We start from the raw sequence: 116,574 nt of genomic DNA on the forward strand, positions 1-116,574 counted from the left end.
TTAACATAGCTTCATATGATTCCATTAACTTAAAAGTATCTCATGTATTACAGTCATAATTAGTATATAAAAGGTTTATCATGTCAGAATTTATTTTGTAATTACAGTTATTAAAAGTTAAAAACATTATTAAGTATTAAGATTTAAGACCAACCTTCTCCTACATTTAATTCATTTAGAAATATTTTCCATTTTCTAACACATCATATCTCAACATTCTAGAAGTTCCAACATTCCATCTATTAAATTACACCTTCCCTTGAACTCAGCATTCATTGTGCATAAAATTTTGCTTTCTATGGCCAACACTAGAAGGATCTGTCTCCTTCTGTTAAGGTTCTTAGCCTTTGCATCAACCCTTTCAGCAGTTATTGTCATGGCTACTAGCCATCAGAGAATAAGCTTCTTGACAATATCCTTTGAAACAAGATACACTAACTCTCCTGCATTCAAGTAAGTGTGTTCCTTCCAGTGTTGTAATCATTCTGTTTGCTCAAAGAAATTTGTTTTTTTTCATCTGTGAACTTAATAAACATTTATTACTAGGTACTTTGTGATTTCAAACTCGGTTGTCACTGTCTATGGTTTTTTGGTCCTCTTGCTTCCTGAAGAAAGCTTGCTCTGGCGACTAGTGGTGGCCATGGATCTGGTAAATGCTCTAAAACCTCTTCATATATTATGTTGGATTTACGTGTCAAATAACACTAGTGTTTATGCAATAGTAGATTATAATCAGGCTCATGTATAACTTGTTCATTCCACTATCAACAAATCCAATTTTTAAGATTTGAGAGAAAAACAATAGAAAAAAAAGTAAACTAATTCAATTATTATTCGTTAGAATTATATGAAAGTATAAGAATAGCTTCATATAAAATTGAGAATTGTTAATGAGGTTGCTTCGCCCCGTAATATTTTTTTCCTTTCTTGTTTGGGCTTCAACCCCTTATTGTACCTTACAAAAAGACACCATATTCACAATAATTTATATAGGTGACAAAAAAGACTCAATAAAATATCACATAGGGAAAATAATCTAAATTAGTAATAGTGAAATTTATTAAATGTGTAAGAAAAGTTTTGGCCATGAGTGACTAGGGGTCATAGTCGACCACCTCATTAATGTGTTAATTTGATGAGCAGGTGTTCACTATGTTACTCATTTCAAGCATATCTGCAGCTTTGGCTATAGCTGAAGTGGGAAAGAATGGAAACAATTATGCAGCTTGGGTACCAATATGTGGTTCAGTCCCTAAATTTTGCAATCAAGTTACAGGAGCTTTAATTGCTGGTTTCATTTCGGTCATTACTTACATGATTCTTCTCTTGCATTCCCTTCATACTGTCTTAGATCCTCTCCTATTAAAAAAAAGTTAGAACACTAGACTTACTAGAGTTTCAGCAATTCAAGTGACTTATAGATAACTCCTTGCAACACCTGTTAGTTTCACACTCAAAATATATACATAATATGCTCATAAGTTATCAAATGCCAAGAGAATTTATGCAAATCAGTTGTGATTTATTCATCCGGATAGTAAAGTCATAAGTTGTTGAATTAACAATTTCATTGTTTGGTATCACTTTTACCTTTTTGTCATTTTTTTCTTGTTATATTTTCTTATAAAAAGTACTGAGATTTTTTACTACTTTTCTACTAGTAACGACTCAATAGTTATTATATCAGTGTCTATGTTATAGGAGTATTTTAATTCATACTCATCTTAATACCCAGCCCTTGATGAGATATAATTTTGCCTCCAAGGCTCAAAATATCCTACATTCCCACTATTTCTCTCAAACCACTAATACCAAAACTATAAAATGGATTGATTACCTCTCTGCAGAAGCATATTAAACCAATCTTGTATACATCTGCATTGTCCTGGATCAACATGGTTAAGCATATTGCAAAGACTCCACAATTTATGAGTTGAACGTTCCATCCTATGTTTTAGATCCAGGTCTGCTATTGCCACACACGTCGAAACCGTACCATAAGCGCAATTATAGCCACATCAACTGTGAATATTTTCGAAGTTTCTATTAAGAATTAAAAGCATAAAGAGAATATAGATTTTATTCATTGAATGAACTACGTAATATTGAATTGAGTTGATTTAATAGAAAAGGTAGAATAAAAAGCTTATATAGAAGGAAGAAAACTAATCAACCTAACAACTAAAAACTAATCAATTAACTATCAAAAGCCAATACAAAACTAATTCAAATAACAAAATATATTTTAATTCATTACAACTATTTTAACCATTCGAAAGAATCTTCCTTTGGAATTCATATCTTCTTCCAACTCATCCAATGGATCTCCCTCTACTCATTGGAAGAACCCCATCAAAATTTATTGAACAAACCACACAACTGAGAGCAAATTGGAAAACACTCATAGCATAAGATGGTATTGTCTAAGCAACTCTGCTTTAAGAAGAACCACCTTGTCTACTGTGGAGAATAATTTTTGTTTCCATCCTTGGATTCTCTTCCAACCTCTATACTTACTCATCGGCATCTAAGATATGAGAAACTGGAGGACCATGCCTCGAACCTTAGCCACATCGATAATGTCTTGCTTGGTTATATGGTTTTCTTATTTAGGACCATGCTTACCACCTATCATTTACGGAGTAATTTAAAATTAAATGACGAAAATAATGTCAATGGTAAAAAGTAGAAACAGATAAAACAATTAATAAGTACAAATGGGAAAATAATAATAGTTGTCTTACAATAAGGATTTGAGAGGGTATAAATTAAGGAGGCATGATAAATTGATTGAATACTTTTTTCATTTACAATACTCGAGACATTGCTTAAGGAGAATCAAACATATACTATTTGAATTAACATGCTAATTTTAGAAGTTTTGATATCCTTAAAATTTTCTAATTTGAGAAAAAATTTATAATAAAACACGAGGAAGCAACATTTATGTATTTATTAATAAGGGGATGTAAAAAATTATTTTATTATTTAAAGAGGATTTTAATAATATATTAAAAGAAGACTTTTAATGTCATCATATGAAAAATAATTTTCCCTCAGCTAAAATAAAAGCATGGTCGGTGCACCTCACCCTTATCCATACCCAACACATAACTGCACCCCTCCTCCGCACAAAAACGTTTCAACAGAGTTTATTTTTCATTCTCATTTATTAATAAAAATTCCGTATAATTCAGTTTTCTATTACACATACCTAACCTCGTTTTGCGAAAAAGCAAAGTAAAAACCTCTCTCTACGCATATTTTATCTCACCAGTCTTCTCTATTTCATCATCAAGCTACAACCATGGCGTCTGGTCGCAGTAACTCCGGTTCCAAGGGCTTCGATTTCGCTTCCGATGATATCCTCTGTTCCTACGAAGACTACGGCAACAACAGGGATTCCAATTCCAATGGCAATCTCATCGATCCATCTAAGGTATTATTACCCATCTTCCTTCTGCATCGTTTTGCGCCTTGAATCATAGTTTTTTATCCTCTAAGGACAATTTCCTTACATGGGTCTTAGACTCCGGAAGAATAAGTGATTAGGGTTTAGGAAGTTGTTATTTTTAGCCAAATTCATAAGTTTATCGATGATGGAAGAAACAATATTTGTTTGTTGCTGCAATTCATGTCATCTCCGATTGTCGTTTTTGTTTGAATTATTATCAATATATGGAGTGGGTCTAATTGATCAATTTTGTTTGGTAACAGCTTACTATATTTGTTGGATATTCTTATCGGAGGTTTTTACCACGGAATGAAAATTTTACATGGAATATTTAGCTTCTGAATGAATGTTTTAAAATCTGTGCTTTGTGTTTTTCACAATCAATGGCTTTTCCGATTGGTGACTCCGGCTTATCGGTACAGTAGACATATGATTTACATGTTATTTGTAGTATATGAATTATTTCAAGGTATTATTTTTCGAGTACCTTTTGGATAGTCAACTTGGGGATGCTTAGAGCTTAACATTTGACATGGACCATGTTGTGGTATGCCTGCATGCGATAGCTGGTTTTAAAGTTTATATTATGAAACACGGACACAAACATGACATGCTTATGTAAATAAACATGAAAATTCAAGCAAAAAAATATCATAATTTGTAATATGGCAGAGCTGAAAGAATATCTTTAAATTGGATTTTTATCATTGCCACCATGTCGTCTCGTGTTGTACAAGTGTTAGTGTCTGACACATGTTCGGCATGTGACACAGTACCGAAATAGTGTCTGTTCTTTATAGGTTTTAAGTTTTAATAATGGTGTATACATTAACTGGCTGAGTAGAAAACAAAGAATGACGTGCTTTCATACTGTGCATTTAGAATAGTCAGGCTTACTGATATTTATTGATTGCTATTTCTTGAACAATCAAGTAACAAAATGACATTGACCCATTGCATTGATGTGCCTTATTGTGGATGATTGTGTTTTTATTCACTTGGAGCCATTCTGCCTAATTCTATTTTTTCTTGACCATTCTCAAGCTTATTGTTTCTTATATGTATGTATATGGTTCTAATAATTATGAATCAACACATACCTTTTAGGCCTATCTAGTAAAAATATTGAATCTCAAATCCACAACTTTTGGCAGGATTTTCACAAATCAAGGATGACAAGGACATCAGTGTTTCCTGGTCATGCATATAATCCGCCTGAAGATTCTTTGCATCAAGATGTGATTGCAACTGTAGACAAGAGTATGAAAAAATATGCCGACAACCTCATGCGGTTTCTCGAGGGAATTAGTTCAAGGTTATCCCAGTTGGAATTATATTGCTACAATCTTGAAAAATCGATTGGAGAAATGAGATCTGATTTAAATCGTGACCATGGTGAGCAAGATTCGAAGCTCAAGTCTCTTGAAAAGCACATTCAGGAAGTAAGTCACTACTTTAAAGGATAATATCTGCAATTGCATATTGCCATATAAGTTCTACTCTATCGTTTCACTTGTTTTGATGTGCTTGGTAAATTGCTTTAGATTATGGTTGCACACATACAGGTATTGTGTATCTATACCAATAATGTTTGTGGATACCAGATATTGTAATCATTCTAAATAATTAGGGGTATTGGAGAATATGATTTAGAAATTATTATTACAAGGCCCATTGCCTTTTGCTAGTATTTGAGTCGATAATGTGAGCCCTAAAACTCCAAATAAGTTCACTCATCTTCAATCCTTGCATTGTGATGGCTCAATGGCTAACTGCTCCCACCTAAAGGCAGAGTTCTCGGCAAGTTTCCATCCCTCCCACCTTCATTCACATCCTCTCTTATCCTTGTGGAGAAGCATTGATGTAGAACCAGTGCTCTAAATAAAATCAATAAATTCATGACAATGTTCATTGATAATTTGTAAAAATGGATGATAGCTACATGAAATATACTTATACAAACATGAAACATACAAAGAGCTATTTATAATCACAATTCTTAAATTTTTAGGGACTATTTCCAAAGGAGGTCCTATTTATAAAACCATTGTCCTTTATTGACATGCTGCATGTAGCTGTTAACTTCATAGCTTACCTCATGGTTAACTTTTGATCACTAGACATCATTTGGCTATGTATTCATTTATCTTATTTTGCTTATGTAGGTCCATAGGTCTGTACAAATTTTAAGAGACAAACAAGAGCTAGCTGAGACTCAAAAGGAATTAGCTAAGCTTCAACTTGCTCAGAAAGACTCATCTTCCTCAAGCCTTTCACAGTCTAATGCGGAGAGATCTTTGCCTTCTACCACTGATCCAAAAAAGACTGATAATGCATCTGACGGAAACAACCAGCACCTAGCTCTTGCCCTGCCTCATCAAATTGCTTCCCAGCAGCAACCAGCGGCACCACCACCCCAAGCTCCAGCACCAAATGTCACCCAAGCCAATCAACAACCTTCTTATTACGTGCCATCCACCCCTGTGCCCAATCCACAAGCCGTTCCTCAGCTCCCCCAGAATCAGTATTTACCTTCTGATCAGCAATACCGGGTGGTTCCACAAGCAACCCCGCCATCTCAAGTAACCCCATCTCCACCTGTGCAACAGTTTTCTCAGTATCAGCAACCACAGCAGCAGCAGCAGTGGCATCAGCAGGTGCAACCTCCACAACCACCATCAATGCAACAGCCTCAAATGAGACCCCCCTCATCAACCGTGTATCCTTCATACCAACCAAGTCAAGCAACAAACCAAACTCCCACGGAAACACTGCCAAACAGCATGCCCATGCAAATGCCATATTCCGGGGTTCCGCCTCAGGGAAATAATCGTGCTGATGCCATGCTATATGGACAAGGAGGAGGAAGTGGTAGAACAGCTCCACCACAGCAACCTCCACTCCAGCAGATGAAGGGCTCGTTTCCTTCACAGCAAGGTGACATGTATGGACCTCCCGTTAGTGCATACATAATGTACGATGGGGACGGAGGAAGAACACATCACGCACCCCAACAACAACCTCCTCATTATGCTCAACCCGGATATCCTCCAACAAGTGCTGCCCTTCAGAACCCCAATCTTATGGTCAGAAATCCTAGCCAGACACAATATGTTCGCAACCATCCCTACAACGAGTTGATTGAGAAACTGGTAAGCATGGGATTCCGGGGTGATCATGTGGTGAGCGTGATACAGAGGATGGAGGAGAGTGGACAGCTTATAGATTTCAACTCTGTACTTGACAGGTTGAATGTGCATGGCTCTGTGGGTCCCCAGAGAGGAGGATGGTCAGGGTAAACTACTTAACTACTTGTCCAGAATGTACTGTTTGAAACGTTACTAAACCCTTAAATCATTGCGTGTTTTATTATGCATGGAATAAAAGTTTTATGTATTGTGCACAGTTTTATCATCCTATGTAAATGATTGAGCTTTGAGGATTATCTAGTTTTTATATAGAGAAAACCCCTCACTTGCTCTTTTGTATTGTTTTTATTTTATCCTGACTAAATATGTGGGACTATTAATTATTGGTAATGTACCCGTTTTATCGTTATTGACTTTTATTTACTTTGATGAAGCGAGATTGAAGTGTATTTTCATACAATTATTGAGTTAAACAAATTTAATGTGAAAATCAATGATTAAATGTTGGGGTAAATTTTATTACGAAAATATGCTTCTCTTTTGGATAAAGTATGAATCATTTCAGGATAAGTTTGCCAGGTAGATATGTACAGATCCAACAGGTATTGGAATATTTTTTGATTCCTAATTCTTTCTGTGATTAATTGATATTTTTTGTTTTGTATAATAGGGTGAGGAGTAATGTTATATCCTCCTATAAATCATTCTACTAATGTTCTTATCCACAAAAAATGTAATATATATCATTTCGAAATCAATTATCAACAAATAAGAATCATCTTTGACATGTCACATTATTTTCCATCATTTAAACACACATTGGTTATGATTCATTAACTTTGTTAAAATCGCATAGTTTATATTAAATCACATGAACTTCACAATTACATTGAAAGAGATAAAAAGCTGTAGTTTTAGCGGGTCTATATCTTTTGTCACATTGTTTTGTACCCCTATATGTCAATAAGTATAATTAATCAGAAAATATTTAATAATTCTAATTTTAATTTAAATAAATTTATTAAAACCAATTAGATGTGATAATAAATGGAGTTGTACAAAAAATGAGACAAAATATATACCCCAATTTTAGTATAGTTCTAATTGTAAAAAATCGATACCAAAAGAAATTGCAAAACAATCTTCAATTTAAGATTAGAAGAATGCGAAACTTTTATAAGGCTAGAAATTTTCAAAACGGGAATTTGGATGCACATAAAGTCAAATTAATACAAGAAAAAGTAAAGAGAAATGCTCTATAATGTCACAGCTGTCACTTTTCAATTGAATGAGCTTGTTTGGTTTTGGCGAAACTTGTGCCAAACAATAGCTCTAGTAAAATTTAGAAGCTTCCTCGTTTTGCATTCACTTTGGTGATAATTTGGAAGAATTATCTCCTTTATTTAACCAACCCATAGAGCAGAAAGCAAGAATAGAGGAGAGACATGTGCACAGCAAAGAGGAAAAAAAGTTAAAGTTTATGCCCCCGATGCCATTTGGGGACTCAACATAATTTTGTTTATTTATTATTGCGTTGAATCATGGTTGGTCGGTGTTGCTCTTAATAGTACTAATATACAATAATATAAGTAATGTGATTATCATGATATGATTTTACTTGCTCGTTCCCGCGGCCACGTTTACTTATAGTTACTACATGTTAACTTTAATTTAATACATCATTAATGTTAACAATTATTATTACTATTACACGTAACAAAATAGATAAGAAAAGAAGAGGTATAAAATAGATGAGATTCGCTATGGGATGAAAAAGGAGAGAAATCCAAGAAAAAATAGTATTTAAAAAATATAAGGTTAAAGACTTTTTATAGCGCAATATAAATCTATGTAACTTTTTAGAAATACATAAAAGTATTTAATGAGGCCATAATAAAAAGTAACTATAATTGCATGTTGTTATAATAAATTAATTTGCATATACTAGAATGAATTGGTTGTCTTAACCGTGAAGGATAGAAGAAGACTGGATCTCGTCAAAGGGAAGTTAAGTATTAAATATTTTTTTTAGAATATTTTTAGTAGAGATAATTTAGTTCCTTAAATCTACATAATGTTTGATACTATCTTATTTTTCTTTTATAATATATTTTAAAATAAAAATTTATTTAAAGAATAAAAACATGACATATCTCAAGCATTGTTTGAATTTAAGGAGATCATTTATGATGAGAATGAATACTTTATTCTCTAATATTGTAAATAAGACGTAACAAATATCATTAACAAGAATCGAATAATCAATCCTAAGAATCTAGTAATATCTTAAACGACTAGATCACTGACTTTCGGTAATTAAGTGTTAAATATAGTGCAAAGTATTGTTATGATGGCATGGACCCCACCAGAAAGGCACTCGTCTGCGTGTTGTCTCCCCTCTAAACCCGCCGTTTTCCTTTCAAGAATCATTAGTGTCTTTATTACCTATCAAACTTCTCTATCTTAGGATTCAAACGCATTTTTCATTTTTTCAAACGAATCAAGCGCGTAGCTTGCCAAGACTGGATCTACAACCCTGTCTCATCTTTCTGCTTTGCACGTTACTGCTTTTCCTTTCACTTTTCTTATCACATTTTTTTCTTCTTTTTTCCTTCTAATTTTATTTTTTTTAATCTCTCACTGTCTTCGTTACTCTCTTGCGCTTTAGCCATATCTTAGAAGCAATTTACTTAACATATCAATCTGCAAAATGCTATCAGTGATTTAAAAGTAAAATTTTAAAAAATTCAAACATATCAGTCTTAAATGATAATTTTATTAATTATCAAGAGTATATATCATTAAAAATAAAGTAAATTTTTTATGTCATTAAATTTGTCCTCAGTTATTTAATATTTATGTCACTATAAGCAATTTTTCCGTTACTTTTTAAGGTTAGCTAATTTGTTAATGGTAGGTTTTCAAAGAGTAATTGAGAAATTTTGTAAATATTTTTCTATTTTCAACTCAAGTATACTAAAATTGAGCATTTTAGTTGAGAATTCAACTATACTAGATGCGACGATAAAGTCATGCATAATAATAATAATCCCTCAAGGCTCAAAGTGCTATTGCGAGAGGAAGGATATAAACTTTTGTTTTTGTTGATCATGGATTATATGAATCTTTGCTAACCCGAATCAAATCCACAATCAACTGAATAAAGTATTACCCCTTCTCAAAATCATAATTCAGTTTTTCTTATCTTTTCATTTTTGCTCTTTCACTTTTAGACAAAGCATTCATCTTTTCTCTTTTTACTTAGGCAATGTCACCTCTTTTTGAATAGAAAAGAAACGAAGAAGTTCTGTACCAATTATCTTTAATCAATGAATTCCCGTTTATCTCATCCTAAAGAACATTCGTCTGAATATAGTAACCACGAAGTAGCACCACACCACGACATCAACCATTAATTTTTTGGTAGGATCATAAGGCCATAATAACCGCATGGAAACAAAAGTTAAAATCTTAACATATATCTCGAAAGGGGTGTTGATAAAAAAAATTCAAAAAAAAACAAAACGATTTTTCTAGCAAATTAAATATACAATTTTTGAACACTCATGAAAGGAAATATCTGAGGATCTAATTTCTTCTGTCTATATTTGAAAAACTTACCCAAACAAAACTAAAATGAACTAGTTCCGTAGAGTAGAAGTTGAAAAAACACGACTAAGTAAAACTACTACATTTTCTGGGTTCAATTGATTAAAAAACATCGAACACGCAAACGCGCCTTTTCTTCTTCGTCACTCAAATTACGCTTAGCCCTTCTCACAATCAAAACCTTTCTCTCACTAACTTTCTCGCTCATCATTCTCTGCAACGGTTACACGTCACTGTCACCACCACTCTCACTACACCTTCAACTTCAACAACTAACCGTTACAAATATCTTCTTCACGGGTTTCCAATTTCGATGCTATGAGTAACCGCCACCGTAATGCTCCGCCGCGTCCGGCGACTACTCCTCCGCGTGAGGAAGAACCATACAACATAATCCCCGTCCATAACCTCCTTGCTGACCACCCTTCGCTACGTTTTCCGGAAGTCCGTGCCGCCGCCGCCGCCCTCCATGCTATCGGAGACCTCCGGCGACCTCCCTTCGCTCAATGGCAACCAGACTACGATCTTCTTGACTGGCTTGCTCTCTTCTTCGGGTTCCAACGTGATAACGTTCGGAACCAGCGCGAGCATCTTGTTCTCCACCTCGCAAACGCTCAGATGCGCCTTACTCCGCCGCCGGATAACATCGACACCCTCGATGCTGACGTTCTCCGCCGGTTCCGAAGGAAGCTTCTTAAAAACTACAGTAGCTGGTGCTCATATCTCGGAAAGAAGTCAAACATCTGGATCTCCGATAGCAACCGCAGTCGTGACTCCTCTGATCACCGCCGTGAGCTTCTCTATGTCTCGCTGTATCTTCTGATTTGGGGCGAGGCTGCGAATCTTCGATTTGTCCCTGAGTGCATCTGCTTCATATTCCATAATATGGCCATGGAGCTTAATCGAATCTTGGAAGGTTACATAGATGATAACACTGGCCAGCCCGTGTTGCCTTCGATTTCCGGTGAGAATGCTTTTTTGAACATGGTGATTAAGCCTATTTATGAAACTATTAGGCGCGAAGTTGATAGTAGTAGGAATGGAACTGCTCCTCATAGTGCTTGGAGAAATTATGATGATATAAATGAGTATTTTTGGAGTAGAAGATGTTTTGATAAGCTCAAGTGGCCTATTAATGTTGGGAGCAATTTTTTTGTGACGGGTAGTGGTGGGAAGCATGTTGGCAAGACTGGATTTGTAGAGCAGAGATCGTTTTGGAATCTGTTTAGGAGTTTTGATAGGCTATGGGTGATGTTGATTTTGTTTCTTCAAGCTGCTATAATTGTCGCTTGGGAGGAGAAGACTTATCCCTGGCAGGCTTTGCAAGATAGGTCTGTGCAAGTCAGGGCTTTGACTATTATGTTTACTTGGAGTGGCTTGAGGTTCCTGCAGTCATTGCTTGATGTCGGGATGCAGTATAGGTTGGTATCCAGGGAGACCATGTGGCTCGGAGTGAGGATGGTGCTGAAAATTATTGTTGCTGCTGGGTGGATTGTGGTGTTTGGTGTGCTTTATGGCAGGATATGGTCTCAGAGAAATCAGGATAGACGGTGGTCACCGGCAGCAGATAGCCGGGTGGTGAATTTTCTTGAGGCTGTATTTGTTTTCATCATTCCAGAGCTTCTAGCATTAGCCCTCTTTATAATCCCTTGGATTAGAAATCTTGTTGAGAATACAAATTGGAGGATTTTTTACCTGTTATCGTGGTGGTTTCAGAGTAGAATTTTTGTTGGCCGTGGATTGAGAGAAGGGCTTGTGGACAACATTAAGTATACATTATTCTGGGTTCTTGTGTTGGCCACAAAATTTTGTTTTAGCTACTTCTTGCAGGTCAAACCCATGATTGCTCCCACAAAGGCAGTGTTGGACCTTAAGGGTGTTAAATATGAATGGCATGAGTTTTTCCATAACAGCAACCGATTTGCTGCTGGTATACTGTGGCTTCCGGTTGTTTTTGTGTATCTCATGGATATACAGATTTGGTACTCAATATATTCATCTTTTGTTGGGGCAGTTGTGGGGTTGTTTGCACACTTGGGTGAGATTCGAAACATGCAGCAGCTGAAATTGAGGTTCCAGTTTTTCGCCAGTGCAATTCAGTTTAATCTCATGCCAGAGGAGCAATTGTTGAATGCAAGAAGACCATTTAAGAGCAAGTTTAATGATGCTATCAACAGGTTAAAGCTCAGGTATGTGGAGGCTGTGGGAGGGGGGACCTGGGTATGCCACGGCCTCCCCCACCTTTTTATGTTTTTATGCATTCCTTTATGTTGGATTTGGTCTGGCACCCATCAAATAATTTATTTCCAAATTATATACTGTTTGTTTGATTTAGTTTGGCTCCCACCCTGCAGGTATGGACTTGGACGACCTTATAAGAAGCTTGAGTCCAACCAGGTTGAAGCGAACAAGTTTGCTTTGATATGGAATGAGATAATTATGTCGTTCAGGGAGGAGGATATAATCTCTGACAAGGAGGTTGAGCTGCTGGAGCTGCCACAGAACTCTTGGAATGTCAGGGTCATCCGCTGGCCATGTTTTCTTCTCTGCAACGAGTTACTGCTGGCACTCAGTCAGGCTAAAGAACTAGTTAATGAAACTGATAAGAAGCTTTCTAATAAGATATGCAAGAATGAGTACCGACGTTGTGCTGTCGTGGAAGCATATGATAGTGTCAAGCACTTGCTTCTTGAGATCATCAAACCCAATAGTGAAGAGCATTCTATTGTGACAGTTCTGTTTGTAGAGATTGATCACTCTATCGAGATTGAGAAATTCACTAGAACATTCAAAACGACTGCACTACCTCAGCTTCACAACAAGTTGATAAAGCTTGTTGAGTTGTTGAACAAGCCCAAGAAAGATCTGAACCTAGTCATTAATACACTTCAGGCCCTCTATGAGATTGCTACCCGGGATTTTTTCAAGGAAGAAAGGAAGATTGATCAGCTAAGGGAGGATGGTTTGGCTCCACGAAATCCTGCTTCAGGTCTACTTTTTGAGAATGCCATTCATTTGCCTGACACCAAGAATGAGAACTTCTATCGGCAGGTTCGGCGCTTGCACACAATTCTTACCTCCAAGGATTCAATGCAAAACATCCCAGTAAATCTAGAAGCTAGGCGGAGGATTGCCTTCTTCAGTAACTCACTTTTTATGAACATGCCCCATGCTCCCCAAGTTGAGAAGATGATGGCTTTCAGTGTTCTAACACCTTACTATAGTGAAGAAGTAGTTTTCAGCAAGGAACAGCTCAGAACTGAGAATGAAGATGGGGTGTCAATCCTGTACTATTTGCAGACTATATATGATGATGAGTGGAAGAATTTTGTGGAGAGGATGCATCGGGAGGGAATGATGAAAGACAGTGATATTTGGACTGATAAACTTAGAGATTTGAGGCTCTGGGCATCCTACAGAGGCCAGACACTATCCCGGACAGTCAGAGGGATGATGTACTACTATCGGGCTCTGAAGATGTTGGCTTTTCTGGATTCCGCATCAGAAATGGATATTCGAGAAGGCTCACGTGAACTTGTTGCAATGAGGCATGATAGTTTAGATGGTTTCAACTCTGAAAAGTCACCTGCCTCTCAGAGTTTAAGTAGAACAAGCAGCTCAGTGAATTTGTTATTCAAAGGCCATGAGAATGGGACTGCTTTAATGAAATTCACGTATGTGGTTGCTTGCCAGATATATGGTACTCAGAAGGCAAAAAAGGATCCTCATGCTGATGAAATTTTGAGTCTAATGAAAGAAAATGAAGCCCTTCGAGTTGCCTATGTTGATGAGAAAACCACTGGAAGGGACGAGAAGGAGTATTACTCTGTTCTTGTTAAGTATGACCAACAATTACAGAGGGAGGTGGAAATTTACCGTGTAAAGTTGCCTGGTCCCTTGAAGCTTGGAGAGGGAAAGCCAGAAAATCAAAATCATGCCTTCATCTTCACCCGTGGTGATGCAGTCCAGACTATTGATATGAACCAGGACAACTATTTTGAGGAGGCACTTAAAATGCGAAATCTCTTGGAAGAGTATAGGCATTACTATGGCATCCGGAAACCTACTATTTTGGGAGTTAGGGAACATATTTTTACTGGTTCTGTCTCCTCTCTTGCTTGGTTCATGTCAGCTCAGGAATCAAGTTTTGTCACTTTAGGACAAAGGGTTTTGGCAAATCCTTTAAAAGTTAGAATGCATTATGGTCATCCAGATGTGTTCGACAGGTTTTGGTTTTTAACTCGTGGTGGCGTCAGTAAAGCTTCCAGGGTGATCAACATAAGTGAGGACATTTTTGCTGGCTTTAATTGTACTCTTCGTGGAGGTAATGTCACGCACCATGAATACATTCAGGTTGGAAAGGGCAGAGATGTTGGGTTGAATCAAGTATCAATGTTTGAAGCGAAGGTTGCCAGTGGAAATGGAGAGCAAGTCCTGAGCAGAGATGTGTACAGATTGGGTCACAGACTGGATTTTTTCCGGATGCTATCATTCTTCTACACTACTGTTGGGTTCTTCTTCAACACAATGATGGTTGTTCTGACTGTGTATGCATTTTTATGGGGTCGACTATATCTTGCCCTTAGTGGTATTGAGGCTGAAATGCAAAGTAACAGCAATAACAATAAAGCACTTGGTACCATCTTGAATCAGCAATTCATCATCCAACTTGGTATTTTCACTGCACTTCCCATGATTGTAGAGAACTCTCTTGAGCATGGTTTCCTTCAAGCTATCTGGGATTTCTTGACAATGCAACTTCAGCTTTCATCTGTTTTTTACACATTTTCTATGGGTACTCGCAGTCATTTTTTTGGCCGGACTATTCTTCATGGTGGGGCAAAATATAGGGCTACTGGTCGCGGTTTTGTTGTTGAGCACAAGAGTTTTGCTGAAAACTATAGACTCTTTGCCCGTAGCCATTTTGTGAAAGCAATTGAATTGGGGCTAATACTTATAATTTATGCAACACACAGTCCTGTAGCAACCGACACGTTTGTTTATATAGGCATGACCATAACTAGTTGGTTCTTAGTTGTATCGTGGTTTATGGCACCATTTGTGTTCAATCCTTCAGGCTTTGATTGGTTAAAAACCGTCTATGATTTTGATGACTTTATGAGCTGGATTTGGTACAGAGGAAGTGTGTTTGCTAAAGCTGAACAGAGCTGGGAAAGGTGGTGGTACGAAGAGCAGGATCATCTAAAGGTAAGTGGCCTTTGGGGAAAGTTTTTCGAAATAATTTTAGACCTGCGGTTCTTCTTTTTCCAGTATGGAATTGTCTATCAGCTAGGCATTGCTGCTGGAAGTACCAGTATCGCTGTTTACTTGCTATCTTGGATTTTTGTGTTTGTTGTATTTGGGACTTCTGTGGTGATAGCATATGCTCGGAACAAATATGCAGCCAAAGATCATATATTATATCGGCTGGTCCAGTTCCTCGTAATAATTCTTAGCATACTTGTGATAGTTGTTTTGCTGGAATTCACTTCATTCAAATTTGTGGACATTTTTACTAGCATGTTGGCATTCATTCCCACTGGCTGGGGCCTGCTATCAATTGCCCAAGTATTTCGACCATTTTTGCAGTCCAGCATCATTTGGAATGGTGTTGTTTCAATGGCTCGTCTGTATGATGTAATGTTTGGTGTCATTGTTATGGTCCCCGTGGCACTACTTTCATGGTTGCCTGGGTTTCAGAATATGCAAACCAGAATTCTTTTCAATGAAGCATTCAGCAGGGGCCTCCGGATATTCCAGATTGTTACAGGGAAAAAATCTAAAGCTTGACCGTGCGTAAAGGTAATTTCTATGATTTTTTGTTCAATTTTGTGTAATTTTTCTTGTATGTCAAGTTGTTGATGTTGAGCTAAAATTATGCCCATTTTTGCTTCTGTTATTTTCAGGGAAGCATTCAGCAGGGGCCTCTGGATAATACAGACTGTTACAGGGTAAAATCCCAAGGTTGACTGTGTATAAAGGTAATTTCTATGAATATTTTTCTGTTGACTTTTTTGCTTATATTTAGTGTTTTGTAATTTTTATTTTATGTCAATATTTATCTGAAATTAAATGATTTACATCCTTTGTGTCTGCTTTTTCCCCCTCCCTTGGGTGACTGATTCCCCATGATTCTCTGCATGCAAGTAACGAAATTTCAAGTTTTCATAATGGCATAATCACAAAAGTGATTAAGCTAACAATGAAGTCTCTTATAACATATTTCTGACATGAACATTCGATTCATTTTTTCCTCCCATGTTTAATGGAAGGCATGCAATGAATCCCATAATGCACATTGTTATGACATGGATCCTTGGCCATCATTTCCTTGGCCTCTATTATATTCTGTGCTTATCTTTCTGCTTGGCCCATTTATCTTGTCTGACTGTTTCATGTCAATAATTGCTTAAATATTTAAAGATTCTGGCAAATATTTCATCTCATTCATGATTTCTTTTGGTGCCTTTCATGTTTATGTATATGTCCTGTGGCAAAACGGGCATTCTGTTGTCTGCACAACTGCACCATTTAGAGTTTTTGTCTCCTTTGAGCCTTTCATATGACAGAATTAATTATAATTAGCTAACCAATCTTTAACTATATCACAAATAGCTTTGTGTTATGTTTACAGATGTAACGTTGTGATGATATGTAGAGAGGGCTGAACACAAGAGGATAGGGTCTGCTGCTTTGTTTTCCAAATTTTCCTCTTGGAAATGATCGTTAGAGTTGTTGGCTGTGATTATATTTTGTTTTTGTTCATTGGAAGAGGGATAATATTATATTTTTTTTCCTTTGCTGACCATATTTGTTATTGTAATTAGTCAATTTTCACGCTTAAATTTAGTTTTCTACATTGAGCTTCAGATTGTGTGCCATTACAACCCCTGGTAGCATAATGATCCAGATTTGTGTGCCCTTGGTACCATGATTATTCAGATTTGTCTTTATAGTTCAATAGTCAGATATGCATTTTTCCTCCTAAACACGAAAATGATATACTCATTTCCTTATTTGCTGATTACTTAATTAACTCCTCGGAAGGAGCACCTAGCTTATAGTGGTTATTGAAGCTTAATTCGAGGTCTCAGAATTGTGGAGAATACATTTGACTCAATTCCAAAAAAATAATTCAGAGGAGATTGAATTTACAGGGACATCTCGTAGCTTTTTAAATGTTAAAACAAGACAAACAATTGCAATGATTTTTTTCTCTGTTTACCTTTTTCTCGATTATGTTCAATCAAAATCTGTAAGAAGTGTCCGAGAATTGGAGCAAACATTTGCTTTTTCAACTGTTTGAGTTTTGCTAACCGCTGCACTTGCCTTAATTGTGTCTAATGATTATTATTTTTAATTAGGATGACAAAAATACCTGCCCCGTGATTACGTACTCGTAAAAATTTATTATGAGTAGGAGCGAATATTATGATACTCACCTCGTGGGTACCCACATATTTATATTTATTTTTTAATGAAATAATTTATATATATTACATTTTTATGATTATTTTATAATAGTATATTATTTATTTTTGTATATGTTATATTAAATTTTAGTGATTGAAATATATGAAAAATTTATCGTGTAATAAATGTTATTATTAATGTAATAATTATTTTATATGTATTAATTATTATAAAATATATAAATACATATTGAAACTTTAAAACTCGTAAGTGCCTGTAAATACTCGTTACCCGTACGACTACCCATAAATAATGCAGATATGGGTACGCAAAAACATCACCGTTCTGCCGGTTGCCATCTCTATTTTTAATACATAGTTGAACTAGCTTTTGTCATTGTTTTGTTAACAAAATGAATAGTGGGTGGCATGTAACACAATCTGGTTATTATAACATTGTCGTTCTTCTTAAATCCAGGAATTAATTTTTTAATAATAATAACCCCTTATAAATAAACAAATTTCAAACAAAGGCAAATACTAAAACAATACTTAAGGATGTTGATTGAGAAATTAAAAAAAATTGTTTTCTTATACAGGACTTCCATCTTTATCATCCCTAAGGTTGTAGTTAAAGCAAATGCAAAAAAAAAAAGTGTTGGGAAATTGTGTGGGGTTAAAGTGATTTTTAGAGATACCTGGCTTTGGTTGGTTGGGACAACATAAGTACACCCCAATCTGAGGGGTGGTCTAGAGTTTAAGAAATATTTGTATGGAAATTCTGTGGGGTAACTATTATATTTTGAATTACGAGGTTTAAGAAATATTTCAACGAATTATTTTATTTCCTAGTGTGAATTGTACAAAAAATGGCTTCTCTCAGAGTCTCAGTGCGATTTTACATTTCTACGTGTTTGTATTGCGCCCTTTTGCACGTGACGTGGCGATTTCATGGGCCCAGCAAGAAAACTACTAGCCTATTCATTAGAAGTTAAGGTAATGGAAGAAAAACTATTATTTTCATTTAACTTGTAATTATTAATATAAAAATGTCACGTTACTTAAAGAAAATAACAAAATAATAAAAATATTCACTTTTCTTTACAAAACTTCGACAAGAAGAAAGAATGAAAACAAAATGATGCATGTTCTTATGATTAGAAGTGAAAATATATCAACTAAAAACAAAATCAGAATACCAATAAGGCTCAACACAGACAAACTACCAAATCCATTAATCATATGATAGCTTTGATTCATTACGTCCTTATGGAAAAAGATTGTAATCTAGGCATGTACTGACAGTATCAAAATTTATATACAATCAATACATAATTTATTTATTTGTATTATTTTTATATAAAAATCAATGATAGTTAAAAATAGTGACAATATAAAAATCTTTAGTGTCAATGCATACATCTTTTTCTCATGAAAAAGAACATTTTTGATTTATGTCTTATAAAAGATTAGTCTTTTGCTATTGGCTGAGAATCCATTGATCACACCAACACAAAACATGATATAAGCTAAACACTTTTTATAGACAAACTCATTTTAGAACTTTCTCTAGAATTATATACCATGTTTAAGATTCACGTGCATAAGGGTAAGCATGGAATGAGTTTAAAAAATTATCATTCCAAGCCTAATGGCAGGGTGAACACATGAGATATGACTCATGTCTCTTCTAGAGAAGATGTGTAGAACATCCACCCAACTGAGACAAAACCAGATGGCTATCCAAACATAGAGTAAATTGGATTAATGATGTTACTTCGTGTAACTTCAAAAACTTTATCTTAACTTGTTGACAGACTTACACAAGATTTTGTTTATCTGCATTACAAACTTTAACATAAACACTTTATAGGAATCTCCAATCTATGCTACACCACTATATACCTCACTAATCACTCAACTGTAGCATTTGTCATGAAAGTAAGAGGACATTGCACAAAAATACCCATGCACCTATTAGCAATCTTAAACAAAACAAGAACCAATGTTTTCTCCCCATTCTGTGAGCTTTGATTTGCACAGTTTTTGTTAACAAATTTCTTTGAACCTTGTGTTTTGTTGAGTCCATCCATTGATTCTGGCTAATCTGCATGATTGTTCAATGAACATAGAATAGGTTGATGACTTTTCCCATGGAATAATTCCAAAATCATCAATGAACTCATTCATTCCTCCAACTAAGAATTGCCAAACTAAAGCACCTGCTCCAGACCTCTTTTTCTTTGCAGATTTGTAGCTTATGTTCAAAATTGTTTTATACATTTTTTCTCGGTCGGACAAAGAAAAGTTTTTGATCATGTCTGATAATCCAAATTCAGAGAACAAGACAGGCTTGTTCAATACCTTGTCACCATCTTCAATGTGAGAAATCATCCACTTGGAGACAAATTTTAGATAATCATCAATTTCTTGCTCATGAAACCTAACACAGGTTATTTTGACAAAAACAATAAGATAAAAGGCAAAGTACTAAAGAAGGTAGCTAAAATTATCAGAATACAGGTCTTGAAGGGCATAGATATAAATTCATAAAAGAATTATTGTTCAGATGATTTATTAATTAAGTTGAGAGTTTAATTTTGATGCATAATCAACGATTCAACGTAAAGTTTTTTACACTGGCAACTAATCGTACATCACCTCATGTATGACCTTTTAGGTAGTTATTACTTGAGTAGAAGTTTTTTTTTCTTTTTGTTGATAAATGTTACTATAAGAGAAAGGAAAATATTACAAGATTAAGAGTAAACATTTTTAAGGATTTAGCATGAGAAACTCAAAGCAGACAACCTTCATTTCTGAAGGTAAAGTTCTCTGGAAAATTTTGAAGTTTAATTCATTTTCTCCGGATTACAAGAAAATCGAAAACTAGCAGTAATGCAGTGCTTACCAATGGTCAGGATAGATATGAACAGAGGTGAAATCAATATTTGAGATTTGGGAGTTCCTAATAAAATCAGATCCAAGTCTGGATGCCCATGCCTCCGGGTTGACTGTCAATCTTTTTGGGTCATTCGGACCATAAAATCCTTCAAGTCCAACAGTCACCAGATGGTTCCTGTCAATCAATTTTACGAAAGCTGACATTTCTTCTATCCAGTCCTGCAATTCTGTCAGTTAAGTAAACAGCATACTCGAATATCCGACATTAGTAGTAAGATCAACTATATGCAGGAAAGGAATAATGATCATTGTATTTCCCCCTCCTTCACCTTTCAATGAATATAGATGGAGCAGTAAAGTTAAATAGTCTTACATTACATTCCTCAAGTGGTAAGGTTTCAAGAAATTTCTATTTTCTAAATATATTTTCCCAATTAAAAAAATACAGTATCAAAATGGCGAAAAAATGGAGTATCCCGTTGATATCAAATTTAGCCAAACACTTGGGCAAAAATAGCAACCTTCATTACAGGGGAGGGAATAGCCAGAAAAACACATAGTTCATAAGAGATCATAGTTATTTATTATACAAAGAAATAGAGGATACTTCATCTATAAATATTTGAAGGGGTTAAAGCACAGATACAGAACTTACTTGGAGAGTGTCACCTGAAGGATCAGTTATACACCGAGGTTCATTAATTAATTCCCAACCAAAAATGATAGGGTCATTTCTATATTCAATTCCAGTAATAGAGTTCCTCCTTGTCAGAATAGTCTGTAGACAATTTGAGAGGAAACAATTAATTTATCTAACAGTCTCAAAAGCTGCAAAGATGCAGCTAAAATTGAAGTCCCAGCCATGCAAAGTAATAAGACTGGATAATCATTGTTTTGACTCAGGCAAAGAGGGAGGGGATATAAATGTAATGAATTAAATCAACAAGTATGGCAGAACAGCAAGGGGGAAAGCAAAACCATTCGATATGGCAATTCCATAATTTCATCATTAATTCTCCACTCTTTAGAATTTGATCTTGACCAGTAACAAAGACCTCACTCTAAATGGATTGATTGAAAATTTGGTTTTTGATAGAGCCCAAAGGTTTTGTGTGTGTTGTGATCTAGATAAGTGTAAATCATTCCATATGTTTTGAATGTAGTATACAAGAGGAAACAGAAAATACTCAATGAAGCTTCAGAGATAAGGTTTTCTTTAGTAAAAGAGAAAGAAGCTTTTGCTTTGAGTTGTCGTATTCTTTGCTTTTAAACAAAGATACAAGTACAACAACAACCAAGCCTTAACCCTACTAGGTGGGGTCGACTACAAGAATCAAATGCCGTCATAATACTCTATCATAAGTCATGTCTATCGACAAAAGCATTGATCGCTAAATCTTTCCTACTCATTATGGCATCAATGGGTTCAAATTTCAAATGCATGCAGATGAGGTTTAACTTTGAGGGAGAAAAAAGTGTAAACTGGGAACTGCCAAACAGGTCTGACCAGCAAAGGCATTTATTCCACCTACTTGACTACCTTCTATGCGATCTTCACACGCAAATCATCAAAAGTTTGGGCTACTAAATTTAAACACCCTAGGAGAAATGGCGGTAGACAGTAGTACAAAGGCAGTATCACTAATATTGCGTCTTTCCGGGGTGGGGGAGAAGAAAAGAGTAAAAAGATAGAAACCTTGACGTAATTCTTGAAATAACTTCGTATTGATGGATCAAAGAAGAAAGAATCATTAGATGCACTTAACCCTACACCCTCTTGCCATGCCCATTTGACATACTGAGTCTTCCCACCATAAGCTTGCAAGTTATTTACTAAGCTAAGAAGCAGCCTAATTCCATGTTGCCTAGCTTCTGCTATAACATAGTCCAAGGCCTGCAACCAAACAAATTATCAACATGGTTTTCATTCGTCATATGATAGCTAAACAATGAACAACTTACATGCGGCATGGACCAAAAGGATTACAAATAATTCTACAAAAACATTTTTCATTTCTACCAGGAATGACGGGGAGGAAAGATACAACAAGACAAAAATCCCCAAGGCCAATCATCTTAAACTTCTAGAGGACTATATTAAAAGCAGGATAAGGCTCCTTTAAGTGAGTTTGTCTCTAAAGTGCCTAACAGTGTATCAAACATCAAATTTTAGTAGTTTGAGATCATAATGCACTACACTGAACCAAGGGTGGATACACACTTTCTTACTAATTTTGGAGGAGCTTTTTCCTGAACAACATGAATTTCAATTTTAGCAGCGTAAGATAACAATGCAATAGATTAAATCAAGGTGGATACACACTTCCTTGCTCACTTTTGAGACAAACTCACTATTGAGGATCTTTTTCTTTAGAAGCATGTAATAAAAAATTTCAAATGTAAGCACACATAAACCTTCCAGATTTAACACGTCAATCATGAGCTGATTTCTTCCACAAACACTGTTTTTGAGACAATTTCATATATGATAGATTAATTAAATATGGAGTAAGGGGGAAGAGGAATAACACAAGTCCAGCCAAATTCATGTTGAATCATGGACAAAGTTGTAGATCATGCAAATGACTGAAATGAACAACACAAACATGATCTTAAACTTGATTCTACTAAGAGACAGCTTGCACTTTTTGTCTGTATCCAAACTATACTTGATACTATATATTTATATCCTCACTTTCCAAGGAAAAGGGAAAATATGGCCATAAATTTTGTGACATGTTAAATTCTGCAACAACAATCAATCATGTCATGACTCATGTCCTATAAAAGTTCTTCACATAAATTTTGCATAGTTTGGCCCTGGGCCCCTAATGAATTTAAGCAATTACATTTACAAAGCGTGAATATTAATAAATCCATAATACATGCATACCCAGTTTTGGAAGCCTCTGGGCATAAAACCTCAATTTCAGGGAAAAGGAACAAGAAGTGAGTAAGACATTAAAGAAAATCAAAGGAATAGAACACCAAAATAGCCAGCATAGTACTACTAGACACTCATCAGAATCTAGTTATGTCCTTAACAGGAATCAAACAGAAAAAAATACATAAAAACAACAAAAAGATTATAAATTCCAGGAGGCACTGCATACAAGAAATAATGTAAATCACATGCTACAATACCTTGAAAGCTTGTTCATTGTACACACCAGGTGAAATCTGAAGGGCATTATAGTCACCATCATTGAATGCCCAAGTTCTACAAACAGTGAGGCCCATCTTGGCCCCACCTTTCAGCATTTCATGAACCCTAGGCCTAGAGTAATCATCCACAGATTGGACCATTAACCAATAAGAGTTCCACCCATTAATATAAAAAGTTTTCCCATCCAACAAAAACTGAGTCCCATTTCTCTCCACAAAACTCAGTTGAGGTTCTTCCTCAAAACCAAACCTTATCTCTCCAAAAGACATGTAAATGAAAAACATAAGCGATACAAAACCAAAAATGGGATAAAACAATCCATTTCCACCTACCATGCTTCTATATATTCCGTAAAAGATTTTCAGCATAAAACAAGAGAAAATTTTCAGCTTGATAGGATCCTCAGATACCCTTTTAGCTATATATTCCAATGGTCACAAAGTTAGTGGTAGATTTTTGAAACCTCACATTAAGCCCAGATGTGAATGTTTCTGATACCCCAAATGATTATAATGTTTAGATCTCTCTTTTTCTCAGTGAATGGACTTGAAAGGCGATAATTTTAATAAGTTGGGTGCATTAAGAATGAAAAATTATTTATAAGAGAAGATGGGTAATGAAATGGGGAATGGTGCTAATGGTTGCACTTGCACCCCATAGAACTGTAGAATGAAGTAAAGGACAAAAATGGAAGAGAATCACGTGCCTTTCTTCTTTAATAAAAGTAAAATTTATAAGAGAATTGATTAGGGTTGAGAGGAAAAAGTAAAGAGGATTGAGAGTGTGTGGTGAAATGTTGGTATCAGAATAAGGGGTTATTTGGAATTAGATCTGAGAAGTGTAGTCTTTTCTTCACTTGTAATAATAATTTAAAGAACTTGTCTTTTAATCTAAAAAACTGTGGGCTAACTTCATCTGTGATGAACGTGCTTTTATAGAGCTACATAGAGACATTCAAATCCCAAATTAGATTAGTTCTTTATTAGATGATTATACTTTTTGTGGTCCAAAAAAATGTAAATTATTTTATCATTTCATTTGGAGGACTAACATTTTTCTATAACAATATTCTTGGAACAGTAACCTCTTTCTTCTTATTTTTTTAATTTATTTTGCTAGCTCAGTTAATGCCATGCCATAACTACTATGCAATCTGATTTTAATCACAAAAACAATTATTTCCATGAAACAGGGATTAAAAGTATTGAATAATAATGAAGTGAAATTGTATATGTAGTATATATATTGGATAAAAGAATATAGTTAAGATATAAGGAGGAGGCCACAAAAAATGATTATTGACAAGCTAAAATATAGTTCACTGCTAGAACTTTTGAGATTTTTTGATAAGAATAACGGGTCTTAATTCAACCAAGAATTTAGGAGAGAGAGTTAAATAATTTTGAAGTTATTATTTCTCATGTCAATTTTGGTTACGTATAGATGTGTGACTAACCAACTTAGCTTCCACCAAAATAACACTAAGAATCAACATTGAATGGGCTAATCATGATATTAATGACCAACTAATGGCGGATTGCAATCAACCCTCAATTCACACATTTTTTTCTTACAAAAGAACCTATCCCACGACATTAAAGTGTCAATTGTTTAAATTCAAATGACTATTTATAAAAGAATCAAATAAAACACTCTTAACTATTTCCATAACTCACATGGTAACCCAAAGAGGAAATAAATCATATCACCATATCTCCTTAAATCACACGACCGCAAAAGGAAATAAATCATCCATCTTTAAATTATATCACAATCCTCCAAAAAAGGAAACAAATCATATTACTCTTTTCATTCACATGTCCACTTTTACAAAAGGAAGTAAATCATTCATCCTTCATTCCACACACTTATTTTAAAAGAAAAATAAATCATTTATATGACATCTATACATAAAGAGAATAATATCATACCACATTCTTTTGCCATAGTTGATGGCACTGTTTTCATATAAATTATACACAATTATTTCCTTATTTGATACGAAGGAGCACATGAACATAGGTTGCATATAATTGCCCAAAGTGTTTTTGGTTCCACTTACAAATTGAATATAATGTGATAATTTGACATGAATTAAACATCTTCATCATATTATTTTTTGTTGAGTTAGTGTTTGTCCTCCAAATTGTAAAATACCTAGTAACTTTCATTAGACAACATATGAATATAATCTGGGGCAACAAGTCTTCCTTCATACATTCCCTTTGCTCCCGAGTTATAACCTTTAACTGTCCAGATTTCCTTCTTTTCCCATTTTTCATGATTTATTTTTTGGTTAAAGTAACCAGCGTAACAATCATTTACCAGAACAAAGATCCTCTCTAGCAAGTATTTGATTTTATAGTATATTATAATGTTATTATTTTCTTTATTTTTTTTGTATAATTTGTCTCTTAATTAAAGGAGAACATCTTTACCAGGATATGAGATGCCTTGCCCGTAGTGTGCACTTCCATTCCAGTCAAGGGTGCAACAGTGTGGCCTTTTCTTTAATTGTTCTGCTACCCAAAATGTCTTGCACTCAAGTCACATCACATGACAAATAACACTAAGCCATTATGCAGGCCTTCGCGGAAATGTCTAAGATAACTTCAAAGAAACTCCTTGTACTACAGAAAATTCATTAACTGGAAAAATCAATGTATAAAAATATAAGGATCCCAACCAATCTAAAACCAACAGTCAAGACTTTATTAAATGAAGAAAAAAAGACCAATTTGTATAGTTTATTAAGAGTGTGCCTTCCACATCACTTCTCCGGTTCAGTTAGGCTTGTATCTCTAGACCCAAACCAAACCTATAATCTATTGACTAAGAGGACCTAGAAAAGAAAAATGCAGAGAGAAAAGGGGTTGTCGGTAGAATTTACTTGTTTCACAACTTTTATTACTAAAGTTTAATATAGCAGCAAGCAACGTTGCCACTTTCCACTAAAACAAGCAAGAAACAATTCAGAGTGTAAAGTTTCTTCTCCAGAACTAAGCGATCAAGAAAAGAATAACTACATGTGCATATTTTTATATGATTGATTCTGCAGAGATAATTTTATTATTATAGTCGGGACTTTTGAATTGTTTGAGTTTTGAAATGATTCCACTCTTAGTTACAACCCCAACATTTTTTTTCTTCTTGTAAGTATTCTATCTCATTTTTTCATTATTAGATTTACTTTGGTATTAATTTGATGGAGTGCTTATATGTAAGCATTTTAAAAGTGAACTACAAAAAGCTTATGAAAATTTCATAAGTTATTCTCTCAATTAAGTTCTCTATAAATTCTTCCAAGCATTCCTAGTCTTGCGCAGTATTAGTATATATATAGTGATGTCAAATTTTCATATATACAAATTCTTATACAATCTATGATTAATACAATTATGTAAAAGGGAGTTCTACTCGACCAAGTGGAACTATGTTGGTCGATCTTTCTTGCTTGCACAACAAGGTACAAGAAAAGAAAATCTGTAACAAAGTTTGGTTTGGTTGGTCACGTGCAACTGTGCAAGAAGCCATCCTCCAAAAGAATTCATATAAATTGTATTATAATTTCAAGATTAATGTCCAAAAATAAACAAGTTCACCATTTTTTCGGAATAAGTTTGGGAACTTTGGATTCCATTGTCCATGTATCTGGGCCAATTGAGCAAGGAAAAAATTGGTGGCAGTGAAAGTAACAAGATGCGCACCTATCTCTATAAAAAAAATTGACAGTCCAGTGCACAAAACTGTCACTTAGTGAGGTATAAGGAAAATAAATATAGGCAAAAAATGGTATTTCTCCATAAGAATGTTTGCCAATGTTGGGAGAAAAGAATATGGTGGTAGATGTCATTCAGAACAACTTGGTCTACCCTAACAAATAATAATCATATCATCACATTGCATATTTTTGTTCCAGAGCATAATCCTTTCGAGACAATCAAGTTTTGTCTCTTTTAAAGAAGTAACTTCCATACACAACAAAAATTGAAGCATTATCATCATGTCTAAGAAACTCAGTTATAAACAAATGTGTTCAACTTTTTGGACTACACTGTAGAATATTTACTATCTCATTTTTTGCACACTTTAGACTCAGATTCCTTTCGACCATGATTCATATACACTTTACCAATTCTACCACTTCAACAAATATAAGGTGTGTACCAATTAACCAGCATCTACATACCCCCATTGAGATGAACCCTATCAGGAACTTAGAACAAGAACTATTTAGGTATTAATACTGTCAGTGCTACTTGGTCAGCCTGAGTGATTAGATAGACTGTTTGTTTTCATTAACTAAATTGGCATCAGTTCAATGATTAATTTGGCTTTTGTAAGGACATTTCAACCAAAACTTGACTTCCAATAAATAATTGTTACTTCACTTGAGAGTTGAGACCATATGATATCTCTGTTGGCTAGGCATGCAAACTAAGAAACCACCCCTAGTCTTGTCAATATAGTTTAATTAATTTGAACGGTCTAAAGACTAAAAAGTCTAAACAGCTTCTTTGAATGGTATAATTTACTCTAAAGAGACTCTCAATATGGTTTTAGCCTTCTGTATTAATTTGCTTAATTTGACTTGTATACGCAATATAAGAGATTTAGTACATATATCAGTAATAGTTTCTTTATTTTTCTCTTCTGGAGCCTAAGTTTCTAGCACAAACTTCTGAGAAACAATTTACTAAATTGAGTTAGCAGAAACCCTAGAACAACTTCAGAATCACACATCTATGGAAATACAAGATAATCTTGAATCAGCAAAATGAGTTTGTAAGTAAAATTAATGAATCAGCATGAGCAAACACTGTGATTTACCATGATCATTTAAGCAAATTAGCATCTACACAGTTCGTAACATATTCAACTATGTAAGTAAAATCTAACTCCAACGGTCATACCCTATGTCTAAGAAAAAAAGAGATTAAGACACTTTACCAAATCACACAAACCTGTGCACCAAATCCAAAATCCACAACCCAATTCACTCAACAATAACACCTTGAGTTCCATTCCTTCTGACAAGAGCAAAATACCCCAAAACAGCACAAACAGCAGCCACAACATTCCCTTCCTTCAACAAAATCTTAACCACAAAAACGAAAATTTCCCTTGTAATCTTCCTACCCTCCACCACCAAGGTCCTCCTAGGCTTCCCAAAGAAAGCCAACAACACCACTATAGTGATCCATGTGACAAGAACAGCAGGAATCATCACAATCAAAGCAGCAACCATTGAAAGCAAACCAAAGACAGCTCCAAGAATCACAGAGGCATAGATTGCAGGCCAACCAGAGGCTGTTGATGATTGTTGAGCTTGAAGATTGTACCAAGAAAGCATGGAATTTAGGAAATTCCATGAAGAAGCCAAAAGGGTACCATAAACAAGCAAAAAAAGACATGCCCATGTTCTCCTTTTGCTCATGATGTTGAGGAGTAAGATGTAAGAAGAAGGAGGATTGTTCATCGGCGAAGTGGGTGGTTCTTCTTCTCCTACTTTTGCCATTGATGATAACCTTAAAAACACAACAAACACTATTAGTTTCTGCTTTACCCTTTTCCTATTTCTATTGTTTTGCGGTCGTAGGTTCTTTCTTTTTATGTTCCCCATGTTATAATGTCTGGGTCTCTTACACTTAATCACTATGTTAATGGAAAAGATTTTGTAATAAGATTTATTTAGGAATTAATCACCCAACTATGATAAGGCTGAAGATATTATTAGATTTATTTATACTCAACTTAATAATTAGTTTTTAGAGGAAAATATAAAGAGATGAGAGCTCTCATTAGTATATTTCATGATTTTTATTTATTCATTTTCGTATAAAAAATTGTAAATTACAATGACATATCTCGATTTTTAGTGAAATTATATAAATGATTCATCCTTTTTTAAATATACATAAATCACCTTTAATTAAATACACACATTATACATTTCTTTATAAAAAATGGTGACAACTGTGATTAACTTAAAGTAAATATAATATATTGTGAAGAAAAATCCGGATAGTATAAAAATAAATATTTATTTATTATTTTAGTTGGCTACAATATAGTATAAGAGTGATATAAATAGATCATTGGAATTGTGATATGGTTTATAATGAACAAAAAATAATGAATAGACATTAAGTCTTATACAGTTTAAAATTGTCTTTACATTATACCATATTTTGTTTAATTAAATTAGCCTCATCATCATTTTTGTTTAAGAATTATAATTATCTTTCTTGTTCTCAGTATAATATATACATATAATTCGGAGTCATTATATAAGTTTATAAGAGTGAAGTGATTTATAATATCAGTAAAACTTAAGTCTGTATATGTAATTTACTAGAAAAAAACACAAAAGTCACAAATAGACCTTCCAAAAAATAATAAAATGTGATCAGATAACTCACCCTCTTTGCTTGATGCAAAGTATAGAGTGTGGCACACTCTTGAGAAGCATTAGAAAAATCATTGTTAACAAAATATACGCCGAAATAAAGGAATTAATTAATGAGTTGTTATAAAATAAGCTAAACAAAATTAATTTCATACAATTTTTTAGAAACATTTTGAAAGGAAAAAGATTATATATAATTTCAAATGCTTGCTTTTGTAATTTAAAATCCAGAAATAAAAAATATAAATATTACAACCACAACCAAAAATTAAGATGAAAAATCTTATTTGTTTTTCTCATGCCATATGCTCATATCACAATAAAAATATTCAAACCATTGTTCCTTCATACATGCCCATTAATATCACTTCAAATGAAAATCTTTGTTTGGAGGTTTCTTATTCACTATGCTTCTCAATTCCTCCGAAAATTCTTTTTTCTATTGTTCCTCTAGTCCTATACGGAGTGCATAAAACTAATATAAATATATTTCAAAAAAAGAAATATGCATATATATAATATTTAAATATTTTATAATATATCTATATATTTTAAAAAACTCAATTTTAGGATACGTATCAGTTATTAATTATTATATATATAATTTAGAAAAAAAATCCAAGTGATGATGTGGCACTCTAAGGAAAATTTTCTCAATGAATTCCATCCCAAAATAATTGTCAATTGCCTGATTAACCACTCTCTCTTAAAAACTATAATTCATTATTTTTTAGGTAAAATTCAGTTAACAATGTTATAAAACAACACATTGAAATTCAATAAAATTGGTTTACAATTCACACAAGTATTTGTAGGAGCGCAACTATTGAAAATCGATTTAAGTATTAAGCATACAAACAGCCAACTAACATTGAAATTATATATTATTTCATTTATAATGAGAATCAAATTTCATCTTTAAACGATAAGTTCATTTAACAAGTTGCTAATATACGGCGAATATGATGGTTAATTGGGTATATAACCTTTAGGATAGCCTTTTTCTTCTAATCTTAGTTTAAATATATGATTAAATATTAACAAGAAGTCGGTCTAGTGATATAAAGTTTTGTTAAATTATTAGAAATACCAAAAAATTAAGAGTTCGATTCATAGAAATGATACTAATTATAGTGGACACTGGACAGTCATACACGAATAATTTTTTACTCATTATATAAGAGATACTAGCACAAAAAATATACCTGAGTAATTGTAATTTTGAAGTTGAATAGTCTTTTATCTGCAAGAGAAGATCCTCCAACTACACATTGAACTTGCAGCTTCTCGTGCATGAAGAGAACCAGAGCTTCAAATGAGTAATCAACTTTTTATTGATGAGTTTGGCCACATTGATGCACAAAGTTATAATGAAATGATTGAAATTATAAGTTCAAGTCTCACATATAAAAATATTAATATACTAACAATAGCTTATACAAAACATAATTCTCCCTTATGTATCACACTTATTTACGGTGCTACGTAAGGATGAGGGTGCACACCCTGTTTTTTATTTTTTATTTTTTTAATAAATTACCTATAATTTTTAAAGCTCACAATAAGAAGTCCAAATAGGCTAAAAACTACACATATAGAAAAGTATGGTCAGAAAATAAAAGGTCACCACAATTCATAAATTAAAAATTTCAACTTTGAATAACATACGAGAAGTTTCTATTTCATACATAAAGAAAAAAGATGAGTCAGTCGGTCAGTTAACTACAGAAGATAAAACACAGTTACTAACAAGCCAACATTCATACAATAACAAGCCAAATAAAGCCAAAAAGAATACGATAAGAAAAAAAGACAATAAACCAAAACCTGATGAATAAGCACCTTAATGATAAATGAATGTGCAGGGGTCTCCAAGATGTACCATATACTGCGTAATAACTACACATAATAACTGATAACATGAAGGACTGTGCACTAATAGCATCTTGAGTACATAACAATGATTAAACTTTAGTGAATATAAAGACTATTTCTCTTTTCTTTTGTCCTTTTTTATTGCTTTTGTTCATTGAAGCCATTAGGATAGTATAAAAGTTGCCATTATAATAAAAAAAGATGGATTAACACCGGAAAAAAAGAGTTGAAGCCAAACTTATTTTGCGGTTGAAAGAGAATTTTGAATTTGCATTCATGTTATACTTCATGAAAAATATGTTGGGTGTTACAAATGAACTATCAGAAGCATTGCAAAGGAAAGATCAATATATCATTAATGATATGAATTTGGTTAAAATCACAAAGCAATGATTAGAGACTATGCGAGATGACGGATTATTGCTATAGGTAATCTTATTTTGCAATATGCATGACATTGACATTCCTGATATGGACGCTGACTTTTTTCCTGATGGTAAATCAAATCACGATGTGAAAGCAGAGCACACGTTATCATAATAGAGCATCATTATCCTGTTGAATTATTTTATATTATTGTGGATATGCAACTAAAGAAACTTTATGATCATTTCTCTGAGACAAATATTCGACTGCTTCTTTGTATGTATTGTTTAAGTCCCCAACTAATTTGTTCGCTAGTTTTGATAAGACAAAACTGATTGAATTTGCAAAGTTCTATCCACATGATTTTTGTTCAACTGATTTGATGCTTGATAATCAACTTGAGACCTATATCATTGATCTACGTAGTAGTGCTAAATTTGCTTCTTTGCAAGGAATCAATAATCTTTCACAAAAGTTAGTTAAAAGTGGAAGACACATTGTTTACTTATTAGTTTATCTTCTTTTGAAGTTAGCAATGATTTTACCTGTTGTTACCGCAACTGTAGAAAGAGCATTTTCAGCTATGAAGATTGTGAAAAATAGGTTGCGTAATCGAATGGAGGATGCATGGATGAATGACTGCCTAGTGACTTGCATTGAGCGAGAAGTGTTCAACAACATTGACAATAAACTGATCATTCAACAATTTCAAAATATGAAATCACGTAGAGATCAATTATAAAAAATATAATTTATATGATTAACAATATTTAAATCTTTGATATTCATGTTTTCATCTTTTTATATATGATGATATTTATTATAAAAAATATAATTTATATTGCATACCCTGCTCTCGGATCTTAGAATTGTCATTTATCACACTTTGACATAAGAAAGCAATTTTACATTTTTGCTTGGTGGAATTTTGGGAGTTATCGCTTCCTCACCTTGTATGTCAACTAGTTCCATTTCTTAATGAAATGGAGATTGGAGTTAACAAGGATGATTCACTTATAGTTAGATATGGCAAAATGGGTTGTCTGGTCTGTTTAGCCTGTACCCGTAAATGCCCGTAAAAATTTAAGCAGACGCGGGCATGCCCACGTTAATTAACGGACAAAATTTAATACTCTGTTCGTTTTAAAACGGGCTAATGGGCTTGCGGTCGGCCCGTGGGTATTATTAAATAATTTTAAAAAAAAATCATATAATAAATGAAATTAAATAAAATAAAATAGTTGAAGATAAAAAGTTAACAAATTTTTTGATATTTTATATGAAGTTTAACAAATCACATTAGATTACAATATTTTTAAGGATTAAAAACCAATCATAACTTATTTAAAATTTTCTTTTTCCTTAAATTATGTTTATGGGCCACCCACATGCCCAACCGATTTGCCCGTAAACTTAGCGCGCAAAATGGGGAAATGAACAAAATTTCTATACCCTGCCCACAAAAAATACGAGATACCCCATGGACAATGTTCATTTTACTATCTCTACTCATAGCATTGAACAATTGGGTTTCATATCATAGTTTGATCCTGTCATAAATAAATATTATATCAAAGAGATTGAAATGTTAAAAATATAATATAAATTTTATTGTTCGTCATTTAATTTTATAGAAATAATTAGATAAGTCGGAAAGCTTTTGCCTTTGCAAACATCAAATAGACAGAAAGCTTAATGAGTCCATCCTCCTCGATGCTAGCAGAATTGTTATAACTCTTTGTTGGATTCCATTTTGTACTTTTTTTCTTTTGTCATTATTCTTTTTATAATTTTATTTACATACTTTAGTTTATTACACTCAACACCAATTTAATAGTCAAAATCATCCAAAAGCAAATTTTATGCTTCACGTATTTTCCCAGCATAACACGTTGTTTCAAGTTAATGGTATTGCCGACTTGCTTGAATCCTGTAGTTTTTTATATTATAAAAACATATTGTTTTAACAATAGTTTTTATGCTATTGCCGACTTGCTTGAGTTCATTTCATTCATTAGTCCTTTGTAAAAAAAGAGTAGTTTTTTATATATTAATGCAAATGCAAGAAAAATATTTCTCTGTTATATAAATTGAAATTTTTTCTTGCGCGACTTTTACTTATCTATTACATATTATTTTTGTCACGTGTTAAAGCAAAGGTGATAATATGCCTTTTTATTTTCATAATTTGAACTATACATCGAACTTAAAATTAATTTTGTTTTGTTTTTGTATAGAGAGGACCGCATACTCAAAAGGAAAAAACAGAACAAGTGAATTAATTTTTTCATCAAGGAATCCACAATAATTTATCACACGCGTCACAAATTTCTATAAACCATTTATCCTAATAAACATATATCAGTATCTTTTGAGACATACAAATTAAAATTTGTCAACTTACGCATCTATAAATCATGATAGACTTACTAGTTAAGTAAAGTCTCACATCCTTTATTTCCTTGAAATAATTTAAATAAATGTTTAATTACATCTCTATTATTAATTAGTTTTGAAATAAAACATTGATAAAGTTAAAACTTAATTTCTTTTCAGTTATCATGGGTTAAGAGATGTCGTCAATCATGAGTCAAATATAACGTTTCATTCGACAGACTTATATAAAAAGGTAGTGTTGGAAAGGAATGAATATCACTTGTCTCATTTTTAGTGTCTCATTTGTATACGAATTCAATAAAAAAATGACAACTAATTAAAAATAAAAATCAGAAAATCGGAATAATTTTTTTAATACTTAGTTTAATGTAATTGACTTAGGACATAAAAACATGAATTTTTGGGACATATGATCATTGTCCATTGTCAGTAGATCCTACAAATATGTCTCATTCAGCATAATTTAAATATTGTCTAGTGAATCTTCTTATTACAATTGTATTGAAATGTAACTTTAACCACGTAACTATTTAATTTATAGAATTAGAGTTGTGCCTTATATTATGTTATTGTTGTCTAGTCATATTATTAAAAGATTAATACTCATGTTACCGGTACAAAATACTAATATTTTCTTTTGGAAAACAGACGTGCCTTTAATGCTTCAATACAAATTTTGGAGCCCAACTCCTCTCAAGTACTGGAGAGTCCAGTACTGGATTTTAAGGAGAAACAATAACTATAATTTATTTTATTAAAAAATGAGTTAAAATTAGGACTGTTAGATTTTTATTTTTATCACATGTCATGATCTCAACATGGTAATGGACTCTCAAGTAATGGAGAGGATCTAAATTCCAAATTTTGAATCTAAAGACAAATTTGATAAGCATATTTACATTTTTCACTAGCTACACAAGAGAAATAAAGAAAAAATTGCGAATATGAAAAAGGAAACAGGATGGCAAAGATATGATGACATTAATCACACTAATTAAATAAAAGCCTCATGAGCTGTTTTTTCATAGGTCTTTATTTTTTTAATATTAAAAGTGTATCCCATTAGATAGTTTGATTCTATTCCTTTTGAGATATAAAAATAATGGAAATAAATTTTATTTGGAGTGTAATATCTATTTAGTGTCATTGTAAAAATTTATACACTATCAAATCATCTTCCATCATTCTTTTGTATTATATTTTTAAAGAATCAATAATAATTACATATGAATAATGATTAATACATTAACATTGTATAAAACGTTGATACATTTTTTTCTCTTTTATTTTTATACCAACAATATCTTTTTTAATAGCCAAAATAGGTCCATTTATAGATATATGTCTTAGAAATTCTAATTATTATTTGGGTATCACATATTTTAAATGTAATTATATTAAATATTATTTAAAATTTTATAAAATAAGTAATTTATTATTGATAACTCATTCAACTTTAGAAATTAATATAAACTTAATGAAAAGATACTCATACCAAACTATAAAGACAATGAGAACTATATTTATTAACACATTATAACGATTATGACATTCAATACACTGAATCATATAAATAATTTTCTATTCTCTCCATTAGAATTAAAACATATAGTCTTATGAGATTTGGTTAAGAAATATCTCGTTATCCCAATGTTGTAAAGACTTACTAAAGGAGTATCAAAACATACTAAAGAAGATCAAGAATATGTATTTTGGTAAGTATTTATATTCTTATTTTAATTATATGGGAATGATAGAATTCAAGCTTATTAGAGATTTTATATTCCCCGATCAAAAGGATGATAACAACATTTTCAAGAAATCCAAAGTTTTAGTTTTTTTTAAGAAAAATTGCTATTTTGGCGTAAGGGCACATGGTTAAGTTTTTTATATAAAATGCATGGGTAGAATGAGGAATTATAGATGTTTTTTTATAAGTGCTTGTGGTGTTATTCTGTAGCGAGAGTAGAAAATTAAATTGCGATTTTAGTTGTTACATAGTTTTTTTTAATGAGTCATAGCACTTTTCTGTTGAGAACAACATCACAAACTCCTACAGAGCAATTTTTTTTTTCCTTTTAACAAATATCTCAACAAGTATGTCAAAGAAATAAAAAAATAGTTTTTTTTAGGGTTGTACTATATTAAATGGCATACTTATTTTACCCAATACCTATTACTTTGGGGTTTTACTATTAAAGCACATGAATTTAGAAACACGAATCCATATCAATCAAAATTTTATAAGTAATTAGTACCAGTTTTACTACTATTATCACAATTTGGTTTTTTAAGATGGAAGAAGCAGTAGTTAATGTTTCCCCATGTGCAAAACGTGACTTATCCCAGATTTTTTCTCACCAAAACAATGCCTAAATACTAATAGTTTTAGACTAATTACTCACCAAGTCCCAATAGGTTATTCGTTAGATAAGCTCAAAACTATCATAAGTATTTATTCTTAAATTTCTCATTAAGGCATACCAAATTGACTTTAATAGACATTGAATCCGTCAAGACAACCAGCAAAAAAGCAATATTTTACTATTGAGAATGTTGTGTCCATTCTAGAAAGAGGAAAAATATATTTACCTTACATATGAGTTTTACATATTATTATCATATTATTTATTATGTATATTTAATTATTATTTACTTTTTAAAAAGAATAATTTAAATAAATTATAGATGATATAATAATTATATATAAATATTTACATTGATAATGCACACTATTGTAAAAATTGGGTTGACATGTCATATATTATGAAGTTGAGAATTCAAATGTCAAGGTAAGAACCTTTTCTAGAAATAGTCTTTCAGTTTCAACCACTCATAAAAATAAAATAAGAAAACTTTATTTTAATTTACACTAAAAGAATATTCTTTTAATTAATATGACACAGTAAAATAATTAGGAAGGAGAGAGAAAGCAAAATAATACAAAAATGAAATTAATAAAAGTATGTATCCAAAATTTTCACACTCTGACCGTGACTCCAGTTCAATTACAGAATTTGTGTTTTTTAATCTTTAGAGTATCTCTTAGGTTAGTAAATAATATGTAAATTTTTATCATAAGTTAACTCAGTTATTAGGCTAATGGTATTTTCTGACCTAGTAGTCTAGTATAAAAAAAAAACATACATCCCATACTCTAATATTAAAAAAAAATTCTATTCTACATGAAAGTGAAATTGTACTCCGTATGGTATAATATTTTCATCATTCAAACAAATAAGATTAATAAAAACTTACTCTCTTACTATAACATATTATTTAAAATATTTTCATCAATATTTTTATAAAACACTTTACATTTTAGTACATCACTATTTGTTTTTTAGTTAGCCATATTAAATCTTTGACTTTTCCTTTTTTTTCTTCCATAAGAAAAAGATTGTAAATTTATAATATTCTTTAAAAATCTATACTTAAATAAATGAGAAAAGTATGACTAGTAGCTTTTTACTTTCTAATCATTATCAATTTCTCTTAAATAAAGTAATACAAATAAATTAATGATATACTGATTGTGAATAAATCTTGATACTAAGATGAATAAATATTATATTATATAAATAAATATGTTTAGACTCAAAGAAACAAGAAATGGAAAAGAATTAAAAAGGGCGTGAAGTGGTTGTTCACACTCACGTTCACATTCAAAACAGAACTCAACGACCTGGTTTGAAGCTTTGAACACAAAACCAATACCAATCTTTGGATTGACACAAACAACGTGGTGGAGAAGTCACACCTCGCACTACACTAACACTTGATACAAAGAGAAAGTGCTTTCTTTTGACTGAGCAACGTAGCCGGCAAAAGCTGTCTCAGTTTTATCATTATCTTCTACTATTTAATGTCTCAATACGCGTTGAACTTTCAACCCTTTTTTCTTTCCATTTCTTAGGCTTATGATTCTTTCATTTCCCCTTATTAATACCAATTCAATGCTTCATCAAGGTATTTTATTCTCCCATTTTTTTAATTTAATTCGGTGACTTATAATAATCTTTCAGCGTTATCACCACCTTCTCATACTTTTCCTTTAATTTTCCCTGCAAAAATGCGTTCTTTTTTTACAGATAAATATTTTTGGGTTCTGAATTGCGTGCTTGGTTGAAGTTTACTGCTTTAGAATTGGGTCAAATTGGAATCTTCAATTAGACAGAGAAGTCGTGGGTTCTTGATTCATGATCTGTTCTTTAATACAACTATAGGAGGTTATTAGATGCCAATGGGTATGTGCATATGAGGAGAATTTCCCATCTATGCCTTTAGATAATTAAGATTTTGTATTTAGTTGGTGACTCTGTTCATGAATTTTAGTGATGTTAGAAGTTGTTTTGGATGGTGAACGGTGATTCTAGTTCTTGAAAAATAATAGTATCGTATATTTGAGGCGTTATTTTGCTGCAACAACATGGGTTCCATATGTTCTAAGAGTTCAGCTGTGGAAGACAGCAATGAAAGTATCACAAATAAATTGTCATCATCTAGCAAAAGGTCCGCAGAGTTGAATTCTTTGCGATTGAATTCCTCAAAAAGAGTTGAGGCGGTTCGGGTGAAAGATAAGGTATTAAATAGTCAACGCAGTGATGTGAAAGTTTCATTAGTTAACAAGAAAGCCAATGGTTCAGTGAAATTGTATGAGGTCCAAAATGGGATGAATAAAATAGAGAAAGCTGGATTGACTGTTATTGATCATCCTAGTTTTGGAAGGATTCCAAAGGCTGTTGAAGGAGAGCAAGTTGCAGCAGGATGGCCGGCTTGGCTTTCTTCTGTTGCCGGTGAGGCTGTCAAGGGATGGTTGCCTAGGAGTGCCAACACTTTTGAGAGGTTACATAAAGTAAGTTACTTCCTTGTTTTTCCGTCTTCTTATTATAAGTCGGCTGTTAAAATTAGGAAAACTTATGTGCAGCTCTTTTGGTGCTTGTGGTGTTGATCTCCAATAGCATATTGATGAGTTGTTGCACGTGTTATGTTCTCATTGGATAATAGCACCTTGTTAGAGCACAACCCCTTACTCTTGTCCTAAAATGAATGGAATTTTTTAACCTGAGTAAAAATTAATTGTAATTTACTCAAATTGATACTTTAGAGCCCCCCACAACTAGGTCCTCCAAAGATAATAGCATCAACAGTTAGGTCCTTAAAAGTTTTTTGTCAACAATTAAGTCCTTCAAAGATTTAATATGCTCACATTGGTCCTTCTAAGGACATAGACTGCCTATTAAATCCTTCCATTTAGCACTTTTTTTTGCATCTTTTAAAGACTTAATTGGTGACACAAAACTTTCAAGAATATAATTGATCAACGATTACATTTGGAGGACTAAATTGAAGGTTTACTCCTTTAAAACATATGCACCAATTTGTATTGAATAGACTGGTGGGAAGCGATAAACCTTCCAAATTGTATGGACTATGGAGTGGATTGGAGCGAAGTGGAAAACATTGGTAGCCTACCTAATTGATAATTAACTTCATTACATGAGAATGTTTCATTTAGGAATCACATGTGACTGTTTTACATATGAAACAAAGATGAGCGATATAGTTGGCTGGTCTAAATGATCAGATTTCATATACAATTCATTTAGCAGTTTTTGTGTAATTATTTGGATTGGATTAAATAATGCCTGTTAGCCAGATTTAATTTGTATTTTTTTGTGAATATAAACTGCTTATATTGGCGAAGGAAGGATTTGAATATTCTTTGATTTTCTTTGTCATTGATTAAATAATATTTTGTCAATGGACATGATTTTTGGTAGAGCATTATGGCTTCTTTCGACCCATTTAGCCGAATCTAGTGAGATTAAGATTTGTTGTTGTTGTTGTTGTATCGATGATCGTAGTCTATTGCTGTAAATGAGTCATTTTTTGGCGTTGTATTATGCAGATTGGGCAAGGAACTTATAGCACCGTTTATAAAGCACGTGATGTAACTAACCAAAGGATTGTTGCTTTGAAGAGGATACGCTTTGATAATCTTGATCCTGAGAGTGTCAAATTTATGGCAAGGGAGATCCATGTTCTGCGTAAGCTCGACCATCCAAACATAATAAAGTTGGAGGGCTTGATAACGTCATCGACATCTCGCAGCTTGTACCTTGTTTTTGAGTATATGGAACATGATCTTACAGGACTTGCATCAAATCCTGCCATTAAGTTCTCTGAACCTCAGGTAGTGATGATTCTGTTCATTCTCTTGGCCTTCTGCTACATGGAGTATTGACTTCAGTACAAATTTAATAAGTAACTGTGCTTGCTTGCTACTCTGCTTTTTTCAAAACAATATTTCTAAAAAAAATGCTTTTTGTATGTCAGCTGAAATGCTATATGCAGCAACTTCTTAGCGGACTGAATCATTGTCACAGTCATGGTGTCCTCCATCGTGACATAAAAGGCTCAAATCTTCTCATTGACAATAATGGTGTCTTGAAAATTGCCGATTTTGGTTTGGCAAGTTATTTTGACCCCCATCACAGTGTTCCACTGACAAGCCGTGTAGTAACTCTGTGGTATAGACCACCAGAACTTTTACTTGGAGCAAATCATTATGGAGTTGCAGTGGATTTGTGGAGCACCGGTTGCATACTGGGTGAACTATATACTGGCAGACCCATATTACCAGGAAAAACGGAGGTATGATGTTTATGAATCTAGTTTCAGTCATTTTATCACCATAACCTGTATATTTTAAGGGATGGCCTTTAATTTTGGCAACCTTAGGTCTACAAAAATTGCTTAGACAGTTTCAGCATAATGACTACAAGAATGTCAAGGGAAACTTATTTTTGTACTGCTGTTACATGATGAAAATGATCTTATTTATATTAAATCGCTACCACTTTTGTTGGGTGAATCCTCATTCTCCATGTTTCTTTGCCTGTAAGTTTACAGTTAGGTTACTAGTGGACTTCACTTCCTTATGCATAACTCCAGTTTCCAAACTCATATATACCAGTTGAGACCGTTGGTCCCAATTTGATATGTTGATTTTTGTTTATTAATAAAGGTATGAGAGGTACATGGAGGTTAACTATAGTTCTTTGTAGGTTGAGCAGTTGCATCGGATTTTTAAACTTTGTGGTTCACCATCTGAGGATTATTGGCATAAATTGCGGTTGCCACATTCAAGTATATTCAAGCCTGCAAACCACTATAGGCGGTGTGTTGCGGAAACATTCAAGGAATATCCATCTCCTGCTGTGATTCTTATAGAGACCCTCCTTTCTGTAGATCCAGCACATCGAGGGACCGCAGCTGGTGCTCTGAAAAGTGAGGTATGTAGGTTTAATTCTCCAGTAAGTAATTATGTACTCTTATTGAGATTGAGCTTCATCCTTCTCCAATATATGAAGGATCATTTTCCTCCGCACGCTTAATCTGCACCTAGTTACCACTTGCCATTAAATACACGGCAGGCAATGAAATCATGAAATGAGAATTTATAAGAGCCTAGTTTTGTAACTTTCAAACAAACAAATCAAGAGATTCATTTTTCACTAATACATTCTGAGAGGCATGTGATTCTCCATTTTGATTATTGTCCCTACCTATTGACAGTTCTTTACATCAGAACCCATGGCTTGTGATCCATCAACTTTACCAAAATATCCTCCCAGCAAAGAGATTGATGCCAAATTGCATGATGAAACCAGAAGGTACCTGATATAAGTTAATCCTTTTAAGTTCAGCCTAAAACAATGATATTTATTTTGTTTTTGGAATTAGTATTATGATAATACCTTCAATCTTTACACTGTAAGCTTTCATTTGGAATATAAATTATATGGCTTAATCTGAACATTTTCAGGGTAACCAAATTCAATTCTTGATTAATAATTTGCATGTTGACATCTCTGTATTAAAGAACAGCATATTGATGGGGTCTGTCATGTACTTATAATACAAGAAATATGCACATTATTGGTAGTTAAAGTCTTGAAGACTGGTAGAATTTATGAAAGTATATTAAAATATGTTATAAATAATATCTAGATGGTATTTATATATATAGAGAATATCTTAGATATGTTATTATGGTAATGTATTAGATTTGTTTAGAGTATCTTAAAAGATCTCTTAGTATGACATTACTTTATTATATCTTTTATGATTTGTTTCCTTATTTAATTAGAAGTCAAATATTAGTATTAATAGGGGTTAATATTATGTCTTTTTGTATTAAATATTTACATCATATCACATTATCATTGTATCAATGCACTTTACTATTTTGAGCATTCCATTTTCTCCTTCCATATCTAAACCCTATAATTTCAAGAAAGACATAGTCATATTCTAGCCTCCTCAAACATTTTGGCAATGCAACTGCAGCTGTATGCTTATATGTGTTTCTTTGTAACTGCTAACTATGCTTTCTTTGCCAGTCAATTCATCCATTTGTTACAAAACGGTTCCGTTTTTTACTAACCTATTTTTTATTCATAAATTTAACCAATATGTATTCATTATTTTATTATCGTCTCAGGCAAGGAACCGTTGGAAGTAGAGAGCAAAAAGTTGGCTCAGTAGTTAGACAAGATAAAGGAACTAGGGCACATGTCACAGCAGCTGACCGAGGCATGTCAATACAGGTAATCCAAACAAAGCTCAAAATTTATTTTATGACCTGCCTCTAGGATGGCTTTGATTTTACTGCCATGTAGGATAGTAACGTTTGTGACCATGAAATTGGGGGAAAGAGAAGTAAGAATTTTATACTTTGGAGTTTGTACTGTATATTGATGCAGATCTGTATGATTAGTGCATACTCCTCTATTTCTATTTTTTTGCTTTTGTTGTCTTATGAAGTTTCATGCACCCTATGAGTACTAATTATCACTTGCGGTCTCATCCCCACAAGTGTTTCATGTGCACTCGAACCCCTGATATGCTTTGCGACAGATCATTTTGCATTAGTTTTTCTCTCTACTATTTCTAGTGTTCTTTTACTGCCCTACATTTTGTCTTTGCCTTAGCTTATCATCATGTTGTCTGGTGCAGCGTGAGCAACGTTATTCCAGCTCCAACAACCTAAGTGAGTTATCCAAACATCATAGAGAACCTGTGTCTGGATTTCTGGTTTTCCCTCCTCACAAACAGTCAGAAGATGCTAAAGATATCGGAAATAATTTATCTGGGCGTCTCTATAAAAAGCCTTCACATTCAGGTCCATTGGTTCCTGGTTATAACTGGACAAGGAGTGGTAAGGAAGTTGATGAAGGCGCTCCTGTTTCAAACAGAGCGAACCTATCCAAACTATCTGGCCTAGTGGCATCTAGGACTACTTCATCTAAAGACCAGGAGGAAAAACCTGTTCAGTTGCACCACAGAAAACCAATTGAAGTAAAAAAATCCGTGGAATCAACTAGTGGATCAGAATCAAGAAGGCAGGATCGAAAGCGGATTGCCGATCTCACTCATATTGAAAGTGGAAGGGTTCCTAATGAAAAACTAAATTCGGTTAGTTTATTATTTTTATTATTTGTTTCTTTAACTCTACTACTTTATGTTATGCTTGGTTTGCAAAATGGTGATTCCATTCCATGCTTTAGTCTATCGAATGGACACTCCCCTGTTTGTTAACAAATATAAGCATGGAATTGTGATCTCATTCTATGAGTCAGGAATCACCATTCGTTCTAGACTGTTATACAAAGTCTTTCACATCTCTACCACATGACTGTAGTTGGTACCACAAAAACTTTTGCATGCCACTTTAGGGGCTTGTGATGAGATGTGAGCTAAACTGTTATATCTTAAAGCATTAATCTTGACATTTAGGTATTGCCAACATATGGTTTTATTCAATCTAATCTTGAAGAAGCTAATAATGTAACCACTTGAGTCTTCCAAAATTGTGTCATCAGTTAAGTCCTTGAAAAAAATAAAGATAAATTGAAGCACTTAATTGGGGACTTAAGTTTCTAGAATGATCAATATGTGACATTTTAAGAATCTAAAAGAATGTAACATTCTTAAAGGACATAACTAGTGATACAATTATCTCTAGTCCTGAACCTAAAGTTTACTGAATATTGTTTTATTTCAGGATGGGCATGGGCCCAGGGGAAACAAGATATATATGTCAGGCCCATTACTGGCTCAATCAAACAACATGGATATGAAAGAGCATGACAGAAAGATCCAGGAGTTTTCAAGAAAAGCAAGAATTGACAAGTCTAGAGCAAGAGGTTACAAAGTCCGTTCACAGCCGAAGGAGGAGTAGTACTAGTCTAGTTACATTTTTTTTTATCATTGTTCAGCTTCTTACATATATTTTATGACACCATCATTTATCTCTCAACATTATAGTGACAAAGAGTGAGAGGTTGCTTTTGCTCTTTTTGTAGCATATATATGCATATCTATTTTAACATGTAAAATTGTAAAATTTTATTTTATTTATTTGTGGTAGCAGATTTTAATGTGGTGAAAGCCTCTCATTAATTTGAGTGGATAATCTCATCTCCTGTGACCATGACACACTTTGTCATCTTATTATTTATATGGGATTGAGATTCATATCCTATAATTTAAAAAGTCTATATTACCCCTTTCCCTCCCATTCTTACCTTTCATTTCTATTCTATACTCTCAACCTCACTTCTGAATGATTTTCTTAACCAATTTTGTTTTTGTGACCAGTGGAGGATTTTGGTCAACACTTTAGCATGGAAAACAATTTATAATTACAATTTATAAGTAACAAAAATATAAAGAAGTATACATGATTGGATCAGAGAGAAAATTTTCAACTATTTCATTTTCAATATAAACCACTATGTTATTAACGAGAAATTGATCTTCTATCTTATTATGTAATTTTGTTTGGTTATCTTCATTGCTGAAAATGATATCTATGTAGTAGTTGAATCACAATAATTAAAGATAAGATGAATAACTTAATAAATAAAATATAACTAACGACATATAGTTGAGAATTCTTTAAGCTTAAATGACTAACGACACCAAAAAAATGTTGAAATTGGCATTTCAAATCAATCTTTTGTTTCTCATTGAATTCCATATGATAAAAAATTGGATAAAAAATACATATATTATTAAAATTAAATTACCTATAAGTATCCGTAGGGTATATATTATCAATATATACATAATCTCTTTCATAAAGTGTAAAATCATTGCGAACTAATTAAAGCAAAATCATATTATTATGAGCAACATCTACATGTATAAGATAATTTGATTCATTGTGTATAATTTTTAGAAGTATCACACAAATTGCATTGTATTTATTTAGTAAGCTACAAAATAAAGAAATATGTGAGCTTCAACGAGTATATCCATAAAGATGTCATTTGAGTGTAGGTAAAAGATATACATATGTTGTTTCAAAAACTATGTTACTTCATGTGTCACTTTTTATAATTTAAAAGTTTAATAATTAAATATTTTCTAGTCAACCACAATAAATGACACATGAAGCAACAAACTTTGTAAGACAACATATGTATTTATGTAGGTAAAAATATAAACATAAATACATGATATAAGAATGAAGTTTGTGACAACTCTATTAGAGGAGAGTTTCATTTTTTATATGCTTTATTACATGATATAAGAATGAAGTTTGTTCGACTTTTTTAAAACTAAAAATCAAAATTATAAAAATAAGAACAAAAAACTCTATTAAAGGAAAACATAGTGGTAAGTTTATGTATAATACATGGTTGTCATGCTTCTCATTTTTTCAGTTGCTCAAAATTGATTAGTATATATACTCATGGCAATTTTTTATATGCCTTATGACATCAGTATAAGAATGAAGTTGGTTCAACTCCAAAGACAGAAATTAAAATCACAAAATAGGAGACAGAAAAATAACTCTCTTAAAGATAAGTATTATGATAAATTTATGTGTAATAATACAGGGCTGTTATGCTTCTTATTTTTTGAAGCTGCTCAAAATTGACTAGTATATAGTCATGTAGCTGATGATTCGTAGAAGATCACGTAGTCAATTTTAATGGATCATCAACTACGTGACTTATCTACTCTGCAGTTATGCTGATTATTTTCTCTCGAGTACAGGATATAAATATAGGGTTAAATTCTGAAGTTAAGATTTGGGTATAGACATGATTTAAAATTCAGTTGCAAACAAAACAAAGGCAAACATGTCTCTGTCAGAAAGGAGATAATTTTCCTGATATTTCAGTGGATGAAAAACTAAAGTTTCAGTGGATGAAAAACTAAAGTTAGCATATCCAGTTATAGATTCTGCCATAAATCTTGGATTCGGCCCATCATTCTTGGCAATATATCCTTCAATGGAGATTATGACCCACTACGTCATAGTTGCCGTTAGACTACGTTTTATTTTAGATGTATAACAGCTTTTTCTGTTTGACCGCAATAATATATGATCATCATTAAAAGCGTTTCACAAACGCTGTTGTATTGATTATATATCACAATGCAACACATAAAAACACTGTCATATAGTGCATCAATACAACATTGTCTCGTCCACAAAGCGCGCTGTCATACAGTGGATCAATATAACAGTGCATCATCCACAAAGCATTGTCATATAGTCTTAAATAAACAGTGCATTTTATAGGTCTTATTAACCGCGCTTGTTGTTGCGCTGTTGAAGTTCATATATTTAACAGCGCAATAACATAAAAGTGTTATTGTATTATTCATAAATTTTCTCAAACAACACCTTAATACAACAGCGCATCACATACATAGTGCTGTTGTATTAATAATGTACCACAACGCTTTCTATAAAAAAAGCGTTGTTGTAGTTATCCTTTAACTACAACACATGTTAGGGCTTCCCCTAGAATTCGCCGTTGATTTGTATAAATTAATACTTATATATATATATTTATTAGCATAACAGACATTCTTAACGGCACAGACATTTATACGTTTTGAATAACACAGTCACATTAATACAGACCAAATGTTTATTTTATTAAACAACAATACAATACAAAATACAAACAATGAATATCATGTCAATTATGTTTTGACAGATTACATAATTACACATAAAAAAAATTACACACATTACAATGAAACAATATTATAGAAATTACAAACAATCAAAATTATACAAAGACTACTTGTATCTATTTTTTCTTTTCTTTGATTGTTTTTTGTCATTTAGGTCATCCTTGTTTTGAGGAGCATATTGATTTTCACAAAACCCTTCATCGTGATAATCTCTTGTATATAAATTATCATCCATAGTTGGTCCGATCTCACACGATTGATATGTCTCAAAAAAAGATCATCTTCATCAATATCTTCATATTCTTGGTCGCCAATATTATTGACGATTATTTTGTTAGTTAAAAGAACAATCGGCCATTTCATATCAGCTAGGTCACTAACATAGAATACTTGTTGAACTTGTGATACTAGAATAAATGACTCATCAACTCGGAAGTCATTAACCCTAAGATCCACTTGCATGAACCCTAACTCATCAACTCGGAAGTCACTATTGTTATCAACTCACATACAATAAAAAACTGGCATCCTAAACATTGTGTAATCCGATTCTCACATGTGTTCAATCACTCTAAAGTATGACATATTCGTATATATTGAGTTTCTATCTTTTGCACTTGACATGTGTAAAGTTCGAGCAACAAGAGTTACACCACTATTTTTCATTTTACTTTGATCATCTTGTTTTTTCGTATAAAATGTGAACCTATTAATCAGGTAACCAGTGTAGGATAAGACATAAAGACTTTGACCATTGACTAACCATTTCAATCTTTTGGAAATCCAATTTTCATTCTTACTTGGGTAACACTTCCTTAGCATCTCCTTGTGTGTTTCAACATATGGCTCAACCTCGTCGGCATTATGTTAAACATATAAGTACGCTTGCTCCAATTCAGTTCTTGTTATAGTCAATATTTCATTCCTAGTAATACCTTCACCAAATGTTTTTTTTTTTGCATATAGAGGCTTTGGAATGCCCATGAAATCACTATCGGTAAACTATCCGGTATAAAATCAAGAGCTTTTTCAACAACATATTGCTCGACAATACAACCCTCTAGTCTTGATCGGTTCTTCATATACCCTTTTAATGTCTTCATATAACGCTAAAATGGGTACATCCATCTCATATAGGAAGGACATATAGTTGTGTCTTTCGAACAAGATGAATGCTTAGATGAACTATTATGTCAAAAAAAGAAGGTGAGAAATATATTTTAAGCTCACACAAAGTCAAAATAATTTATCTTTGCAATGCACGTAATTTCTCAGGGTCAATCACTTTGCTACAAATTGCCTTGAAGAAGAAGCATAACCTAGTTATGGTTCCTCCTTTTTTAGGTAGAATTGACTGTATTCCAATAGGCAAGAAATGCTCCATAAGTACATGACAATCATGAGACTTAAGACCTTTTAACTTGAGGTCTTTCATTGATACGAGGTTGTGAATGTTGGAAGAGTACCCTTCTGGAACTTTAACACCATGAATAAATTTATAAAATTTTATTTTCTCCTTCCTCGACAAAGTATAAGCTGTTGGAGGTAGAAATGTATATTTTCCCTTCATTATCGGCCTCAATTCCTTTCTTATTCCCATATTAACCAAGTTCAACCTTGTATTCAAGTCATCTTTGGTCTTACCAGGGACATTGAGTAAGGTACCAAGGAGACTTTTAAACACATATTTTTCAATATGCATAACATCGAGGAAATGTCTTACATATAATGAACTACAATATGGCAATTCAAAGAAGATTGACTTTTTCTTCCACCCACTTGTCACAATTTCTTTTTCAAATGGTTTACAAAAGTTAGTATTCACACCCTTTAGCTTTTAAAATAATTGGTCATCTGTCAACGACAAAGGATCACGACTTTCTTCATTGTTTCCATCAAATGCTTTTCTCCATCGTCGATAGTGATAATCTGAAGGCAAAAATCTACGATAGCCAAGGAAGACATTTTTCTTATTGTGTTCCAACCTCATTGAATGAGTATTATCTTCACATACAGGACATGCAGAATATCTTTTTATACTATATCCAGACAGACTACCATATGTAGGGAAATCACTGATTGTGCCGAACAACAAAGCCCTCAAGTTGATATTTTCTTCCCTATACGCATCATATACATTTATGTATGTCTCCCACATTTGCTTCAAGTTTTCAATTGATGGAGCCAAATATATGTCTATGTCATTTCCTGGTTGTTTAGGTCTAGAAATTAACATACATAACATCACATATTTGCGCTTCATGCATAGAGAAGGAGGTAGGTTGTATATCATCAACATCACTGATCATGTACTGACTATGTACTGTGAGAGCAACTTTGAACACTATGTGGGTTAATTTCATCACTTGACAATGCAAGGCTTAAATTTCTTAACCAAAACTAGGATAGTCGTGATCAATTTTTCTCCATTGAGGAGAATCTACAAGATGTCGAAGCTTGCCATCTTTAATCTTTTCTTCATCATGTCATGTCAACTTCTTTGCATCTTTGACATTGCTAAACATACGCTTGAATCTTGATTTGATGGGAAAATACCATACAACCTTTTTTGGAATTAAGTTTTCCTTCTTATATGGTGATGCATTACATTAGGACAAAACTTTAATGAAACATACTCATTAAAAAATAAGATACAATCATTTTATAAGCATGTATCATAGTGTAGTCCATGCCTATGGAACATAACATTTGTTTTGCATTATAGGTTCGAGAAGGGAGCACATTATCTTCCGGTAACTTATCCTTCAGAAGTGCAAGCAAGTCGGTGAAACTCTTATCAGTCAATCCATTAACAGATTTCAACTCATACAACATTGACACCGTCGCCAATCTTGTAAATTTAGTATAATCATCATATAATGGTTTCTCAGCATCACTTATCAACCGCTGAAACATCTCAGGACAATCCTGAAGATCATCTTCGACAATGTTTGTCATTTCCTCGAAACGATTGTCTTCATATGCATTTGTATAGTTGTCTTTCATATGCATCTCATCATCAAAATCTATAATGTCTCTCGTCTCACTATGTTTTGTCCAACATGTGTAACTTTGATCAATACCATGACACACTAAATGACCTTTTAACTCATTTGGAGTAATTCGGTTTGAGTAACAACATCTTAAGCAAGGGCATCCAATTCTATTAGAGTTTTCAGCATTCTCAACTGCAAACCTAACAAATGATTTCACTCCTTCTTCATACTCCTTCATTAATCGATTGACACTCATCCATTTTCGATCCATTTTCTATTAACAAAAAAATATAATGAGCATAAATCTCTAAAGCTTGGAGTTAAGCTCACAAAGTAGAGAAAATGCATTATTATGATCAGAACCCTAACTCATAATGTAAGCTAAATGAGCCGGAAACCCCAACTCAATACAAGCTAAATGAGTGAAATCATTTTCACTCATTTATAAGGAAAATATTTATAACTCAATACAAGCTAAATATAATGGCAAAAAACTATAAGAAAAACTCACTTTCAATTCGGTGTTCTATAAGAAAAACTTACTTTCAATTCGGTGTTGAATGCGTGAATGATAATTTTGAGGTTAAACGAGTGAAAGATTTTCGAAATCAGTGTTGAATGATTTTCATGTTGAATGAGTGAATGATTTTTGGTGTTGAATGAGTGAATGATGATGAAGTTGAAAGATTTTCGAGGTTGATTTTGAGAGTAAATGTGTTTTGCTGCTGAGTAAATTAGTGTTGGAATTGCTGATGAATGTATGAGAATGCAAAAACATTTTAATTTTTTAAGGTCTGATAGTATCTTTAGCTTACTAATGAAATATAAAACATTGAGTGAACCACAATATTTATAGATCAACAACCATTAATATTTCAACAAACGAAGAGACGTATAACCACTCAACCATTAATATTTCAACAAACAAAGAGACGCATAACTACTCCACCATTAATTTCTCGTACGCTTAGAAGTCCTAAAACATCAACAACACATAATTAAGTAAGTGCGGTTAATATTATATCTTCAACAACGCTTCCTTAAATATGCGTTGTTGTATATATTCACATCAACATCGCTTTCTATCAAATGCGAGGTTAAACATAAATCATTTAAGTCAGCACTAACGTTACTTATGTTCAACAGTGCATTGTCAAGAATGTGTTGTTGAAGTTACACAAATTGACAGCGTCTGCTTTATTATGCGTTGTTAATGTTCTTTCGCCTCATTTTCAATAGTTCAAAATTGCGTTGTTGAATGACCGCTGTTTATTACGATATCTGACGTAGTGACTAAGGAAGGGTTGGTCCTACAACCTTAGCTAGGCCATTCATCATACCATAAACTTGCCAAACATGTTGTGGATGGAGAAGCATCAAGTTGCATTATCTATTCGTTTGTTGATGCTTACTTAATCAGCACAGTTTCTGGCCAATTTGCATTTCTCATTGGTTATTATTCCTATATTTTATGTTACGGATGAAGCTCATAATCTTGGTAGTACATAAATAATGAATATCTTATCTATATAATAAGCTGCAATGTGTGAGAGAGTGTGGGTAGCCTTTGTTGATTATTTATACTTGTGTATGTACTGCCCTTATAGTGAAGCTTTACACTTACAAATGGATGAGAAGAGGGGGAATGCAGAATGGGCATAAATGAGGCTTAGTCAACTATAGTAAATCTAGTTGATATGCCTTTTCTTATTAGCTTTCTGTACTAGTTGAATTTTAAAGGGAAGCTTAATTGGATGACGTATTTGCCAACTTGAATGGAGCTTGTCATTTTGTGCTTTGTCATGAACTCATGATTAGTAAAAGACATACAGTAGTTTATTTAAAGCTACATTTGCACTTTTATAGTTGCTTCATCTTTACTTTTAGTAATAAAATAAACGTGACCTTATCTCTTAAATTTCTACATGGTTTTCACCTAACATGGGACCTTCTTGGATGTTGTGACTTTTTGGCTAACATGATGATGGCTCCAATTGTTATGTTGTGGCCATTTAGATTATAAAAGAGTGGAATTTCACTAGAATGTAAAACAAGTGGATAAGGTGAAATGAGTTTTTTAATTAATTGATTGAGATAAAGAAAAGTGACACAGTTGCCTTCGTGTATCATAAATTAATATTACAACCAAATCAAGGATTCCACTATTTGTAGATAAGGATTCGACTAATTCTTGTAACAAATCCCAACTTGTGTGTGTGGTATGGTACATTGCAGATAACGTCATTCATATTTATTAATGGACATTTTTAAATGGAAGCTCCTTCAGAAGGTTCAAGAGTCCAAAGTTTTTTATTCATTTAAATTTATTTAAAATAATTAAATTGTACTTCAGATTTCTATACTTTTATAAACCACAGTTTTGCTTTAGCGGTGGATAACTCAAATCAGGCATTAGTAAAACAGAGCCCATTTAATTAATGTTGAATTAGTGAAATATATAATATACTTTGGTTGTAGTATCAAAGTTCATATTTAATTATCGACTATTCAAAAAAATTAAAATGAACACTAAATAATATAGTAATTATATGTATAAATCTGTATATTGACAATGTATAAATGTTACACTATCTTATTTCTTTAAAAGTAGAAGTCAATGTTAAATCTTGGTGCCTAGTATTTGGTATGAGAGGGAATTATTGAGTTGTCAATGGCTTATTTGATAAAAGGCTTTTTTTAATGTATTCTAAGACATCTTAAGTTATCCAAAAAAAATTGAATGTAGTGATTCCCCAAAATTTTAGTCATGATCTGCCGTTCTTTCAAATTAAAGGCTCATCCAAGTGACTGGACCTTGAAATAAGTCCAATGAGACCTTAAGGTCTACTTGGTGACCAAGATAAAATATTAAAAAAAATGAATGCATATTTAATTATTATTAAATATTTAATTGTTATTAACTATTTAAAAAAGTAATTCAAACCAATGATAGATGATATAATAATTGTATATAATTTTTTTATATTAACAATATATATATATAACATTCATAATATATATAATAACATAAGAGCATGATATGATATAAGGAGCATAATAATACATACTAGATAATGATAATGTCGATTTGAAGATGACCTAGTAATATTAATGGTACTTTGTTGGTACTATGGTGATGGCAGCAACAATTGTGTGTAGGTATGAAGAGGAATACTACATTTTCATATTCTAGGCATTCCTAACTATGCTCTTCATGTATGAGGAAAATGCATTATGAACCCGATATATTTTAGATCAAATTATCATTTTCCTCTTATACTGGATTAATACCCCTAGGCCAATAATATAACCCTATATTGTCCCGCTTCCCCACTAAATTCTGGAATGCAAAAAGATAGAACAGACTATTTTATCATACACGTTCACTATATGAATGGAAAAAGTTAACCCGAAAGCTAAAATACCAAGTTAAATAAAAAGTTTTGAGAGTCAAGCGTAAATGTGTTAAGCTAGTCACACCTTCACTAACTTGATTATTAAGCTAAACTCCATGACCCAGTCGAATATGATGAAATCATTTGAAGTAACTTAAAGTAAATTTATATACGTCTTTATCTTGATTTCATATGACATATTGAATAAAAGAAAATACGTACTTTGTAGATATACGTTGTGGCTCCAACTAGGCGCAGAGGATCAGAACATAGGACGGATGATTAAAACCAATATTATAACATTGTTTGATGTAAGAGATAACACCAATCAGTCCTCTACTGCAATTTGTTTATATGATAAAGAAAAAAGGGTAACTCACATCAAGATGACGACCACAATTTTCCATCCAAAATATTTATATATTTCACTTTTGTTACCTTGTGTACCTTTTCAACTGCTTTTGCACTTTTTTCCCTTTACCAAACCTCTCATTATCCAAGTCTACGATGGAATCAATTGTCACGGGAATGGCACCATAGAAAAAGTCACAATCATCAACAATGGGGGCATAGTTATGAAAATTTTGATAATGCAGCTTTTTTAACTTGATAAAGAGCAATATTATATCAGTTACATGGACAATTCAATGTTATATGTACATTTACTATCCAACCAATATTTTACACACCTTTCATTATATAGAAAAATGGAAGATAAAAACATTATTTTTAATTTTATTCTCTTTCTTTTATTTTTCTGTAGTAAAAGGTATTTAATATTGATGTGTACTTAATTATATTTGAAATTATACATAAAAGTGTTTTTTTCTTAACCCGCTTTATTGTCCGAGTAAAAAATTCAGGTTTTTATGTACTATTAGTCTATTACTTTGTGGCTTTATGCTGAAAATATTATCCAGGTCATATCATATTCACTCCATCCTTGCCTAGTCACAATCCAAAAGCAAACCTTTAATAAACCAAGGATAAAATAAAGTGTTATTTACATATATTTTACAGCGTCAGTAACCATCACACGAAACTTTAGCTGTAACTACTACTATTATTGTATGTTATATATTGTATATAATGACATGACTGAGTTCCTAAATTGCAATATATACACAAGTGGCATTATATTTAGTGGATAACTCGATTAAATTATTTTTAAAGTTGCAATAACTTTGGTCTAGCAAACATTATTGTTTACTTCCATTTCTACTCTATGGATAAACAATTAAGCACCATAATGATAATCTACCCCAAAAAATTGATACGTTATTAGGTTTTAGCGAACTTTTTTTCTAGCTCGGCAAGTTATCAGCTCTACTTATTCCCAACTTCTAAGAATATGTAAATGTAATTGGAAGTTTTGAAAGCCTTCTGTTATGTTCTAATATGGTAAATATTCTTACATCCCACAAAAACTCGTATGGAAACACATACATCATGTCATATTTAGAGATAAATGTATTTATACTTTTTGATACTATCATTTATGACTAAATTTTAATTAGAATTAAATTCTTAATATGTTGATGAAGTTTTATTAATTTTCTGCACGTACATATGTCTCAACACAAATTTTTCTCTCATTCAAATCATATTTCTAGTTGTCGTAACTTAGTTGGACGTTGTTTTATTGAAAGACGTGTCATTTTAAAATATATGCTGTTTTTAAAAATTGATTGCATATAATGATATTTGAATTTAGTTACTTGAACACTAATTTTGTTGAAGGTAATATTTATATATCATTAGTACAAAATCTATACATATTTAATATATTATTTATTATTCATTTGTATTAATTTTAAAAATAAATGATTGATGATACAGTAACATTGTGTTAGTTAGGAACTTGTATGACTTCATTCAGAAATAAATTTTTTAGCAAGAAGAATGTTATGGATAAATGGAGATGTAGCTTAGATGCATTTGGAAACTATTTTTTGAGATCTCCTTATCTCATTCAAATGGACCAAAGTCTCTCGCCTCTAGGTATCTCTCTAAAAATGTGTTGGATTAACTGTGTGTCTTCAAAAATTTCTTGTTTGGTTTGTAAATTCATTAGACAAAGACTTCCATCAAAGGTAAAGTTATTCAAAAGATAAGTTATTCATAGAGTTGGTGATGTCAAGTGTGCCATTTGCGAGAATCATGATGAATCTCTTGACCACCTTTTTCTCTTCTTTAATTTTTTTGCTTCTGGGTAGAAAGGCTTTTATTCCTGACTTCAAGTTACTTATGTGGTACCAACTTCATTATTAGATTTGTTGCATATTCATGACAAAATGTATACTAATGCCAGCTTGTCAAATTTGTGGAGAATGCTTTGATGTATTATTGTTTGGTCTTTGTGGATTATGAGAAGTGATCTAATCTTTCATAGACGACGGTTGGTTTTGTGCATATTATAAATTTGATCCAAACTAGAACTTGAACTTGAACTTGGACTTGGTTTTTGATAAAAAGAACCCCAAATTCGTTTGTTTTTGCAAATTTGTATAATGATCCAAAAACTTGTATTTTTTTCACTTATGAAAAGATCAAATGTTGATCTTTCTTTTGTACTGGGTTAGCCAGTGTCCTAATTTTACTGCAATTTGCTTATAAAAATATATAAAACACATACACTATCGATAGATATATTTATTTTTCAATTTTATTTCATACCCCATCCTGTTCACTTAATTATTTCTATTTATTTTTATCTTATTTTTTTTATATATATACATTTTATAAAATACATGGAAAAAATACTACACATTAGATTGGTATGGTGTTGATTTAACATTTTCCATATAAGGTTTTATTAGTAAACTAGGATGCACAATTTATATATATATATAATTTTAGAGAATATTATTTATATTGGTGTATTTTACAGTATGATTTTTCTTGTATTATAATATTCAATTCAAGGTAAATAAATGATTATTATGTTAATGATAGTTACTTAGAATTATATGATTTTTTTTATAAAAATTAAAAAATGTAAAGGCAAAATAGAAAATTGAAAATTAGTCCACTGTTTTGCCTATATATAACTACTATGGTGGTGTGCTGACCCATATTTTTATTTAATAATGTCAAATATTCAAGTTTTATATATTTTATTATGGAGAATTAGACTATTTTTTTTGTATTGTGTATACTTTATGTTGTATTTTTTATTTAATGCACTTTATATTATAATTTTTGTTTTATTATAATGTTTAACTTAAGGTGAGATAGTTGATTAATACGTTGGTAATAGTTACATATGATTATATGGTTTTTTTTATAGAAATATAAAAGTATTAAAGGCAAAATTATAATATTCAATTTAAGGTGAGATGGATGACTATTATGTTAATGATAGTTACTTAAGATTATATAGTTTTTATAGAAATTAAAAGATACGAAGGGAAAAATTGAAAATTGGAAATTAGTCCATAATAGTAGTTATATTGTTTAGCCTCTACATGTAACTAGTGTGGTGATCTGCTGACTAATATTCTTACTTTATGATGTCCAATATTCAAGTTTTATATATTTTATTTTGGAGAATTAAACTATCTTACTTTACGTTGTATTTTTTATTTGATGTACTTTATATTATAATTTTTTGTTTTATTATAATGTTTAACTTAAAGTGAGAGTTTGTTAATTGGCGGGTGGTGATTACATATGATTATATAATTTTTTTGTTGAAATATAAAAGCATTATGGAAATATAGGAAAGTAAAATTATACTATGGTGGTAGTTATATCATATTTTGCTTTTATATGGTAGGAGTGATAATAGATAAATTTTGTCACTAATATTATATTTACATTTGCGGTCATAATGTGCCCTGATAGTTAAGGTAAAAAGATTTAAGGAATAAAGTGAAGGAGATTGTGAGTTCGATTATAAGGTGGTTTGATGGTTATGGAGAAGAAGTAGAGTGGAGAAGGTTGAAAATTCGAGTTTCACCAACAACAAATACTAACATACCAACTTACTGATAAAAAAATATATATTATATTTATATTATTTAATTTGAAATATATAGTAAAACATATGATACTATTAATTTTATACTTAAAATTTTATAACTTAGTTACATGCATATTATATCATGTAAATTTAATTATATTCTTTTGGTGGAATTTATATTTTTTCTTTTCTAATATAGAATTAATCGTGATCCAACTAAGCCACTAGCCAGTGAGAAAATCAAAAGAATGAAGATTGGGGGAATATAGTCAACCCAGATTCGCATTTCATTTGGGAAGGTACTTGTTGAACTGTTTGAAGTTAATAATACCGACGTTGTGGAGAACATGCCCTAAACACGATAGAATATGCTAACCTGAAACCGCTTTCTAAACACAGTGGGCCCCATCAACCCTTCAACGTCATCAAGTGTTCATGCTAATTTATAAATTGGAGCACTCACCCTCATAACCACATTGCACCTACATTAATATAGATTGAGATAAAGAGAAAGAAAATAATTGATCAATCATGGTCATGGAAAATGAAGAGGTTAGTTTTGCTGATACGGTTTTTGGGTTTTGGGAGGATTTCCAGGTTCAATCTGAAAACTCATCTAACTCCAGCTATGATGAACAAGAGAACTATGATGATGAGGAAGAGACTTTTTGCACTAAGGAAAAGAACAAGGCATTTTGGGAAGAACAAGACCAGCTTCTCCAGGTACAATTTCATATACTTATAAGTTATAACCATGTAATAATTTGAATTTGATCCTACTTAATGAACATAATGAAAAATATAACTAAACTTTTTTTTCTTCATTTTGTATAGGCAACTTTGTGTAGGACTAGTTCAATTGAAACAAAAGTTAGGCATGCTACAAAAGAGGCTCTAAAAGAATTGAATGCATCGGAGAGACGCTGCATTTGCGGGCAACTAGAGGTGGCTAAGGTTAAGAGCTGCTGTCGATATTGCTTGGAGAGAGATATACGTGATCGACTATTGAGCCTTGGGTTCAATTGTTACATTTGCAAATCTAAATGGAACAATTCACCAGGAATCCCATCAGGTATAAATATTATTAGAGATTATTTTCGAAATGCATAGCCGCATATTCACTCACTATTGATTTATTAATCATTATTAACTCTTAAACAAAAGTAATATAAATCAATAGTGAAGTATATATTAACATATACTGATAGTGTAAAATTGTCGATGCAAAGATTTTAAATTTTTTTCTCCCTCCTTTCTCACTTGTTTCAGGTGAGCATACTTATTTGGAAGTGATAGACAAATCAAACACTAAAAGAGGGGAAGTAAAAGTGGTAATTGAATTGAGCTTTCGAGCTGAATTTGAGATGGCTCGAGCTAATGAAGAATACAACCAATTAGTCATGAAATTACCGGAAGTATTTATTGGAAAAGAAGAGAGGTTAAGAGTGTTGGTTAAGATTTTGTGCTCAGCTGCTAAAAAATGCATGAAGGAGAAGAATATACACTTAGCACCATGGAGGAAACAAAAGTACATGCTAGCTAAGTGGCTTGGTACTTATGATAGGTCCACATTGGAAATACTCCCAAGGGTATACACTAATAGGCCACAAAAACCAAAAGCTTCAATGCTCACATTCGATTTATTAGAAAACATTCCCGGATTGCACTGTACTACTGCAGTTGAGGTCGTGTGAAAGAATTATATGATCTATAATTATTCTTGCTTAGTTTTCATGTCATGATAATATTGGACTAGGTTAAGTTATTGGGAGAATTAGTAGGTTAATTAGATTAGTAAAGTTTTTGCTGAAAGTATGTATGATGATTTTGATAATATAATTGAGGTGGAGGTGGATACCGTAAATTCTTGGCACTGGTCCGTTTGGTACACTAGATATTCTCATGTTGGGATTGTCATAAAGAATCATGCTATTTGTCCAATAAATCCCGAGACTTTACTAACAATTTTGATTTAATGAGTATTAACATGCGTTATGCATTAAATCAAAATAGGAATGAATAAGAGAGGAACAAGTAGAGCATTACGGACCCATTACCAGAAAATTCAGAAACCAAATAAACCATACACATGAAAACCGAATAGTACTGGCTGATTTAATCAAAAAAAACTATAGTATGTATAACAATAATTATATTGGTCAAAATTGGTTACAACTATTTGTACCAACCATTTTAATTTAAATTATATCGATCATATCAATTGATTTCATTTAAATTACACCATGAAACATATAAAATGTTGTAAAATATAAAATACACAACTAATATATTTGTTTATACTTCTAAAATATTAGTATATTACAAAGCCACATATTATATTTCATCAAATTCTGTAAATAAAAATATTTATCATATTCTTTAAATTTTTAACATTAATATTAATATAATATATGTGTATAACTTTTAATATTATGTTGTTTAATTTATAAACCATATCAGTTGAATTGTTATATTATCATGTCAGTACCTGATATTTTTTTAATATTACCAAGGTATACCCTCATCCATATGTAAGTAATTAATCACTTTCGGATGGATGATTGTCATTCATGACAACTGTCGCTCACATGAATTGAATATTTAACCAATGTCTTGTTGGTATACCTGAAAAGTTTGATGACAAGTAAATATTAGTAACTCTCAAATTAATATATCATGAGATAACAACAAAATTTAACATATGATGAAAAGGACCACATAAATAAAAGTCGGACTAATGAAACTGGGTTTTTTGAAGCCCAAAATAGACAAAAAAGGCCGAACCGAAAGCGAAGGCTAGAAATAGATAGGATTTTATCATCACGACCGCATAAAACATGGAGCTAGAGTTCGGCTTTAAAAGCGTCATCGCAACCAGGAATCTTGTACTTATATACTTGCGTACTTCTACAGTTTGATTTTTCCTCTCTCATTGTTCCATTCCTTCATATGTTTTTTTTCCAAAGGTGCTTTTATTTCGCGTTTTTTAAAACAATTCTAGTTTATTTGTATAATAAACTGAGAGGAATGCGAATATGAGGAAGCAAATACAGAAAAAGATGAGTGATCATCGAATATAATATTTGATATGATCAAAATTTGTATCGCTACGTTCTTTCTGATTGTCACTCTCATGTACCATTTCCAATCTCTCTTTTTTTACTCCATGCTGCTGCAAAAGGGTATAACTTTCAGATAATTTTGTAGCAAAATACTCAGAGTTATCATGGTCATTGCACCTCCTGATTTGGAGGTCATGGTACCTGAGCTTTCATATTGTATCACTGAGTATCTGCAATAGAATTAAAACTGATAAAAAAACCATTATTTTGATTGCGTATTCAGTGCAACTCAACCGAAAATTTAACGAGGCAGGGACGTAGACGGTGCAATTTTATTGATTTGGATAATATGTTGAATAAACACAACTTATTCAGAAAATTAGAACAAGGACATTATCTGATTCCATCTCAGCAACCCGGGGATATACAAAATTCTTATTTTCGCATCAACTAAAATGACACATAATTCTTATTTCCCCATTGCTATTTTTCTTGGTGGGAGCCGGTGTTTTAGGTTTTCTTTTTTAACGGGTATTTCAGTTTGTATAAATATTTTATGGTTGGTTCGATGTTATGAATTTATAAACAACATGTTCTTTCAAATTTTTGCACTTTTAGGAAAGTGTATTTTTCTAATTTTAGCCAAATATGTGAAAGATTACGCAAACATTGAACATTGTTTTCTCATATATTCCAAAAGAAAGACAACAAAGTTCAAACCACTGAAATGAAACCGAACTATAACCATTATTCTGATGAGAAACCTTTACTGAAGTTTCACAATAAGTTACTTGTTGATAATAACAAACAAACTAAACAAACCAAGCACCAAAGCAGAGATACATCATAACCAGCCCAACTCCAAAACCCACACCAACCCTCTTCACTGACGCCGAATTAGCCTTCGACGGCGCATGTGCTGCCGGAACCAAACTGGATCGTTCAACTTCCCTAGGCATCAAGTCGCTTGCCGGTGGTGGCGCCACCTTGTGGCGCACAGCCATAACGAGCACAATGAGCTTCTCACCATTCTTGCAATTTTCAACATTGCCACTTATGAAGAAATAGGGACCTGAGTTGCTTAACTTGAAAGTTGAATCTCCATCGTCCATTCTTTGCATAGGGTTGTTCACGTTGCACGAATCATAGTCATCCCTCTTCACTACCAGAACCGAATCAGACCCTTTGTTGTACTTGAAATCTGCATGCAATTCAAAATAAAGTTCTAAGAGGATAAACACTTCAAGAAGAAATCAACTTAGTTTTCTATGTATGCTTACTTATATTTAATTATTTATTTTCCCTTCCTGAGACTGAAGTTAATAAGCAATTTTTTTTTATTTTGTTATTATAATAGAAGGGGTGAAAATGTATTAAAATGAGAATGCTAACTCCAACCTTTAGGTTATGGTGAAATAGCATGTTCCTCTTCTTTTTTAAGAAAAACTATTTGTGGTTATTCTAGATCAAAATTTTCATGACAAATTCTTTTATTGATTTTGAATAAAGTCATCATACAATTTTATTAGGATAAAGATGTTTCATAAACTATTGGTTCAAGGCTTCGAATTAAAATGAATATAAATTTGATAGTAAGAAACATTAATTGGACTTACGGACGGTGTCATTAACTTGAAACCTAAGTTTTGCAGCCCAGTGATTGTAGTCTTCAGAAGGTTTGAGAATCCATCCTTCTTTACCCCCAACATGAAACTTCTTTGCTTCTGTTTCAGATGAGGGTGATGAGATAAGAAGCAAACTGCATACCATCAAAAGGAAAAGGTTGACAAAGCTCTCAGAAACTATACCAGCCCTTATCATTGTTGAATACTCTTAAGTGATTGAGAGAGAGTTACTAGAGAGGTGGATGTATGATAAGAAAGGGTGAGGGATAAGCTAATTTATAATGGAAAATGAGAGTAACTGATGTAGGACAAAGCATGAAAATTGGTTGAAAGGTTAAAATCTTTGCTGGCAGTGAGTTGCATTGTATCATGAAACTAGGTGGGGCTTTTGTTTGGTTTTGAGCAGTGTTTCGGTTATACATGGCGACATGCAAGAGACTCAACAGTGATTTATTTACATGCTTGGGTTAATTCATGATTTTATTTTGATGCATGTACCCAAAAAATGTAGATGTAATAAAAGTTGTGATTAAGAGTTAATTAAAAAGTTTTCAATCAGGGGGGAATTCTTACTTAGTCACAAATTCCAACACTCAAATTTGAGAAAGTATTGCATAATCATTTCATAGCAGTGCTACTCACAGACTAATCTAACTCAAATTAGTTTAATTTGAACCAATTTTAAGAATGTAATAGAATAATGTTTTGTTAACCATTTGAGAAGAGATTCTAAGAAAATCTGTATTTTATGTATGATGTTTGCGAAAACTTATAGAAAGTTACTTGGGTTTATAATAGTTTATGACTCACTATTCTTAGTTGATTATACAACACTTCCACATAAATCAGGTATTGTCACTTATTATTCTCCTCATTTAACTAATATCATTTTGTTTGCATATAAATGAATTTGATTTCGCTTTAATTTTCAACTTACTACTCTGGAAAATAAGTAGAAAATTCAAATATGATCAACCTTTAGTGGAAAATTTATTAAAACATAAATGCACACGTAAAAATTAATGGAAAATTTTATTTTGTTTAATTAAATAAAAATATTTAAATTATTTATTTGGTTCATGTTTCTTTTGCCTCAAAATGCTGCACATTTCAATTTACGAGATATGTCCGTTCGAGAAAAAAACAAATTTTATTATTGGCAAAACCGTCATCTGATCACATCTAAAACGTTAAGCAAGACGACAAATTTTGACAACTCTAAGTTATACGTTTCTTATATACATAATAAAGTGCCGATTTCTTTCATTTCAAAATAGTATTTTACATTTCTCGATTTAATTTCACACAAGAAACAATCAAGTTTTTTCTTTGGATAAATTTTCATTTTCCCTTAAAGATAGGTAAATCTATTTTTACACGGTATTAAATTTGTTTAAGAAAACATAAATTGATGAAAGACCATCTACTTTCCTAGTCTCACTAAGTCTTATCTTGAGAGTCAAGCCTCTTGGGCTCATATTGATGTTAAGGACAAATTTGATAAGAGATAAGGTAAGAATATAAACCTCTTAAGCTCTTGTCTTATCTAATATTTGCTACACAAATACATAACCCATCAAAATGACAAAAATATTATATAAATAAAATGCAAATGATAAAATAACCTTTAAATCAAAATTACATGTGCTAGTGGGCTGGGGGGCTTGGATTGAACCTTGTCATGCAAACTGTGTTCTAGTATCAGAGTCTGAAACCAGGTTCTGTACTCAGCCTGTGAGGGCTGCTACAAGTAAACCAGAATTTGAAGATCTTGGTATGATTCATATTTCCTTGTTTTCTTTTATCATAAAATACATTGTATCATGAAGATAGATAGTTGATGAAATGACTACACTTTTCTCTTTCATTCTAATATACATATATATATATATATATATATATATATATATATATATTCCTTGCTTTATGGCATTTGAAGATTGAATTGAAGGAGTAAAGCTTCTGATACTTATATATTGTCTATTATTTTTAAAACTTGAGAAATTACAAAGTGAATTTTCCATTAGGTCAACGTATGTTTTGTACCTTTAGGCATTGCATGTTTATAGCATAAGTAATTAAGCATGCCAAGCACCACTTTAGTGTACCAAAGAAAGAGAGCATATTTGTAACTAAAAAACAGAAAGTTGCTTGGACTGATGAAAGGAAGAGAACCCAATATAGACCACTTGCTCAATCTATGGGCATGGGAAAGGTTGCATTAGCAAATAGTTACTATCAGCAACTCCATTTGAAAGAGAAAAAGTGCTTCAAGACTACAAGAAAAGAAGATTATTAATGGTTGAAGAATGTTTCTAAAGATGAATCACAAATTTAGGCCTTCCATACTTGCAATACAAAAAATTAAAGATTTTAACATCTTGTGAAATTGAATAAATATTGTAATCATTCAAGATGCATATTTTTTGGAGTATCCCATAGCTTTTCCCAATATAAAATAGTTGGTGTTTTCCCAATATAAGACACTTGTGACAAATCTGACTGATTCCAAAACATATAAAATTATCAATTATATCAGCTACAATAATCCTATGTAAAGCATACAAATCCGTTTAATCTTAATCCTTGCCTTAAAACTGTAGAAATCCCATCCTCATTTCTTCATCTTTTTCCTTCTACAAAGGAAGGACAAAGAGTTTACTCCTGTAATGATTTTTTATCCAAATTTTACTTGTTCTGCTTTTAATTCGAACAAGCACAAGACACAACCATCATTAGATTGCAAAACATGCTTCTAAGTTACAACAAACTTCTCTTATTATTGTAACTATTTCCTCTGCATTCTGAATCTTGAGACTGGTTTTTTAGGTTGAGAATCAGATACCTGCAAAGGTCACTCACAATCATGATTATCATAGATTTTAGTAACTGAAAAAATTGCCAAGCATCATAGTTGAAACACCATGTATATATATCAGCCTTATTTATTGAGGAAACCATGTATGAATTAATAAATCAACCTGTGACGAAGTTGAACTTTGTTCCCTTGGAGTTGTTTTTATATTCTCAGCATGCTCTACGATGGAGCCTGTAAAAGCCTGCAGAAAATGTTTATTCAAGAAAATTATCATCTGCCACACATTTTTGTTGCCGGGCATTATGAGAGTAAATATTGTAGTGCAAACACACCTTGCGACTATCAAATGATGTTTGTGAAGTCTGGTGTTGAACCTGTACAGGAATACATAGAAATGCAAGTTCCATTTGGTTTCAAAGCCAAGCCAAGCAAATGAAATCAGAGAAGTATTTATTTTTTTAGTTTTCTATTTGACTTCAAAACAGTACAGAAAATAACAGCACGAACATATATTATGATGGAAATTTCACATCAAGATCTACATACTTCACTTTTTGAAGCAGTAGTTGCTTTAACTATCTTCTCTTCGGGGTGTACAAGCTTCTCACCCTGATCGATGAATCTCACTTTTTTGGGAACTTTTTCCTTCTCTAATAGTTCGGACATAACAGAAGAATTAGTTTCAGAATAGATGAAAACACATGGATAACCATTATAAGATACACAAAATGTGCACACAAACAGCAAATGATGAAACTTATTTGAAGACTAACCTTGGACCTTAGATTGCACTGCAAGGCTTGCAAACTGCATTTTAAAAAATAAAATGCAAAACCATGCTTCATCAGTGAATATTACAGGACGTACAAAACAACATCAGAGATGAACTAAGAAAATAGGAAGTAACTATCTTACATTCAACTGATCGGCTATGTCTTCTTGATGACTTTGCTTTTTTGGAATCTCAGTTGCCACACATTTACTCTTAGTCTGGTCCAGAAGCATACCTTGACGAAAGTCCTATTTGCACATCCACAGAAAGTGGATAATGAGCTATCACAGTCCAATGTGAGCATTGGCTCTAAACCAGAATTCAACAAATTCAGCAATATATTACTTGTGAACTTTGGAGATTGTTATCAGTAGGTCTCTGATATGAAATATCATCAGTATCAGATGTAGTTTCCTCGTTTTGATCACTGTGATTGCCACTTTCTGCAGCAAGCTCTTCTTGTTTCTCAAGTTCATCCAATCTGGACATAATTTGAGCATATTGCTGATCGTCATCTGTAGTTTTCCCAAAATTAGGAGCAGGTTGCTTCAATGGTCCTGAAAAAGAATATTAGCTTATCATTCATGCATAATTTCAATATTTCTAAGTTCTAACAAATTTAGAAGTATGGTAACTGGTCGGGTGCATTGTTTGACACTAGCATTCATAAAATGGTAAATAAAAGAGTCATACTGATAAACATTTATCTTGGTTCAAATTCAACTCCAAACATTAAGCAACAAAGAGAGACATAAAAAGAATACTAAAAACTACAAAGTGAGCAAGTTAATGAAAACTGTCAAGGGAAAGAAAAATATTATATGTTCTTCCACTTAGAAGTAAAGCTTAAACTATACGGAAACCATCAAGGACAAAAGGTTACATGTATCCATACACTTACAAATGGCTGTCTGTATATCCAAATGTATTTTGAATACTTAGGATTTGTTATTGTTGAACCAGTCCACACATTTTGCTGGGTTATTCAGGATGGCTTATCGCTTAGCCCATTAATTTGAACTATAAAAATTACTTGAATAATCATACCGTTCGAAGACATAAGTACTATTAAAAATCAGATAGGTTGCAAAAGAGATGAACAAAAAATATGTTATAGGTTAGCAATGCAATTTGTCATATATTGTAAAACAGAAATTAGTGTTCAAAATAAGAGATCAAGAATTTTCATATCTACCATGTAGTTTCAAGGAAATCATTTCCATGCATATCGAGATAAATAATTATACATGTTAATAACAACAAATCATGGTAGAATGTCGAAAGTCAAAGTCAAGCAGAATTAAGACTTGGTTAAATAGAGGATGACGACCACTGCTATATTTGGATAATCTAAGATAAATTTGAAGCTAGCAGAGAAAGGACTGAGAACTTTATTTAGACTTCTGAGTGAGCATGGACTACATCCAATACAATCTTAAACATTGGAAAGCAACAGAAAGCATGACCATGCCTGATTTAGATTCTTGTTCGCAGTCTTCCTCCACATAATCTTCCCTTATCTCCACAAGACCTTCCTGTGCCGAATTAAACCACCACAATGGTTAATCATTTAAGTGTTGATGAAAACATGCAAATGCCAAGCAAATATATGAAACAAGCCATGATAAAATGGAGTATATAAAGCTAAGGTTAGTTCAGGTTCAGCAAACACACCATTGTAAAACCAAGAAGCAATACACATTACAGCATGACTTTGAATTTTGCATGAAAAGACATCGAAGAACCATTACAGCCAACAACCCTTCAAAGGAAAGAAACAATGCATCCACAGATTCTTGACAGAACAGATGTGTTTGTCAAAAATAAAACATGGCACAGAGTAGACTCAAACTTTTTTGAAACATATGAAGCACAGTCGCTTCAATATAATCATTGCATCCATGTTATATTAGATACTTTTGCATACTCCTGGTGTATTCTACAATTTTATATTTGAATTTTCCTACGGTGGAGATGAAAAATACTATAATAATTAGACAATTGTAAGCACTTTATTATGTTCACAATGACTTATGCTAAACAGTAAAGCATTATTCCTTTTTTTTTAATTTAACATTTGTGCTTATGTTAATTATATCCTATTTTGCACTTGTGGTTCCTAGATTGAAAGCAATAGTGGTAAGAGAATAAGTAAAAGTTAAAAACCCACCAAAGCTTCAGAAGCAGTGGCATTGAAAAAGGAAGCCTCAGCTTGAAGGTCCTTAATGATGGCCTCAATAGAATCAACCCGTGAATCCAATGACTTCCCTCTTCGTGTCAAAATCTCAACCGTCTGTTTAGAAGTCCTCTCTGCATAATACCCTTCACCTAATAAAACCTAAACCATAAAAAAACACTCTTTGTCACATTGAAAACCGAAATTTCCACAACTCAAAAAATAACAAAAGGGAACACTGAATTGAATACCAGGAACTCGTTAGTGTGAACCAAACGACCAGGGAAGAACGCCGCTTTCCCAAACGGAACCTGAAAAAACCCATTTTCCAAGTTCGAATCTTTTTTAAAAATGTATACTCTCAGAGTGAAAATGAAAAAGAATAAAAGAAAATATTTGATTATTTAAAATTGACCATGATGTCGTGAGAGAGTTGTTCGGGGAGCTTGTGAACTTGGTTGACGAGGTTATTGTTATCTGCGACAAAACCTCGTAACGAATCGAGCTCACTTTGCTTATCGGCGATGGTGTCTTGGACGCGCTTCACTGCCTTCTGTGCCTCCTCTGCGGGGAATACAGATGATAGTGACGTCACCGTCCCTTTCCTTGTATCTTCCATTTTTACTTCTACACAAAGCTGGTTCTTTTTCTTCTGCGCTTTCCTTACTATGCTAATGCTACTCGAACACGCGCACACACTCGCCTCTGCGGTTTTAAATTGCCGGTGATTTGGATCCGGTTACCCGAGACGCTATAAACGGTGTTTTGGGTTGTAGATTCGGAGGCCCAGATTAAAAGTCCACGTTCCTGTATTTAAATATCATTTTATTGAAATATTAAGTATTACTCACAAAACATTAGTTACACGTCTCGAAATATATTAATTCTTTACATAAAAATAGGGAAATACACTTAATAATATCACAAAAACTATATGTCTTGGCTAAATGAGGATTACTTGGATGGTATCTACATGTCTTGAAAGATTAAGGAATACAAAAAGGATTCTGTGATGCCCTAAAAAAATACAAAGATGATTGAAAAATTAAGGAATTAAAAATATTTAAAAAATTATAAAATTAATTAAAATTGAAAAGAAATTAGTGATGTGCTTGAATGGATTAATGAGATTGTCATTTTCTCTATCCACTATTCAAACTAGGATAAAAGGGACAAACTTTATAGAATTACCATTGAAAGAATACCTTATTAAGTTCGACTTTAATATGACAGCAGATACATAAAATGTATAAATAAGTATATTTATGCATCATATTATAATGTACCCAAAAACCGGGGAGATTAAGAAATATTGTTTTAGTGTATTGTTCTATTTCTTCTTTAAGCCACATGCAGCTCACATTTCTAGCCAATGTAGCATGTTTGCCAGTGAACATTCAGGTAAGGAAAACATGTGCAGGGAGACATACTAAAATGTACATCTTGAGGTCCAATTATGCAGCGTCCATAGACATTGTCCATATTACCAATGTTATGTTTGATAATCTAATCTCTTAATATTTGTGACAAATTTTCAAAACTCAATTTTCCCCCCAATATTTGTCCTTTTTAGAAAAAAAAACAAAGAAAGAGTCCCTCACATCTCATCCACTCTCAATGGTAAGATATGTCATGTGTATATCAAATAGAATCAATATCCAAATCATAACTACCTTGCATGTTTAATGGATAATATTGTTTCAAATTAAGCTAATCAATCTCCAAATGTTAACCAAATTGAATTTAAATAGACAATACATTTGTATTTTCATTTTATCATTATTTAAACACAACGAATCCTTGTTTGATATAAGTTTCATAATCAATCCATTTTAGAATTTAATTAAATCAAATAATCATAATATATATGCTGATGAATGCACAATAATCAGTATATTTTAAAATAAATATAATTAAGTAAGATATTTATAAAAAAGGTATTAGTCATACTGAAGATTGATCATAAAGCATTAAAAACAAAATTTAATCTAAAAAACCAGTTACACTTTGCAAGTGTATTAGTAATATCCAACTTAAAATCTTAAAAGTTTAACTAAATCACTATAAAAATTATTAACTTCCATTGCAATAATGTTTCATCCATTCAAAAAAGTTTATTATGTACTTGAGAGTTCATACACCAATCCTCATTAAATTAGACCATGAAATATCCTATGATGTCTATTGGCTAGACATAAAAAAAAGGGTTAAGATATACATCATAAGCATAAGATATACTATTTTAATTTAATTAGAAAAAATGTATTACATTTAAAAACAGCAAAAAAAATTACGATAAAAAAATTAATGCTAAAAACTAGCGATATACCGGTATAAATTAAGTTACAAATTCTTATGAAAGCAACATAACATTTACAAATCAATTATCACTTAGAAAGGATTAGTAAAATAATTTATTAAAAGATGTGATTATTTTATTCCAAAGCGAATTATCTGGTGAAGTGTTTTTACCCGAATTCCAATAAAACACCACGTAGCTTGTGAACTTTGTTTTGATTGGTACGTGGAAAACACCCCCTTCCACATGGCGCGTGAATAATATTCTATTTTTCATAACATGACGAGAGCCAGCAACGACTTATGATGAGTCATGACTCCATTCACCAAAACCCACACCACAACGAACCTCGTCAACCACTGTTCCACCTTAACCCACAATTATCGAATATAAAAAATTCAATCTTTAATTCTTTTTAGTTTTTAATTCAAACAAAGTTTGCTGCATTTGGTGCATGACTCTTGCTGGTGAAGGGAAATTTTGAAGTCGTTGGGCTTTCACTTTCTGATTAACATCTACAATTCACGAACTCGTCGTTGTGACTTCTTTTGAAGCAACCCTTTTCTTTTCTTAACAGATTTCTTATGTTGGGTTTTAGTTACAATCAAGAAGTGGATGTGACAATTGGGTCGTTGAATTGTAGCTGAGTGGTTTTGTTTACGAGAAATGGTGTGTTTGGGGTTTGATATGGTTCAAAGGTTGGTTTAGTTACAATCAAGAAGTGGATGTGACAATTGGGTCGTTGAATTGTAGCTGAGTGGTTTTGTTTTTATTTTTACGAGAAATGGTGTGTTTGGGGTTTGATATGGTTCAAAGGTTGGAACTTTGCTTGGTCAAGTGGAGGATTACATTTGGGTGGTGTGTGTTTCTGTTGTTTCTTAGTCCAGTGGTGGGTTTGAGACCCTTAAGGGACAGAACTGGCAAATGGGGCGATGAGGTTTGTTTATCAACTTGTAGTCATTTTCACTGATTTTTGTTTTATTGAATATGGTAATTGACTAGTTGTTGATGTAAATTGAGAATTGGAACAAGTTTTGTGGGCTTTAGTATCGAACTATCAATCATTTTTTGCTTTCATTTTGATTAATTAAGCTGTGAGGATTATTACTGGCTTTTACCCCCCACCCACCCCAGAGTGCTGACAATTGCGGGAGAATATGAATGGCAAATCCGCAATTGCAGTTGCGGAAAGCTGGAGAGTATCAAAATGGCAATTTCGAAGCCTCAAACTCAATTGCGGTTGCAAACCGCAATTTGGTTTTAATATTCGGTTAGACAATTTGCACATGTATTTGCACATCAATTTGGTTTTAAAAATTGTGGTTTGGGCAAAGGGCTTAAAGACATTTGCACATGTATTTTGCTTCCAGTTTTTGTAGTTGCCCCCATATTTGCCGAACTTGCATTTAGAAATAGCTAAAGCACAGTATATCAAATTAGATCATTCACAGTTAAGTTTATTGTAATGGACTATGTAATTTTGCTGTATTGTTTGGTTGCAATACCTTTGGCATTCCCCCGAGGACTTTCACTTTATCATAAGACATTAACCTTTGGTGTTACTGTTATGTAACTTGCCTACAAACTATGGCTTATGATTAAACATTAAAGTTCACTTTTCATTGATGAATTGATTTTGTAATGCTTGTGACAAAATGCGACTGAAGGAGAATTGATTGATTTGCATGTGTTGACATTGCTTCTTTCAGTGGCTTTTTTCAAGAAGAGACGAAAGTGACATAGGTCCATTTTCCCAATGGAACATAACCGGAACTTACAGAGGTTGGTATTCTTTGCTTTTAGTTGGCTACCAGAATACAATGGCAGGGGGGCATTCAGGTGTAATGTAGGACACTTGCTCCCATGGTTTGACTAAAGTAGGGCATTTGGACTATTCATGTAATAGTAAAAGAGTTATTTTCAAATAAACTTTGTCCACTAAATACTAATTTATTATGTAATGAGTTTCTAAGTTTGTCAAAATCTGATCTCAAATGCAGGGACTTGGAAATTGCTAGATATCACAAATGGCTCTTCCAAATACCCAGACATTAGAAAAACAAATGGGAATTCTGTAATTGAGTTGGCTAGCACACCCACAAAGATAACTGGTGTCCATTATGTGCATGTGAGATTTCAAAATATCAACCGATTTAGCAGCTTCTTAAAGTTGGCAAAATTTAGATGAAACTTTTCCTCTCTCCCGAAGAATTATGCTAAATATCTCATTTCATAATTTTTTTTGGTCGCGACATATATATTACTACACTTCAGTTTATTTAAAGATTTGTTTTTAACTTGTGAATTTAATGTGCACTACTAGTACAATCCCAGAGACCCAGACCAATAATAAGGCTTAGTTCTACCTTAACAAGACACCTGGCTAATGAAAACCCTAATTCTGTAACACTTAGTATAAAATGGAATGCATTATAGTTGGATGTTTTCTTGTACATCATCAATAACTCAAATTTATTTTTTGGACCTTACCCAGTGTAAACGAATGCTTTTATACCATGATTTAAACCATGTCTCTAGCTAGATCAGATGATAATTATACAACTAATAATTTATTCCTCTTTTTCATGCTGTTTTGTCAGGGGATAGTTATATTCCATGATGTGTTTGACAAAGAATACAATGTTGGTGGTGCCCAAATCAGAATAGAAGGTGTATATATATGGCCTTTTAGACAGCTTCGAATGATAACCAACAGGTAACACCAATATGCTATGCAGCCAAGCTGCTCAAGTTTATATGGTACCTTATTGCATTCAGATCCTTACTATTCAAAATTGAGACTGACGAAATCTGATTTATACATGACATTCTACAGGTTGATATATGATAGATAATAGATTTCCCTTCTCTCCCTTAAGAAGTGGTGTTTATTAGCTAGTAGGGGGTTGGTATTTAAGAATGAAACAGATGCACTGGTAAACCCATGTGCATGTGGCAAATACAATGAAATAACTACATCATTATAAAGTTGCTAATACCGCATTCAGAACTTATTAATCACTCATACTCGAGAACATTGGATTAGTATAAAACTCGCTGTGATTGACTGATAATAAAACAAAGTGCAACACATTAAATTAATTAAGAATGCTTGTTTACGTTAAGTGACCTAGTAAATTATGGAGGGGAAATCATCACTAGTGCTAAAGACTTGACACATAACGCTATCTAGGTATCAGCAGTTCTGAAATTAATTTCCGCACAATTCGTAATACTGTCTTGTTGTTTTGTTTTCTAATGCAGTAGATTATGGAATAGTTCAGATTTTAAATGTCACTTATGTTCAATGAGACCTTACTTTTCTTAGGATACAGAGCTGGGCATACTTTGGCTGACAAGTTGTCTGGTTAGAGGAGCCTAGTTGAGTCAGTTCTAAAATTAGTTAGTCAACCGAGTTAGTTAAATAGATGAAATTATATAGGAAGGTCTCATTAATTCAACGTGTTACAGTTTGTGTGTAAGGGAAAGCCCTTGGTGGTGATTACTCTCTTTTGCTGTTCAGTTCAATCTTAATCAATAAAAACATTTTTCTGTGAAGTTCTCTCAAGTTATCATGATTGTTTAAATATACTTTTTTAAATGTCCTAATTGGATTGTATGTGAACAATTTTTTTATTATCTGGTTTGTTTGTTGCGTGTATTTTATTGGATTCTGAAATTTTATATACAATTGAAACAGCTATAGTAAGGCCTGTATTATCTAAATTTGCTGAAGTTTTTTTGCTTTCTCCTTTTGCAGTGGAAAAGGAGGGTTGGATCAGGATGATGATTTTCTATTATCTAATCCATATCATCTGGTATCTCATCTTTCTAGATACATCATTAATTGTTCACAATCATTTATGGTATTGATTCTATAGTATACAATAATCTTTAGCAACACATCTGATTTTGATGATCAATAGAAATGTTTATTATTCTGTAGAATTGATATTTAAATTTCCTTGAATCCTAAAATTTCACCATGGATGCTGCTATGCAAATTGTAAGACAGCTATATTCTCATAGTATCTTAGTTTCTACAGCTAGGTTCTAGACCTACTACATGTTTCCATCTGAGAGTGTTAGCTAGAAGGTCCTCATTATGGATATGTGAAAATAAATATGATCTGTTATTTTTGGAGTAAACTGAGAATTCAAAGTACTTGTTGCATTATGTGTCTTTCTGTATGCAGCTTGGAGTTTTCTCATCTCAAGTATTCCAAGAATCTTCACGAGATAAGACGTGGAGAAGAAAATCTTGTAATTTATACACTTCTCAGTTTTCTAGTATATTTTGAAGAGATTTTTTCCTTTTTCTTTTGTTGGTTCATGTTCTACTATTGACTTTCTTTTTCCTTTTGCCATTACTGTAGCTCTACTGCATGACTTGGAGAAACATTGTAATGTTGAAATTGCTGCAAAGGTTTCACGTTTGCCATCATCAAAACACGGTACTTGAGTTCTCCCAGCGTATGAATACTTTCTATTGCTTCTTGCTTATCCTTCCCACTTGAATTCTTTCTAATAAATAACTTATTTTGTTAAGAAATGAAATTTGAATGAACAGGTTGCAGTGGTAACAGGAAGGCTCTAATCACATTTAATATTAAAATTGCTGATTATTTATAAACATTCATATTATTGAAAAATAGTTTACTAGGAATTATTGCTTTTTAGTGTATTCTTGTGTTTGATTAAAATTTATATTTTTATGCTATAATTTACTAATTTGTTATATAACTTCATATAGAAGGGGCGCGTGATTCTTTTCACCTAGAAGGGTTAGTGGAGAGTCCATTGGTGGATGATGATGGATATTGCTTCTCTCCTTTGCAGTTCAATGCATCATCCATTAATGTTGAAGCTTACTATAATAAAGCAGTGAACTACACATTGATGGTTACTTTTGTATCCTTCAATCATTAAAATTCTTTCAGCTTTATGACTGTTGCTATCCATTACTTTGTGAGCTCCTTAGTGTGCATATACCAGCTCTCTTTCTTGCAAGTTCTTCTATTGATTCGGCAGATGGAGCACAGCAACACTCAATCTGTAAGAATTCACTTCGGAGCTTTATATGAAATTTCACATTATAGATTCAATGAATTGAACTGATATAAATGTTCAATATTGGAATGAAGTACGAGACAATATTTATTTCATTATATGTAAATATAGAATTGATAATAATTCATATATACCTCTTCAGGGGGCTGCTAAGGTTTCAATAGTGATGGTTGGCCAACAAGCTATTCTGGATGCTTATCTCTGTCTTTTACATCTCACTGCAGGAATACTGGTCGGTAAGTTTTCCAAATAAATAATAGAAATTTTCATCTAATCACTCCGCTTTCCTTGTGACCGGGTGGTTATGAGTTCAAATCCTGGAAGCAGCCTCTTAGATTACGTAAATGTCTGATGAGTTATTGTTGTTACTCCCCGCCTTGCAGAATTGTTATCATTGAACAATACGATTTTGCAAGGCAGGAAGTAACAACAAATTACTCATCAGACAATCACTTGAGCGGGTGATTATTTTCCGTTGTAGACTGTCTAATGAGTAATTGTTACTTCTTGCCTTGCAGAATCGTTGTTTAATGCCTTTGCAACTGCTGCATTTTTCAAGTTTGTGGTTTTTTCAATATTTGAGATGAGATATCTTCTTGCCATCTGGAGGGCAACTAGGCCTTTGAGTAACGGGGAAGGTTGGGAGACAATGAGGCGTGAGCTATCAGTTTTATACAGCCGTTTCTGTAAGTGTACTCATTTTGAATTGAAATTTCCGTCTGCAATCTGATTTCTTCACTGTGGTTTGCCATGGATTGATTGACTACATCGGATCCATGTTCACATTATGTTATTTCCTTAACAATTTAACTGTGCCTGTAATAGTCACTATATTTATGAGCTGCCAGCTTTGGGTTGAACACTAAATTGTTTTTTTAAAGAATAAAAGCCTATGTTGCTTGCTTGAAAGTATTAATGCGAGAAATATAAATATAAATAAAATAAATGCCTGGTTAATTGTCTTTACTTGAATAGCTCTTTAAATACTGTTTTGTTATCTATGAATTTCGTATATCCTTGAGTATATTTTTTGCTTTTAAAATAAGCATAATGGAATGGAAAATATCTGACAGTAAAGTACTTATCTATTTTCATTTGGGCTAGCCGACCTTTGTACCTTAGATTCTTAGAGTATCTTCTATGCCACTCCAATTGTTCAAGCATGGCAGATAACTTCAGTAATATTTTTCCAGCTGTTTCAATTGGTACAAACTGCAGAGATTTCCTTGTATGAAGAAGTGAAGTGTGGCTGAGATTTAATTGTTTAACTTATCTTGCAGATGGGGTCCTATTAGGAGGCATTCTGCTCATGTATGAGTTCCATTATTATTTAAGACCCATTCTTCTTCTCGCATACTCCTTTTGGATACCTCAGATAATCACCAATGTTGTTCGTGATTCACGCAAACCATTGCACCCTCATTATATCATAGGCATGACTGTTACTCGGCTAGCAGTCCCATTATATATTTTTGGTTGTCCTAACAACTTCATGCGAATAGAATCAGACCAGAAGTGGTGTGTTTATTTGGCTATACTTATTGGACTTCAAGCTGTGATTCTTCTACTTCAGCACTACCTTGGCTCCCGTTGGTTCATTCCTCATCAGGTTGATACCTTGTAACCACTTATATTCAGTTGACCTCATCCAATTATTTTAAAATTGAAGTTGATTTTTGCTGATTACCTTTTAGTTTAAGTGACGTTCCTTGAATCATTTGCTCCATGGTACAGTTACTTTTTTTGTTTGTTACGAGCACAACGATCTGGCAAGGATGGGATACAAACACTTTGTTTTGGATTTGTGCCCCCTTCGTTTTGTTAACTAAGCATGGATCATGATGCAACTGCATCTTACCTTTTTCCTTTTTGCTTCTTGCTTCTCCTTCAGTCTAACTATATCTTTCCTGATTTGCAGATTCTACCTGAGAAATACAGCTATTGTAGGAGGTTTGCTCAAGATACAAGTCATGCTGCAGATTGTGTTATTTGCATGGCAGCCATTGATCTTAGTCAGCGGTCTAATGATTGCATGGTATGCGGACATAAACCTTTGCCTACTCAAATTAATATTAGCAATCTGGATTAGTCTAATGCACAAACATACACAGGTGACACCTTGTGATCATTTCTTCCACTCTGGCTGTTTACAAAGATGGATGGATATAAAGATGGAGTGCCCAACTTGTCGGCGCCCGCTTCCACCGGCCTGAAGAGATTTCCCCTGTGTTCATACCAATAGAATCAGCTGACCTTGTCCAATTTGATAATTTTGGTAATATATGTAGTGGCATCCAACATGTACATTATAGTTTTAATATATTCAAAACGGGTTTTGCTGCTTTAGGTTGCATTTCACAAAATCTGACTTTTTCTTGTGTTTTGCAGGTGGGATAGAATCCATATTCACTACAATTCTTCTCATGATAGTATAACGAGGCATTGGTTTGTAGTCGATCATGTTAGCGATATTTTTTTATTCAAAATTTTACTGGCTATGCATCAATAACCAATGATGTTCATTATAGATTCAGTAACAATCATTTGATTTCCATTCCATCCTGTCTGCATCTGTTTATTTTGCAGACTATGTATGTTAAAGCATTACCTCTACTCCATTGATCTCTAGATTCATTTTCTCCCATTTGTATAAACCAAATAATTGAGCAACATGAAGGGCAATAACATTATGGACTCGTTTTCACACAAAAAAGTTCTAGCTATCTAGTATATTCTTATTATTAATATATTCTGTAAAGGTTTGTTTGACTTTAGAAAACATTTACTGTCATAATTGTGTCCTCACTTTGCATTTCATTATTTTCCAGAAATTTGTGTGGGAATCGGTGAATCTAATAAATAGTTGATTTTACTATTTACTAATCATTGGATAAAGATGAATAATCACCATTTTCTCATGTATAATGAAAGAAAATCACAGTTCAGTTTTGGTCTCCAGAAGGCTTCACTCTTCGAACCTAGTATCACCAGACTGAGAACAATGTTATTTATACAACTTAAATTGACATTAAAGGTGAACATCTTCCACTTTGGAAAAAAATATATAAAGGGTAACAAGCATTAATATTGCTCTTCTCTCCTTTATTTTCTGAAAGTTGAAGGTGTTTAGCTTTGGTGTTAACTTAATTGTATAAATAACAGTTTTATCCATTACCTTGCTAATTTCTGGTAAAACATAACACTTTCCAAGGATTTAGAGGTAAGATGCAATAGTAGTGTATAAAAACAGACACACAATTTTAAAAAAAACAATATGTACAAGGTGGCTATTTATAGAACATGAATGCTTGTTCATCAAGGGTAGCTTGGTGCAAGAAAAGGTGCAGAAACAGGCATTGCTGCTGGAATTGAAGCAGTTGGAATAGCCACTGAGCCAGCAGTGACATTGGTCCCAAAACCACCATCTTCAGGACAACAAAGCTCAAAACAATCAACTGGATGCTCAAGTATGGCATTGCATTCTTTTGTGCTCCTTTGCAATGGCTTTTCTGGCAAGCAGTTGCGGCGATCATCGAATGCGATTCTCTTTGATGTCAAGTTCTGACAAATACCCTCTTCCTCGCAGAAGAAGTTGTAAGAGAATGTGAAATTTGCCAAGCTTGGTAACTCACAAACTGCACTAGGGACTATGCCACTCATCTCATTATGTGCTAAATTTAGTTGTTCCAAATGAGACAACCCTGCAAGGCTATAAGGTATAGGGCCAACAATTTGGTTGAAGCTCACATCAAACACTCTCAATTTGTAGAGAGATCCAACTTGCTGTGGTAGACAACCTGATATACTTGTGTTGATTAACACAAGTTCTTCCAATGTATCAGCAAAGTTAACTATGCTTTCTGGTAGACACCCTCCCAATTTGTTATTAGCAAAGACAAGGACACTAACTTTGGTTTGGCCTAAATTTGAAGGAATAGAACCGCTGAAGCGATTGTTATTAACAAAAATTGCATCAAAAGATTTGTTGAAAAGTTGAGGAGGCAATGGCCCTTCAAATTCGTTGTAGCGGATGTCAAGATACTTGAGGCTAGGAAGGGAAAGCGCAACAAAAGGAAAAGGTCCAACGAATCTATTGTTGCTAAGATCAAGCTCATAGAGTAGTGTAAGATTGTTGAAGGTTATAGGGACGATGCCGCAGAAGCGGTTGCTATTGAGATGGAGGAGAGCTAGGTCGGAAAGCAAGCCTAATTCATTGGGTAGGAACCCTGCTATGTCACCAAAGTTAAGGTCAATGCCAGCCACAATTGTGACTTCAGGGTCATCTATAGATGGAGCACAATAGACACCATGATAGGTGCAAACTGAAGGACCTATCCAGTTGGTGGTGAAGTTATTAGGGTCAGAGTAGATCACACGCTTCCATGCTTGCAGCGCAAGAAAAGCACGATAAAGCCTTGGGTTTGATGAAGGATTCTTGGTGTGTTGGTGCTGGTGGTTGTGATTTTTGGTTAGAATGTGCTTTGCATTAAGGTTGTTGAATAAACAAGAGAGATGCAGAAAAAATAGGAATGACACTAAAGTAATGAAGGAAGATGAAGTTGAAGCCATTTCTTTGTGAGATTGTGGCAATGACTAATGAGTGAATCAATTTATGTAAAGGAATTGTGAGCTCTTTCACTTTCAACCAAAAAGTCATAGTCTTTTGTTTAATCATGATATCAAAATGGTTAGAAAATGACAAACATCCAAACACCATCACAACAACCTGTTAAAGTGATAGTTAACTGTTACAAAAACCTACGAACCAATATTCCGGGGTTAGTAGGTTTTGAATAATGATAATAATAATAATGCTTAGTAAATTGACGGGTGCATATCCTAGGAAAGATAGATACATCATGAACATAAATATGGTATAATATAGCAAAATATGAAGAATATTGGACAAGAGCACAAGACAATGCTATGTAACATAAAAGTGAAAATATTAAATTATAGAGAAAATTAATGCATGCATTAATTCATCTAATTGTTATAATATTCTCTAGAGATTTGACAAATTTTTATGCAGACCATCTAACATAACCTTCACCTTCTAGCCGATCTCACATAGTGGGATTAAGGTTTGGTTGTTGTTGTTATAATATTCTCATCTAAATAAAAATTATAAGAATCAACCAAAAAAATGTAGAGGGGCATCATGGCAGGGATGACAAATATGGCTTGAAGTTATAGACATAGTCAATGGTGCGCTTGATTTGGTTTACATCAATACTAATAAATTTGAAGAGAAGAGGAAGAACATTCGCATTACAAGGACTTATCTCCTTCCAAGTAACTTTCATAGTAGTTTGAGTGGAGATGGAGAAAGACAGAGGAGATGTCTAAATGAGAAAATGAGTTTCTTTAAATGAAAGGGATAACGAGCAATTTTGTCAAAGGTTCAAAAGATATGAAGAAAGCTCAAGAATTAGATTTAAAGGTCCATATTCGTAGTCCTATATGGCAACTACCCCTGCATGAAGATTGTCTGCTGCTAGTGCTGCCTTTCAATTCTTGGTTGGATAAACAAATTGATTACTTTGATAATTTTCTCATTCCTAATCACCATTACTTGTTAACGTATTACATTAACAAATGTTTGAACAAGTGTAGTGCATATTTTAGATGGAGATGTATTATGAACATTCTGTAGAAGGAAAATTGGAATACGGTGAATTTCTTTTCATTGTCACTGATTCTAAAAATCAGCAGTATTTTGCTTCTATTTGGTATGGAACTTTGGACAACTTTGTTGTTGTTGTCTTATAGCTTCATTCTTTTCCAATTTTGAACCAATGTCAAAATACATGATATATAATAGAATTTGGATCCTCTCCATTATCATATTCTTACTACTATGATATAATGGTGTTCTCTCTCTGTCCATTCACTATTTCAAACTCTTTTGTTTGGTTACTTTAAAATCCGGCTAATTTGAAGTCATGCTACTTATTTTTGAAAGGTGTGGCATGGCACTTGCCATATAGCATCGCTGACAAAAAAAACTCTTGAACCAAGTTTAAACCAACTCTAACATTAAAAAACGCAGCAACCCATTTTATACCAGCATATAGAAAAATCCATGAGTCAATCAAGTTTGAAATTATGATTAATAAATATAATTATTAAAATTTAACAATTCGGCATAGTTTTATCCTGATGAATGACATGGTTAATAGTTTGCTTACACATTGCAGTGCCACAAAATGTCTTAAAGAGAGCGACATGGTCGTGATTCAGTCAGTAATTATTATTTCGTGTCATTTAGACTTGTTGCAAGCTATCGTAACAACAACTTTCATCAGAGACTAGATATAAGCATTTCAACTAAACATGAGCAATAGAAATGACAATTTGATCCATGCCCGATGTCTAAAACTGCAGGGACTTTACATGTAAAAAGTCAAGTTTTCAAAACTATAATTTCCTAAATAACAAGGCCCAAAATCTGAGAAACATCAATACCACAATACCACCATCTTTCATCCAAAGTTGTTTTAAATGAAAAGGGAATCAACATAACCATCCCAAGTAATTGTCGTCATCATCTGCATCTTAGCCACCACCAGAACCATATTTCTTTCCAACCATGATGAGCTGCAGCTTGTCATACCCAGCAAGCACACCAGCACCTTTGAAGAGTGACTTAGCACCTTCATTTGCAAGCATTGTTTGGAATGCATGCAAAGAACTCTTGTACTTCACAGCATCTCCAGAAGTTATCATCATCCTTCTACGCACAGTGTCAATGGGATAAGAAGCCAAGCCAGCACCAATTGTGATTCCCCATCCCAAAAGGAAACTAGCAAAGAAACTATCCTGTTAACAGGAAAATCAGAGTGAGTAAGAAAACAAATAAAAATCACAATAATAGTGGTCAAAATACAGTCAAAATGTGAGAGCAATCTCCAAAGTTTAATTGAAGTTTGGTGACCATAATGGAGTATGTGTTGAAATTGTCTTTTGGAGTAATCATGTGTGTAGGCATTACTAAATACATTTGACCAGGTGCTAACATTATTATCCAATGCTAAATATGGTAGGCAAGCATTCTAACAGTATCATTTTTAACATATGTTTCAACTTTCAAGGACACGAAATCATGAAAATTCATGTAGTTAGTACCAAGCTAACTGTTAATATTCAACAACATTAAAGCTATAAAACATAAATCCATAGTGAATTGAGAGGAAGAGTAGCGTTATCTAACACCCATTTTTCAGATTCAAATTTTGCACATACCTGCATCCCACCCACCAAAACAACTGGTTTCAGAGAATCATACATTCCAAAGTAAAGACCGCGATAGACTACAATTCCAACACATGAGATGTTGAATCCACGATAAAGGCCAGCAACACCATCAGACTGAATGGTTTTCTTGTAAACATTAACCAAGCCATTAAACTGCCTCTCTCCACCCTTCTTTGCAGCCTTTGCATCATTAGCCCATCTTTGTCTTTCTTATAGTTGAAAAGCCTCTTGAAGTAATCCTTAAAAGCAAAGTTCAAAGCCTGAAAGGAAAAGGCAAAATTAAAAGTTAGAAAAATAGCACAGAAAATGCAAAATCCACAGTCAATCACCACAAATAAATTTACATTCATCCTATGTAGTCAATCCCAGAAACATTATAGCAGGATAGCAGGTAAAGGGATGGCTGCTACACTGACAATTAGAGGGGAAAGGTAAATAATTTAGTTTTTTACTCCTCACATAAATGCTCAAAAATAAAAATACCCAAAATCAAAGGCAGCACTCATTAAGAACCAATGTCACAACTCACAATTTAGAATATTGACACACGATAACCATTAACCCAAGGCATAAATAACCAGTTAATGAAGGAAGATGATGCCAAAAGGTCATGCAATGTGAAGTACACAGCAACAAGGAGAAAATGAACTAGAAAATTTGAATACAAAAAAACGATGTAAAAAGCAATACTGGGCTGCAAAGTATACAACAAGACAGCACAAAATAAATAAGAGGGAGTTCAAGAACAAGAAGAGCACAGCGAACTGCTGCAAAATGATGCAGTGGCATGCATGATAGCACACTAACTACAAGTCTACAATAAAACATTCATAAAGTCAAATAAAAGAAGGAAAGGATTGCTTTTGTTGAGGGATGTAGCCCACAGTCAAACACCATAAATACATTTACATTCACCAGCATCCAAATAAAATAAGGAAAATGTCGCTATGGCCAAGGGATGTAAACAGTGTTTTAAATTGCGGTTGCGGTCGCGATAGCGTTGCGGTTATTGCGATTGCGGTCATTGCGACCGTTGCGATGCGGATTGCGGTCATTGCGGTGTGAATTATTTTGTGAGAAAAAACATATTTTTGACATCGATGCGGTCTGATGCGGCCTGATGCGGTTCCATTGCGGCCCGATGCGGTCCAAATGCGGTCTGATGCGGTTGCATCGCGGCCTGTTGCGGTCGCATCACTGTGAATCGGGATCACACCGCAATTGCGGTGTGATGCGGTTGCGGCGGTCACCGCAACCGCAATATTGCGGCCGCATCGCGTGATGCGGTCCGCAATTTGATACACTGGTTTCTCCACATCTTGAGGAATAGTTGCTACCTCATGTATTATTTCAATAAGAAGAGTATAATGAACGTAACTATCTATAAAAATCATCACAATAACTAGTCAGACTAGAACCTGAGTAGGGAAGTATCTGAGAACATTAGCAGTGTTTCCTCTCCAAAGAGCAATACCCTCATCGTTCATGGTTCGAGCAAAACAATCAGAAATCCCCTTATATGGCTCAGATAACCGACCACTTTTGATAAGTTCATCCTGGTTTTGGATAAATAACTTAACACGTTCAATTGGAGGAGGAGCTGTCATAGATACAGCAGCAGACACTCCTCCCATCAGAAATCTGCTGGTGCAGGGACAGTAATGGAAGACACATATGAGGCCATTGCTAAACCAGAAGAATGAACACCTCCATTGAAGCAAGTAGCAGATGTCGAATAGTTCCTGGAATTAAAGTTGGGGTTAAGCCTAGACACAAGATAAGAGTGTCCAGCTAACTTCTGAACCACTGATGGATGCTGCAGTGCATCACCCATGATTGCAAAGCAGATAGTTCACAAATAAATATGGCAACTCTGATTAATACAAAAAATACAAATTAACTAAGCAAATGTTCTAAAATTATTAAGATAATAAAGAAGTGGAATAAAGATAACTGAAATTCAATATCAACCCTCTTTTCTTTGAATAGTTGTTTGAGTGTTTAGCCACCCTTTGTCGATTCTCAACAAAATAACAATTAGCAAAATATTGACTCTGTTAAAACATTTTCTTCCATTTAATAGCATTGCAATACTAACCTGATGATAAATAATTTTAAAATCACTATTTAACAAAGGAAATTCTAAGAAAAGAACCCCTAAGGAGAGAATTTGACATAGCATCACATTACCACAAAAATATAGAAGAGTTAACCTCACACAAGTTACAAATACATTTAAAATTTCAATTTTGCTTCACTATGTCAGCTAATCCATCAACACAAACAAACTAAACACGAACTCCAAAGAAAATGGAATATCGTAGTAAAAACATAAAGGAACTAACTGCACAAGAACAACAAACTAATACAAACGAGATTGATATGGATGTAGGTGAATTGGAGAATTTTAACACGAATTCGGCAATTCCAGGAACAAGAAGTAGAAATTCTTATGGAAAAGAAAAGGAATTTGAACTATCTTATTGATTGAATCAAGAATTACAAGAAAAAGATTGTATTTTGTAGAAATTGTCAATGAATAATTCGGTAACTTGCTCTCCAAGTTATTTATACAAACAAACTCAAGTAACTAACTTTCCCTCCAATTTCATTCTCAACTAAATAAGCACAATGACCCTTCTACCCTTACAGTAATGTTGCCCTTACAAGAATACCTATAACATTGCCCCCTACCTAGAAATATTCTTGACCTCAAGAATGGAAATGAGGAAATTGTTTACATAGATCAAAATAATACTCCCATATAGCATCTTCACTTCTTCAGGTAGATGATGCTTCCACTGGACCAGGACTTTTGTGACATCCCTACCTCGTCGCTTCACGGTGGCCCTGTCCAAAATGGCTTCAGGTTCCCTATCTCTTGTGCCTTCTTCTATGGTTGCAGGGATAGATGCAGCAACAATTTCTTGGCCAATATGCTTCTTCAATTGAGAGACATGGAATACATTATGCACTTTCGAATGAATTGATAGTTGCAATTTGTAGGCTACAGCTCCTATCTTGCTTAACACTTCAAAGGGTCCAAAATACTTAGGAGATAGTTTTTCATTTCCCCTTGCAGCCACTGAAATCTGCCTGTAGGGTTGAAGCTTAACATAGACCTTGTCTCCAACCTAAAATTCCCTATCACTTTTATGCCTATCAACCACTTGTTTCATTTTGTTTTGTGCTCTCATGAGATGAAATTTGAGAATTTTGAGCATTTCCTCTCTTTTGACTAAACTTCTATCAACCAACTGTACCTTAGACTCCCCTGGTAAATAAGGAAGGTAAACTGGTGGGGGTTGTCCATAAACTACCTCATATGGAGTGGCTTGAATAAAAGTATGGAAGGTGGTATTGTGCCACCACTCAGCCAAGAGTGACCATTTAGACCGTTGTTGTGGAAAATCTGTACACATGTACCTTAAGTAGGTTTTCAGGCATCTGCTCACGACCTGAGTCTATCCATCAGTTTGAGGATGGTAAGTTATAGATAGGTTGAGTTGAACACCTTGGAAGGCCATCAACTCTTGCCAAAAATGGCTAATAAAAATGGGGTCCCTATCACTTGTTATGGAGTCGGGGAACCCATGTAATTGAATACATTGTCCATAAAGGATTGAGCCACTATTCCAGCAGTATAAGGGTGTGATAAAGGCATGAAATGAGCAGTTTTACTAAGCCTATCCACCACGACAAAGATAACTTGCTTACTCTGTGAATTAGGAAGACCCTTTATGAAATCCATAGTAATGTGTTGCCAAACATGACCAGGAATGGGCAAGGGTTGCAAGAAACCATGAGTAGCAGCTGTATCATACTTGCATTGTTGGCATACTTGGCATTGTTGAATGAACTGCTTGATATCCTTGTTCACTCCTTTCCAGTTCAGGACAGATTCAACTCTTTTAGTTGTAGCATTCCTGCCAGAATGACCCCCTGCAGCAACATTGTGGAACCATTGAAGTAACTCTGGTCTGAGTACTAGATCCTGGCCAACTATTATTTTCCCTTTCCTTCTTAATTCACCACCAGTCCAAGTATAATGTTTGTGTGAAGTTGAGTCCAATTGCAGATGAGATATGATCTAAGCAAGGCCTGGATCAGATGCCCAAGTGGATGTGATCCTGTCCAATACATCAGAGTGAATGTCATGAACCACCAAAGCCAAACATTCCCCTTCCTCCCTTCTGGATAATGCATCAGCAACCACATTATCTTTGCCATGTTTGAACTCAATTGTGAAATCAAATTCCATTAGCTTAATCAACCATTTCTGTTGAAAAACAGTTGCGAGCCTTTGGTCTAACATATACTTCAAACTCCTATGATCAGTCTTGATGATGAAATGCCTATTAAGTAAGTAGTGTCTCCATTTCTTCACTGCAAACACTACAACTATGAGCTCTTTTTCATAAGTGGAGAGGGATTATTGCTGCTGATTCAATAATCTACTGATGAAGGCAATTGGATGATGTGCTTGCATCAAGACAGCACCTACCTGTGCTAGCAATGGCCTTTGTGTCATTGATGTTTTGGCTTTTAATGTCAACCCAACTTGAGTAGTACTACTATGGGAAGACTCATAGAGTTTAGCCAATACAAAAGCCTTCTCATTGATTGTCGTTGGAACATCCTTACTATCATTTGCACCTCATTCTTCAACCTACCTAAAAAACAGAACAACAAATGTATATTCTGCTGGAATGTCCAACCTAGTAATGATTGCATCAAACTCCTCATGATACTCACTAATTGAGCCCTTCTGCCTCAACTGCATTAACTCAGCCATGGGATCATCCCATACTTCACCGAATCTTTCCATGATTACCTTCGCATACTCCCCCAACCAGGCAATGAATTTCACACTGACTTCACATACGCATGATGTCATTTCAATGTCTTCCCTTCAAAATGCATAATAGCCAACTTGACTTTAAATTCTTCACGGGTATCATCAATCATAAAGTATGTCTCACATTGGTAAAGTCATTTTTTCCCATTAAATCTAGGAAAATAAATTTTTGATAACCTAGTGTGGCAAGAATAAGGAAAAGATTTATCTTGCCAATCTCCCCGATCTGATTGGTAATGCTTTGATCTCCATGTTGAACTTTCCTCCTCCCCGTGCTTCTGGAACAATTCTTCAACAGAATTCTTTAAAGACTCTCCTAAAGTTCTTTGTCAAGAACCAGCCAACTCAACCAACTTAACTCCAACCTTTCATAGATGTGATTTTCAAGAATTTTCCTCCATCTCCTTTGTCGCTGCTTGCATACATGTAGCTTCTGCCATGAATCTCCCAGGAAAATTGCTCTAGATACCAATTGATATGGATGTAGGTGAATTCTAACACGAATTCGGCAATTCCAGGAACAAGAAGTAGAAATTCTTATGGAAAAGAAGAATTTGAACCATCTTATTGATTGAATCAAAAATTACAAGAAGAACATTGTATTTTGTAAAAATTGTCAATGTTAGGGGTACAATCTTCTTCTTGTAATTCTTAATTCAATCAATAAGATAGTTCAAATTCTTCTTCTTTTTCATAAGAATTTCTAGTTCTTGTTCCTGGAATTGCCGAATTCGTGTTAGAATTCCCCAGTTCAACTACATCCATATCAATTGGTATCTAGTGCGGCAAGGGAGGTGGAGGAAAGGCTTGAAATCGCATCTGTGAAAGGTTGGAGTTGAAGTTGGTTGAGTTGGCTGCTTCTTTACAAAGAACTTTAGGAGAGTCTGTAAAGAATTCTGTTGAAGAATTGTTCCAGAAGCATGGGGAGGAGGAAAGTTCAACATGGAGATCAAAACATTACCAATAAAGGGGAAATAGAGAGAAATCTTTTCCTTATTCTTGGCACACTAGGTTATCAAAAACTGATTTTCCTAGATTTAGTGGGGATAATGTAAAAGAATGGTTTTAACAATGTGAGACATACTTTATGATACTCCTGAAGAATTTAAAGTCAAATTGGTTATTATGCATTTTGAAGGGAATGCATTAAAATGACATCATGACTCTGTGAAGTCAGTGTGGAATTCATTGTCTGATTGGGAGAGTATGCGAAGATAATCATGGAAAGATTTGGTGAAGTTTGTGATGATCCCATAGCTAAATTAATGCAATTGAGGCAGAAGGGGTCAATTAGTGAATATTGTGAGGAGTTTGATGCAATCATTACCAGATTGGACCTTCCACCACAATATATCTTAGAGCTTTTTTTAGGTGGGTTGAAGAATGAGGTGTAAATGAAGGTGGGGATGTTCCAACCACAATCAGTAAGAAAGACTTTTGTATTGGCTAAACTATAGGAGTCTTCCCATAATAGTATTGTTCAAGTTGGGTTGACATTAAAAGACAAACCATCAATGACACAAAGGCCATTGTTGGCACTTAAACTAAGTACAAGTGCATAATTGAAGAAAAGATGAAGAAAATGAAACTTTGATGAGAAAAATACCACAAGAGTGAGGTCTGCTTCGGATCGCAAGTGAGATGAAGGTAATGAGTGTGTGAATAAATGGGAGCCCCAAATAGGGGACGAGGGTTTTATTTCTAATGACCAATTTGCTATTTACTCTCAATTCTTTTTCTCTTTTTTACAGAAAATTCCACAAATAGTAATGCCCGCGGAATCCAAAAACTATATATATATAAGAATTTTAAGGGGTTGAAAATGCAGTTAATTCTTGAAAATCTGCCTAATAAGTATTAGCATGTTCAGTTCCGCGTACAAATTGATCCATATTTGAGCATATTAATTGGTTCTAGTTAATCGTTAATTTCAAGTTAAGTATTAGTGTGCAATAGTTAAAGTATTAGCTTATAAATGTTCAATCGACTTGAGCAAGGTTATTTCTAATAGATAATACTTAAAAATTAATCATGTAAATATATAATTTAATACCTCTAATAGCATAAGAGATGTGGTCTATAAATTTGTAGATAGTTTCAAATACAATATCCAAAACTTAAGAATGATGTCGCGCCTCGATTTTCGGCTACGCGACCTCTTAGAGTCGCCACTACATTTTATAGTTAAAAATGTAGAAAAAATCTTTAAAACTCAATTACATTAGGCTTTTGGATTTTTGATATCCAGGTTCGGGAGTCGATTACGAATTAGGGAAGGTATTAGCACCTCCTTCGCCCGTAATAAAACGGTACCCTAACTAATTGCATAAATTAAATATCCTTAATTTATCCCTAACAAAACATTTTTTATTTTTTATCTGTGTCTGACAAGTTCATATTGCTCCTACGTATCCCTTGGTGCAATAGGAAAATTAGTAATTCAAACTTTTCAGTTCCTGTACCTTGACGTAAATTTTAAGCTTTTCAGGTCCTGTACCTCGATGAGTATTCAGAATCAAACTTTACGGGTCCTGTACCTCGATTAATTCAAACTTTTCGGGTCATGTACCTCGATGTGTAATTCAAACGTTCCGAGTCCTGTACCTCAACGTGAATTTTAAGTTTTTCAGGTCCTGTACCTCGATGAACATTCAAAATCAAGCTTTCCAGGTCCTGTACCTCGATGTGTAATTCAAATTTTTCGGGTCATGTACCTTGACGTGAATTTTAAGCTTTCCGGGTCCTGTACCTCGATGAGTATTCAGAATCAAGCTTTCCAGGTCCTGTACCTTGATGTGTAATTCAAACTTTTCGGGTCATGTACCTCGATGTGTAATTCAAACTTTACGGGTCGTGTACCTCGATGTGTAATTCAAACTTTCCGGCTCCTGTACCTCGACGTGAATTTTAAGCTTTTCGAGTCCTATACCTCGATGAGCATTCAAAACCAAGCTTTTCGGGTCCTATACCTCGAAGTCTACCTTTCCAAGGCACCAACCCACGTTCTTGGTTTTGACCCTTATGTCTCCAAATCTTGGCAGTACATCAATCTGCATCTTTGGTTTCACCTTTTTAACCCAAATTCTGGTAGTATACCAACCTGCGTCTTTGGTTTTAACTTGTCACTCCAACTTCTGGCAGTACACCAACCTGCGTTCTTGACTTTGACCTTATGTCTCCAAATTTTGGCAATACACCAACCTGCATCTTTGGTTTCACCTTTTCACCGTAAGTTCAGGCAATACACCAACCTGCGTTCTTGGCTTTGACCCTTATGTCTCCAAATTCTGGCAGTACACTAACCTGCGTTTTTTGTTTCACCTTTTTAACTCAAATTCTAGCAATACACCAACCTGCGTATTTGGTTTTAACTTGTCACTCTAGGTTCTGGCAGTACACCAGTCTGCGTTCTTGGCTTTGACCCTCATGTCTCCAAATTCTAACAGTACATCAACATGTGTCTTTGGTTTCACCTTCTCACTCCAAATTCTAGCATTACATCGACCTGTGTCTTTAGTCCACATTCAACTTTGTCACACCTTCCAAGGGCAATTGTGTCTTTGACATTTAAGTTTAATTATCAACTCATCACACTAATCATATGCATAAACTGATTTTTTTCGTAATAAGAGACATTTTTATTAATATCCATAAACTGATTTTAATTATAATTATATATATTTTTATTTAATTCGAAAATGTGAAATATATAATAAAAATAAAATAATAAACTGATTGAAGATGCTTTCTGAAATTGGGGAACCGTGAGAATGGGAGGTGTTTACCCAGCTTTTAGGGGAGAGGGTTTCTGGTGCTATGTTCTTTAAAAGAGGTTAATCAATTAGCATGAGGGGGAGGAAGAAAAAAAAAAAAAAAAGAGGCACGTAAAAAATAGTATTGTAAACTGTCACGTACACACAGGTGCATAGAGATCGAAGGAAGAGGAATTTGAATGCTAAAAGGGTACAACCAACAAAGCAAGCAGTAAACAAAGGCTCGAGGTTAGTCATTCATACCACATCCATAAGATCTACACATGAAAAAGAGTTTTTTGTCTAGCATTGTCCTAGTTATACTTAAGAGAAACATATATATATGTATTATTAGTTGCATTCAAAAGCATTCCATCATTAGGCCTAACAATAATATGCAAACAGTGTTTCTTGTTAGTAAGATAATTCATAATTTTTACTCTCCTGTGTATCTCGCTGAATTGAGTGCTTACATTTGAGGTTACCTTTCCTCTTTCCTATACTTTCTCCAGAATAGAACAAATAAGTGGGTCAAAACAATATAAGTTTATGTTAAAGGGGTTTAAAATAGTAAGTAAAATATCATGTTTTCATACTTTTATGTCATCTTCCCATTAGGAATTTTAGCAAAAGTTTAGGTGATATAACGGGTCATGGCAGTACATCAAATTAGGAGACATCCTAAACCGTACAGATTCTTAGTAGCCACCGTGAGACCACCATGAAGTGTCAGAAACCTTACCGGTGCAGTGACCGAAAAAGAAGAAGAAAGAGTTATCTCCGACGAGTCATTCACCCCGCGACGGGACCACCTCCCTCATTATACGGCCAGCCAGAACCACAACACCTTCATCTAAACCGCGTCCAAGTAGGGACACATTCATCTTCGCCGTTAAAGCCACTAGTGGCGGCGCTGCCGTCGCCAAACCGTGGTGAAGCGGTCGGGTTTTCCAAATCCGTGAACCCAGGGTCACCACTGATGTGCCTTCCACCACTTCCAGACGCTGGACCATGCTCCGGTGACCCCCGCTACCTCTGAATGGCCACCGTAGAAGGAGGAAGAGATTCCAATAACCTTGTTGCTTCGGTCCATCACGCCATTGCCGTAAAAGCTGCTGAAATTGGTGCTACGTTTAGGGATTTCATTCCCTTTGGTTTTCTTTAAACCAACAGGGGTAACACGAGTACCCCTTTTTCTAAAGTGTTTGCTTTTTATTCTTTCTATTTATTTTAGTTTTCTCATTTGTTTATTTGTTATACATTGCCTTTAGTTCACTTTTATGGCATTATGTGGTTTTGGGCTACTAGCCCATTTAGCTAAGAATTAAAACCAGTAAAATTATTACCATTTGTTTATGCTATTAGCTACTAAAGAGTGTCTTTGACCAAGATATTATATCGATTTATTTTTAGCATGTCTTATCAATAAATAACCAAATTCCAGAGCATTTACAAATGTATGTACCCCCTTAAGAAGGTCAAATTCCAGAGCATCACCCAGACTAACTATACAAAAAAGATTAGCATTAGAGTGGTTACTTGCTTTGACTAAATTTTGTTGCTTTTTTAGGATTTCAGTAAAGCTGAATCGTTGATTCCTCTGGTTAGATTTCAAGACGTGGAGATTGGATGTGATTTTGTTCTTTAGGCTTGAATTTGAGTTAAATTGGTTGTCAAAATGGATTTCAATTGTTGATTTAGTTGTGAGCTTCTAAGCTTACTTCTAAATTCTTGTAACGATTCTGTAGAATAATACCCAGTTGGTAATTGTGATTCTGTTGTTTGATTTCAGCATATGCCAAGAAACATAATATTATTCATCTATGATATTTACTTGGACCTTGTCCTCTGTTGAATTTAGTCTAATTCAACTCATCCAAATATTAATATTAATTCCACTTTGATTTCATTGAAATTCAAATCAAGATCGCAATTTTACTGCAATGATTGCTTAGTGTCTATATGAGAATGATTCTGCTCAGGTTCACTATCCATATTAAAATTGATAACATAATGTTTTGGAATGTTTTTTGATGTAACTCACTGTATATTGTAACTTGTAAGGTTAATTATTGATGCAAGATTTTAGCGTATGTGGAGGTGCAGTGTTTAGTGGTACAAAGTTCTGAGAATCTCAGTATCTGAAATTAACTCACATCTGATTGGTAAAAAATGCCAGTGAACTCTTGTATCGGATTTGGACTTTTATTATTATACCCTTTGGTTTATTTATCTAAACTCGCATTGGTCTGCACATTTGACGAGTTAGCTGAATTTGATGGACACAAAAAGAAGTTGTCACAACGGAATGAGAGAATTTTGAGTCTCAAGCCGAATGCTTAAGCCACAAAGTGACTGACCCTGACTTGAAGGACAAGCCACCATATAATGGTTGATGAAAGGGAGAGCATTAATGTAAACATCCAAGTAAATGCATCTAAAAAAATTACAGATAAAGATATGATTCCTGAAGATGTTTTGCTAAGCTATTCTCATGTCGCATATGTGGTGAAGACAAGCATTTAGATTAAAGACTATGAAAAAAGGCAAGATCCTTTTAGATGTTATCTTGTTTGAGGAGGTTTATACACTAATGTCTGGTGCAAGGTATCTACACTCTTATGTCACCAATTAAAACCACCATCTACATTATTTATACTCCACATGACACCTTTCTCATATATGCATACAATATATCTATTATATTCCATCTTAAAATATGAGATGCTTCCATGTGAATGACATTATATTATATCTACACAGATCACCATACATTATCATATAGGGAGCGTAAACCTCCATTAAGAGAGGTGAGTTTATATTTTAAACATGAAGTGATGTGAGTACTAATAAATTAAATATAAAAATGGTTAGTATAATTTACTTTGTATATTTTCCCATGATATATTAAATAAATAATACATGAATTTTATTAAGATAGCAGTATATTTTTTATGTGTTGACAAGTTGTGTATATCATGCATTGATAATATTTTTTAGACAATAATCAGTCACCAAATATTTATTTTTAGTAACATAAAAGTACAAAGTAAATTTAATTCTTGAGATTCAATTCATACTTTATAAGATTTATCATTTTTTAGACAAATTCATACTTCAAACTAGGGGTAAGCATGGGTTGAGTTGGGACCGATTAAAGCTTGTTCTTACTCGACCCTAAATATTGGTCGGGTCATTTTTTTGAACCCGGACCGGACCCTAGACATGAAGCTAACCCAACCCTAAATATCGATCGAGTAAGCCTTTAAACACGGCCTGACCTTGGACCCGATTAAATATAATGCACACTCCTTTGAACACGATCTGACCCTGGACCCAATTAAATATAATGCACACTTATTTTAGATAAAAACTTCTCAATATTATTTATTATTATGAATATGTAATTTGACATATAAAATGATAGGGAGTTACTCATGTGAGAACAGTTCTCGTATAAAAATTGCGATAACAATAGATTTGGGTCTTACAAACAATCATAGATAGTTAGGGTTAAAATTTAGTTATTGGTCACATGATAGTCATGCGTGTGTATCTTTAATCTTGATCATTCAATCAAGATCTAGTGGTCCATAATAAGTATTCTCATTTCTCACAATAGCGCCTTATTCTCACGTGAGTAGTTCCCTAAAATGATATATGTATATATATATACTATTAATGATGTATATATATATAATGATGAAAAATTAGAGAATCAATGATATTTTCTAGCAAATGTATCATTACTTTGTACATATTTGAGTAGAAACACATACAAACATGATGACTGAGTGACCATGGGACGGGACGGGCTGGGTCATGTTTGATCCCTACCCGAACTCAGTCCTAGACTCAATCAGTTCCAACCCTATTCGGGCCCAATTATGATTGAACTGTGCTAGGTAAGTGGGTAGGGTCGGGTCCTGGTATTTATCATTTTTAATCCAACAGCCACACCGGAACCGAACTAACGTGAAGTTTAGAAGTTAGAACTGGTCTATATACAGAATAGAGTGAAAGGAAGTACAATACAACAACAGCAATTAGCTCCCAAAATTCTAGTTATTTTATATCATATTAAATTTTCAGTCCTGTTTAACTACAAAGCACTATGACAGTCGACAGAACAGAATAAAAGGAAGTAGAGCAATATTTCCTAAGCAAGTATCAATTTCATTTACTTGGGATGTTACAGATTGTAAACTGGCAAAAAGATGCCAGTAGTTTTAGTTATAGAAAATATACATCAAAGAATTGAGATTTGATGTTCCAACAATATACTATGAGCTAAGTTACAAACAGACCCATAGAAGGAGTCAAGAATTCAAGAATTCTTGAACACTGATAACAAGGTGAGATGCTTCAGTCATCTCATGCTTGAAGCAGGATTGAGACTACAGTAGTTTCAGTTATAGAAAATATACATCAAAGAATTGAGATTTGATGTTCCAACAATATACTATGAGCTAAGTTACAAACAGACACATAGGAGGAGTCGAGAATTCTTGAACACTGATAACAAGGTGAGATGCTTAAGTCATCTCATGCTTGAAGCAGGACTTGAGACTACAGTTCCATTGAATACCTTTTGTCTCTCCTTTCTATGGAGTACTCGCAGATTTGGTGACTTGGGTTTTGTTGTGTCCTTAGCAGACCTAAATTATAATTTCACAGTTTTAGAAGAGTTTAAAAAGTAGGGAAAAATTAAATAAAATAAAAGTGAAGTTCGGAGTAGTGTGCATACTTTTGAGGACAAAATGGATTATCAAAATTGGGAACTGGTCTTGCATGAGGAACCATTGTCCTCCTCAATTGTTTCAATGCTTTCTCTTCCTCTATCTGCATGTTCATTCACAATATTACCAATCAAGCATGCAGCTAACTTTATACTCAGGTCATTATCAAGTAGTAACAAGCTAACACATACCATCCTTTCTGCTTCACTCTCCTCTCTGTATCGTTTGTACATCATTTCTTTCTCCTTAATCTGTAATGTAAAAGAAGCAATTTGAGTACTGTAAAATCCATGAATACCTTCAATGAGTTTTCTTCAGGGAATCATGATCAACTTCCCACGTTTAGAAGCAAACTAATAAGGATTGTTTCATTACCTTTTCATCAAATTGTGCTCTATCCACGGCACGATGTTCCACCTGTAAATTAAACCCCTGAACTTGTGTAAGGGGTTTGCGGACCTTCTCTGGAACTGGGATTGGGTCCCTGCATGTCCGTGAAAAAGAAATAAGAATACTTTCTTCAAAAAATAGATGCCTTGCCAGAAGAAAATCATATTTCTCCATCTAATATGCACGCTAAAGAAACATATTTGTTACTCACTCTTTCATGACTGGTTGTGCCTTGAACCTTCTCAACTCGGCTTCTTCTCTCTGCATTCTAAGTCTTTCTTCCATTTCCCTTTGCATCTCTTCCTCATGTCTCACCAGGCTCTCCAATTGGAATGGTTCTGGTTTTGTGCATTGCTTTGGTTCTGGCTTTGGTGGGACCTGCACATGATATCAGTAATTTAGTGATACTATCAGTACTTATACTATTAACTAGTAATAGAGACACAGGCAACGATTTCTTTACCACGGGGTAGTCGGTGGTATAAGGGTATGGATTAGCCTTGGGAACCCTTGCCCTTTCCTCATCCAATTGTTTCTGAAGAAGTTCTATGTATAGTCTTCTCTCTTTCTCAGCACCTCTTTCCTGACATATGATTAAGAATGTTGGTATTAGCAGATATAGATCAATGACAGGTTAATCTTTTGACAAAGGGAAAGTAATGAACCTCTGTGTGTAGATTAAAAGGATTTGGAATTGTGTTCCTTGGAATTGGATTGCAGTTACTTGCAGGTTCAGACTTCAAAGAAAGCTGCAAAACCAGAAAAATAAATTATTTTGAAGGTTTTCACTTTATATTCTAGAATTAACTAAATCTTTGGGAGATTCTACAATTTCAAGGTATTCTAGAATTAACTAAACCTTGTCAAACAAATCAGCCATGGCAGCAGGTGGTGGATTCCTCTCATTTGTTGCAAAATGAAATTCTTGAGGTTCAGTAACATGTTTCTTGGTATTGCAGAATATCCCAATATCCCCCTTACTTTCAAAGATCTGAAATGATACTGATTAGTTAATGGATATAATGAAATTCTTAAGGTTGGTTAACCAATTTCAGTTCACACTTACCTTCTTATTTAGAGGCCTTGCCTTGAACTTAGGGATATTTTCAAGCTCCTCTTGTTCTAATTCTAATGAGCTTTTCACCTTGGCTGGGCGGGCCCTTAGTGAAGTTTGAAGTATTGGTGTTTTGGGTTCTGTAAGATGGTGAGGCTTCCCTGGATTCTCCTGTTATAAACAAAACAAAAACAGTGACTGAGGAATCAAAGTGAATACAAACAAATGACAAGCCAAATTCTAAAAGTGACCAAGGCTTCCCTGGATTCTCCTATTTCTCTGAATTTTAAGAATTACCTTATGAGACAGCTCTGTTGAAGCTATTGAAGCTGAATCTGCGTTCTGATGGGCCCTAGCCATTGTTTCCAGATGAAATTCCTGACGAAAATTAAAAACATTAATCCAACACATTCGGAACCTATACGCTTTTATTCTTTGGCTTGGCTTACCTTAAACTCTGGTGGTTGTGGTGTGCTCCTTGGTATTGGAGGCAAGGTTGGAGTTTGTAAAATCTACAATGAAAAGGGGGAAAATAAAACCATAAGTTTAAGCACACAAAAGAACGGCAATTAGATATCAGAGAATAATGAAAGAATACCTTCTTATTCAGTGGCCGAGCCTTGAATTTTGGCATTTTAGCCATCATTTCTTCCTCAAGCTCTGCAGTACTCTTCACCCTAGTGGGGCGAGCCCGCTGAGTTGTCTCAAATTCAGGTTCCTTAGGTCTGGTCAGTGTGAGTTTTGATTTTGTCTAGATCATGGAAGTACATTACCCAGATAGTTAGACAAAAGTTTTCAAAAGGGGGTAGGAGAAAAGAAGAAAGTGCAACGGATCATGTATTACATTAGAAATCGCACTGTTCAATGACAGGGCTCTGGTACTAGATTGAAATTTTTGCATCATTTCTGCCGTAGATACAAATGGTACAGCTGCTGGATTTGGTGTTTCACGAACATAAACCTTTAAATACATATACAAACTTCAATGAATTAGATAATAATACGGTTTGAGTTGATAAAAGAAATAAAAAAAATTATGAACAAAACAAACCTTTCTGTCCTCTTTGTTAGATTTACTAGTACTTAAGATGTTGGCATTGCTAGTGGTCGAACCCAATTTTGATTTATGAGGCAAAACTTGAATTTTGACATTCAGAATCTGGTAAGTTTTCAAGAAACAAATATGAGTTAATTCAGTTCAGGCAAAAAAAGCGGAAAACATTTCAAAAATTACCTGTCTGGTTTTTCCTCCTTCCAATTTTTGCCTCTTGATAGCTTGATTCTCTTGGGTCAATTTTGGAGTACCAGAAGTGCTCTTCATTGCTGATGACCTTAACTGATGCTTTGCATTCACAGCTATCTTTTTAGCAGTCTGTTGCTTAACCGAATTCTTGGATGAGACTCTTTTCTGCAAAGTTGGATTAGGTGTGCAAGCATCTTTTCCTACTTCAACAGTTGCTCCTCCAGATGAGGAAACACCACTTAAGCATGCACTATCCCCTTTATGATAATTGACACTTTTTTCCCTATCAGCAGAAACCTGAGAGGTACTTGACCTATGAGAAAAAGGATAATAATAACCAGGGGAAAAAGATGTTACCGGAATATAAAAATTACAGCAATTGTTACCACATGAGAGACAATGGTATTATTTTCTTGTTTGGTTTCATTGCAAGGTGCATGAGAACCAGTTGCATTATTTTCTTCTTTGGCTCCACTGCAAGGTGCATGAGAAGCAGCTGTACTGTTTTCCTCTTTGGCATCACTGGAAGGTGCGTCAATATCCTTTATTTTGGTAGAAGCAGTTGTACTGATTTCCTCCTTGGCATCACTGTAAGGTGCATCAGTGTCCTTTATTTTGGTAGTCATGCAATGTTGTTGCATATTGGCTTCCAGAACATTGCCATCAGCATTTGCTGACGTCTAGTAAAACAACAGATAATTAGTGATGCTAAAGTAATGAAAATTAAAGTGCATCTTTATCATAAAATCACACAAGCTATCTACCTTTTGTGTTTCCTCAGCTTCACTAAAATCACACAAGCTATCTACAGTAATAGATCTGCTAGTCTTGATTTTAGGCATGAACGCTGCAACAAATTGAAAACAGATCAACCTAATAACTCTTTCATACAATGTAAAACAATTTAAAAATGATCTGAAACAGAATTTAATTGAGATGTGTTGGTGGAACAGAATTCAGTTTCCTATAAAATTAAGTATAGGGTTTATCCAAGCAGGTGCTATCTAAACAACTTCAGCTTAAGCAAATAGCATAGAACAATGCACAACGAAAAGATACAGCTATCAAGGAAATTTTCTAAATTCAAAACGTAGTCATAAGAAAAGGTATATTCACCAAATATTCACTTGATCGAGAACACAATTATCAATCAATAAGAAAACCTAACTTTCCGATTTCATTTCAATTATCAATATTTCATTTAATTTCAACAATTTCCCTCCTCAATCAACCACGGCTAGGAAAAATTTCAAGGAAAATTATCAATCAACCCTATCTCCAGACGAATCTAACGAAGTGATAAACTTTAGGTCAAAACAGAACTTCGAAGAAGTTTGAAAGAAAAAGAAGATTTCCTATCTATAATTCACCAATAAAACCTTCCTTCGATTCTAATTACTAACTGGATTAACCTAAACCCTAACCAAAATCGTTGAATTGGAACAAGAGAGGAAAAAATAATTTTACCAGAGAAGATTATCAATGTTGATTCTTGAATGAGAAAGAAACTTACGTGAAGGAGCGTAGAATAGAGCAGTGTCGAACCAGAGCTCGGCCTTGCTTTTGTCCTCGTCCGACTCTCCATTTATAAAATCAAAGAAGCGCGGCGCCGAGAACTCATATGTGTCGTCGATCATTGTAATGCAACCGTTGCCGCTGCTTTCGCCACCAGTTTCCTCCGCCGCCGCCATAGGGTTCAACCGCAAATTTGAGACGGAAATGAAGTATGTTCTTTGATGATAAGATTATAAAAATTAATAAGAGGGAAATAGAGAGAGCGTGTTTACTTCTGAGAAAGGAAGGTAAGGGAGAATGTGTGTCTGTAATGTAGTTAAGTGTAACGGTTAGTTTCTCCAACGGTTGGATTTTTGAACTATTGTGAAAATGAACCGTATGCTGTCTGAAACTCTGAATGAATAGTTTCCAACGGCTATTTCACGGGCTCAAGTAACTCGATGCTAGACCGGGTCTGAATTTATTTCTATATGCTTTATGGTTCATTGATATTCCATACTCCATTGATTAATACAGGATGTGTTCAACAAAATTACCTCGTTGTTGAGAGCTTCTAATTTATAATTGTGAGTTTATAACTTATAATGCAGTTGTGAAGGTAGGGCTTACAATTTTTCTTGGTTTCTCATGTATCCTTAGGTAATTTTGTCTGAGCTAGGAACATCTGCATGTATATGGAGTTAACTCTCTCAGCGAGTATTTTTCATCCACAAGATTCGAGTCTGATACCTTACTTAAAGGAAATCAAGCATATATGAACCAACACTCGTTGGTAGATAGAACTTACAATTGTATAGATAGTTTATTAACTAAAGTTATTTAGTAAAATTAGTTGTTTAAAACTTTAAATAACTAAAAGGATATACTATTTATTTAATAATTATAATTTATTAATTAAATTATAATTATTAAATAGAGTAACTATGTAGATAATTTAATAAATAATATTAATAATTTGGTCAAATTATTATTAATTTTTTAATTAATAAATGTTAGGAGTAAAGTTATTAGTAATATAATTATTTATTTAATTATGACTTATATGATATTAAAATTAAGAATTTAAGTCAAGATCAATAACATTACTTCCCTCAAAACTAAAAGGTGATACTATTTATTTATTAACTATATAATAAAAAATAAAAAAAGATATTTGCAATGTCATTCTCTCGTTTATTTTTTTTCTCCAAAAGAGCTTTATATTCCTAAAGCTCACACACTATATTTCATCTTCTACTATCTATATATGAAAAGACTAAACTAGATAGTATATATTTATGACAACTATCTAAAGAATAAGCTATTTTCGTCTAATAAAAGTTGAATTTCAAAATTCATTCTCTTCCCTCATGTCATACAATAATATCTCAGTTAGGATTGATAAAAATAATGTGAAATGTAATAAATATAATAATAATTAAAAAATCAAATTTGAAATTGAAGTTTTTTTATAACTTCATTTTCTAAGACTCATATGGTATCACGATTTGACTTCTCTATTTTCATTATACAAAAATCAAATTCAAAATTGAAAAAATCATTATTTTCTACCACCTTTAAAAATATTTATTTTAAAAAAATCACATGGTAGCATGTTTCGGTTTCCTATTTTCATTAGAAAATTCAAATTCGAAATTATCCTTTATTTTTCTTATGTGTTTTAATAGGTAAATACACGGGTAACACATATGTTGTTAACCATTAGAATGTAAGGGTAACATGTATATTTTAATTATGCGAATGCACTAGTAACATATGTTCTTAACAATGCGAATGCATGGCTAATATATATGTTTTTAAACATATGAATATATGAGTAACATTTGTATTTTAAACCACATATATTTATATATAATATATGTTCTTAATCGTAATATAAAAATATATATTATCTCGTGCAAATACAAGGATAACTTAATAGTTAAATGTATACTTATTAACAAACGATCTTCTGAATTGTTTAATGGAAAAAATGAAAATCGTGTCTTGCCACCAATAAATGTTTTAATATGTCCCAATGTGTTGAATTTAGTTTTCTAATATAATTATTATTATTATTAGGCGAGACATGTTTTTTCTTATTTTACATTCAAATTAAGTTATATTAGTTACATTCAATCTTAGTAATTCATTTTATAAATTCAACCAACTAAATGAGTGAAACTTAAAAGTAATTTAAGATTTCTTTTTTCTTTCTCGTCACTTATTTCACTAATTCATTTAGATTATTGAATTTAAGAAAATGAATGAGTGGTAATTTATAATAGTAATGGGCCAACCGGTCCCATAACCGGTACGAAACAAGTGTTGTGTCGGCTAAGCATCAAAACCGGTGTAAACCGGAGAAAAATCAGTGAACTGTGTCAAAACAGTTGATCCGGCCGAAATTTGATTGAACCGGCTGGTTCATACATGTAATTTTAAAGAACCTCACATAGGCACATACCACATAGAATTAGAAGATGATGATGATGCACAACTAATAACTATTTATTTTTTTATTTTTTTCCTACATGTAATGTTTTTTATTGCATTGTCAATTTTGGTTCTAATAACTAATTTATTTTATTGTTAACTTGTATGAAAATTGATGTATGAAAAAATGATATTGTTGTAGATCAACTAAATTTAGAAGATGATGATGTACAACTCAACCCTGTGGAGAATGTGAACCTAGTTGAAGACAACGTTAGTCAAGCTTTAGACTTAAATGGTGAAGAAATGGAACCTCAATATGAAACAACTTTGATTCATTGGTGTTAAAGTTTTAAATATATAATATGTTTTGTAGATTGAGTTATGAACTTGCGTCATATGTTTCGAGTTTGTTAAGTAAGACAAGTACTTATGCATTACTATTTGTATTTGTAATTTAGACTTTGGATTTATTAAAGTTGTTTGTTTATGAGAATTCTTACTTTGACTATAAATATGAATTATAAATTTGAGTATCTACATATGAAATAATTTTTGTTACAGGTTTACACATATATATAAGCATGTATGTCCGGTTTAACCGGTTTAATCTCATGCGGTTTAATTACTGAACCACTGGTTAAACCATTAAACTAGTACCCTCACCGGTTTGATGACCGGTCCGATTTTAATAACATTGAGTAATATATAATATTTAATTGTTCCTTAAATATTTATTTTTAAAATTTGTTTATGAACAAGTGTTATTAATATATCCAACCATTACACTAGCCACTCGAAAAGGAAAATGTGTATATCTCTGATTTGTCTTTGGGGTGGTGGGGGATGGAAAGTTATCACTTATTCACTTTCTTTTCTCCTTGCATGCCATTAGTCATTAGTGCACCCACTATCATGTTCTTATATATGTTTTTACAGAACATTCTTAATTAGTTTATCATTGTGGAACACATTCTAATTAACAACTTGTTTCTATTTCATAATTTGTTTTTTTATAGTATTCTAAGAGAAATGATAAAAGCTCATTCTTAAAGTAATTATTCTTAAAATGTTTGAAAATGTAAATAAAAATAAAATAAGAAGGGAGATTCATTTGAAAACGAAAAAAATGTTTCACTGGATGCTCGACTCGTCACTTATGTCACTTGGAATTTAGTACCCATCCCATTAAATATTAAGCAAGCGGTCATGGGACCAATTTAGTACATGGAATGTACCTTCTATCTAAGTATCAATGGACATAAGCTATAGTGAAATGCCTTTAAAGCAGTGCCTGTGGACGATTTTTTCTTAATGGGCCGAACACTATTTGTGTTCACTGAAATCAATGGGGTGGGACTCTTTTTATAAATTTTGTTATCAACACTAAGCTTTAATTTAAGATATTTTTGAAATATATATAGTCTCTTTGGTGAAAACAACTATTATTTGAATGATGAAAATTAAAAAATAAATGATATGACTAATAATTATTTTTTAATCATAACTTGTTTGTATATGATGTAAAATTGAGATTTATTGTTCTCACAAATTTTATATGAAAATTATTTTCATTTGATTCACTATATATATAAATATAAATATATTATATGACTTGAGGACAATTAATACACATTATTACCTTTTATTTGGATTATTAATTCAAAATAAGATTATATGAATAATAATTAACTTTTAAGTGAAACTATTCATGCATAATTGTAATGTTTAGATTTATCATAATCACAATTTTTATATGAGAGATATTCTTATTTGAGTCAATATATTCATGTGCATATATAATTTTATTGGATAAGGGATATGGGTAGGGGAGATCCATTTCAATAGATTTATTTTTTACTTTTTTGGCATAAATCTCTTTTCCCTTCATATGCACTTAAGTCGTTTTTATTTGAGCCGACAGATTTGGTACATTTTTTTTGTTTCCTATAGGTATTCTTACACTAAAGATAATTCTGTCTGAGTCGAGAACATCCACAGGTATGTGGGACTAACAAATGAATATAGGTGTCATGTACACATTGTTAAATTTTATTAAATACTATTTATAGACAAATTGCAACAATTATGTTAGTTGTTAGAAAAAAATTGTGATCCATGTTTGTAAGAAATTCTTTGTCATTGATTGTTATTTACTGTTGATCGGATATGGCCAGAATGGAGGATCCAGTTGAGTAATTTGCTTTTGGAGATTGGTTAGAATGAGGCTTGGAGCTGCTGATAGATGTATCTGAAAATGTTCTTTGACGCTTAATTTAGTATGAGTTTAAGGAAGATTGATAGATAGTAAATGAAAGCAAATGATAGTAAATGCTAGAATGAGAGAGTTAATGTGCTCATGAGAATGAGTGAAGTACTCATGATATGGGGGAACACGAGAATATGATATACTTCCTGTAAGGGAATACCTATTATTTATAGTAAATGATGTGGCAACGTGTCATCTATCTAGTGATTAATGGTGGTATTGTAGTGTGTGTCATAGTAGGTTCGTCTTTGACCGTACCTGTCAAAGAGGACCGGTTGGAGTTGCAGGCAGTGTGATAGAGCCCAATTGAGGATGCATTAAATAAGGTGTTAGGAGCAATGCACTTGATATGAGGTGACGCAAGCTTCCAAGTTAGACTTGTTGGGTCGAGGGGGACAAACTGACTTTTCAGGAGGCATGACAAAACTCAATTGGGTGAGTCAACAGCATTTATGAGGCTTATGTGAGAGTGACGTAAGAGTTTGATTCATGTCTACTTGTGCCTTGTTGGGTCGGATAGGTCTCATCCTAGTTGGACGAGGTGTTCGATTGACTGGATAGACGATTTTAAATTTTTATATTTGTTGAATCAGCATTTTTCGAATAACAATGTTTTTAAATATATGGCCTTTTATTTCTATAAATATTGATATCAATTACATGTTATATGATTTTATTATTATGGACATTAATAATAATAAGTTGTGATGTGAATTTTTAATTCTTTAAATTAAGATAATTCTTGAGAAAATTATGGTAAGAGTAAAAGTATCTTTCAACAATTATACTCAAATCTTTTTTCTTTAGGAAAACGGGTAAATTCCTCATAAATCTTTCCAAATATTGTCGGTATTCCTTTTTAGGCAAGTTCTAGATCCGGCTAGTGTTTATTGAGGAATAAGTAGCCAATTTCTTTTCTAGATAATGCAATCCATTATTAAGTAATTTTAGAAGGAATAATGTATGAGTTTTATATATTATTAATTATTTATATTAATTGTTATTAACTCCTAAATAAATAATGATTTAATATATATATGTATTAATAGTATAAGTGTCATTTATATTATTAGTAAATTATTAATCATTCATATATTAATTACTATTGATTCTAAAACAAAAGTAATATAAATTGATTATAAGCGATACTGTGAGTGTAAAAAGCTTTATATTGTATTGATTTTAAACTTAATAAATAAGATTGACCATGTAGAAATGTTTACTCGGGTACTGAAGTCTAAAATTAAGGCCACTAATGTTACATAAATCAACTTTTCCTTATTTTATTTATTATAATTACTTAAATATTTGTTCAGCATAATGAATTGAGAATGCAGGTCTTTTTCCTAATTAACTTGATTTGATTCTTTCGAGAGAGAGAAATTCATCAACCCGTATTCTGCTTTTAGAATACCAAACCATATTCATTAATCAATGTTGTAGTTATAGGAAAAATAGACACCACCTACAAAAAAAACTGTATTAAATTGCAATAATGACCAACACTAGATATACTCAAATACTGCAAATAAGGAATTAAATTCCCATCAAAATTATACAAAATACCGCAATTAAGTTTATCCTTATCCACATTTTCCGAATCCGTTATATCATCACATTTTAATGAACTTCAACCACTCACTTTATTTATTTAGCAACCATTGAAATTATTTTACACATTTTCTTTAATCCCTTATCATGTTTTCTTAATGTAAATATAGGAAAGCGTCTAATATGTAATTGTGTCTCTTTTCTATAATCTTTTATAATCAAGTGAAAAAAGTAATAATAAATTCAAAAATATAATTCAGGCACAATTTAAAATTTCTATTAAACATAATTTAAATGGCAGATTAAACACAATTTTTTAGTTGGAACTATTAATGAATGTAACAATATATCAATACAACAACTATAATTGTTTAACAATATATCATTATTTCACAATTATGTATTAAAAATATAACACTGTTGTTAATAACATTACATCATAATGAATTAGTATGACATACTTTTATGAATTGGTAAGAAACTTATCAATTTCAGGGTGCGTGGTTGTCATTCTCAACAAGTGTCGATCACAAGAATCGAATCTTTGACCTTTTAGTCATCCGTAAGAATCTAACATAATATTACACAACTAAACCAACTCCTTGTTAATAACATCGTACCTTTTGATTAACATAATATTACAATGGTTTAACTTTATATATTGATTTAAGAATTACTGCTGATATAGCCATATGGGTATCTCATGAGTTAGACCTAGATATATTAAAAAGCATGTTTCAAAACCCTTAATTGCAGTTATCCTCTTCTAATTTAATCTTCCTACTTTTACTCAAATTAATGAGGATCAATACGTTATTCAATAAATTCGCAAGTATGGAGGCTCATCACTCATCAGCCCTGTGGTACAAACCCATGTGATCCAGAATATTAATTTGTCATATATTATTTATAATGAATCAAAAATAAAAATAAATACTTTATTTTAAAATTAAAATAATATATTTTTATTGATATGGAATGTTATTAGGGATATGATTTTTTTTTGTTTCTGTATTATCATATTAGAAACAATAATGTTCGAGCCGGAATATTTATAGGTAAGTGAAGTTAACTCTTCAAACAAATATTTTTCATCTATAAGACTCAAACTCAATATCTTACACATACACTATATGACCCAACACCCATAACCCAAAAACAAATTAAAAATATACGGCATAATTTTATTTTGTCTCAGTTAGGTCTGAAGTTTGCAGCAAAGTTACACATAGGCGAAGGTGATGCCTACAACGAATTGTGAAACTGCCACATACCCTCTTTTGCATGCTGTTCCCCCTACCCTTCTCACACACCCTAAACTCTCTCTCTATCCCAATAATACTTTCTCACTCCTCTACCCTTTTATATAGCTCATTCCCTTTCCTTCCTCTACCAATAATCCACTCTCACACAATACCATTTCTTTTTTTAAATAGAATCTCACAAAAAAACCAAAGCACTCATAACCAAAAAAATGAGTAGTGTGGGTGCAGAGCAACACAAGTTTCAACCCTCCCACCAACTTTTGTCCCTTAAGAAATCTCTTAGGGACATTGACATCCCACCAAGGAAACTCCTCACTCGCCGTGCCGCCGCCGCCACATACGATGGCGCCGCCGATATGTATTCAGATGAAACCTTTTTCCAAAAGTATCTCCCCCATAACAACATGAATATTATTGTTGATGAGTCTGATGATGATGATTCTGACCCTTACTCATCGGATCACTTTCGCATGTATGAGTTCAAGGTGCGGAAGTGCACTCGCAGCCGCAGCCACGACTGGACTGACTGTCCTTTTGCTCACCCCGGCGAGAAGGCTCGCCGGCGTGATCCCAAACGCTACCGTTACTCTGGTAGCGTCTGTCCTGAGTATCGCCGTGGCGGCGGGTCATGCAGCCGTGGTGATACATGTGAGTTTTCTCACGGGGTTTTTGAGTGCTGGTTGCACCCTGATAGGTATAGAACAGAAGCTTGCAAGGATGGTAAGAATTGTAAGAGGAAAGTGTGCTTCTTTGCACACACCCCTCGCCAAATTAGGGTTCTACCCGTAAACTCACATACTACTAGTTCAAATGAAATCATGAATTCATGCAAAAATAATAACAAGAATAGCAAGTTCTTGAACCCTTCGAATATTAAACACTCTTGTTTGTTTTGTCATTGTAATTCTTGTGTTTCCACTTGTTCACCAACTTCTACTTTGTTTGGTATGTCTCGTTTTTTCTCTCCTCCAATGTCACCTTCTTCTCCTGCTTCTCCTGCAAATGGGGTTTCACCTTTGTCTAGGTATGTAGGATCTGAAAAATCCCATCATGGGGTTGGTGTCCTTAGCTATAAGGGCATGCTTAATGAACTCAGGTATTCCTTGGAGGGTCTGAATTATAATGAGGCTAATAATAATTCTCCGGTTTCTTCTGCTTCCAATGTACAGAAGAATCTGAATTGGCTTGTTGATGGTTCTATCAACTGTGAAGATCAACAGCGTTTTGTTCTTTCTCCTTCTTCTGCTCCTTCCTCGGATTTTGGAAACTTCAACAATGGAAGATATTCAACCAGCAAGATTTTGAAGAATGAGGCAAAGTTTATTGATGATGTCAATGCCCCGGATCTCGGGTGGGTGAATGAATTGCTCATGTAGATGATGACAACATCTTGGAGATAATGACGAAAATGGTGATAATTATGAAATTTGATTGACCAAGTGTAAATACAGTGTGAACAAGCAACATATCCCTTCGAGTCTATTGTTATTGTTAAAATTAATTATTGTTTTGAGTCGATTACTTTCTGAAGAAATTGTTGAAGTTTGTCAAAATTCTGTAATTTTTGTGCCCATTAATTAGATTTTATTTTGTTTTATGGCATGTGTACAAGGAAACATTGTCCATCTTATGTTATGTTATGTCAATAAATTTTTACTTTTGTTATACCTACCTGTTATGCCTATCCTTATTATAGGACCGGAATAGTTCTGAATTCTGATATCCATGATTTGGATATTCTGGCATTCTGTAAGCAAGTAAAGCAAATTCATTCGTTGAAAAATACATTGTATTCAGAAATTTTAATATTTTGACTGATTGAAATTTGAGTGAATAACTGTCACCCTCCAAAATAGGGAAAAATATTGTTTGTCCAATAAATTTTTTTGTTTGTATATTTCTATTTAATCAAATTTTATAAAATAATATTAAAATATTAATTTATGATTTTTTTTGAATGAATAGAATTTGTAATTGGCTTGGACACAAAATAAGATATATGATCTTTGCGTGAGAATCTTCTATATTAATGGAGAGACAAATAATCATTTTTGCACTTATACGTAAGGGTAAAAATATCATCTTATTATCTCAAAGACAAAAATGTCAAATTATATTACATTTTTCTCTCTTCTTTTAGACGTACGTGTCTCTCTATTAATGGAGAGGATCCCAACTCATGATCCCATCCCAAAATCCAACATTAACTCAAGTCTAACCATATAACTAGAGTGATGGGCTTGTTTAGGTGGTGCATAATTCTTTTGGGTACATGGTTTCCCATATATACAACATAAAAATCAAAGATGCATGTTTGGAAACATATTTCTTGCCTTGCCAATACCAGGTATGGAAGAGGAGGAAGAATAGAAGCTCCTGTGTTAATTTGCTAGCTCCAATGCTTTTTTTTTTCTAAAACAAAACATGAATTGCAATTCAACCCTCTAACCGGTACAAAATTTTAACTACATTTTGATGGTATAGCGCCGGTAAAATTTGGGCATCATTTGTGGTCCATTTTCACAAGTGGACCACCATAAAACAGTCCCGTCTAATGTCTTGGTACGGCATTGCACAATCATATATTCAATAATGTTTAGGATTACGAAGTAGATAAAAAGTATTCGGCTGTAGTTTGAAGAGCCTTTGTCAGTCCAATATGTATTTTTGAAGGTAAAAATAACCAACCCATCTCATTTCAAAGAGTAAGAGATAAAATAAAAAAGAAGAATACAAGTTAATTTGTTAAGGAGATAAATTATTATGTTTATACATGTGTCTAGAAATATTAAGTGACTTCCAATATATTATTACAGATTAGGACTACTATGAGCTATCACTTATAATAGGGTGTTTCTAATTGATGTAAGATATAATAAGATTGAGTAAAATATATAGTTTTAGTCTCTCTTTTATCCCAATCCTAGACTATTCTTATTCAAAACAATCCATTTTCTATATAGTCATAAAATTTTGGGTTTGTTATATTTTGATGAATATAGCTATTCTTATAAGATCATGTTCTGAACACATAAGTGTTGGTATATTATATGTGAATTTACCCTATAATTATGTTTAATTTTTGTTCCTGGGTTGTTGGAAGAATATAAAGTGTAATGGGCATTATTTGCATTGCGTGGATGATCATGTGGGATGAGAAGTACAAGATATTATTAGCTACCTAAAATATGGCTGTCTTTGTTCCCTTTTTAGCTTTCAGTAATCTAAACGGGTTGGCCAGTGCAGTGTCCCATTTAGTTGTTATCATTCATATTAGCTCATTTGTCATTGGCGTCAAAAAATATATATTGCGTGCTAAACTAGGTTTTAACCATTGCAGATTCCATACATAAACAAAATTAAGTAGTAAGCAACAATAGGGTAAGATTAAAATATCTTTTTTTAGCTAAAGTTCATTTTACATAAATTTCAAAACAAGAAAACTGACTTTGTTTGAGTAGGTATGATGTGAATTTCAATTTCACAAATTCTTAATGGAGTTTGAATCCAAAATGGGTAGGGCTATTAACATTGAAGGGTGTTGCTATCAGTTACCGACTTACTTCTTAAAGAACAACATTAAATTATAGAGCAAAGTGGAACAACATTTACATAGGAATTATTGATGACGTAGTATTTGTTTCTTAGGAAGAAAACTGAAATGCAAGACAGCTAAGGTTGTGAGGGAGTGAACCCATAAGGGTGTGTATGGAATAAGTCCTTTGGTGGGGTTTGATGGTTTGGTGAGGTACCGGGTTAGGTAGTGATTGCCATAAACTTACACCTAATGGTGTGGGATGAGGGAGCAGCCCATGCTAAAATGACTCTTTTTTTGGGGCTTGAGGTCCCCCTATCTGCCCTTACCATTGTGTCATAATTCCATGTTCGTTTATAGAAGAAAATTGTACTCAGGAACTTGTTCGGACAAAGAGCCCATACCCTTGTTATGCTTGTGAGTTGTAAGTTTGTTCAGCTGTGAAGGTTAACAGCACTACCGACACCTGTGAATGGGTACATCTTTTTTGTGATACACCAAATGATGCAGATCTATTTCTGAATGCAGATTATTATTCATGTATCTGCATGCTCCTGCACTTAAATTTATATATTCTCAATAAAACTCATACAGAAAAAGTAAATCTCACACCGTTTCTCTCATTTCTTAGACATATTAGTTTAAATATTGGTTGAGCTAATTGTATGATTATTAATTGATTTTAAGATGAAACCTTAATACATGTAATTCTCAATTGAGCTCGGATGAGGTTGGTTAAGTATGTTATCTAGGCCAAATATTAAGCTGTCTCCTTCCTTCCATTCTATTCAAATGGTGTCACTAGATTTATATGCATATGTTTACATCTCTGCATGATTAATCATGAACTGCTGCATGCGTCATAATCCTTGATTCATTAGCGTCATGCATGAGAATTTTCTTGTTTTTGGGAGACCATAAGTTGCAAAGGAAAAACTTTCGCATGCATAAACATGCCAGCAACTTGATAGAGCCTAATCCAAAAGGTTACACATATACATAGGTCATGTAGTATGATCAAACATAGAAGATTAAATTGGATTAACTAAAAAACTAAACAAAAACTTTGGAAGGACTTGTGCACCAAAACAAGGTCACCGAAAAGAACTATATATACACTTACAAGAACAAAAGCTACTGTACAAAGAACATTAACATTTGATTCATCAGTTTAGACAATGTTAATGGCACCTAAAGCTCTTCCAATTTCCTTGTTTATTCATTTGTCCTTATTTCTTGTGTAGTTAGACAATGTTAATCTTGTGGAATTTGGTACCAAAGGTTCATGTACAGTATTTCTTCTTTTGGGGTGGTTGATAAATAGAAATATCTCTTTCTACAGATCTGGGCTGAGGCTCAATGGCACCAAGAGACATAAAATTGGCCCACCCAAATGTTCAGCCTGCCGAATTATTTTTGACTTTCGCATAAACATGCCAGCAACTTTAGGAAACCAAGAATATTAATAACCATCTTTCTTGGATGGAGAATAATATCCATATTCATGTACCATTTTTTTTGTGCACTCATTTAGAAAGTTTAATTTCATTAATAAGAAAAAAATTAAAATTAAAATTTAATATTTTAATATTATTTTGTGAATGGTGATTAAGTATGGATATGTAGATATGATTTTTTGAGAAAATGATCTTTTACTTACTCTATTTTATCCTCTAACGAGTAAGTTACCACTGCATACGTATGAGTTGATATTTTTTGTCACATGATTAAGAGTACACGTGTTACCCACACATTTGCATAATATTGATTGATTTTGACGTAGGTTTAAAAATCATATAAGTATTAATCTTTAAAGTCAACGTTCCTAACTTAAAAAATGTAATAAGAGATAAAAGAAGATGAAGATGAAACAAAACTGAGAATTAAATGAGATTTGAAAGGATATTCAAATCCCATTTAATGTGAGATATAATTTAAAAACAAATAGATCAATCATTTTTTAACATTAAATTATTAAAATATATACTATATATAAAATGAAGATGTAATGTGGGTAGTTACATAGCAATAACGTATACATATTTTTTAAAGAAAATTATGGATGAGAGAATAACATGTATCATAGGAAACATTTTTTTCTTACATAGGTAATAGATTAAGAAAATTTACATAGATAATGTAGTCAAACTACACTATCACATATTTGGTATATATTTCAAAATATTCACTACAATATCCGGCGGCAGCATGCCAGTTGAACACGACTTCGGCCTTGTTGTTGTAATATGTATCCTTTCTCTTAAATAACTATACATAATAAATAAAAGTAATTTTTTTCTTCTTGTTTTCCCTTCATAAAGGATGAGTACTAGTTATAAGCATACTCAAATAACTCGTCCTAGTAATTTCATTAGCAAATGAACAATTGTTTAACTAAAAATAATATTATTTTGGGTTAGCATTAGATTTTATACAGGCGATAATTTATTTTTGAAGAAAATGAACCTAAATATAAAACAAAGAAGTCGTGTTAAAAAGGTAGAAAGATTCGGGCATTTAAAAAACTATAGAAATTTGGTTCACTGCCCCTCGTGTTGTTTGCTTGATCTGAATGGAAACATCTACTTTTTTTGTAGTGGGAGAATAACAAATACTAATATATTATAAATTGTGGTTGGAAGGCGTGACCGCATAGAGCATAAAGCCGCCCCAGTGATTTGCAGCACCGAGTCACGTGGCACGTAAACACGCAACCTTCTCAGTCTTGTGTTGGTCCCTACTACCCTGGATTTTAGTATACGTTAGCTAAACTAAGAACATATTTTATGTCATCTATTCTCTTCCTTTTCTATTTACCACATTTGTCAAATAAAATTAATCTTCCATTTACCACTTGAACAAATACTCATTAATTCATCATTTCTCATATAATATTATATGTTGATTAAAAAGTTTAATAATTTTTTATTTTAATTTGTTATTATTAAAAAAATTAAACATTTTTATTATTACTATTTTTTTAAATCATTATTGTTGATCCAATATGATACATAAAATGAGATCTGGGATAATAAATATTTAGTGTACTAAACCATCACCAAATCTGGTGCATAAACTTCCCTCTCTCTTCTCATATTCCTTTTCCTTAGGCCGTAAGCATCAGGTCATTCATCTAGTCACTCATTTCGCACTTGGCCATGTAAAATGTTTAGGACAAACTAAGTTGTTATTTGTGATAAGTTTTGTTTTACCAAATACGGCTCTTTCACACTTACATAGTGAAATCCAGAATGTGATGTTTTTTATTATATGGATTCATCTATTCTATTATTTTTTCTATTTCCATCCTAATAGGATGATAGAAAAAAACAATAGAAAAATATGTATGTATTAACGGTGTTTGAATTTTATATATTATTATTGTATTGTATACTATTCATATTTAATCACTATTGATTCTTCACAAAAAGTCATACATATAAATGTTATATGATGTAACAATTGTATATAATTTTTTATACTGACAGTGTGTAAATACTATACTGTACAAATTATTAATATTTTTTATTATACGAGGATGACAACTAATATAACTATATTTTTTAAACAAAATTAATAATTATAATAAAATTGAGGAGGTAATATACTATGATTTTAGTAAACACTTATTAACTGATGATTTTGTGTTACATTACTATCCTTAAAAAATAGGTTATAGATATTATTCAAGGAATATAAAAATAAATGAATTAGTTTTAGAAAACTAAAATCTCATATATCCCAATATACTAAAATTGTATTTTTTGAAACAAAAAAAAAACTCTCGTTTCTATTCTTTAAAAAACACCTTTTTGGGTTGTAAAAGAAAATGTGAAAATAAAAAATGAAATTATTTTCAATTATTAGATATGAGATAATTTTTGGGAAGAAATCTGTATATAAAAAATAATGGGAATAAGAAAAATTGTCCTCAAAGGGGTCATACTCTCCTTTAATTCCAGTGAGGGTAACAGCTAATGGAATGACATGTTTCTTAAGTTTAATGTATTTTGTGATTGTTTATTGATATTGATATTTATGTATTATTATCGTAAGAGTTTATTTATATTACTTTTATTTTGGAGTTAATAATTATTAAAAATGAATGATTTATGATAATACAAAACAATTACACTCCGAGTATAACATTTTTCTCTTATTCATAATAAGAATATTAACAAATGTCTTAATATATGATTTAAGGGTGAAATAATATAAACTGTGGTTTGGAGAATGATATTTTATATATTAAAATATGTTAGACTTAATTTTTTTATATTTTTCTATAATGTCATTAAAATGTTAACTCACAACAAATGAAATGGATGATGTATATATCTCTTCCTTCCGCCGACGCGCCGGCGCAGCCAGTCCCACCGAAAACAGTAGCTGACGTAGCCACTTTAAAATCATTTTTGCCTCTGTACCCTCTTCTACTGTGCAACCCTTATACAAGTCTCACACTACACCAAAATCTTATACACCTCAATCTTTTTCAGTGAGTACACTACACCGCAATCTTATACAGTTCTCAATTCTGACTCTCAACATTTCCACAATCTTATACACCTCAATCTTTATTCATGAAAGTACTAATAACAAGAGTTATATACTCCCTTCTGTACTTTAATTTTATAAGATACTCCTAATTAAGTTGTATCTTAATGATAAAATTATTTATTTATCTTAAATTTTCAAAAAAAATTTGATATTATATTCGCATCCTAATTCAATATTATTTTTTAATTGGCGGTGTTAATAATAACAACAACAAGAATTCTAACAATAATCAAAGCTCTTTA

At 33.0% G+C, this 116,574-nt stretch overlaps 13 protein-coding genes and 1 pseudogene across 19 annotated transcripts; 7 read left to right on the forward strand and 7 right to left on the reverse strand.

Annotated features, from left to right (window-relative positions):
* Window positions 246-1,584, forward strand: LOC109353019 (CASP-like protein 1C1). Its single transcript, XM_019595209.1, has 3 exons — window positions 246-453; window positions 547-649; window positions 1,144-1,584. The coding sequence occupies exons 1-3, from the start codon at window positions 299-301 to the stop codon at window positions 1,375-1,377; spliced, it is 492 nt and encodes a 163-aa protein (XP_019450754.1). The 5' UTR covers window positions 246-298; the 3' UTR covers window positions 1,378-1,584.
* On the forward strand, window positions 3,099-6,893 carry LOC109351832 (histone acetyltransferase p300-like). The gene is made up of 3 exons (XM_019593476.1): window positions 3,099-3,439; window positions 4,609-4,896; window positions 5,620-6,893. The coding sequence occupies exons 1-3, from the start codon at window positions 3,308-3,310 to the stop codon at window positions 6,751-6,753; spliced, it is 1,554 nt and encodes a 517-aa protein (XP_019449021.1). The 5' UTR covers window positions 3,099-3,307; the 3' UTR covers window positions 6,754-6,893.
* Window positions 10,262-17,155, forward strand: LOC109351833 (callose synthase 12-like). Of its 3 annotated transcripts, none has more exons than XM_019593478.1 (4): window positions 10,262-12,401; window positions 12,567-16,008; window positions 16,119-16,193; window positions 16,847-17,155. In XM_019593478.1, the coding sequence occupies exons 1-2, from the start codon at window positions 10,531-10,533 to the stop codon at window positions 16,000-16,002; spliced, it is 5,307 nt and encodes a 1,768-aa protein (XP_019449023.1). In that variant the 5' UTR covers window positions 10,262-10,530; the 3' UTR covers window positions 16,003-16,008; window positions 16,119-16,193; window positions 16,847-17,155. The 3 variants fall into 3 exon arrangements, with proteins under 3 accessions (XP_019449023.1, XP_019449024.1, XP_019449022.1); XM_019593479.1 differs by having other exon boundaries at window positions 12,567-16,004; XM_019593477.1 differs by having other exon boundaries at window positions 10,263-12,401; window positions 12,567-16,014.
* On the reverse strand, window positions 19,406-24,548 carry LOC109351834 (mannan endo-1,4-beta-mannosidase 2-like). Of its 2 annotated transcripts, XM_019593481.1 has the most exons (6): window positions 23,673-24,548; window positions 22,225-22,422; window positions 21,184-21,306; window positions 20,536-20,747; window positions 19,647-20,067; window positions 19,406-19,612 (listed from the first exon to the last, which is right to left on the reverse strand). In XM_019593481.1, exons 1-5 carry the CDS (start codon window positions 24,060-24,062, stop codon window positions 19,674-19,676), a joined length of 1,317 nt encoding a protein of 438 aa, XP_019449026.1. In that variant the 5' UTR covers window positions 24,063-24,548; the 3' UTR covers window positions 19,406-19,612; window positions 19,647-19,673. The 2 variants fall into 2 exon arrangements, with proteins under 2 accessions (XP_019449026.1, XP_019449025.1); XM_019593480.1 differs by having other exon boundaries at window positions 19,406-20,067; window positions 23,673-24,547.
* On the reverse strand, window positions 21,337-29,342 carry LOC109351836. Its single transcript, XM_019593482.1, has 2 exons — window positions 28,640-29,342; window positions 21,337-21,348 (listed from the first exon to the last, which is right to left on the reverse strand). Exon 1 carries the CDS (start codon window positions 29,315-29,317, stop codon window positions 28,691-28,693), a length of 627 nt encoding a protein of 208 aa, XP_019449027.1. The 5' UTR covers window positions 29,318-29,342; the 3' UTR covers window positions 21,337-21,348; window positions 28,640-28,690.
* On the forward strand, window positions 38,403-45,128 carry LOC109351837 (probable serine/threonine-protein kinase At1g54610). Of its 2 annotated transcripts, none has more exons than XM_019593484.1 (8): window positions 38,403-39,596; window positions 40,653-40,937; window positions 41,081-41,398; window positions 41,812-42,039; window positions 42,323-42,420; window positions 43,251-43,356; window positions 43,766-44,215; window positions 44,814-45,128. In XM_019593484.1, the coding sequence occupies exons 1-8, from the start codon at window positions 39,171-39,173 to the stop codon at window positions 44,988-44,990; spliced, it is 2,088 nt and encodes a 695-aa protein (XP_019449029.1). In that variant the 5' UTR covers window positions 38,403-39,170; the 3' UTR covers window positions 44,991-45,128. The 2 variants fall into 2 exon arrangements, with proteins under 2 accessions (XP_019449029.1, XP_019449028.1); XM_019593483.1 differs by having other exon boundaries at window positions 38,404-39,596; window positions 43,766-44,224; window positions 44,814-45,127.
* LOC109353016 lies at window positions 58,538-60,004 on the forward strand. The gene is made up of 3 exons (XM_019595207.1): window positions 58,538-58,830; window positions 58,942-59,179; window positions 59,377-60,004. Exons 1-3 carry the CDS (start codon window positions 58,639-58,641, stop codon window positions 59,799-59,801), a joined length of 855 nt encoding a protein of 284 aa, XP_019450752.1. The 5' UTR covers window positions 58,538-58,638; the 3' UTR covers window positions 59,802-60,004.
* Window positions 61,893-63,073, reverse strand: LOC109352771 (early nodulin-like protein 2). The gene is made up of 2 exons (XM_019594967.1): window positions 62,786-63,073; window positions 61,893-62,370 (listed from the first exon to the last, which is right to left on the reverse strand). Exons 1-2 carry the CDS (start codon window positions 62,988-62,990, stop codon window positions 61,982-61,984), a joined length of 594 nt encoding a protein of 197 aa, XP_019450512.1. The 5' UTR covers window positions 62,991-63,073; the 3' UTR covers window positions 61,893-61,981.
* On the reverse strand, window positions 65,282-69,253 carry LOC109352158 (RNA polymerase II subunit 5-mediating protein homolog). The gene is made up of 11 exons (XM_019594012.1): window positions 68,976-69,253; window positions 68,812-68,871; window positions 68,555-68,722; window positions 67,856-67,919; window positions 66,730-66,941; window positions 66,528-66,632; window positions 66,386-66,419; window positions 66,159-66,262; window positions 65,945-65,986; window positions 65,776-65,853; window positions 65,282-65,639 (listed from the first exon to the last, which is right to left on the reverse strand). Exons 1-11 carry the CDS (start codon window positions 69,177-69,179, stop codon window positions 65,583-65,585), a joined length of 1,128 nt encoding a protein of 375 aa, XP_019449557.1. The 5' UTR covers window positions 69,180-69,253; the 3' UTR covers window positions 65,282-65,582.
* Window positions 71,173-78,649, forward strand: LOC109351838 (transmembrane E3 ubiquitin-protein ligase 1-like). Its single transcript, XM_019593486.1, has 16 exons — window positions 71,173-71,557; window positions 71,676-71,796; window positions 72,569-72,641; window positions 72,860-72,987; window positions 73,460-73,575; window positions 74,620-74,677; window positions 75,056-75,122; window positions 75,236-75,313; window positions 75,613-75,770; window positions 75,855-75,914; window positions 76,072-76,165; window positions 76,448-76,615; window positions 77,210-77,538; window positions 77,848-77,964; window positions 78,041-78,206; window positions 78,319-78,649. The coding sequence occupies exons 1-15, from the start codon at window positions 71,526-71,528 to the stop codon at window positions 78,140-78,142; spliced, it is 1,701 nt and encodes a 566-aa protein (XP_019449031.1). The 5' UTR covers window positions 71,173-71,525; the 3' UTR covers window positions 78,143-78,206; window positions 78,319-78,649.
* Window positions 79,008-80,611, reverse strand: LOC109352794 (leucine-rich repeat extensin-like protein 4). Its single transcript, XM_019594990.1, has one exon. The coding sequence runs from the start codon at window positions 80,496-80,498 to the stop codon at window positions 79,245-79,247; it is 1,254 nt and encodes a 417-aa protein (XP_019450535.1). The 5' UTR covers window positions 80,499-80,611; the 3' UTR covers window positions 79,008-79,244.
* Window positions 82,325-85,046, reverse strand: LOC109352432 (annotated as a pseudogene).
* Window positions 95,856-100,987, reverse strand: LOC109351839 (protein TPX2-like). 3 transcript variants are annotated; one of them, XM_019593488.1, is made up of 19 exons: window positions 100,736-100,987; window positions 99,987-100,069; window positions 99,597-99,902; window positions 99,214-99,519; window positions 99,031-99,138; window positions 98,824-98,940; window positions 98,578-98,730; window positions 98,429-98,491; window positions 98,277-98,357; window positions 97,992-98,150; window positions 97,785-97,916; window positions 97,591-97,674; window positions 97,389-97,508; window positions 97,137-97,303; window positions 96,911-97,019; window positions 96,727-96,786; window positions 96,544-96,638; window positions 96,341-96,454; window positions 95,856-96,169 (listed from the first exon to the last, which is right to left on the reverse strand). In XM_019593488.1, the coding sequence occupies exons 1-19, from the start codon at window positions 100,911-100,913 to the stop codon at window positions 96,166-96,168; spliced, it is 2,439 nt and encodes an 812-aa protein (XP_019449033.1). In that variant the 5' UTR covers window positions 100,914-100,987; the 3' UTR covers window positions 95,856-96,165. The 3 variants fall into 3 exon arrangements, with proteins under 3 accessions (XP_019449033.1, XP_019449032.1, XP_019449034.1); XM_019593487.1 differs by having other exon boundaries at window positions 95,856-96,142; window positions 96,311-96,454; XM_019593489.1 differs by lacking the exon at window positions 95,856-96,169 and having other exon boundaries at window positions 96,337-96,454; window positions 99,609-99,902.
* LOC109352486 (zinc finger CCCH domain-containing protein 61-like) lies at window positions 108,248-109,902 on the forward strand. The gene has a single exon (XM_019594485.1). It carries the CDS (start codon window positions 108,447-108,449, stop codon window positions 109,611-109,613), a length of 1,167 nt encoding a protein of 388 aa, XP_019450030.1. The 5' UTR covers window positions 108,248-108,446; the 3' UTR covers window positions 109,614-109,902.

Source organism: Lupinus angustifolius, chromosome LG07 (assembly GCF_001865875.1).
Source record: "Lupinus angustifolius cultivar Tanjil chromosome LG07, LupAngTanjil_v1.0, whole genome shotgun sequence".
NCBI lineage: Eukaryota > Viridiplantae > Streptophyta > Magnoliopsida > Fabales > Fabaceae > Lupinus > Lupinus angustifolius.

What these genes read in the sequence shown, in the direction of transcription:
- LOC109352486 (XM_019594485.1), top strand. Translation starts at nt 108,447, where the DNA reads ATGAGTAGTGTGGGTGCAGAGCAACACAAGTTTCAACCCTCCCACCAA.
- LOC109351834 (XM_019593481.1), bottom strand. Translation starts at nt 24,062, where the DNA reads ATGCTGAAAATCTTTTACGGAATATATAGAAGCATGGTAGGTGGAAAT. An exon ending in ACAATGAACAAGCTTTCAAG is followed by an intron (nt 22,423 to 23,672) that starts GTATTGTAGCAT and finishes GTTTGGTTGCAG; the next exon opens with GCCTTGGACTATGTTATAGC. An exon ending in CTTCAGGTGACACTCTCCAA is followed by an intron (nt 20,748 to 21,183) that starts GTAAGTTCTGTA and finishes ACAGAATTGCAG; the next exon opens with GACTGGATAGAAGAAATGTC.
- LOC109351838 (XM_019593486.1), top strand. Translation starts at nt 71,526, where the DNA reads ATGGTGTGTTTGGGGTTTGATATGGTTCAAAG. An exon ending in CTGGTGTCCATTATGTGCAT is followed by an intron (nt 72,988 to 73,459) that starts GTGAGATTTCAA and finishes CTGTTTTGTCAG; the next exon opens with GGGATAGTTATATTCCATGA. An exon ending in AGCACAGCAACACTCAATCT is followed by an intron (nt 75,915 to 76,071) that starts GTAAGAATTCAC and finishes ATACCTCTTCAG; the next exon opens with GGGGCTGCTAAGGTTTCAAT.
- LOC109352771 (XM_019594967.1), bottom strand. Translation starts at nt 62,990, where the DNA reads ATGATAAGGGCTGGTATAGTTTCTGAGAGCTTTGTCAACCTTTTCCTT. An exon ending in TCAAGTTAATGACACCGTCC is followed by an intron (nt 62,371 to 62,785) that starts GTAAGTCCAATT and finishes AATTGCATGCAG; the next exon opens with ATTTCAAGTACAACAAAGGG.
- LOC109351837 (XM_019593483.1), top strand. Translation starts at nt 39,171, where the DNA reads ATGGGTTCCATATGTTCTAAGAGTTCAGCTGTGGAAGACAGCAATGAA. An exon ending in TTGCATGATGAAACCAGAAG is followed by an intron (nt 42,421 to 43,250) that starts GTACCTGATATA and finishes TTATCGTCTCAG; the next exon opens with GCAAGGAACCGTTGGAAGTA. An exon ending in CTAATGAAAAACTAAATTCG is followed by an intron (nt 44,225 to 44,813) that starts GTTAGTTTATTA and finishes GTTTTATTTCAG; the next exon opens with GATGGGCATGGGCCCAGGGG.
- LOC109353019 (XM_019595209.1), top strand. Translation starts at nt 299, where the DNA reads ATGGCCAACACTAGAAGGATCTGTCTCCTTCTGTTAAGGTTCTTAGCC. An exon ending in ACTAACTCTCCTGCATTCAA is followed by an intron (nt 454 to 546) that starts GTAAGTGTGTTC and finishes ATTTATTACTAG; the next exon opens with GTACTTTGTGATTTCAAACT. An exon ending in TAGTGGTGGCCATGGATCTG is followed by an intron (nt 650 to 1,143) that starts GTAAATGCTCTA and finishes TTTGATGAGCAG; the next exon opens with GTGTTCACTATGTTACTCAT.
- LOC109351836 (XM_019593482.1), bottom strand. Translation starts at nt 29,317, where the DNA reads ATGGGGAACATAAAAAGAAAGAACCTACGACCGCAAAACAATAGAAAT.
- LOC109351832 (XM_019593476.1), top strand. Translation starts at nt 3,308, where the DNA reads ATGGCGTCTGGTCGCAGTAACTCCGGTTCCAAGGGCTTCGATTTCGCT. An exon ending in ATCTCATCGATCCATCTAAG is followed by an intron (nt 3,440 to 4,608) that starts GTATTATTACCC and finishes AACTTTTGGCAG; the next exon opens with GATTTTCACAAATCAAGGAT. An exon ending in TTGAAAAGCACATTCAGGAA is followed by an intron (nt 4,897 to 5,619) that starts GTAAGTCACTAC and finishes TTGCTTATGTAG; the next exon opens with GTCCATAGGTCTGTACAAAT.
- LOC109352794 (XM_019594990.1), bottom strand. Translation starts at nt 80,498, where the DNA reads ATGGCTTCAACTTCATCTTCCTTCATTACTTTAGTGTCATTCCTATTT.
- LOC109351839 (XM_019593488.1), bottom strand. Translation starts at nt 100,913, where the DNA reads ATGGCGGCGGCGGAGGAAACTGGTGGCGAAAGCAGCGGCAACGGTTGC. An exon ending in CAACAGAGCTGTCTCATAAG is followed by an intron (nt 98,151 to 98,276) that starts GTAATTCTTAAA and finishes TGTTTATAACAG; the next exon opens with GAGAATCCAGGGAAGCCTCA. An exon ending in ATACCACCGACTACCCCGTG is followed by an intron (nt 97,304 to 97,388) that starts GTAAAGAAATCG and finishes TATCATGTGCAG; the next exon opens with GTCCCACCAAAGCCAGAACC.
- LOC109351833 (XM_019593478.1), top strand. Translation starts at nt 10,531, where the DNA reads ATGAGTAACCGCCACCGTAATGCTCCGCCGCGTCCGGCGACTACTCCT. An exon ending in ATCAACAGGTTAAAGCTCAG is followed by an intron (nt 12,402 to 12,566) that starts GTATGTGGAGGC and finishes CCCACCCTGCAG; the next exon opens with GTATGGACTTGGACGACCTT.
- LOC109353016 (XM_019595207.1), top strand. Translation starts at nt 58,639, where the DNA reads ATGGTCATGGAAAATGAAGAGGTTAGTTTTGCTGATACGGTTTTTGGG. An exon ending in AACAAGACCAGCTTCTCCAG is followed by an intron (nt 58,831 to 58,941) that starts GTACAATTTCAT and finishes CATTTTGTATAG; the next exon opens with GCAACTTTGTGTAGGACTAG. An exon ending in TTCACCAGGAATCCCATCAG is followed by an intron (nt 59,180 to 59,376) that starts GTATAAATATTA and finishes CACTTGTTTCAG; the next exon opens with GTGAGCATACTTATTTGGAA.
- LOC109352158 (XM_019594012.1), bottom strand. Translation starts at nt 69,179, where the DNA reads ATGGAAGATACAAGGAAAGGGACGGTGACGTCACTATCATCTGTATTC. An exon ending in ACAATCTCCAAAGTTCACAA is followed by an intron (nt 66,633 to 66,729) that starts GTAATATATTGC and finishes ATGTGCAAATAG; the next exon opens with GACTTTCGTCAAGGTATGCT. An exon ending in ACATAGCCGATCAGTTGAAT is followed by an intron (nt 66,420 to 66,527) that starts GTAAGATAGTTA and finishes TTTAAAATGCAG; the next exon opens with TTTGCAAGCCTTGCAGTGCA.